At 40.4% G+C, this 142,891-nt stretch overlaps 11 protein-coding genes and 1 long non-coding RNA gene across 24 annotated transcripts; 6 read left to right on the top strand and 6 right to left on the bottom strand.

Annotated features, from left to right (window-relative positions):
• The first annotated feature begins 24,240 nt into the window (after positions 1-24,240).
• On the top strand, positions 24,241-37,011 carry pitx1 (paired-like homeodomain 1). 6 transcript variants are annotated; one of them, XM_056398116.1, is made up of 5 exons: positions 24,241-24,390; positions 25,579-25,633; positions 30,872-31,021; positions 32,199-32,401; positions 36,149-37,011. In XM_056398116.1, the coding sequence occupies exons 2-5, from the start codon at positions 25,588-25,590 to the stop codon at positions 36,695-36,697; spliced, it is 948 nt and encodes a 315-aa protein (XP_056254091.1). In that variant the 5' UTR covers positions 24,241-24,390; positions 25,579-25,587; the 3' UTR covers positions 36,698-37,011. The 6 variants fall into 6 exon arrangements, with proteins under 6 accessions (XP_056254091.1, XP_056254096.1, XP_056254097.1 ...); XM_056398117.1 differs by lacking the exon at positions 24,241-24,390 and adding an exon at positions 25,172-25,188; XM_056398121.1 differs by lacking the exon at positions 30,872-31,021.
• Positions 37,012-52,793: 15,782 nt separating this feature from the next.
• LOC130182926 (pterin-4-alpha-carbinolamine dehydratase 2-like) lies at positions 52,794-66,294 on the bottom strand. The gene is made up of 4 exons (XM_056398139.1): positions 66,096-66,294; positions 64,908-65,039; positions 54,319-54,399; positions 52,794-53,031 (listed from the first exon to the last, which is right to left on the bottom strand). Exons 1-4 carry the CDS (start codon positions 66,207-66,209, stop codon positions 52,936-52,938), a joined length of 423 nt encoding a protein of 140 aa, XP_056254114.1. The 5' UTR covers positions 66,210-66,294; the 3' UTR covers positions 52,794-52,935.
• A 429-nt stretch (positions 66,295-66,723) lies between these two features.
• On the bottom strand, positions 66,724-70,859 carry txndc15 (thioredoxin domain containing 15). The gene is made up of 6 exons (XM_056398138.1): positions 70,656-70,859; positions 69,415-69,734; positions 68,216-68,362; positions 67,567-67,730; positions 67,214-67,344; positions 66,724-67,062 (listed from the first exon to the last, which is right to left on the bottom strand). Exons 1-6 carry the CDS (start codon positions 70,750-70,752, stop codon positions 66,866-66,868), a joined length of 1,056 nt encoding a protein of 351 aa, XP_056254113.1. The 5' UTR covers positions 70,753-70,859; the 3' UTR covers positions 66,724-66,865.
• A 457-nt stretch (positions 70,860-71,316) lies between these two features.
• On the top strand, positions 71,317-73,763 carry LOC130183027 (tripartite motif-containing protein 16-like). The gene has a single exon (XM_056398335.1). It carries the CDS (start codon positions 71,396-71,398, stop codon positions 73,058-73,060), a length of 1,665 nt encoding a protein of 554 aa, XP_056254310.1. The 5' UTR covers positions 71,317-71,395; the 3' UTR covers positions 73,061-73,763.
• A 1,532-nt stretch (positions 73,764-75,295) lies between these two features.
• Positions 75,296-78,350, top strand: LOC130181957 (E3 ubiquitin/ISG15 ligase TRIM25-like). Its single transcript, XM_056396442.1, has one exon. The coding sequence runs from the start codon at positions 75,301-75,303 to the stop codon at positions 76,969-76,971; it is 1,671 nt and encodes a 556-aa protein (XP_056252417.1). The 5' UTR covers positions 75,296-75,300; the 3' UTR covers positions 76,972-78,350.
• A 401-nt stretch (positions 78,351-78,751) lies between these two features.
• LOC130182033 (tripartite motif-containing protein 16-like) lies at positions 78,752-81,153 on the top strand. Its single transcript, XM_056396563.1, has one exon. It carries the CDS (start codon positions 78,752-78,754, stop codon positions 80,423-80,425), a length of 1,674 nt encoding a protein of 557 aa, XP_056252538.1. The 3' UTR covers positions 80,426-81,153.
• Positions 81,154-81,394: 241 nt separating this feature from the next.
• On the bottom strand, positions 81,395-89,885 carry c15h5orf24 (chromosome 15 C5orf24 homolog). Of its 2 annotated transcripts, none has more exons than XM_056398072.1 (2): positions 89,105-89,885; positions 81,395-87,442 (listed from the first exon to the last, which is right to left on the bottom strand). In XM_056398072.1, exon 2 carries the CDS (start codon positions 87,434-87,436, stop codon positions 86,810-86,812), a length of 627 nt encoding a protein of 208 aa, XP_056254047.1. In that variant the 5' UTR covers positions 87,437-87,442; positions 89,105-89,885; the 3' UTR covers positions 81,395-86,809. The 2 variants fall into 2 exon arrangements, with proteins under 2 accessions (XP_056254047.1, XP_056254045.1); XM_056398070.1 differs by having other exon boundaries at positions 81,395-87,439.
• On the top strand, positions 89,201-90,178 carry LOC130182884 (uncharacterized). The gene is made up of 2 exons (XR_008829757.1): positions 89,201-89,318; positions 89,879-90,178. It is a non-coding gene; the product is annotated as an uncharacterized LOC130182884 (long non-coding RNA).
• Positions 90,179-90,314: 136 nt separating this feature from the next.
• On the bottom strand, positions 90,315-103,330 carry ddx46 (DEAD (Asp-Glu-Ala-Asp) box polypeptide 46). Its single transcript, XM_056398009.1, has 23 exons — positions 103,192-103,330; positions 102,776-102,946; positions 102,082-102,204; positions 101,875-101,962; positions 101,613-101,781; positions 101,089-101,330; positions 100,859-100,969; positions 100,463-100,628; positions 99,511-99,631; positions 98,886-99,061; positions 98,314-98,435; positions 97,192-97,270; positions 95,940-96,022; positions 95,417-95,581; positions 95,062-95,224; positions 94,302-94,495; positions 93,428-93,565; positions 92,743-92,892; positions 92,310-92,537; positions 91,633-91,851; positions 91,281-91,425; positions 91,041-91,114; positions 90,315-90,833 (listed from the first exon to the last, which is right to left on the bottom strand). Exons 1-23 carry the CDS (start codon positions 103,206-103,208, stop codon positions 90,786-90,788), a joined length of 3,192 nt encoding a protein of 1,063 aa, XP_056253984.1. The 5' UTR covers positions 103,209-103,330; the 3' UTR covers positions 90,315-90,785.
• A 906-nt stretch (positions 103,331-104,236) lies between these two features.
• On the bottom strand, positions 104,237-109,932 carry camlg (calcium modulating ligand). 2 transcript variants are annotated; one of them, XM_056398226.1, is made up of 4 exons: positions 109,565-109,932; positions 107,665-108,128; positions 107,315-107,380; positions 104,237-107,170 (listed from the first exon to the last, which is right to left on the bottom strand). In XM_056398226.1, exons 1-4 carry the CDS (start codon positions 109,713-109,715, stop codon positions 106,979-106,981), a joined length of 873 nt encoding a protein of 290 aa, XP_056254201.1. In that variant the 5' UTR covers positions 109,716-109,932; the 3' UTR covers positions 104,237-106,978. The 2 variants fall into 2 exon arrangements, with proteins under 2 accessions (XP_056254201.1, XP_056254202.1); XM_056398227.1 differs by having other exon boundaries at positions 107,665-108,125; positions 109,565-109,925.
• Positions 109,933-111,101: 1,169 nt separating this feature from the next.
• Positions 111,102-131,177, bottom strand: sec24a (SEC24 homolog A, COPII coat complex component). 6 transcript variants are annotated; one of them, XM_056397658.1, is made up of 25 exons: positions 130,800-131,177; positions 127,290-127,895; positions 125,129-125,308; positions 124,393-124,470; positions 123,559-123,621; positions 122,858-123,024; positions 122,126-122,313; positions 121,559-121,661; positions 121,029-121,100; positions 120,482-120,608; positions 119,507-119,616; positions 119,255-119,367; positions 118,815-118,933; positions 118,375-118,430; positions 118,046-118,252; positions 117,262-117,385; positions 116,804-116,962; positions 116,404-116,577; positions 116,168-116,278; positions 114,683-114,858; positions 114,320-114,457; positions 113,917-114,021; positions 113,454-113,546; positions 113,260-113,363; positions 111,102-112,727 (listed from the first exon to the last, which is right to left on the bottom strand). In XM_056397658.1, the coding sequence occupies exons 1-25, from the start codon at positions 130,858-130,860 to the stop codon at positions 112,613-112,615; spliced, it is 3,549 nt and encodes a 1,182-aa protein (XP_056253633.1). In that variant the 5' UTR covers positions 130,861-131,177; the 3' UTR covers positions 111,102-112,612. The 6 variants fall into 6 exon arrangements, with proteins under 6 accessions (XP_056253633.1, XP_056253634.1, XP_056253635.1 ...); XM_056397659.1 differs by having other exon boundaries at positions 120,482-120,605; XM_056397660.1 differs by lacking the exon at positions 121,029-121,100.
• A 525-nt stretch (positions 131,178-131,702) lies between these two features.
• On the top strand, positions 131,703-141,404 carry sar1b (secretion associated, Ras related GTPase 1B). Its single transcript, XM_056397791.1, has 7 exons — positions 131,703-131,872; positions 135,321-135,396; positions 137,243-137,362; positions 137,654-137,719; positions 138,053-138,156; positions 138,961-139,092; positions 139,701-141,404. Exons 2-7 carry the CDS (start codon positions 135,339-135,341, stop codon positions 139,815-139,817), a joined length of 597 nt encoding a protein of 198 aa, XP_056253766.1. The 5' UTR covers positions 131,703-131,872; positions 135,321-135,338; the 3' UTR covers positions 139,818-141,404.
• The last annotated feature ends 1,487 nt before the right edge of the window (positions 141,405-142,891 follow it).

The raw sequence follows: 142,891 nt of genomic DNA, 5'->3' as shown, positions 1-142,891 counted from the left end.
AAAACCACTGGTAGTGCCAAAGACAAGACACAACCTCTTGAGACCAAAAGAAAAAAAAACAAAAAAACATAAAAACAAGGAAGGACATCAAGGTGACACATCCTGTGTGTTTAAAAAAACAACAAGGGTTTGGAAAACTGACAAAAGAGCAGTAATTTACTACATCTAATGATGACAACACCCAGAGGAAGAAAGTGCACACCCACTGCAGCAATGTCTCTGTGAACAATCATCACATCCGTATGTGCTTATGTCAATTAGACCACAAAAGCACAAGGAGAATACAGTATATTCTCAGGTCACATGCAGTAGAAAGTGTGACCTTTTGTTAACATGTATTTACTCAGAGGAAGTTTGCTGTGTCTGCACCGCCCTGCTTCAACATTTAAACAGTTACAGTCTGTACTAGGATATTTGGTTTATATTCAGCAATTGTATTAGACACATGGATAAAACCACAATTGTGTGCTGCTAACCACTGAGCAGCCGGGCGCTCAGGCTTTGTCCAAGGGCACCTTCGCGCTGTTTAGAGAGAGGAGGGAGATTTACAGTTTCTCGTCTCCTGCTATGATTTTCACACTCGAGATGGGGAGTCACACCCCAGCTTCCAATCGCAACCCAACTTCTTAACCCTCTAGTCCTCCAACTGGCCAGTTGAAACCGTGCAAACATACTGACATAACACCTCCTCTCATCTGCCCGGCTGAGGCTTCTCCAAGAGACTTGTGGGTGCTCATCTTAACCTGTGACACTTCAAGGTGGGAGTGATGATGGATGGACTCCGAGCAACTGACAAAACTGAAGGGGACACTTTCTAATGTTATTGTGGAGACGCTTTTATCAAGCGGAGGAGATATCTGACTGGACGATGGAAGAAGATACCAGGAGGGATAACTGGCCTCTCCTCCACAAACTCCGCCAGAGCTGAAACACTCTCCAGTGCACAGTTCAGGTGACACAGATCCTTCCAAAGACACTCACAGACATGCAGACAAACAAATATTAAAGCAAATATCTCTTATGCACACATACACATCCATGCACACACACACTGAAACACTCAGACACATAAATCTTGTGCGGTGACATCATAATCTTCTTGACGAAGGGGAAAATCTCAAAAGAACACTGTGATTGACTGTTCAAGGTGTCTGCCACTGCTCATGACAGAACCAGCCTGAGATCTGCACTTCAGAACAGAGAGATTTGTGGGAAATGTAACGTAACGGAGTAAGTTTTAAGGATCTATTTTAGGGTACGGGTTTGCGTTTGGTTACAAGTGGAAACAGTAACTTTAGGTTGTGGGTTAAAGACAGGCCACTACGAGTCTTTGCAAGAAGCAGCGCCTTATTGTGGTCAAAGTACAACTGTCGTCGTTTTGGCTGAAAGACACCAGGAACACAATTTTGTGGCTTTTTATTCCAACCACGTGCTCAGGAGCTGTCAATATCATGAGCATGTTAGCACAGTGATGTTAGCATTAAGCTCAAAGTACTGCCGTGTCCAAGTACGGCCTCCAGAGTCATTAACATGGCTATGACTTGTCTTGTTACAACAGTTACACACAGACCAATCAGAGAATCTTGGGATACATAGACAGACTTGGCTTTGGGCTGATTAGCTTTTATTTCAAATTAAGAGAGCTAGTAATGCTGCTAAATTCTATTAATATTTTAGACAACAGTGTGCTCCAAACTTTGTAGCAACAGTTTGGGGAAGACCCTCTCCTGTTTCATCATGACAATGTCCCAGCGACATGGTTGTAATAAGAGAACTGGCCCATTCATTCCTATGTAAGCTGCCCATTGAAGAGTGGATGGATATGCTTGAAAAGTTCAGGCTTCCTTGGGCCACCATGTTTTTCAGCCAATAGAGTATTAGAGTCTCACTATGGATGAGTTGGCTGACTTCCTGCTGGTTTCCCCCTACACACATGAATGACATTAAAATAATTTTCTTTTGATGCCAAAGGCTCAAATTCTATTATTGGATTACTTCATGGTGTTTGAGATAATCAGAAAAATCATGCGTCAGTTGTGTCATTTGGAAGCAAAGAAGGTGGATATTATGCACAACTAACCACAGCTGGGCACAGATGAAGGATAAAGACTGCGTACTAAGAAAAAAAAGATGTCGTCCATGCAATGAAATTTGTAAGATCGCAAAAATATGAATGACAGAATAACACGACAGCTTCAGCTACAGTTAGGAGATCAAATAATACAAAATAACACCCATTATCCCAAAACAATTTACAATACACACACACAAAAATACATAATGTTGTAAAGGATACAGGATTTTCCCTGACCTCAACTTCCATCCAACACCTTTGGGATAAACTAAAATACTGACTGTGAACCATCAGGCCTTATAGCCCATCATCAGTGGCCGACATCACTAATGCTCTTGTGGCTGAATGGGAGAAAATCTGCAGCCAGGTTCCACAAATCTTTTGGGAAGCCTGGGGGCTATTAAAGCAGCATATTAATGCCCAAGGATTGTGAATGAGATGCTCAACAATCACATGTATGGGTGTGAAGTTTGGGTGTCTACATATTTTCGGTCATATATAGTAGAACAAACAAATCTTTGACGAGGTCCCAGACGAAAAAGCAGGGCAGAAATACAAAAGAGACGGAAAGAGACAGAGAAGGCTGATTTATTGACAATAATGTGGAGACGTGATGGATCTGGGCATGGAAGGAGCATTCCTCCCTGAACAGACACGACGGAGAGACACAAAGAGAGAGAAACAGAGATGTGGTGAAGAGCAGAACAAGAAAGGAAACAGAAGAGACAGATAGACAGGAAAATGAGAACAAATGTTCAAGAGTGACAACCAGCAAGACTTCGATGAGAGAAGATCGAAATACATTGACAATAAATGAGTTGAAGAGGAAACAGAAGAGAAAAAAAAAGTCACAAAAGGAGAATTAAAAAAAAAAAAAAAAAAAAGGCTGGCAAGAGAGTGATGAGATGAAAAAAAGAGGGAAGAGATTACACAACAAAAAAGGGAGGCGACAGAAAAAGTTGCAAAAGCGAAAGAAAGAAGAGACAGAGGGAGAAAAGAAAGATCACAAGGGAGACAGAAGAGAGGCAAAAGAGGACTGACAGATCGACGAGGGAGGGGGAGATAAAGACAGAGGGAGAGGGGAGGGGGAGAAAGGAGGAATAGCTTCTCTAAGTCAGCCAGGAGGAGAGTGCCAGCTGTGTTTATCTGACCTCTGACCTCAAGGCCACTCCAATCTCTCCAAGACCTCAGTCTGACTAGCAGGCGCACACACACACACACACACACACACACACACACACACACACACACACACACACACACACACACACACACACACACACACACACACCTCATGACAGCAACAGTGGATTACTGAAGCCCTACTTTACCTGATTAAAACAGAGCAAAGGTTAGACCCACTGACCAGGCAGGAAAGACGGACGTTTGTCTTAGTGGAAAACACACCTGGAGGAAAACTAAACTGTCCCCCAACAGAGTCAAAGTACAGAAAGGTCATCAGTTTTTTTTGTTTTTTTTTATCCATTCATTTACACTTGACACTTCTCCATAGTTCTGAGTCATTACTATAGTTCACCCATCTCCCCAAGCAAAATGAAACGATGTATGTGGTCATTTATGTTGGAGGACTCGTTGAGTCTATGTTTTATATATATACATACATACACAGATACAGTATATATTTATGTATGTGTGAGTGTGTGTATGTGTGTGTGTATGTATATATGTATGTATGTATATATACCGTTGATCAAATAAATTACTTATTGAGCCTTTAATTAGACGAATAATTAAATCAAGGATTTCATGGAGCATTCTTCAGTGTATTGAGTTTCGCCATGTTGTCATTTTTTATATTTCAGTATGTTTAAGATTCAAAGGGACAAACAAGTATGAAGTGGAAGAACCCTAAAGAGATGAAGTTTTTCTGCTTTTCGAGAGTTGCTGCCTAATCCTGCAGCACTGGCCTCTGGCAATCAGCTCCTCTCACAGACCAGACACACAAAAATACACACTTAAACGCACTTACACACAATGTGTAGGCCAGATCAAAGCCTGACAGCCTCCGCAGACCCCCAACTACAGCCTAAAATATGTCTCTGGGCCTCCATGTGTCGCCTCTTTTTCTCTTTTTGCCCCGTCTTTACGTCCCGTCCCCTCATTTCTTTCCTTCTCATCTTGTATCTCCTCTGTCCCCAAATCTCTATTTCATCCCCTCACCCTTTTCTCCCTCTTTCAGCACCATATCTCTCTTTCTGTTCTGGTGAAATATGTCCAGCTGGATTGAGCTTCTTCCTCCTCAGCACTCAGCTCAGCCCAGGAGAGAGAAAGAGGAGCAGCTGGTTTTACACAACAAGAGGAAGCGATGGATGGATGAGGTGGGGGGGGGCTAAGGAGGTAGATGGGGAAAAGAGATATGAGGAGTAAGAGATAGAGAAATATGGGAGAGGGTGACAGAAGAAGAGTGGGAGGTTGGGACAATGGACAGGAAAGGTTCAAGTAAAGGGAGACAAAGAAAAGATTTGCTGATGTGGGATCATTTGAAAGTAGATTTGCGCCCAATACTGTAAGAGTTAATGTTATATTGGACCAATCCCCTCTTCACAACACCAACATTCAATGCCAGTGCAGTAAGTGGTGCGTCTATAAATGTAGCGTCGCAAAAAGTAAGCAGGTGAAAGTCAGGATGGTGGATGGGTGTCTCCATTTGTGTCCCATCATAGACCTGCAATCACCTTTTTATTAACCGCGACAACAACTTTTCCCTTGTCTTAACCGTACTGTAGGAAACTGGACGTACTCCATAAACAATCCTGTGTTAAGAAACACATTTGTATGAAACTAATTTGTTTTCCCAATAACATCGTGATGTCATACAAAACCCTTGCCAGTATTAGGTTCAGAGGCAACATACATTTAAGTAACTGAATGTTTACATTTATGTACTGCTCAGAAGTCACCAGGTGGTGATCATGGTGGATGGTGCCTTCACAAAACACAGGACATTCACATCATGAGTCCTGCATGTAGTTAGGTTCAGGCAACAATAGCACTTTGGTAAAGGAAAGCAAAAGATTGCGGCTTTTATTACATGTTACTAAACAAATTTAATTTTTTTATTGTATTAAACTAATCTTACTCTTGTTACTACAAGCAGTTATTCTACTGCAACAAATGAAATAAGTTGTCAGTGAACGCTTTATTGATACTCACTATTGATACTCACTATCAACATTTTAGGATCTGTGCATTCATTAACAACAATTCTCGATTATGTTACAAGAAAACAGAATCCAGCCATTACGCTTCCTTCAAAATGAATCTGCTATTTGAAATTAGTAGCGTATAATGGTCATTTCTAGGCAACGCAGCTGGTATCAAAGAGCAGTGTGAAAATCTGGGGCATATTTATTGTCTATGTCTGTTCAGCTACTCTCCATTGTGATTAAACCTGTAGCCACTTCATAAAACTTTGTTATTTTTTACTGTACCTCCTGTACCTGTGGCTGTTTCCCTGCCACACAGGAATTTTCCTGTTCTACAATTAGTTTCCAGTTTGTTTGAAAACAGTGCTTCCAAGAAGCCCAGAGAGACACAGAAAATATTCATTAGAGCTCCTGATGTGCAAAAAGATCAAACACACCGAACGCACACACGGAGCAAAAGATGAAGATGGAGTGGCTGATGAAGATGCAGACGGGAATAAGCAGCAGGTTTTAGGCTCAGTTGTCTTCCTCAGACGGCAGAGCAAGCCGTTTGTTTAGATTAAACAGAAGAAGAACTACATTGTTAGCGTTGCCAACAACAACCATCATGGCTGGGGAGAAGAGAGTGCCACCTCTATTCAACACGTATTCCAAGAAAAGAGACACAGCAGCGTCGCCCACACAGTCCTGAATGAAAGAAAAGGCAGAGATCTGTGGGATCAACCACATTAAACTCACCCTCACTCACCACAGATGAGAACACTCACTTAACATTTGGAGTCTACTGGCATCTTTCACATCGTTTAATCACACCTATACTTAACATATTAATTTGGCATTTGAGGATTAGTTTAGTAAATTACAGTGGCAACTGCTGATTTCCATGATAGATAGAGTGCTTTGGGTTTCAGCACACCCGTCCTAGGAATGAGTCACAGCATTATACTTCTCAGACTGAGACAAACAGAGATTACTGGGCTTACCTACTCCCACACAGGTAGACACTCATGTGTCAAACACACATTCATGATATACAAGGACACACACACACCAGCAGACAGCGGCTAAAGCTTTAAGATACACACAATTAAACACAAGCACAAAAGGCATGAAAATTGGTCCAGCGCTGTTGCAATCACTTTGAACTGCTATGCACTTCTGGCATAAAACTAAAGGAGAAAAAAAAGACAGGTAACTGATATTCTGCTGTTTTACTGATGAGAATTTAAGGGTCAGTTCAGCCTTTATATTACAAAGATGCAACTGTGAAAAACTGAGGTGGTTTCCATGAGCGTATGCAATACAGTCTAGCCATAACAACTATATTATAGGCACATTTTGTTATAAGCTGGTTTAGTTTCATAATTGAATATAGATGGGATTTTCAACAAAGATCTGTGGCAAGAGCTTGCTACGCATCTTTTAAACCTCATTAATGAGCCTTACACTATGTTACAACTTTGAGATTTTGATGGCAAAATTTTCCATCCACAAATGTACGTTCCCCCGCACCTAGTTTGCTCCGTTGCTCCGTCTCCTTTCTGAAAACAAAGTCTTTTGCACAATTGAAGCTTTATGACGAACTACAAAAGTGACTCACTACTGTCTCGAGACTCAAACTTAACTCATATAAAACTTTAATTTTCTTTTTTTCATTATTTACTAAATTATTTTTCCCCAGTCCTCTCTTACTTCTATTAATTTTTAACAAATAATTACATTTTTACTGTGCTATTTCTTTTATGTTGTTCTTTTTCGTCCTGGTTTGTTGTTATTCAGGTGTATTTTTTTGCTGTGATTTTCCTGTGTTTGTGTAATACATTGTACTTGTTCTCTTTGTATATTGCATTACATTTTTGGTGATAAGGTTGGAAAAAGGTTGAATAGTTAATGCTATCGTTTGTCCTCCGACATAAATTTCCCATCATTAAATATTTGAGAGAAGTGCCGTCCTGCAGCAGGAGAGCAGAGTTTCTTGAACTTTGAGGGAGGAGAGTGAAGAGAAAAAAACAACAGAAAAAATTTTATTTTAATGTTGAGTTTTGTTTTGTTTTTTTTCTTTTTAACTGTCAGAGCAGTGTGCGTCAGCCAGTGACGTTGATTGAGAATCGTACCAGCCTCATAAAACTGCCAATAAAACCTATTGATATATTGCACTCCACATTTAATTCTTTCTTTCATTGCTGACTAATGTCTTGTAAATGAATTCCTCATCTGAAAGCAGAACTGTATCCCAGAGTTCCTCCTGTTTCTGGACAGGTGAGGTCACGCTGCCTCACTGACAAGACTTTTATTAGTCTGGGTTTAAACTGAGTGTTTTAGTGTCCTCAAATGATCTCAGTGTTTTTTCAGTGCCTCTGCTGCTCCAACGACATTAGGCTATACGACTGCAGAATGTAGGATAACTGGCATGAAAATGGTTGGTAAAATGAAAACATAGTAATCAATGGTACGAATGTCAATGGTCAATCAATCAATGGTGCTTTTATTGTGTCATCCGTCATAGCCGACCAATATGAAAAACTTTAAAAATAAAAGATAATTACATTATTATTCATTGCTTTATTCAAGGATAGGTTTAATTACATTTTAGGGGATTAAAATACATTTATTTTTTGTAGAATTAAACAGTGAACTGCTTTATACACTGAAAACGTACTATACAAGCAGACATATAGTGCAAAGGAATGAGATTATTATGACATGTATGTCTACTGATTCCAATACATATAGCTACTATTGTTTTTTAATCCTGTCCCGTGATATATTGCCTTAACTTTGATCAAATAAAAACATTATATGATATTGTAAATTATAGCTATCCCAAATTTGTCATTTTTCATTGTGTAAAAATGCATTTCAAACTGCTTTCCAGTTGTAGAGCTCGACACAAAAATAAAGAAATAAAATTCTCAACACAAAGTCCAACTTAAATGTTGTTTCCAAAGACTTCAACCACATTTTGTGTCTTTCCTACAGCTGCCATGGAGATGGTTTAGTTGGTCATCATGAGACCTAAGTATGTAAATTCAGTCATGTGACAACAGGTCGTCATATATGGGGGGGTTGATAACTCATCTCTGTTCAACATGGTGTTTGACTACCCCTGTCTTTGGTGTTGAATGTGGATGGTTCCTTGGTCTCTTTCTAGCTGTGTACGACCCTGTTGCCTGTGAGATGACGACAATTCCATCTATTGTCGTGGATACAAGATTTGAAAACTGCAAATAAGTTGGAACTTGTGTTGAGATTGTGTTTTTTTTTGTGTTATTTGGTCAAACTGTTTCACAGTTGAATTTCCCATCAGACCATTATCTTCATTATGTTTGTATGACACTGTATACTGCAGCTACAGTAGGTCAATGGGAAGACTCAATAATAAATGCACTCAAATTACGACACACACATAACCTTACACATATATACAGACACAAAGAAACCTACAAACACCCTTTTACACATATACACAAACACACACCCCTAACCCTCAACCCAATTCCACAGCCGTCTAACTGCGTACATTGTCTGCTGCTCCAGAAAAAGAATTAGTCACACATATTTGCATTTGTACACAAAGCCGCCCAGCAACAAACACAAGGCACTCAGGGTCATATACGTATGTGCGCACATACACACATGCATGTATGCATGTATGAACCCACTCACATTACACGCATGTGTACAACTACACATGCGGAAACAAGTGAGGATGTTTAAACAATCACATGTGAAGATAAAAACGCTAACATGAGCACTCTCCTTTGCAACATGAACACATTCACACACCCAGACTACACTGGTGGTCCTGCTTAGAGAATAGCTAAAGCTCTGTCTCTTTTGTCTCTCGTGGGAGGCCCAGACAAAAGCAACAACCTGACAGGTAAACAAGCCGTCATGTTTGGGCAGACCTACCTGAGAAAGGCTCTCAACCTTCTCAGCCTCACCCGACACACCCTCCTCCCGCCTCTCTCCCACCATCACCGGCTCCAGTCTGCGGCTTTTTCTTCTCCGACGTTCCTACCTGTGTCTCCTCATCTCTGTTCCTCCCCCCAGTCTTAGCCCTCATCCATCCAATGTTTAACTTTACTCTGCCTTGCGATCCTGAACAGAAACACTGAGCTCCCATACAAAAACAGGGTTGGGGTGCAAATTAGAGGCCTTACAGGGGACATAACATACCCTGTGGCAGCCATATTGGACATCCAGAGCGACATCTGATTGTATTTATGAAGTTACCACTTGTTAACATAATTCAACAGATCTGGACACATACATGCTATTTCTGACTTAATACTGGTAACTGCTGAAAATGTGATTGATTACTACGACTTGCTAAAGACATTAGCTAACTAAAATAAAAGCTACAGGCCTAAGTGACTGATTAGCATGTTATCATCATGCAACAGTTATGATATGTAGATGCAGTTATGTTATGATAACATATACTGCAAGTGGAGGTTCTCATTATCAACTTACCACTTAACTGGAAATGAAAAGCACTGAACCCACCTGAACCGGAGGTGCCGCTGTAAATGCTGATGGTGTTGATGTTATAACTTATAGAAATGATGGTCAGAACTATAAAAACAACATCCAGGTTGTACATGGTTTAGAGTTAAATGAAGTGATTCCTCTAAACCATCATAATGCATCGACCAACTTACTACAACACGTTTTGAGATAGAAACAAGGCTTAAGACAAGACAGTTTGGGCCACAGTGACCAAAAATTGATATTTAAGATATTAATTTTTAATGTACAAAACAAAATTGACTTTCCATCAGTGATCATGCGTCTTCTGCCATTTTATTTGAATGTGGTGTACCTCAAAGCTCAATTTTAGGTCCTAAATGATTCCTAGGACATTGGCTCTTGCACTATGTTCATTGCGCCACGACCGGTGTTGTGCAAGTTACTTGAAAATCGTCATCAATTACTCAGAATGTTCTGTACTCAACATGTACTCTTTTGTTACTCAGCCCAATGCAATCAAAGGTCTCTAAAGAACTCAAAATCCTCCACACCCACGTATGTAGTTGTATGTATTTAAACTGCAAAAAAAAAGAAAAGAAAAGAAAAGAAAAACAAGTCTGTGTGGTTTAGCAAGTGGCCAGCCTACTGTTTGGAGGTTTTCATTGACCATCAATGGCATGTTTACCAGTGACTACAGTGTAACATGTAAGAAAGACAACTTTGGAGTTACCGAGAGTTGCATTTCTCCTGTCTTGGTGGACGGCTAACCACCCCCAGCACCAAACTAATACATCTTAGACCACTCTCTCCACTGGAAAAACGTTGAGCAAAGTGATATGAAATCTACATCAAACTCTCTGCTCTGTCTTTCTAAAACAGCAAACAAGAAACACCCCAAAATGTGGACTCAAGAGAAAATTACTGGGATAAATATTTTTATTGCTAAATTTCAAATTGTAATATCTTACACTACTGTTTAACGGAAAAAGGTAATCACATTACTGTAACATGTAACGCCCCAACACTGCCCACCACTCACTACACTCGACCAGGGCAAAGTAATTCACTGTTACAAGCTGCAATAAAACAGGAAATAAAGTTTCACGAGACAGAACCAGAGCCAAATAGGTTAACCATTTTTCTGACCAGATGTCATACACAGTGAGTTGAAGTTCTGTCGTGGTTGGCAATAGAGGTCAATAAATGTCATAGGTGACTTAATGCCCCTTTTAAAATCAAGGTATATTTGTTATATCTAAAGCTCTAATGCACCATAATGCACCTCCAGACCACAGAGTATTAAAACGCTGTTTCAGAGGTTTTCCTATCCAAGAATAATATTTCCACTGCGTTGCTGGATAAGTGGAATTGTTTGCCAGTCCAAAAATACCAGCGTCATATATCCACACTGGTTAAATCTTCATTATTTTTATTACAATAGGTTTTAAAACTGTAGGGAAACACTGCCTGTTTGCCAACTGTGAAATGTATCGTAGGCATTAACAAATATTGTTCGGATCCAAATTATGAGAGCATTAGGCCAGTGACATTTGGTTTGATATCTGTATAATTCTGCCTCACACACAGCTATCGTAAGTGCACAGACATGCATGCACACACACGCAGACACAAACTGATGGAGTAAATCCCTGCCAACTTTAGGCTTTCCAAACAATTCAAAACATTTGGGAATAAAGTCTGGCAGCGTAAGACAAGAGTCTAACAAAAGCCACCCACACCTGCTTTATCACTGGAGTGTATTTCTAGTGTTTTCCCTCCAACTAAACATTGGGAACCAGTTTGTTCATTCTGCACAGCAGATGTCAGATGGTGGAAGATCATGACCACAGGGACAGAGGAGGAGGAAGAGGGAGACGGGACCAAAGAAAGAGCCAATAAAAAATGAATGAGGAGTAGAAAGAAAAAAGACGCTTGGGTAGGGAGACAGCTGAGAAGATGATGATAAGGGATGTAGTGGAGAAAGAAACAAAGGCTACATTCATTCAGTTTACTCACCTTTTTATGAACAGGAATATTGCTGAGCATTTTTTTTTTTTTTACATATAGAAATAGAATTTATACACCTTTCTATTTGGACAAGTCGGGGCAATATTATGTAACTTTAGAAAGAAGAAATAATGCATTCTTCCTCTTAGAATATTCAAAGTTCAATTTATAAGCAATAAAACACACCCTTGCTCAATTGAATACACACAGGAGTTTTGCCACAACAGCTTTACCTGGTCTGGTATGACTCGGGTTCATGGTGGCTAATGTTAGCTAACTTTAGATAGTTGAGCTCATAGGACTTGCTGTAACTACAAAAGGTTGGGCTCATAGTTACAAGATAGATATTGTTAAATGTTGAGTAACTACTGAGTCAGTTTGCTGATCTTATGACTCTTCTCTGCGTGTTCTTCTTATGCTTTGTCTTAGCATTTATTGCAACTTGAGGCTGCAGTTACATAAACCCATTTTAAGGTATGTAGCACAAGTAAAGTCAATGTGCTGTAAATTAAGATCATATGCATACAACACATTATGTGTGAATCTAAACAATTAACTAAACACCCTCACAAGAACTGGATCTAATTTTCAGTCCACTTTAAAAAGGAAAAGAAAAAAAAGACAATTAACATTACAAATGACACCAAATGACCTACGATCTATAAATGATACCTAACTTTACCAGGTGTTAAATACTGTAACCATGACGACAAAGGTCTCTCACCCTTAAAAGTACTAACACAAGCATGGTCTTTTGCTAAACCTAACCGAACATTAACCATACCACTGTGAAAACCATAAAGCGGATTTATTTTTCCAGTGACAAAGACAAACCACATTGTCCTGTCAATACGGGGGTTGCGTCATTCTAGCATCGACAAACTTTCCGTGGAGGAGGACTTGGAAAAAAAACACTACCTGATGACCTTAGAGGTCTGATTGAATTGTAGTCAGTGAGCAAGCCAGAGAAATATATAAAAAATAACAGGGAGTCAAACCATTGAGTGATTTCAGGGCTCTATGTAAAGTTTGAAGCTGATTCTGTTTTTCACATTGAAATGAATGAAGTAATTTAAGAAGCAGAATAATATGCCCACCTTTTCATTACTTTCATGGGATTAAATCAGTGAAGTCACTGAATGCTATGTTTGCATGTGAAGCTGTTTGCGTGTGCTACTGTGAGAAAACACTCTTTCCTGACTGAGGATAACCAGAGTCCCAGCAGTTCATCCTCCTCCTCCGCCCCAACTCCTCTTTAACCTGGCCTACTGGGTCAGACTACTGTGTGTGTGTGTGTGTGTGTCTGTGTGTGTGTGTGTGTGTGTGTGTGTGTTAATCCACCTGTGTCTGTGCGTGTGGCTCAGCATGGGAAAGAATGAAGAAGATAAAACAGAGAAGAGGAGGAAACAAGTTGCTCTCTCCAGCATTAAGGGATAACATTTGTAGAAGCTGCTCATGAATAACATTTGTGCTTGAGGCCCAAATCTTGGTGCCAAGGACTGTAATATTTCTGATGTTTTATTGTATTTTAAAAATGATAACTAATTTCAACAACCATCCAATGTGTGCAAATGAGTGAAAAGATGTTGATCATCTTTTAAAAATCTTTTTGATGTTGGTTTCAGCAGATTTTTTTTTTTTTTTCCCAAAAATAAGCATCTGGCAGAAACACTGTCATCGATCAAACTATTTTTATTGCCTTTTTTTTTTTTTTTTTTCCTCCAAATCGTACCGTTATCAAGATAGCCCTAAATCTTTATGAGTGGACGTTTTTATCCCTGCTCTTACATAAGGATGCAGTGCTCATATTCAAAACACTTTACACAGAGAGCAGCCTAACTGATATCCCTTTTACAGAGAAGAGATTCAGTATTTAAGAGGCTTTGATTTATGAACTTGAAAGAAAGGTTTTTGTTTCTCCACCAGTATGTTGCTGCTTTAAAGAGAAAACTCCAGGCCTCTGTGCGCTTTTATTGGCCTCACTAATGACACAGTGTTTGTGCGATTTTTATCAGAAACCAGAATGTGAGAAGGAGCTAAAGTGCTTCTTGCTAAAGACTCTCATGTATGTCGTGTAGCTTTAGAGCAGCAGATACCGTTTTATCTGACAATCAAGATAAAACTGCCAGGGTTAGTTCACTACTCTCTGCTTTTCCCACCCTCCATTCCCATACCTGGATCATGTGGAATTCCCAGAGAAGGGCAGTAAATTGTCCAGCGGCCCGGCGTTGTCCTCTCCCTCCTGAATACCTTTCACTTTGAGAAAAAGAGACAAGAGAGGAGGCATGTTGAGTTTCACCTAGATGTCCTATCTGAAAAACACATACATCACTTTCTTTTAAAGGGAGGATGTGAGCCTGAGATGGAGCAGCTTCTATATGTGTGTGTGTGTGTGTGTGTGTGTGTGTGTGTGTGTGTGTGTGTGTGTGTGTGTGTGTGTGTGTGTATGTGTGTGTAAATATGGACTTGGATGTGTTCATGTGTTCAGCCCATGACTTTCTCAGGTCCAACAACTTCCAGAATGAAGTGAACGGGGAGTGCACTGCTTTGTGGGAAATGAAATACGCGGTTGACCTTTTGTTGATGGACAAACACGACCGAGGTTCCAGAGCAAATATGTAGAGGAGGTGCATTCAAACTCAGCGGTTTCACTTGATCAATATATGACGCTAACTTGCCGCGGAGAAGTTCAACCCTCGCCAAGAACATGTCACCTCCATTAGCTAAAGTTCCGGATACGGCTTTGATGTATTAACCTTTCAGAAAGAAATGAAATCCACAGGTGGTTTTGTAAAGCGATGCTGTGGTCAATTCAGGGCGTGTTGTCAGCTCTCTCAGAGCTCAGACGTAATTCAGTGCACTGTATGCATCCATTATTTGATCTGAGACCCACACATCTGACATTATTCATGACTTGCAGACTCATTTTACCAGTGCACAAGCAGTTATTTGCAACCCAACAAACCACTGAGCTAAATAAAAGGTCTGGGAGTTTAACCTGACACTGTTATGGGTTTTTCCATCTTCATAACTCAAGTAATAATGCAGCGAACCTGTAAAATGTGAGACTTCTAAGTAGAGGCACATTGCATTCTCAAGTACAAACATTTTGTCTTTTAGTCAACGCAGCGACAATCCTTAAAGAAATAATTCTGTATTTGGGGAAATATGTTTGTCTGCAGTGACAACAAGGCTTCAGGAAGTCACTGGACCCAGCCAAGAAATAGTTCCAGCAACCCCCTGTAAAACCACATTCTCATTTTTACACTTTGGCTTTTCTACTTATTCCAAAAAAAAAAAAGCAAAAAGATACAACTTCAATCTGTCTGTGGCGATCCTTTTTTTTTTTTTCCTGGTCTGCACAGGTTGAATAGCCTTATTTTTGAAAAGGTGGATCAGCTGTTCACCCTACGTGCCACCCGCAAACACTTGTGAAACAGGTACCACAATAATTCAGTTGAGAAGTATAAACCAGCACAAAGCCTGCAGTCAGTGAAGGACCTCAGACCTGCAGTGATACATATGTACAAGTGTGCGAGCGCATGTGCTTTGAGGACATACAGCTGTAGAGCGTATAGCTATGTGATGCGTGTGTCCGTGCGCGCCAACACGGGAGTGTGTTTATAACTGTTTATACACTCCCGGGTTCAAGCCTTTGCTCGGCCTGGTTCCACTGAGCAGGCAGGTACACCGGCAGGCAGGGAGGCCGTGGCAGCTTCTTAATCATTTCTCCCTCCTTTTTGTTTCTCTTTTGACAGTCCTTCGCTCTTGTGTGACGGCCCACATCGCCGCCCCGGCCTGCTTACCTTTTCAGGGCTCCTGAAGCGAGACTATTAATGCACTTGCTGCTCTCCTCGCCGCCTCACTGGCCCGCCCTGAGCTCCAACGTCCCGTGACAGCGCAGGACGCTCACTTTGTCTCCCATGTTTGTCCAAAAATTGTTTCAATATGTATTTTTGGGAACGGTAATGTTTGCATAATAAATCTTTGTGTCAGGGGAATACAAAGAGAGCTATAGGTCGAAACCTGGGCGGGTCGGATTGGACACTCTCTCTCTCTCTCTCTCTCTCTCTCTCTCTCTCTCTCTCTCTCTCTCTCTCTTCTGCATTTACTCCACTCTACTTTCCATTCTCTCTCTCTCTCTCTCTGCCAGGTTGTTTTTCCAGCCTGCTGTCAGTAGGTTTATATAGACATGTATCAGGCCAAGTGCAGAGAGACCTTCCTCTGCGTAACCTTTCATGCTTCAGGTTGTGCTACTTTCACACGCCCAGTTAGAGCAAGGTGCTGATAGCGATACACAACGTGCCACATCCACATGCTATAAACATTTTGTTGTCATACACATTTCAAAACGTGATCCAACGCCTCTGACTCTAACATTGGTGGTGGTGGGCCCTGCGCCAAAAAATCCAATTACCAAGCTATGTGCTGAGTCAGCTTCAAGCTCCTGGCACTTATGCCAAAAACAACTCCTCATGTACAATTTCATTATATTTAAACAGATATCTTATTATGGGAACCCTGTGAACGGGCCAAAAGGATTTTTACAGATACTCTGGGCAGCCCTGGTGAAGTTGAGGCAAGAGACAAAGAGGGGAGGGGAAGTAATGCACCTCATATGATGGAAAATTGGACAAGCTCCCTTTCTCTAAGCCCAAAAATGAGGAAGTGGAGCAGCAACAATTGACACAGGCAGGAGAAACAGAAATTTTAGTACCAGACCTCCACTGGCAGCGATGCTCAAAAGGTCACAATGACCTCCAGCACCAGAATAAACATATCTCAATTTTACTGAAATAAGCTCAAATAAATTTTCAGGACACTCAGCTTTTTCTCCTCGTCTCATCCATTTTCTACAACATATTTGTACCTCATTTGTAATGAGAGTCAGTGTACACAAGCTGATACAATAAAAAGAAAACAAACAAAATTAGCAAGTCATCCAACCTAAAATGACAAAATAGGTAATTTGTCATCGGCTTCCAAAAGTAACTCGTGAACATTTTTGATCTGCTGCCCCTTTTGGCAGGATGATATCGTTCCTCAGTGCTTTCCGAAAACAAATTATACAATTCGTCTGATCTTCCACCTCTGTGGTAGAACTAAATCTGCCTACCGGCACCTCTAAAGCTCACCAATTAATCCATACGAAATTTGTTAAACTGACAATTCATCATTTTATGGGGTTTATGTTCTGGAGTATATCTCGGCTCTGCACAGTAGCTCTCTGGCATCTCCACTGGTTGCCTACCCACCAAGAAATAGTCCGGCACATAACACCTCTTAAAATGGCAAATTTTCATTTTTACATTTCGTTTTTTGTACGAATTTAACAAATTATATATAATGTGTTAATTGGTGAGCACAGAGGTGCTGGTAGGTGAATTTTTTTTATATTCAGACCACAGCCAGGCCCCCCCCCCCCGTTTCCAGTCTTTATGCTAAATTAAGCTGTAGCAGCCTTACATTTTACAGACAGATAAAGAGGTGAGAGTGGTATCGATCTTCTCAGCTTTTAACTCTCCGCTAATTTTCAAGAAAAGATCATGCTAATGAAGAAGGAAACCAGAGTTAAACTAATGAGTGCAACATCGCACTACGAACAGTCATTTGTGAGGCAACAAGTCGCCTTTCACATATTTACAATATATAATAATGTATCAAAGCAAAGTGACAATGTGATGAACAGAGAATTACCACCTGAATCTGCAGCCCCCTTCATCTCTACAGTGCTTTATAGTGGATTTCAGCTATTTTATTTTGCTGTCCACAATGTTACTGTTTTGATTCACTCTCACTGCTCTTATTGCATCGTTTTTTTGGCTTCAGCGGGCAGCTGTTTTCAGTGAACGAGCTCTAAAACCCCACTGTACACCCTCTCAGCACCAAACGGCAGACAGACACAGTCAGAGACCAGCTGTTGAACGCTGTGGAGCACTTAGCAGCTAAAAAGCCAGATATTTCCCTCAGGAGTTTGTGGAGACCAAAATCAGAGCTAAAAGAGATTGAATATCGGACTCATATTGAACTCAGGACTTCTAATGATTGATAATGTTGCTCTGTAATTACTGGACGTGTAAATAACAAACTGTTGATAGGTGACTGTCACTGTTGTGTGTAGGCTACAACTTGTTTCTGCTGCCCCAAAGAGTCCAATAAAACCAAATAACAATCAGTTATTGAAGGTTTAATCTGTCAAAAAGATAATCAGATGTTATAGCTGGTATATGGTGAAGTAACCTATCTATGTTATTGATTGTGTTACTTAAAGATCATTTAAATTTTTTCCCTTGACTAAAAACCGAGCAGCCGAAATCCTCCTGTAATCAGAGCAGCCACATGACCTTCAAGGTTTTTATTGTCCCTCGCTGGTGACAGAAGCAGAGCGAGAGGGGAAGAAGGGGGCGGACAGCTTTCCTCGATGAGCCAGAGGCTGGATTGAAAAGCGGGGAAGCAGGGGAGGGGAGAGTGTAGTGATCTTAGTGGGACCACGCAGGGCAACGCTATCCCAAACACAGCAGAGTGCTATAAGCCTCCGCCATAAATCTCCGAGCTCGCCGAGCCACAGCCAAGCTTGTTCAGTGCTGTGTGCCGCTCCAGAGGCCAGAATCCAGATGTTGGAGAGAGACAGTAAATAAAACAATCTATCAAAACTGAAGAAGGGAAAGAAAAAAAAAAAGAGGAATTTTTTTAAAAGACTTTTGTGCAACTGATATTGGAACAAAAAAAAAAAAAAAAAACGACCTGTTTTAAGTGATTATCAGTGAGGTTGTGTGGGATATACAGCACCAAGCAGACACACATCATGTCCAATACTCTCTCAGTGAGTGAAATCAGTACTTTAATCCTATTTGGGACAACACAGATCTTATAGCACCATTCACTTCACGTAGCTCAAAGGTGTTTCTGAATACAAAACAGGCCTGTTCCTCTGGATTAGTTTTTATCATTTATAGATGCAGGTGGATTGAAGGGATAAACAGATATGCAAACCTCATTGTAGAATAAATATCCGCGGCTTAAAACCTTATCGTGTGGAGCACAATGATGGTTTATTGTTTGAGACCTTTGCCTCTGGAGGTGAACTCCTGCTGGCCTGGGACTGAACGCTGAAGGACCTATTTGGATCCTGTGTCGCCGCTTCGGCTGTCGTGTCTTTCTCAAGTTTCAGGTGGCTCGATAAACGAAACGTGACTCAGACACCAACAAAACCATTTGATAGAAGATCTCGAGGTTTCCTGCTGTGTCACAGAGGAAGAAGAGTATTTGGGGATTGAACAAAAAAGTAGAAACCTACCCCCCCCCCACCTCCTTTCAAACTGAGACACAACAGATTCACTTAAGCCGCTGAAATGAACTTGTAGTGTCACCAGAAGGAACTCGAGTCACAGGAAGTGGAAAATTGACACTTAAAACCGCTCACTCGTCTGCACAGTGTAAGACCTTTAGCTAATTCATGCTTTGGCCTAAACTGATCTCAGACACGGCAGGTTGATGAACGCGAGAGCTCTGTGTGCAGTTTAAAGATGTCACGTTACAGGACCGTAGGATTTCTGGGTGTTCAGGGTCAAACACAATTTTCAAACAGTTTCCTGCTGCTGCCATTTGGAGCCGCCACCGTGCAGCTGCGGTTTTCAGTTTCAAGAATTGCTACGTACAGTATTACTCTTGTGATTAAGAATCTCAGGCCTAATGGGGCTGATAGATAGTTCTTCTGATTTTTGACTTTTTTTTTTTGGGAAGTTTTTCTTGTACCTGACTTTTCCCAAAGAGTTAATTACCTCTTAAATGATATAGTTTGCTGCTAGATATTAGGTATTTAAAAAAAAAATTGTGGGTAAGAACATGTGTTTTGTAGATTTGGTAAGATATGTTAGGATTTATATACATCTTGAGCCGTAATCTTTAGACGATTTTGTTTTCCCCTTCAATTTCCTCCGATACTGACTGGTATCTGGTGACTTTGGGAACTGTGGCATCTCCGCTAGAATTTCGAATACAGTCTAAAACTCAATCTCTATAAATGAGGACATTCATGGGTCAGCAGTGTTGAAAAGAAAATGAACAGAAGTTACTGAAAAGAAGTGCTGTAAATCTTGAACTTTAACCGAACAATGACGTGAAAGGTGACGTTAAACTTCAACCTTCAGCTCAGGATGTGCTTCATTTTCATAGCAACAAGGATGGAGTTTTTACAGTTTTTTTTTTTTTTTTCAGTGATCTTTTATTTCTGTGGGTCGTTTTAATTTTGATCCTGATCCATGCAGCTGAACTTTCATGATTTATCAAAGTCTTGAAAATAGGGGAAAAAAAAAAAAAAAGATTCCTGTTAAAATCTGAAATGAAAGACAATGACATCGCATTTATTACTCACTGGGTTTTACTTATTAAGCCAAAGGAAGTGATGGAAAGACATGTCATCTCAAAGTGTGTTAGGCTACTATAGGCCCTTTAAATGTTCTACCAAAAGGAAATATCACTTGAGCCAGCATTAAGGTTTACGCTCAGATGAAAAACTGGAAGCTGGACGTCCGATTCTCATCAGCGCTCAGCCAAAGAGGCCGGTCGAGTTTGGATAAAGTGGAAAAAAGGGATGATGCCCCCTCTTGAAATGATGATCTATGCACCAGACCTGTTTACGTTGGTAATCTCTGAGCCCTGCGTAATCAAAACATCACTAATTTCACTGCTGATTGGAATCTGTGACATCTGCGTTTTCAGCACACTTCAAGGGGGACTGCCTCAAAGAAAAAAAAAAAAAAAAACTAAAGACAACTGGAAGCATCTATTCTTCATAATAGCACCAGTGATGAGAGGGTGACTTCATCCTCGTCCGCTCACATGTTTTGAAGTGGATAGATATCCATAGCAGTGGAAACTTCATGCAGTAAATAACGCTGCATGACTTGCTGTAAGTCTAAACAGGCTGATGTGTGTCTGTCTGAGCGTCTGGGCATGCGGGCTGGTTGGGTGTTTGTCTTGTTGACATGCAGGCGGGCTCTCTCCGGCTCAGGTCTGAGTTTGAGAAACGGCTGTGACGTTACAAAAGGCTTTTCCATCCTGTCGAGCTGCCCAGCGTCAAGCTCACAAAACCCTCCTGATTGATTCTACAGAGTCTGGACGACACACGGTTCAAAAGCACTTCGCTGCTCTTTGCTCAGCGGAAACAGGCCTTACATACTAATGCCGCCAGCTCTGCTTTATTATGATTGTCCTGGATGGGGAGCTCGCTGGGAGTCGCTGGTTGAAGGGATACAGCGAAGAGACAGAACAGAGAAAAGAAGTTCTCTTCACTGCAGGTTTGACTAGATTAAAAAAAACAAAAAACAGCCAATTCTCCTGTGAACCTGATTCAGAAACACACAAGACTCTGCAAGTGTGTTAAATGCATCCTGGACATGCACACTCACACCTCAAGCATTCCTCCATATACTCAAACCCTTCTCCTGACAGGGTGTGAGCTTGTTTTCCGCCCTTCCAGTGTGCATCAGCCCTTCTTGTTATCTAGGAATAACTATTTATGCTGCGGAGGTGACCACCAGACAGGTCCTAGCCACAGACACACAACTCCCCCCCGTTCTCAAACACACACACACACACATACAACAAACGGGCTAAATAATCCCTCCACCTATTTGCACAGGAGAGATGAGGCCATGGCCTCACCTTCAGGGTACTACTTAACTCCTCGAGTCACTCGTTGAGTAATCACTGCATTCTCCTACCTGCCTGCCTACTGCCTAATTATAGAGAATGTGTGTGTGTGCGTGTGTGTGTGTGTGTGTGTGTGTGTGTGTGTGTGTGTGTGTGTGAGAGAGTAAGACTCATTATTTAGCAATGCAGGCCTCACAGGTAGACAATTGCACAGGCTGATTCTGCCTATTATTACTATTTTGTGGACACAGTTGCATGCTAATGAGCTGGGGTCAGTATTGTCATATGGAGGCCTGATGTGAGCCACAAGTGCACATTTGTATGTTGTGGCTCCAATCAAAGTTGACATGTATGTTTAAAGCATGTGCAGACTTGGAGCTGCAGATACACTAACATTAATATATATACTTTTAATTAATATAATACAAATTCAACTGTTAATGTGAATTTAAAGGTGCAACAAGTGCATCATTATTGTCTTTTAGCACAACTGAGGCAAGTTCAACTCGATTTTGAGGTTATTTGACGTAATAGTTAAGTAAAGCGTAAACGCCTGGGAGACAAGTCCAGCTTTCAAACTGTGGATTTTTCTGCACATATTCAGGCCTGAGCATCACATCACTGCGTCCCACCTGTATGTGCAGGACAAATAATTACACGTCCATTTTAATACAGGAATAACCTGGTTTGCTCCTGAAATAAAGAGAGAAAAAAAAGAAAGCTGACGTGAGGATAGGTGAGAGAGCCGAGAGGCACCATGGGAAGGAGGGTCTGTCCGTGTTCTGGAGGGAGGCCCCGCAGCTCCCCTTTAATCCCTCCGCGATCCCTCTCTCAGAGCCGGGCTTTGCTTGGTGCGCAGCTCTTGGCCGAGTTAAAAAGGAAAGCGTAAGGGTGGGACAAATTTCACACTTTCTCCCGTGTCTCAGGCCAAAAGAAGGAGCTTGTAAACCAAGCATGTGGAGCTGGAAATACTCTTTGCCACACAGACGCTGTGGTGGTTGGTGGGACTGGCTGTGCCTGGGCTGCGCATCTTAGCTGCGGACGTTTAAAATGTGTTTTTGTCTAAAGGATCAATCGCGCAACTAAGACCCTGATAACAACATGCATGCCAAAAACAACAACAACAAAAAAAAAAAAAACAATTTAAAAAAATTGTATTGCTTTTCAAATGCTTCTCATAGTGGCTATGTGAATTTAATTGAATTATTTTAATGGGCATATGTTTATTTATTCTATTTTCACTTACATGGTTTGATTCAAACTCTTGGGAGAGCCGGTCCCTCCACGTCTTATTGCCTAAATCTACTTTAATCTCGGTCTCGGCTACTTGTGACCCACTGTGTTACTTTGCCTTTTTAGGCTTTTTGTCTATTAATACAACAAAGATGCGAAGCCTATAAGAACTGAGCGAGTCTCTTCACTTTAATTGCTTTAGTTGAAGAATTTATAAATGTGTTTTGTTACGGTGCTTTTTCATTGTGTTTCGTCTTTTCACTCTTCACACAGCGTAGAGCTCTTTTCTGAGCACACACACACACACACACACACACACACACACACACACACACACACACACACACACACACACACACACACACACACACACACACACACACACACACAAAGGCCTGGATGTTCCCATCTGAGCATCTTTTCTTTAAACACAATTTTTTTTTTATAGATTCTATTTGGTAAAAAGGATGAAAAAAATATCACAAAGGATAAATTTATATAGGATTAACGACACAGAACAAATTTAATATTTTGATTAGCGGAACAAGTTAGCACGTGAGCAACTAACAGTTTAAATAATCGTCTGCTAACAAGCGCTTCGGGCTGTAATGTACAGACTGCACATTGTTTGGCGAGTCAAGTAATATGGAGAGGACAGACATTATTATGCGCGCACCCAAACAATCTGTAAAGGTTTTGGTTTTTTTTTTTATAAAAGAACTGCTGCCAGGTGTGTGTGTGTGTGTGTGTGTGTGTGTGTGTGTATGTGTAAAATAATGTGATTTTACATTTTTGACAAGCACAGTGACAGTGTGATGAACTAAGATGAAATTTGCTTTTCGAGCTTTGTAAATTTAATTGTAATTTTAATCTAAAATCTAGTAACTGAAATACATATGATATCAAGTGTTTTATTACTCTACAAGAGACGACAACTGAGGAAAATATACTATTATTCAAGCTGTCTGATAGTTTGTTTTTTCAAGTCCAACACAACCTGTGTGAGTTTACAGAAAAGCTGTTAAAACAGTGGATTGCGCACAAATGATGAGCTCTGTTAATGCGCATCATAAAAATCCTTAATCCCAAACTTTTCACACCGAAACTGTTTTTCTTCACAGCGGCTGTCACAGCTCTCTCACACACACACACACACACAAATAACAAAAGAAAATATCAGCCAGGTCTATAAAGTAAAATAATTTCATCATTATTTATATTTTTATTATTTTTATTATTATCATCATTATAAAGTGGGCTGTTCATATTTTTGTTTAATTTCATCCTCCCTGCTTGTTGTTCACATAGGCCTGTACTGGTGAGGATGAAAATCAGTGTTAAGATGGGAAGCTGAGGATGAGGATACATTATGAGGAAAAGGGTGAGGATGAAGAGGAGGATGACGTCAGGTGAGGATGATCATGATCAAGGTGAGGAAATCAACCAGGATTTAAAAATGATGGAGGATGAAAAAGCACCGGGGATGAAGAGGAGACTGAAGGTGCAAGGAGGATGGGGGGGGGGGGGGGGGGGCTGTGGTGGTGGTGGCGGCGGCGGCGGGGGGCTGCGGTGTCGTGACGTCACCGCGAGGCGTGCTGCAGAGCGCTGGCAAAGAAAACCAAGGCAGCGCCGCGGAGACGCAACCAAAGCGCTGATTACCGCGGACGCAGCGTTTACGCGCAGCCGACGCATAAAGTGGATTTACTGAACACCTGCATGGGGAAACTCTGAGGCTTTTGCTCCTTTTTTTTCTGTCGTCTGCCTCTGCTGGGGAACCAACTGGTGAGTAAAACACGCACTTTGTCTGTCAGGTCGCTACATTTCAGCTCTTGGAATCGGTCAGAAGGTTGTCTGGCACCTCGCTGTTGGCCGCTGTATTTTGAACGTTTGGGATGTTGCAAATATGAGTCACACGCGAGTCCGCGTTAAGCATGATGATGAATGATAAAAAAATAAAAATAAAAAATTAAATGTCGACACGTGCTGAATCAGTTAAACGGCGCGTGCTGTCGGCTGGTTGGGGCGAGAGAGGCTGCAGTGCCCGCGGAGAGGCCGGAGAGTGAGTGCACTGAGCCCTGGCAAAGATCTCTGGAATTAAACCGCTGCATCCCCTGTAGCTTCAGCAGTGTCGGCGCCGTTCAGAGTGTGTGAGCATCATAGTGTACTGTGTTATTTTCACTGGACTGACACCTTAAATGAATCAAATGTATATATATATATAAATATACAAAGTTCAGGCGTGTGCGCGCAGTGAAGCTCGGGGAGGACAGAAGATTTACTGAGGACATAAAAACAGCAAAGGGATTCCTGTAGATAAGAGGGGCTGGGTCAGTGTGTGTGCGTGAGAGAGAGAGAGAGCGAGCGTGTGTGTGTAGTATCATGGCCATGGGAAACTTGTTGGATAATGTGGGCGATGTTGGGTTAGGGGTGCTGGGTTTGAAGGGGGGGTGGGGGTGGGGGGTGGCACCGAGGGCCCAAGACACGAAGATCTGCGTGAAAACGTTTCAGAAACACTGAATAAATAGCAGTTGAAGTAATTTAGTGAAAGGCTGTTTGATTTAGACTTGCTGTGTGGTAAAGGTAATTTTTTAATTATTATTATTTCGTTACGGCCTTGGAATTTTCGTTTTATGGTTTTAATATTCATTATTATCACTTTTATCGTTATTTGTTTTGTCACTTTTCAAAAAATAAAAGTGTTTAGTGAGAGAATTCAGAACGAGTGCAACATGATTGTATAGTTTCCCGTGCTGCAGTCATGTTGTATGACAGGATCGTTGTTGGTGGTTTTGAAATCACTTAAATTTACTCAGTGTATTCGCAAAAACGATTAGATAATAATTTTAACACTATGTGGGTGAAGAGAGGAAATGCAACGTATTTGACTGAGATGTGATATAAAGATATGATATAAAATATTCTATATATAAAAATTTCTCCTGATGCAACTTTTCTTCTTCTGTTTTTCAGGCAACTGGAATGGAACTGAATCTGTCGAAGAATGTGATTTCTTGTGGGGACGCAGGTATGACCGGTTTTCTTCTCCTTTAAAAACTATGAAAATGTCTTTGAGGGAATTTGAGTTTTTTTATTTTGTTTGATCAGATTTATCTAGAGCCCTTTTATGAAAATCTATGGAAAACGAAAAGGATGCTGTAGTGTTGGTCAGAGCTCGTTCGTGGTAAATGTCACAGAACACAGGCATGTGCGTGTTCACAGGCATCTGCTTTTAGACTTTCAACCACAATATGTGTGATATGTGCTGAATGGATGCGCAGGGCATTTAGAATATGCTGATATGCGGAAACGTCAGATTATGACATGCAAATAGGAGCACGCGGAAACCAAATCAAAGCAGGCTGAAACAACGTTTTCAACAATATGGTAGAGTTTAACTTTCAGCAATCTGCTTTATTCGTGTGTCTGGTTTCTGATGATGATGATGATGAGGATGATGATGATGATGATGATGGTGGTGGTTGTGATTTTCTCGTGTGTTTTCAAGCAATGGAGAGCAGCAAACAAACAAACAGCTCTATTCAGAAGGAAAAAAGGGGTTTCGTTTAATATTTGTCAACAAATGAGGTTTTTAAGATCTTAAATAAAAATGGTTTGTTCCGTCAGCCTGGATGTAATCACAGAGAAAAGGAAGGGACGTGAGAACTTATTAGAAAATACCCTGGGTTTTTTTTCTTTTTGGGTTTTTGTTTTTTTAAATGGCTGACATGCAGATGAGGCGGAGGCTGGTGTTGTACAATCCATTTAAACTCGAGTATCTTCCAGGAAATAATCGTTTATTCTAATATACGCAGCTCCAGCTTAAAGGTCAGATGCTGAACAGTACGACACAGGTTCGGAAACATAATTATTATAAAGACAAACTGTCTGAGGGAGGTTGGGATTTCTGAGTCGGTGCTGGTGGAGGACATTCAGGCAAAATGGGCTTTTATTAAAGTTGTGGTGGAATCTATGTGTCAAATGGAAAATATTGATTTTTATTGAGGGAGGTTTGTATTGGAATCAAAACTCATTTTTGCGTGTATTTAATAATTCCAACTCAGCTCAAGTTATCAAACCTTTTATTTTATTCACCCACAGTAAACTGCTGGGCTGACTGTGCGCAGTATGATGATCGGAAGCCTACGCGTCGTTTAAATACAATCTTTTCTCTGTAGGTTGTTTAATGTACACCTACATCTCCTGCGCCAGATTGTTTGTTGGTTGTCAGGCTCCAGGTCAAACAGGCCTTGGACCAAGCAGGGAAACCATCACCAAGGCAATAATCAGCCCTGTCCTTCTCCAGTTACCCACCGTGTCCAGTTACATCTCCACTGCCGCCCTGCCTTTGAGTCTGTTCGCCAGCTTTAATTTTCTACGCTTTGTCTTTTGGCCCCACGCTCAGCCTCGCTTTTGCTTGCCTTACAGTTAAGAGCGAAAAAAATAAAAAATACACCAAGACATGTATTTGTGTGTGTGTGTGTGTGTGTGTGTGTGTGTGTGTGTGTGTGTGTGTGTGTGTGTGTGTGTGTGTTCGCCTGTTTGGTGTGTGATTAACGGCGCTCGCCGAGTTTATTTTCACTTCTTGGAGGAAAAATATGAGTGTTTGCATTTGCCACTGGCCTTTAACCTGTCCTGCCGGATGGAAAGGCTTTTTAACTCATCCATCACACGCAAGTGCCCTCCAGAGCAGAGGAGGAGCGGGACGCAGGCAGGGATGCAAGCTGAGGAGGCTGGGTATTTTAGAGTACTAACCTCCCCATCACCACTACCCCCACCCTCCCACTCCGGCCATCTATCAGCCTGTTATATCTGCTAGAGGACAGAGGAAGGTAGAATCACGGGAACTCCTCCATGGAAAATCTCCATGTGCTATAAATCCCATAATATTCCTGTGGGGACTTAAAGGGTCAATGGGTTTAGTGTGACTTTTAAAAAAAAAAAAAAATATATATATATATATATATATATATATCTCATATAATATCAAGATATGGACAAATGCCGTGATCCCCCTGTAACTGGCCTGTATGACTTTTCTAAATGTTGTAGGGTGACTTCAGTTTCTGCACCTTCCGGCCCGCGCGCACTTCACTCCATGGATTCAGTGCACCCATTAACTCTCAACTAACAGTCTGCATAGTAAAAACCACCTGCTGACACTACAGGGTGACCAGGTCGTCGATGTCAGCTAATTACAAAACGCATCATCTGCTTACTTCCGTGTTTGGGTCACGCGCCGCAGCTGAATTTGCCTAGTTTCCTGCGCTAAATATCTCGTAAACACAGTTTTGACTACAAGCTGAAAAAGTGAGCGCGCGGGTATAGAGGATAGAGGTGTCCTGCCCAAGGGCATCTCGGTAGGTAATATGTGAGGTTTGTAAGTGACCGTCGACCTTGTTACAGGCCTGTGACTGCTCACAGCAGGCCACCATGGCGCGTGTTGGAGCAGGAATCTTTTTTTTTTTTTTTTTTTAAAGAAAAAAAACATTTAAGGGTACTCTATTTTCTAGAAATGGTTTCAATGAATCTTTTCATTACAAAGACTTCATAAAACAGGTCTGTTAAGTGTAGAAATTTAATACAGGCTCCTGTATGAGCCCCCTCTGTGCAGAGAGACGCTGAACAAATATAGATGGGAAAAGAGCAAATGCTTGTTGAGAGCTTGCACAATTGTCTTTTGAAAGAGCCTTCGGGGGGAGTTTTCCGGTCGGACGGGGATCTCATGTCATACAATGGCCGAAAATGCTCGAGACTGGCGCCGGTGACAGTCCCGCGTGTCAGACGGTGAGGCCTGAGCCGGTGCGCGTTTATCTGACACATGCGAGGCTCCGGGTTGAACACCAAGCAGTCAACAGGTCAGATGGTCTTTAGTAACGTGTAATCAACCTGAAGAAATACGTGACTGGATGTTATTTCTGTTTTGCGGGCATTTCGCTTAACATCCAGTCGCAAGTGCGCAGAGACACAGTGAGGTGTCTGTCCTGTGATGACTGGCATTGCAGTGTCTAATGTGTCAGTGACTAATTTTGCCGTTGGGTTGGACAGTTTGACTTATCTCATTTTTAGCACTTAGTTCACATAAACATATCACGGATGGCAAATATTTGTTTTTGTTTTAAGAATCACGACTTTAAAAATCTATAGGTCAACTATAGCATGTGGTTCAAACTGCAGTCACGGTAAACAGTTTAACACACACACACACACACACACACACACACATACACACGGCCTAATATGTTTCCAGATTACATGGGAAAGAAGCTAAAGAAAACTAAATTACTGCTTGGATTGGTCTGAAAGAAATTTTAAGCCTATCAGATTTCCCAGAATGCACAGCGTCTACCTACTTCAAACCGCTTTAAGAGGTATTATTATAAGGCCTCACCTGACGCTTTCCTGACTTCAAACCTACTGAAAGAACACGTTTCGCGCCTCCATGTTTTGTGGCCAGCAGGCGCCGCTGCGTTTTTCTCACCAACAAAAACACGTTTTCTAGAAAACGCCTCGTTTCTCCTGCAGCTGCCGCGAGTTTTACTGCATGTTCTTCTCCAGCGGTGCTTCACACGGAGGCAGCGAGTCAACACGTGGGAGAATCTGTAGTACCTCTGGATCGGAGATGGATGTTTACGGTTCATTTTCAACTGATCTGTGAGGGCAATGCAACAACGGTGCAAGCGTGACCGAGATCACAAGAGTCCAACCAGTAAACACCCTGACATCATAACATATGATCTGAAACTTTGGATTTTCAGATTCACCTGTAGCTTTATCCAGATCACCCCACGTGATCCAATTTCATTTAGATTCCAAGTCGTCTAAATAGTCTCAACGGATAACACCGAGCCAAGCCACCACCGGCCGTCATGCATGAGTCAGGCCAATGTGTCAGCATCAGTAGCCATATTCAGGTTATCTGTAATTAGATCATATTAACCGGGCCATTCATCACAGTGTGATTTGAGCTGAGAGATTGGGATCCAGCTGCGCAGTCAGAGAGGGGCCATAGAACAGAGTCGGATACATGTTGGAGTTTAGACAGTTTTTTTTTTTTTTTCCACGAAGTTTGGACACAAACCAGTGGCTGTTCAGGGGGAAACGCAGCGCACACAGATCTGCTGCTGTCAACAGCTGATCATTCACTGAGGTGTTTGGTAGCAAACAGCCTGGTGTTGGTTCTGCTGCAGAAAACACGGTCCAGGTATGAGACAGAGCCTTGGTGTGTTTGGCTTCTATTAGTTAGTTACCAATGAGCTGCTGGAGCGACACTTGTCAGTTTACAGCGTCAGACTCACACACGCGCGCGCGCACGCACACACAGCATCATCATGCGCTTTTCACGTTAGGCCAGGGTTACATGGCAAATGTTTATTCAGCTCAGCACATATCCGAGATATACATTGTGTGGGCGTGTGTGTGTGCTGTGTGTGTATAAGCGCACCCAGCGTGCGTTGCACTGAACACATTCAAACATGCCTTGTATGAATAACAGGCCCATTTTTACTCTGAGAGCAAAGCGTTGCACTGCGCGCGCTCGACAACTGGGGAAAGAAAAAAAAAAAAAAAACAAGTGAACGCTGCAAAAAATGTCCACGTTCACGAGAGATGACGAGCCTTAACAAACTGCCACTATGATAGACTCACTTGTTGGGAATATTCTCTTTCCTCAGATGAGTCACTTTTTTATTTTTTCACTGCATCTAAAACGTGGTTAAAGATAACATGCAACAAAAAGCAAAAACTCTAATTAATTTATGGGACTTTTTTTTTGCATTTGCTCGAGCTTGACGTCACACTAAATATCTTGGTTGGGTGGAGATTTTCTTGCAGCGGGAAAGTGGGTGGGACTGCTCATTTTGGGGAGGTTAAACCAAGCAGATGGGTGGGTCTCGTGTCTGGGTTGGAGAGCCGGAGCTTCCTCTCGGTCACAGCGGGCAGAAGCTTTCCCCTGCAGCAGATAGAAGGAGAGCGCACTGGGCCGTCACTGCTGCAGAGGAGGGACAGGGGGGCTGTGTGTGTGTTAGTGTGTGTGTGTGTTAGTGTGTGTGTGTCCCCTTTTTTTTCCTCCAAGTGTTTTTTTTTTTTTCTTTTCTTGTGGAAGAACAAAAAACTGCCGTGGAAATTCTCCCTGCATGCTTCATCCTCTCATGTCGTGGTGTGTGTCTGGCAACGGGTGGATTTTTTGCAGCGTAGCTGTTGAGGAAAGCTTTGTGCACCCCAGGATTCACCCCGTTTCCTCTTTGTACGCATCCTTCTATTCAAGGTGGGATGAATTTGGACAGAATCGCAGAGGCAGTGAGAGCACCGCCGCCCCGCGACGTGGCCCCCGCGTTTCATTTACCGAGAACTTCAAACAGCAGTCGAGAAACTTTAGAGAACTCAAGCAGCGAGTCTTCCGACACAGAGCTGGCAGGTACACAGTCAGAGTGCTTTCAGCAACTCGTTTCCTTCTTCTGAGTGCTATAACGCTTTGTTTTACGTCTCCTGCAGCGGTGGGCTGTCACACAAAGGAGACGATATTATAGTTAACTTGTTTGTCTTAGTGTTTGCCTATTCTCTCTGCAATGACGATTTATTTCCGTGTGTTGCGGTGCATCATGCACATGCATATAAAATCTATCCAAGCCCATTTCCAGTTAATCTTAGTTTGGTCTGTTTTCTGCGCATAAATACGACAAAATAGAAAAAATAGTCCAGTTTTGTTGCAGTTACACCCCATTTTTTTTGTTATTGCGCTGGCTGAGCCAAATATTTGGCAGGATCCCGAGGTCTGTCAGGGAAAAATGTGCAGAAAGCCTGGCCTGCTGTCAGTAAATGCATTAAAACCAACAAACTATAAATATTGGGTCCATCCACCAATCTAAACTGAAAGCCAGAAGGTCCGTATTAACAGTTCTTGGAAAACAGCTTTTTGTTCTTCAACTTTGCCACATTTTTAGAAAAACAAAGGCGCTTTCTTCCCTTTCTCAGTCCACTTGAAGAAATAGTAAAAACATGCGTGAACATCATTTAATTAACTTAGTTGAAATTATTTATGGGGCTTAGATTAAAAACGATATTCTGGGTTTTGGTTCAATTTGCTTTTTATTTTTGGCAAACATTCTTATTTCTTTTCTTTTTCTTTTTTTTTGTGATTAACCTTTGCACGTGCTGACCCTTCAGTTTAACGAGGCAATCTTGTTGGGACACGAATACAAGATAGCAGGAGGGAGATAAGGGTGGGCAGAGCTCGTCGTAAAGAAAGTCATATTGACCGAAGGCAGATACAAGTGTGTTTGAAAGAATCGATGCAAAACTCAGACATGTTTGTAAATATTTGGCTTTAAGCTGTCACTTCTCTTCTCGGGCTTATTTTTTATGAAGAGCTTTGTAAACAATTTATTTATAGCTTTGGCTTTGCTTATTTCTTGCTCACAGGCCTTTTCGGTTATTGACCTAAAGCTTAAGTTGCTGCACTTAATTCTACTCTGAATCATTTAACATTTAAGGTGCAAGTACTAACCTATTGAATGCAAAAATGTCCCTCAATTATCTGCTATTCAAAGTGTCTGTAACATGCAGTAATTTCACCCCCCATTAATGATCCACAGAAAAGGAGAGGAGTGCTGAACACAGGAGCGATGACGGGAATGCGGACGACCCCAAGAAGAAGAAGCAGCGGCGGCAGCGGACTCACTTCACCAGCCAGCAGCTGCAGGAGCTGGAAGCCACTTTCCAAAGGAACCGCTATCCGGACATGAGCACCAGGGAGGAGATCGCCGTGTGGACAAACCTGACCGAGGCCAGAGTCCGGGTAAGAGGCCAGCATAGGCAGACCGCCGACCGTGCGTAAAGCGTGCGTAATGCGTGCGCAAAGACGATTTTACAAATAAACTCGAGCATTCTTGGGTGGTTCTTTTTGAATTCTTAAGCAATTACCTAAATAAATGAAATGATTTCACAGACACCTGAAACCAAATAAATAATGAACTATTAGACCAAATGTCCCCAAATAAATAATTATAAGAAGATGAACAAAATAAAAACTTATTCTAACATTTAAAACATACAAGAATGACTAAAACGGCTTAATATGAGGGTTACGCCGTGTATGATGGCTGCGCTGAATTCAATAACTTCTTGTTCCCAATATAATATTTGAATGTTTTTATTTACCATTGATTTACCCAAACGGAGCTAATTTAATAAATCAGTGTAGGAAAAATCTCCAGTGAGGATGTCTGCACAGACTCCCAGCTTTTCTGCGTGATACCAGGACAGGCCGGTAACAACATCCACTCTTATATTATATGTGGCTTTGAGGTCAGTGCTTTATAAACTGTGCCGCTTCTCCTGGAACGACTCTTACTAAATGACAGTGAAAATCCAGTAACAGGGTTGATAAATTGCTGCAGTGACTTTAAAGCAGTTCAGTCAGGTCGAAACTAAATCTGTGATTTAATCCTGAAACCGAGATATTTTCAAAAGCTGTAGTGTTAACAGATATTACGTTGCAGTCATCGACTGTCAGCCGCTCTACATCCAAAAACTAAGTCTTCCATTATTAAACCACGTGCTTAATTCTCAACACCGCGCGCAACCGTGACTCAAGCATGAATAAAACAACATGTCTGTGAAAACACACGTTCATATTTCATGTTGAAAATTTAGCAGAAATACAAGCTGTCTTAAAGTCGTGCTGGAAGTGACACATGCTCTTTCAGGGTGTATCCGCGTTGCTAATGGAGCCAATAGAGGATTTGTCTTTTGATGACATCATCACCTTATTTCTCCCCGTGGGGGAGACGGTGCATGTAGCCAAATCTACCTGTGGCTGTGCAACGAAAAGGAACCGCGCGTGATTATATTTGTACAGGAAGGGAAGTTTCAACAGCAGGGTATTTACAACATTTGCAACTTGGAAGTAAAAATGTTTGAACAATATCTTGTTTAACAAATTTAAATCAGAAGAGATTCCTGGATTCTTCTAATGGGAACCTTTGGAAAGTAGAAAATATCTGACGCCATAAGTGCCTATATAAAATTCACTACACAATACTACACACCATTTTTATAGGCTCAGGTAATAATAAAGCTGCTCTTTTCACTAAAAAAAAAAAAAAATCTGGATGCTAGAAACACAAAACAATTGCACTTGGTTTTCATTTACAGCAACTGGCGCCTGGCGGCCGGGCTTAGCAAAAAAATCCACCGTTTCAAATTGCACAAAAATGCATACAGCTATTTAAAGTGCAGAGAAAAAAAAGTGAAAAGGCTCGGAAGGAGTTTAAAGTGCTGGATTTTCTTTTCGTGAGCCAAGAAGGGGTGAATTTCAAACAGTGCAGCTTTTTATTTTGGCGGAGTAGAAGGAAAACATTGTAAAGAGCGTGCCACAGCGCAGAGTGAATATTTCATATTCATATCGGAGCATTTAATGAGATGTTTTGACGTTTTAAAGTGTTTGGACTTGATCTTTTGAGGTCATCGGTGTTTAATCAAGCATGACAGATATTACATTCAGATTGAATTATATTTGTGGGCTCAGGTTGAACGCTACCTTGGCCTAATTTGCTCTGATGAGGTTTTTGCTCGTCAACCTGCAACTTTAATTTTTTTTTATTTGTTTCTTTTTTTCTGGCTCGGTTCAGGGAGCTGCAGCCTCACACGAGCCGCTGTGAAACGCAGCCTCTGCGTGTTTCCTCCGCAGCTCTCTGTCTGTCACATCGCTCATGTCTTTGTGGACAATTTGTCCGCAGCACCCTGTTCCCTGCGCGGCTATAAATAGCCTCCGCGGGCCCTTGTGATGATACCACTTGTAAACTGTTTCTACTATGAATTAAAAATGACTCGCAGAGTGCCAACTAACGGATATTTTGTCAGGTTTCGATAAGGAGTGAGGATATCCAGAGGCACGTTTCTGATTCATTTACAGCACATCCACTGTGCGTGTTTGACTCATAGTGTAAACCTGTTGGTTTTATTTCGGGCAGTCTGACCCACATACTAACATATGCTCACACCGTTACACCTTCATTTGACTCGCATGTAAATGAGAGATAAACCGTTGTTAAAAATAAAGCAAAAGTAAATAGATTAAATAATAATTCAACACTACGCTCCATAAGTAAAAACACATTGATGTTGTGGTGCTACTGATGCTTTTTTTTTTTTTTTGTCATTTTAAACAACAAAATTCGTGTCTTGTCTCCGTGTACAAGGTCAGTTCAATATAATAAATATATACATTTTCTCATGCCGAATATTTCACTAAGAAATATTTTTATTTGCGATGATTGTGGAGAAAAGTTTCATTTTATTTCTATATTTCCGGACCTCGAAGAGCTCATCCAATAACTTCCTGCACAAATTATAAATAACTAAACACGAATCTAAATAAATGCAGCTTTAAAGTTAAGGCTTTAAATAATGTCCAGTTATAAACAAAGCCAAACGGAAAGAAGCAGCAGTCACTATTATATTCACGTTAAAGCCTTTGTTTTCAAACACACCGATTCTGTGCTAATGAAAGGGGATTTTTATTGGATGAATGCGAAGTTTCGGTCTCTACAGCACTGGACTGTGGAGCAGCAGCTGCTCCTTTAATTTAAATCAGGGTTGTGTTGCAGTAAACCGGCCGATTGTGCGGATTTTCAAAGGAAAAGACAAACAAATCCAGTTTGATGTTTTTCCCTAGGAGAAAAAAAGAGATACAACAGCTCTCTAAAACAAATCCCCAGTCAAGACTGTGGCGCTCAACAACAGATTGTGGTCCCCAAACTGATTTTTGTGACCATAAATAAATAACTGTTAGGCCTGTATTTATGGAGCCTAACTGAAAAGCTTGTGTTATTCAAATGATCGTCAGTGAAAATACAGTCTGTGCGGGGTTTTTTCCTGTGTTTACAAAGTGTTGTAAACACATCTTTAGACATCTGAGAACATTAATCAAATGAAGTTGTATTTAATGAGCTGTCAATCAATCTGGGCCTGCAGCTTCACATTCTGAATTTTGCTGTAGGTATTTTGATTGTGCCTCCAAAATATTTTACCTAAATGTATTTTTTTTAAATAAAATGCCCCATGCAAATTAATTGTAATGAATAACAGTCAAAGACTGGTTGTTTTTGGATTTTTAAATAGCACATAAAATATTGTGATTTTTATTTAGGTGATGTGTCCTAAAGACCTAAACACACCCTGAATGCGGCAGCAACAATTTATTTTGAGGCCATTAAAGGGGTTTGATATGAATCCATCAGTTCTGGCTGCAATTTATAATATTTAGTAAAAAAGTGGTGTCGCGTGATTCTTACTGGAAAGTTGAATTTTATTCCAGTAGTTCCTCATAAGCTATTGTGATATTTGGAGAGTTCAGGTTATTAGCCTTGGTGGAATGACAGAAAAAATAATGATAGGCCTAGTAATAATCATCTTGAACCAAAGGGAAATTCCCATTTCAGACTCTCTGGGGCCCCGTGGCTCCTCGCTCGTGTCTGCGGTGACTCTGCTGCTCTGTAGCGCAGTTCATGTCTGCGGCTCTAACCCTGTGTCTCTCTTCCAGGTGTGGTTCAAAAACCGCCGCGCCAAGTGGAGGAAGCGGGAGCGGAACCAGCAGATGGACCTGTGCAAGAACAGCTACCTGCCGCAGTTCAGCGGCCTCATGCAGCCTTACGACGACATGTACCCGGCCTATACCTACAACAACTGGACCAACAAGGGTCTCACCCCGGCGCCGCTGTCCACCAAGAACTTCACCTTCTTCAACTCCATGAGCCCCCTCACCTCGCAGTCCATGTTTTCGGCGCCTAACTCCATCTCCTCCATGACCATGGCGTCCGGGATGGGCCACTCCGCCGTGCCAGGCATGCCCACCCCGGGTCTAAACAACATCAGCAACCTGAACGGGATCGGCACGTCCGGCATCAACTCGGCCATGTCTTCGTCCGCGTGTCCGTACGGGCCTCCTGGCTCTCCGTACAGCGTTTACCGGGACACTTGCAACTCCAGCCTGGCCACCCTCAGACTCAAATCCAAGCAGCATCCAACGTTTGGATACAGCGGCCTGCAGAGCCCCGGGTCGAGCCTGAACGCCTGTCAGTACAACAGCTGACGGGCCAAAAGCGAGGCCCAAATATTATAAATAGAAATAAATATATATGTGATGAACGGACACGGTGTCAGAGCTTATAGAGGCTACCTGCGGATGGGGAGAAAAATCAAAGACAACTAAACTGGATTAGTTGCAATCATTTTTCATAAAAAAAAAAAAAGAAAACATGGATTATGCGGGTTATATGTGTTTACCAATGAACTTGCACAGCAATTGAAATGTCCAGTTGTTTTTTTTTTAAATGAAGACGTGTTACATTGCTGCATTGTACATATATAAATGTAAATATATACAGGCCTAACGTATGAAACAGACGATGGGATTTTTCTTTTCCTTTTTTTTTTTTTTTGCGCTTGCTTGCTTTCGAAGACTGGCTTTTTTTTGGGGGGGGGGGGGGGGGGGGGGGTTCTCGACCAAAATAAGGATTTGCAAGGAAAAAAAATAAAGTGTCGAGCCTGTCATGAGTCCAGACTCAATGAGGAGGGAAAAAAAGAGAGAAAATCTAGCCTATCATGTACATATTTTATACTGCTTCTGTGTGCTTTCTATTTACCGTCTATGCAGGGTGCCACCGGCCCGTTTGACTCCATGACGCCTCCCGTTCAGTGACTTTTACTTTTACGTGTTTTTCATTTTCTTTGCTGAAACAGAAAACCCCGCATGTTTAACTTGAGTGCAACGTTGTTTTGTACGATAATGTAAGACTTTGCAGAAGTAAGTTCATTAGCCTAAACTGTATACAAAAAAAAAAGGTGATTCCAAGTCCTCATGTGTTTATGGTAACATGTTTGTTTGAATAAACTCCAGGAAAAGAGAGGTTTATTTCAACTAGTGTGTTTTAGAGGAGTCTTTGTCTAATTTCCCAAAGAGGAGCAAAAGGAAATAACTTGGCAAAATAACCGCAGCCGATTGATCCACTCAGTTTATAAAGATTATCTCAGAAATATGAAGATTTTTCAGGATTAGCCAGTAGTTATCCGAGCTTTTATCAGGAGATTTTTTTATTATTATTTTGAAGCTTATTCCTGCATTATTGTTTTTTTTTGTTTTTTTTTGTTTTTTTTTACACATAAAATTACACGTTCTCCGTAGAGGGAAATTAATCCATCCAAGTTTATCCGCATCTTGCACACTTCCAGACTTAATATCTAAATTTCTAGGAATTATAGGGTGATTGTCTAAAGCCTCTCTTAATGTTACAGGCTGGTGTTATTTGGCGAGTGTGATCATTACCATATCTCACCGCTCAGTGCAGGAAATAGTTCTATTCACGCCTCTGCTCTGTTTCATTTTATAATAGCCTATATTTTGATAGATTCGTGATTATTTTATACTCTCATCACGACATAATAACACACTGCGATTTAATGTGGACGCCCTTCTGGCAGAGGTTTGGCAGACGCCCGCACCTCTATGTGGCACTATACACCGAACATATTGTAGCCTACGTGGTTTGGTGCGTCTCCATAGCCAACCTGTATATTTTAGTTTATTCACAAGATGAAAAAAAAAAAAAAAGCATATAAACGAGTTGATGCCTTTTATTTCCTCATTTTATTTGAGGTGCAGAAAATGCTGTGAAACGGAAAAAAACCTGTAGCCTATCTTTTACTCCTTTCTATTGACCCGGGCCCGTTCTTCCATGTGAACACAAAATGAATCCAATCAATACCGTATCTTGTTTTCTGACACCTGCAGAAATCCCCATATCTATATTACTCACCATTAGACTGATATTAGCGCGCTGCACAAGTGAAGCGGCAATGATTGTGTGCTTTCACTGATAGTGCACTGTGAAGGGAGGATGTTATAGGATTACAGGCACTTTAATAAGCCATCAAGTAAAACAGTCTCGTGATCACTAATAACGCAGCCCGTGATACCTGAAGAATGATCACGTGATTTATACGCTACTGCTTTATGGGCCTACAGTGTTGCAAGTCAGCAGTTCTCTAATGTAAACCAGTACAGGTATAATAATGAGTTTTAACTTTTTTAAATCCGCCATCCCATCTTTATTAGTAGGAACCACATTGACTGATGTGCTTCACTTATTGCTCCTCTAGTGTTACAGTCCACACTCCAGGGTATATAGTCCCTTAGTTTATTTTACCCGTTTTAATTTTCCACATTAATGTTCCTCTACATATTATTTCTCTGTATGGTTATCTAAAAGTAGAGTTTTTATTGACTTTTTTTTGTATTAGATCAGCTGGCTATTTTACCATAGCCTGGAGTGAGTCTGTGACTCAGTAGTAAATCTTGGCCTTATGGTGGCACTTTGGGAAAATAATTATTCTCCTAATACTACCCCAGTGATATTTGATGTTTTTACAGTGCATCTGTGATGCTTAAATTAGGGTTTATGTTGTATAAGGAAGATAATATTTTACCATAACAGGTCGTGTGTCTGTCACTCAAAGGTGACTTTATCTTGACTATGGTGGCTTTTTGGCAATTGCCTCATCTACTTATATAATAATCCAATAATATTTTATCCTGGCCTGTGTCTGTGATACTAAGTGAGTTTATGTTTTTGGAAAATTTCTCCACTAATATAGTGTGAAATTCAAAAAGTTATATTTTTGAATTTCACACAATATTTAGATTTTTTGTCATTATCCTCCAATAGCACCTCAAAAATAGTGGGATAATTTACCTTGACTTACAGTGTGTCTGTGACATGCAAAAATGAGTTTGTTAAACTTATACCTTTTTGGAAAATGAATCTCCTATAATGACTTTCATATTCCTACAGTATTTTACTCTAAGTGAGTTTTCTTGACAATGTTGGAGCTTTTTAATAATTATCCTCAAGTAGTACCTAAATAATATTCCCATATCTTGTTCTTGGCTTGTAGTGTGTCTGTGATAGTGAAAGTGAGTTTATGTGAGCAATGTGTCATTTTGGAAATTTCTCTTAGAGTGACTGATATTCCTATAGTGTGTGAAACTCAGTACTTTTTTTTTTTTTTTTAACCTTATGGTGCTTTTTCATTAGTATCTCCCTACCTACTAAAACATTCTGTCTCTGACACTCGATTGATTTTATTTTAAAATTAAGGTGACCTTTTTGGAAAATATTTCCAATAATAACGTTGCAATATTCCTATAATATTATACCAGAATCTGTAGTGTGCCTGACACTCATGAGTTATTTCATCTGGAGATATTTGCTTTTTTGGTGAATTTATATCTTAAAATGGATCTGTCTGTGACACTGAGTTTAGGAGTTCTCCAGACTCCAGGTGTGTTTTGCCGGTTTTAGCTATTTTAATAGGCTATTTTACCTTAACATATAGTGAGTCTGAGACGTAAAACATTATATTTACCTGGTGAGTCTGAAAATTAAAGGGAGTTAATATACAGGTGCGTTTTTGTGATTCTAAAACTCCATAACAATAAGATATATTTTTAGAGTGACTGCAGCTGTTTGTTTCGCTATGTCACAGGGTTGCTGAAACTCTTTTGTCGTTCAGATTCATCATTCATAACAAGTCACAACAGTAACATAAGCAGCGCGCGCGGCTTCAAATTCTTTCCTTGGGCGCGCCCGCGTGCACCGCGGAGGAAGAAAGTTTACTCAGTGCGGGCATGCGCACTGGCTGTAATAGCAGCAATCCGCTTTGATTTGACAATGTTTGACGGGGGAACAAAGTCACCCGAGGCTCATAGTGTTTCCTAACAAAAACAAAGCGCGCACGCTGCTGTAAACGTTACCCATAATTCTTGTTTGCAGTGATAAATAAAGACCGCGCAGGGCCACTGTGAACGCGCATGAACCTGGAGGGCAAAGTTCAAAACACCGACCGCTTTATAGCCTGTAAATATTTGAACTAGAGTTCTCGAGTAAGGAATTCCCCACTTCCCCTGACTTATTAGAGATACTACACAATAGAATAGAATAGAACAGAATAGAATAGGCCTGACAGCTGTGTTTATTTTTCATGGTTTTCTGACATTAGACTGGAAATCCGATTTGTGAATAAATTGAGGAAATACTCAGCAGATTAATCATGAATGAAAACAATTGTTAGTTGCAACCACAGGACTTAAGGTCACTGCATCTGAAGGGGGGCTGCAGCCAAACTGGACTGGACAGAGTTCCAGCATTCAATTCGAACAATTGCTGAAAATTAACTGCAATGTAAAAATCAAGACAATATGAATAGGAACTGATGCTGGATTTCACGTCATCGCAGACCTTCTCTGATTGGTCCTGTAGTAACTCAACCAGCAAACTTCAGTTTTAAATGCGTCATCATTTTTCATCTTGTGCCGTTATTTGAAAATGTAATCGACAATTCTGGCTTTCTCTGAGGCACATTTGGAGTTTAACTGTGCTCCTCCTGGTCTCATTGCTGTACTGAAGCAAGTCCGGATTATCAACCGGGCAAAATGGGCAAAAGCCCCAGGCGGCCAAAAGTGTAAAAAAATGGACAACATGTAAACTGGTTTTGGTAATTTGATTAATTGCACATTTCTTTAGGAATTTGCACCAATTAAGTGCAATATCAGCTCAGACAGGTTGCATATTATTAACAAATGTTTTGGCCCCATCTTCTGCCACATGGCCCTGTTATCAAAATCAAGTTTGACTTTTATTATTTTAATTTTCATTCTGCCAACATGGTGTACATTACTTCATAAATAGTTTTTTATTACTGTAAAATAACTGGCACACAAAAACCTGGGGCCTGCATGCTGGGCTCCATGTCTCGTCAAAAAATGAAGCTGCCATGAGGACATAATGTCTTAAGGGCAATTAGCAAGTTCCAAACAGCATATATTTTGCCCTAAGGCCCTAAGAGTTTAATGCAACCATGGCTGAAGTTACACTGTAGAAAGCTATGAAGGAAATGGAACAAAGAAACCAATTAAATAGTATTTGCAAATTGCTTAATGGTTGCAAAAAGATGGCAGCATCATCCTCCTTTTCAAAAGTTAAAGCCGACTTCATTACAGTGACACGTGATTACATATTTAAATTCAGCAAAAACCACCATAACGCAATAAGAGGCTGGAACTTGTATTTGAAGCCATTATACGAATATCACTACACTTGCAACTGACTGGGATCCGATGAATCTCTACAACCCCGCCCATCCGATGTATCCTAATTAACAAAACAAGCTCTGCTAAACCGAGGCCTTCCCTCAGCTATGACTACAATGCTGCTCAGCTTCTGTTAGTTTTCTGCTGCTGCTGTGGACGCTGCCAGGTCCCTGGAGCAGCTTATCTGATCCTGAAACCTGCGCTACAGCTGCTGCATCCTATAAACACACCAAGTCCCTGTTTACATCTAAACCTGTAGTTTATCCAGAAGCACTGACGAGACTGTAATATAACAATGCCGACCCTGTAATCAAACAATAGCAGCAAGGGTTCTATTAGGACAATATGGCAGCACCGGTCTTCATCTTTCGCATTGACAGTGATGTTTATCTCTGTGGGTGTGAGGCAGCTGCCGCACCCCAAAAACAAGACAGCAGCCCACACAACTCAGGGATATGTGCTTTGCATTACTGCTGACCACAGGCTTTGAGCATTATCAGTGTTTTCCCAGTCCTCCATGAAGCCAATAATTTTTCCTTTATATCAAAATCAGATTGCAAAGAACTGACACATGAGCGAGATGGGTAATCCATCACAATGGACATCTTGTCTGCTTTAATTGTGCTCAAAGTTATTGACGATAATGACCTCCCAATTAATCAGTATAAGCAGACGCTCACTGTGATAGATGGCCTTTTTATTGACCTATTTTCAAGTGTGTTTCAAGTCTCTGCAGGTTGATTTTGATTCCACCTAAAATTAATCAAAAGTAATGACTGCTTGGAAAATAGGAAAACATGCATTCATGCTACAAAAAACTGTTTGGCACGTGATTTGTAGTAAATGGTGTTAAACTTGCTATATGGTCCTTCACATCTACATAATGTATTTGGGGGAATACAAAAACCTTCTCTTTTACAATTACACCGAGGTTTTTCAAATCTCAAAGTCGCAGGGAACAAGACACCCTCATGCAAAAGTGAAGCAACAGGCTGAATCCTGAACCTCTGCTGACATTTGATTGCTTTTGGATTACTGTTGCCATGAAACTCGTATTACAAACAAAAACTCAAGATGTTGCATGTTTTGCTTTCGCTCGTTTCAAACACACTTTGGGTTTATCGTATCTCCCTTTTCAGTTTTCACTAAGCAGAGGCGTCTCCAAAGCCCACGCCAGTTAAGTCACTGTTTGGCTCTCTGTCCAGTGTTGTGTGTCGCTGTGGTGCGAGCTGACCGCGGCTCAGCCAGACCGTCATGGGCTGTAAATTTATGGCAACTGGCACAGGTGAGTGACACAAGACGGGCCATTCTGACATCAACAGTTACAGCTTTCGAGAATCTGAACTGAAAAAGTCTATGGTCAAAAGTATGTGGACACCTGCCTAGGCCTGAGGTTTTTCATGGTCTTGGATGTGGTCTGAGATGCCGTAGGCTCCCTAGTTCCACTTAAGGGAAATCTTTATGGTACAATGCTTAATTAAATTTTACAAAATAGTCAGCTTCCACTTTTATGGCAACTGTTTGAGGGAAGCTCTTTCCTGTTTAAGCATGATAATACAAAGCCAGGTCCATATACAAATTGTTTTCCCAGTTTGGTATGGAAGAACAAGCCAGGCCTTATCAACATTGTGGCAGACCTCACTAACGCTCTTGTGGCTAAATGGGAGAAAATCCCTGCAGCCAGTTCCGAAGTCTGGATGAAAGCCTTCCCAGAAGAGTTATAGCAGCAGATTAATGCCCATGGTTCACATATAGGTGTAATGTTCAGGGGTGCATATGCTTTGTGTAATGTGTATAATATTGATATCATGATCACTTGGTAATATGATGCAGCATTGAACTCACTTAATCACAAGTCTGCATTGTCATCAAGTGATACCATTTTTCTCACCAAACTCTTCTAGCGGAGTGAAATGAACATTTAAAGCCACTGTTAGTTAACCATACGGACATACAGTGTAAATAATAACAATTTTCTCGAACATAAATATCTTATACATCTGATGTTTTAAACAGCTGGTTTTGGTGCCAGTGGCGTTTTTGCTCAGAAAAATACAAATGCTGCAAAACAGATGATTCTCTTTACCTGTTCAACTTCAGCAACATGATATCCCATTTCCACATTCACAGATTTCATGGGGGAAGGGCGTCGCATCATGTCTTCTGTCAGTGGATGGCATGCAAGTGATCCACAGTCAGACTCAGGCCTTAGATGCTCTGAATTTTGATTTCCTGTGAACACAGATTAATCATTTTACTATGAGAGGTGAATACTTCAGTACTTATGAGTGCATTTTGGCCATTTTGCACTGAGAACTGATTGTGGCTATATGTGTTCCAACATGTGCCCAGACATTATCAAACCAAGCTCCATTTCACTGCGGCCTAGTGTACTGGCAGACATAGGCCTACACTATATCCCTAATAGCACAAGTTTTCTTCAAATTAAAAGAGACATTAGAATCTCTACTTTTAGTTCACATTTGCTCTTAGACAAAAGTGAACAGAGCACGTAAGGGTTAAGTTTAGTTTTAGTTTTTACATGATATGGGTACTGAGGGCATAGTCACTTGATATCACATGGGAAGCACAAATTGTGCAGGTATCAACCTTGCTTTGGTGAGCTTTATAGTACAATAAACTTTTATAAAAAAGAACACTAAATGAGAAACATTACCGGCATACAACACATACAAATTTTCAAACAGATATATTGGCCCATTATGTAGTAGGCTACTATGCTAACATCTGATCAGTATTAATTTAGCACATGTCCAAGTCTGATTACTTTAGCAACTGTTGCTATAAACACAAGGTGTGGGATGTGAAAACTTGTGATTGTTTTACTGCAAACAAATGCTGATGGAGTTTATTCTCCATTTCTTGCAGTCCAACTTTATGCTGTGTGTGTGTCTTTTAATGTTTGTGCTTGTATGACGCAGGATTCATGATTCTGCAGTTCTTGGCGGCCATTGAAATTAGTGCTACACAAAGTGTGAAACAAACCATGAGGTGGGTCACTACCACCGCCAGGCATGTTTGCTGTCTACCCTTTGATAGCAAGCTTTTTGCAAGTAGCAAGTATTGCTAGCATACTTGCAATATTAAAGGCTTACCTTTGTCACTAATCTTCCTGGTCCTCAGGCAAAAGGTTCTAACAGGGATCTCCCAGCTATTTCTACTTCCTGGTTCTACCATGTTTGAGAAAGGAGGGGGGTGTCTGGTTTGGATGAAAGATGTTTTTCTGGAGCTGGTGGTTACACATACATTTTGCACTGTGATTTCTTGTTTCAGTGTGAACAAAATTGTATAAACTGTAAATATCTATGTGGTTAAACTTTCTGTCTATATGTGTATTTGTGGTAAACCCGGTGTGTGTATTTATGGTAAACTCCCCTACTATTGGTGCAGTCCACTCCAATTAGTTACTTGGAGGGTGTATAAGGGTTGATCTTGTTGGGCCTTAGAGGATTCTGTGACAGGGACATCTGATCTGTTTTACAAAGAATAGTTAATCAAGGGTAAAATGTCACATCCATTGGGTCCCTGTGCATCCTGGGAAACAAGAAAGCATGCAATCTGGTAAAGCAAGGAAATGTTGAAATCCATATTGAACTTTCATAGTCAGAGGGGAAAAGCATAACATGGAGTAAAATGAGTTGGTATGGTGTGAAGTAGGAAAACATTCATAACAATATGCAGACTGAGAAATGCAATTTTCATTTTAGGAAACCATCTAATGGGTCGGTGTGATCAGTGGAACATAACCTTACAGTGCAGAAAACACACAATAGAAAGATGGGAAATTATTACACAATTACAGAAATTAGTGACAACCAGTGTAAAAAGAGTGTTGGAGTGTGGAGGCCTGTCCCAGTTTAATCTTACTTAAATAGAGATTGTTTCTAAGCTTGACATCTTATTCCTTTGTTGCAATGTGCTCCATTGCTGTCTAAAAACAATTAAAACACACATCAGTGTTGCACATTGGGTGACATGTACACATACACCATTCTGCTGCTATACATCCCGCTTCAGCACCAGATTTGTATCTATCCACAGCTGACAATAGTCCCCAACAAATGCAGTATTTAACTCTAACTTTTGCTGAAATATACCGTGTCCAGCTATGGGCCTGAGACACACACAGGGTTGGGAAGTCACAAAGTATTGAGAGATAGACTTACACATTTTTGGTCTTTTCAGGGAGTTTGTTGACAATAAGGAAATGTAGAGTACAAAATATATGTGAGTATGAAACAGGTGTGATGCTTTTCGGTGTATTTTGCTATTGCTATTGCATATTTTTACATACACAAATTTATATGTGGACTTCATTCCTACAGCATGACTGGAAAGTATTTAAAAAGCAAACAGCAGGGTGAATGAGGAAGCTCGCACGAGTGATCTGTGTAACTCTCATTGTGCTTCCAAGAAAAAGTCCTTGAACAAGACACCAGCACTCTGCTCAAAATGTTCCCTGAACAGAAGCACGGCCAAATGTCTCAAACAGCTCTGATTATTTTACTTCTTTCCTCCTGAAATTTTTCATTTCATTTCCAACATTAGACTAAATCTGATGAGCTGTATACAGTATATCTATGTTCAGCATGTCCCCAAAGTTAAATATTTTAGCTGTATGAATGTATTTTTATGTAATCAGCGTAAAGTCAACCTGATGCTTCTTAGATTAAAGGCTACAACAAGCCAACACTTATACTGTGCTGTAAAGAGATACACTTTGATTTATGGTGTTGAAAATTTATTACAAAATATTGGCTCACGCAGTCAAAAGAGCATTTGGCCAGTAGCACATGCTGTTACAAGCCCAAGTACAACAGCATAAATTACTATAATTATATGTGTCCTGGGAAAATGATGTAATTACCGCCAAGACTCTATCTCTGCACCGCAGTCATTCTGACAAAGCTGACACATGACAGTCATTTTGGGATTAGTGACTGTGCTGAGTAGAGCTGCAGTGACTTCACAACCTAGTTTGTGTATGTGTGTGTCTTTCCTTAACACACTTAAGAGAGCCGTGGGTGGCTGAGTGAAGAATGAAGAAGGATCTGGTTTGACATACTTCATTTATTTTAAATCAAACCAATTATCTGACTTCTTAACTCATCAAAAATCCTTAACAGTAGTGGTGTGCACAGTTACTGTATTTTCAGAGGCAGGGATGAAAAACTAAAATCCTCAGCTTAACTGTTCCTCTCTTTAGATCACCCACTTGCTGGGGGGTTGACATGAAGAATTCTGGGAGATGTAGGAAATCACTACTTATGGGTATGACAGGAAGTGGCTATACTATACATCTTATCAAATATATTGTTCATAAAAAACACTATACTGTATGGTCAAATGTAATGTGGACATGAACATTGCATCCATATGTGTTTGCTGAACATGTCATTCCCCCTTTCTGAGAAGCCTTTACACCCAGATTTTGGAACCAGGCTGCAGAGATTTGCTCTAGTTCAGCCACAAGAGCATAAGTGAGTCAGACACTGATGTTGGGTGACAAGTGCTTGGCTCAAAGTCAGTATAACAATTTTCCCTGAAAGGTGCTGAATGGGGTTGAGGTCAGGGCTGTGAGCAGTCAAGCTCTTCCACACCACACTGAGAAAAAACATTTCTTCATTGGGGAATTGTCATGTTGAAACAGGGCCCTCCTAGAATTATATGGATTTCCATTGCATTGTGCAGACATTGATTTCTCCCTGAGGATGAAATGTAATAATAGGCCCACTGATCTCTTACCTTTTCCACTAGCGCCATCGTCAGGTCAAAATTGTATTTTGGACATCTTATGACCAAATACCTGCAAAACTAATGACATTTCCATCAGCCTCAGTTGCACTTTGTGTTTAGTGCTATTTAGGAAATGTTAGCATGCTAACAGTTAACTAAACTGAGTGCCCATGGTAAACAGTATGCCTGTTAAAGAAGCTACTTTAACAGCTTTTTACCTACCAGTCTACCAACCTTAATACACCCTCTGAGCAGTGGCACTTCTTCAGGGACTCGGTATTGGAAAGTGACGAGACAGGCTAACCTAGCTGGAGCTAGCTGGTTAGCATGCAAACTTCAGTAGAAGAAAAGAAGTGATAGAGATAGAAGCAAGAAAAAGTGTTAACATCGGCGCTGAAAACGCTTGGTGAGTAAAGGGATGAGGTTTGTTGCCGTCTTCTAGACTGGTAAGTTAACAGCTGTTAATGCTAATGTTGGCTATGAAGCAATAGCAAAACTTATGTATATAGCTCCTTTAAGCATGTTGGCATGATGCTAGCACTTAGCAACCTCACAAATAATAAAATCAATTCACTTGATTCAACATGTGTCTCCAATGTCAGTGATTTTACTTTTTTTTTAGATAAACCATTTAAAAACACACCGAACTATCTCTAAAAATGCATAGCCAGGAAGCTAAAAACAGGGTTTTTCTTAGCTCATTAAAAATTGACTTTTTGGAGATATAAGGTTTTCACCGCACATCGACAACTGTAACAGATTTTTGTATTAGGGGGCTTCTGTGTTGCTGATTCATTACCTCACTCAGGAATCAGCATGACATCCATTACTGAGATCCCTCATATCCCAGGGAAAATGTGTTTTCCTTTCCCCAAAAAAAGTAGTACTGACAACTTGTCTTTTAAATGGAAGAAGACAGCGTGAAACTGCCATTTATCACCAAAACAGACAACAATATGTTTCTGCTCTCACAGATGAGAACAGTCAGTGATCGTCCAGTAGTTACCGCTGAACCACATGGGAAATGTATGAGTGGGGTGCATTTGATCAAATAACAAATGCCATACAAATGTCTCTGCAAATGTTAAGCTCCTGCCTGCTTTTTGGCATCAAGTACACACTGTGATTACTATCAGCGCTGTGTCTGCAGCGAATCCCGCAACAGACGAGCCAACATGCTAAACCAACACTGGCCTAGTGTACTCCCCCTGGAGACTCCAAGAGCAGACTTAACTCAAGATTGACTTTCTATGACATTGTTATCTTTATTTGGCGGTATCAGATTGCAACTACCGGTCCCCCAACCACATCCTCACATGGCCAGGGAGTGAAGCTGTGATTCACACACTCCAGGAGAAATATGGGCCGCTATCGCACACAGCAGCTACTTGGAAAAGACCCAGAAAGCCTCTCTCCTGCTTGCGGTTTCTTCTCTCACTAAGTGATAAAGGTCCCACTCCATCTCTCTCTTTTCCCTTCTGTTGCTCTCAGGGGCACTAGACATTTATGCTGGGGAGAATTATTATTTTTCCATCTCACAGTCTACACAAAAAAGGAAAAAGGCATCCCCACCTGCCCTGTCCCACTCATCTATTCTTGACTCTATGCTTGTCCACTCTTTTCTCTCAGCTTGTCACTCCTCTTATCCCCCCTCAATTGCCCTCCGCACAGGCTCTGCTTCTCCTTTCTTCCTCATTCCTTCCCCAGTCTGTCTGTCTCCCTCTGGTTCTTGTGTGTGTGTGTGTGTGCGTGTGCGTGTGTGTGTGTGTGTGTGTGTGTGTGTGTGTGTGTGTGCGTGTGCGTGTGTGTGTGTGTGTGCACAGGCCAGAGTGCTGGCGGTGCAGAATTAGAAGGTGAAGCTGAAAACGGATTAAGGAGCCAGAATCCAGGGAGTTCAGTAATGGGAGGGCTGGCTTGGCGGCCTGCTGCTTCTGGCCATCAGCTGAGGCCAATTATCTGAAGGGGCCACATCTGGCCTGGTCTGGCCTGGCCTGGCCTTGTAGGAACAGCTGTCTGGTCACTTAAAAGTTCCCCTCCTCCTAATCCTGAGACGACAGAGGGTGGCCTAGCAGTTAGTCAATTAGTTGATCAACAGAAATGAATTCATCAGCAACCATTTTGATAATTGTTTATGTACTGTATCAGGGAAAATTGCCAAACATTAATCCAGCTTCTCGGGTGTGAGGATTGGATTGTAAACTGAATATTTGGGGGTTTTAGACAAGACAAGGAATTTGAAGCCATCACCATCTGAAGGCTCATCATCCAAGACAAATTCCCTAAGGGACAATTACGTTTTTGATTTATTCATTAAACAGTGTTGGAAAGTAATGTGTTTTTAGTAACAGATTACAATAATGTGATTACCTTTTTCAAAAACAAAAAAAAAAATGGATTTGAAAAGAATTAATTACAAGACAGTTACTGATCCCACGAATGCTCCGTTACTACGACAATTTGAGGGTCAACCTGTTCAGTCTTACCGGGAGTTTTATGGAGGATTGACATCAGTTTGGTCTCTGCATTCAGTGTAGAAGTAGATCCAGTACATGTTATTACAGGGGCTTGAGTTGTGGGAAAACATATAAGAAAAGAGGCTCCTGGTAACCAAGAAGATGATTGCAGGTAACTCCAAATCTGTCATATTTAGTATACAGTATGTTGAATACAAGTCCAGAAGATGATGGAGCATGAGTTTTTTTCTTCTTTCCTACCCCATCAATCTTCAACCCCACAGATTTATGCAAATGCAGCCAGTATATAGCAGTCTATAATCTAAAATACTACAGATTTGTGTCGCTGAACTTTTTTTCTTCTTTCCTTTCCCATCCTGACCACTAGTTTGGCAGTAAATGGATCTACCTGTGTATGAAACAGTTAAACCGAGCTCCACCTCCACCAGCTACAACAGTAAAAAGCATCTTACACATAGAGTACATGCATCAATAACCCCTGAAATGTGATATGAAGTATATACAATATATCAGTCACAGGGAGCATGCTTTAAGTCAAATTTTGAATGCAGAGCTTTCATTTTTAATTGATTTGATCCCACAAACAACACAAAGAAATGAAATGCACTCCGATATCCAGACAGAGGCGAGGTGCTTTGTGTCAGAAACTCTGAAAAAACTTGAAATTAAATGTCTCATATTGTTTCCAGCCTTGCAGTTGTCGTCCTGTATAAAAAGCAGTTTGAGGGGTGGCTGCGTGGGTCAGTGTTGTGCAGTTTAATACATAACAGATGCAACAGTTGTCTAATTTTGGTCAGAACATGACTATATAGATGACTGAACGGGGGGGGGGTTATGTGCTCACAAATCATCTTTGCAACATGATATATAGGCTAATTCTGGCCATGTGATCTAATGTGACCAATATGTGTGTGGGCTTGGATGGCCTTCACTGTAAAAAGGCAAAACAATGTGAAAATGGACAGGTTATTTGATATAATGTAAACACAGCCAGTCTAGAGCACATTAGATTCAAGATGCCATGTTAGCATTTTTTTTTTTTTTTTAGCAGTACAGAGTTTCACGGGTTGAAACAGAACTGTGATCCAGCAGTGTCACCCAATAATATATTACACATCAGCTTTTCAACATGACCTGTTTAAATGAGAGGTAATTTGAAAACCATGAAAACCTGGATATCATGTTAAACACTGACATATCCTTACGTGGAACACGTCACATGTCATATGCATTCATACCACCAAGGCAATATGTGACACTTTATACCAAAGGAAGTCAAAGGATTCGTTATTTAATTTCAGTTTATGTCTTCCCATGGGTGTGATCAACATTTTGGTAAAGTCAGGAAATTATGATTGCAACTAATTTTGATATATTTTCTTTTTTTCTTTTTTTTTTCTTTTACAATTCATCGCTGAATCAAGTGTGACATTTTTTTTACTGGCCTCTTACAATCATCAAAGTTAAGATGTCTCTCTGTTTTGCAGTGGCCACTTTAATGACTTTGGCTGCTTAGCATCTAATTGCTGTTTCCTGCAAGCTCCACCTCTAATCCTTCCTGCCACAAGCCATCCCACGTCCCAGTGGACGGTCTAACCAACATTTTTAACACTGTGCTTTAGGTAGAAAAATCACTGCTATATATTTGTAGCTTTGCAGCTCATTTCATCTGTTTGAATCCCCCAAATGTAACTAAGTTACGTTACATCAACTTGGGAGGAGAGCATCAGCTCTGGCATGAATAGGACTGAGTTATCGTACATTTGGTTTATTCCTAACGCATACTACAGTGTTCGCGACAAATGAAGATCCAGCTGTACTCAAGGTAATGCAGTTCAAGAAATAGTTTGACAGTTTGGGAAATAGTTATCCACTTTCTTGCCGAGAGTTAGACAAGAAGGCTCAGACCATAATACAAGTCTGTTCACCTGTCAAAATGGGTTTCCCCCTTGTTAGAATGGTGCTTTCCAATACCCCCCTCCCCCACACATCAGTGGTTGGGGCTTAGATATAACTGTTTGGGGTCAGATTAAATTAGGTAACGCATGTATCGCCAGGGAAACAGAACCTCAGCACAACACAGCACCACTTCTTGGACTGGTTGCCTGGCAACCTCATGATGCCAACAAGGCTCCTGGATGCTGCTAAGCCAGGCCAAGTAATAGTCCAGCACATAACCCCCAATGAAACTGCAACTTGTTGTTTTTACACTGGTTTTTGTCCAGATTAAACAGACGAGATATTGTGTTAAATAGTGAGCTTAAAGCTTATCGGCTGCTGGCTCCACCTTCATATTTCCCATACAGACATAAGAGTGGTAGAGAAAGAGGCTTTTCACACAATCACAGTCCTACTGACTTGGCTTTTATTTCATTCTTTTTTTCTCTGCAGATCTTCTCCTGATGGCGATCCAGTCAGGAAAGCACAGCAGCCCTATCTGACTCATCCGTTACCAAACCGTAAATCAAATAAATCCCCTTCCTACTGACTTTGACCCCTTCCTCATTTTGCTCCTCTCTCCAGGGCCAAAAAGAGAACATGTGGTCTGATGGAGGACTGATGGGGGAAAATATCCTCTGGATCATTGGCAGGTATCGGACAGAAAGCTGCACAGCAATTACACACCATTCTAATTCCATGTGTGAAAATAAACACTGCTGAAAACAAGAAACCACGCAATGACACAAAAGTCTTACAAAGTTCATGGAATATTTCAAGGCTACATTACTGTAAATCAATCACAGAGACAGCACCATTTCAAGCTGTATCCTTACAGAAAGAAGAAGTAGAAAAAATATGAAACATGAAAATAGAATATTTTCACAGATTTATTTGAGACAAAAGCAGAGGCAAGATATGGATACATACAAATGCATTTCTTAGTTGGGACTGAAAGGGAAACTAGAAAAATGACAAAAGCTAAATTTAACTTTGAGATGAACAACAACAATATTACATAGAAAGTGAAACTTTGTCGATAAACTTGGCCATTTTGATGTCCCGTTTTGACAGTCCTCCACAGTCGTGTGTAGTCAATGTAATCTGGACCTGCGAGGACACGCATTAGAAGATAAGAATTGTTTGCCGTCACAAAGTGATCACAGGTGAAGCAGAAAGAAGGATAATTAAGACACTATAACTGACCTCAGCTCTGTACGTAACACACAGAAATTAGATTGATATTAATGTTCTCATCTAAAGAAAGGGATTACACATATTTCCAAAAATGTAGAACAACTTTATTTCTATATGCCTTGAGCCATATAAAGTGGCATAAGGTTATAATGTTCAGTTTTTTTTAGAGAGGTGTTGATTCTGCTGGTCATTTTGGAGACTGTAGTTTTTGTGTTGCTGTGTATATGTATCTAACGAACTGGCAACATCACATATATCGTCTTTTTATCTGACGGGAATTGTGATAAATTCAGCGACCAATACATTCAGAAACATTTGAGGGGATGTTTTTGGCTCCAACCAATGAGGTTCGACTCAGCCAATGAGGTTGCTCCCTGGAGAGAAGCTCTGGCTAAAAAAAAAAATGCTTATAAACTCACATTTTAACACTGACAGCCACAAAAACAGAACAGAGCATGAATGAATATTAATAGAATATTAGCAGGGGCTCAGTATACAGCATCTATTTTGTCGAGGCTGAACCTCAGTCATTGTGGGATTTATATGTAAGTGTCTGGTGGAAAGTGCTGTGGGGCCCAGAGACCTGTAGCACCATTCTACAGCCACTTTAATAAAGAGTGGATTAGGAGCAGCATTCCTCTCAGAGCGGCCCGGTCCACCACACAGTAACTCAGTGGCTACAGCCTAATGCTGAGAGATTTTCAGGGACTGGGTTTGTCATATCAACCATTACTTTATTTCTGAGGCGGAGAAAGTGAGAGAGTGTGTGTGAACGTTGGGGTTGCGCGGGCTTCGTGGAGGGGAGGTAGAGATATTTGCAGAGCTTTTCACAAGAAAAACGATGGGATTACAGTGTGAAGCTACTGCGTTTTTTTTTTTGTTTTTTTTTGTTGCTCTGACTAATGAAGTGTGTTTCAGGCTTTGAGGGGAGAGCTCTCCAGGACCAGTGAAGATTGTTTGACATGAAAAAATCAGACTTTATCCAGGGTTGATTGATCTTGGTGTGTCTGTAATTTGTTATAAACCAACCGTAGCATTGTAAATATGGCCAGTAACTCAAACACGTAGCCATGATATCACTGTTTGATTCTACAAGCCGCAATTTCTGTAATGGATACCAAACAAACGCAGCACTTTAAGTGAAACCTCAATCACTATTACAAAGTGTGATTTGAACCATAATGTGGACACAGTAATTACCTTATTATAAACATTGAACCATTCTGGGTGATGGTTCATCTTCTCTGCCTGCAGAGCCACCCGAGACATGAAGCCAAATGCCTGGTTAGGAAGAAACAATCAGCTGTCAATCAAAAATAATTCAGGAAGTGGATTTCTCTTCTAACAAAACCTGCAGTGCAAAGCGACCATAGTTACCATGAAAAGGTCTCTTTATGCTATTCCTAGTCTGACTTTTTTAGTCTAGTCTGCCTTCATTGATGTAAGTGAGGTGGACAAAATATTGGCACCACTTAAGACTTTATTTAGATCTTCTCACCTCTGTTTTATGTTGGGAGTAATCATTTGGTTTTCCAGCTGAAAAAACGGAAGCGTATAAAAACTGCCTCTTCGTTTCACATTCAGAAATCTCCGCCTCACTGCTCGTCAATATAAACACTTCAGCCAACTGCTCTCAGACTTGCTGCGAAGCACTTGACACAAAAACATCAATGTCGGAACCTTATCAAGAGAGAGCACTTCACTTTGAGTTGAGTTACAGCGGCTTAGAACAACATTCTCATGTGCTATTAACCATTTACTGCCTATGAATGCTAAAAAGGGGGACTTACAGGTTAACCAAAGGCTCAAAAGAGACGGACAACAGATTTTACGTTCATTTTTTTGAGTTTAATGTAACTGCATGAGCGAGGGGTGAGGAGAGGAGAGTCGCTCAGCAGCGTATTTCAATTAAAGTGATGCGATTCATAAAAGAAACAGCCAAGAATACGTAATTGATCATTTTGTTAAAAATGTTACATCAAAACCATGAATTTGATTTGACAAAACTTCTTCTACTAAGGTCTGAGTCAACACACTGAGGTAAAAACATGCAGCAGCAGACGTGTACGGCCCAAGGAGCAATGCTGCCATCTGAGGCACAGAGAGGCGCATGTAGAAAAAGCTCATGAATGCATGTGTGCATGCTTCCAACGTAAGGAGCAGAGAGCTTGCATGCACACATGCACAGTCTTCATATTTCAAGTTGGGCATGTGGCTCTCTCCAATCACAGGCCATCCAGGGAGTGATTATGGTTATTCTAATTATCTACAAAGAGAAGAGTGAAATCCCTCGTCATGCCCACCGTGAGGAGAGGGAAAAAAAAAAAATCAGGTAGACCTATTTAAGAGCAATTTCCCACTGCAATCTCAATTAAGCCCCTAAATACTTCCTCCCTGCCTAATTAAATCAACTGAAACGCCATTGTTTACAGGCCATGGCTACGGACCCGTCAACCACCTGACATGACGAAACAGAATTACTCTCACAGAGGAAATTGCGTTTTAGCCTTTTTAGTGCGTTGTAACCAATTTCTGAGACGTCCTGTTCGGTGCCCGTGCAGTGCGACGCGTGTAACACGATCGGCAGCTTGATCAAATTGGTTATCAAGGAAACCGTCTCCTGATCAATTTAAGTAATTGGCATATTCCTGCAACTTGACCCCACTGGCACCAATTTGGAGACTGAGGCGGTCTGCTTTTTCTCAGCTCTCATTGGCTCTAATGGAGATGGTTAAGCAGCCTGTCATGTCAGGTGTTGTCCAAACATGTCCTCTCTCTCCCCCCTCCTCTCGCTCTCTCTCTCTCTCTCTCTCTCAGGATAGAGCTCAGACTAATCTGCTGCTGAGGAACATTGAGTGACAGGTAAAAGGATTCTGTGTGAACACTTAAGGGGGTCATGCACATTGTCCCATTTCAAAACTTGTGTCGTTTTTGGCTTCAGCAGGCAGCCATTTTTTAAGTGAAAAAACCCGCCGTACACTGCTCAGCACCAAACAGCAGACAGACACGGGTATTGACTAGCCAGCGAACATAGTGGAGCACAGCTGAAGAGCCAAAAAACAGAAAAGAATAGACGGAAGATTGGATTTACATTCACACACGTCGGACTCCAAATAAACAACATTGTTCTGTAACTGCGGGATGTGTGAATAAGCAACTGTTCACCATATCAGCACAAGAGATGATGATATGTCAGTAATGTGTTCACACCTTGTTTCCACTGCCCCCAGGCAGCCCAAAAAAAAAATCAGGCATTAAACTTGCAATAAATATTTAACTCCTCGGCTACGTTTGAGGATTTTGGTTCGCAGTCCAAATGTTGTATGCCGTTTGTGGGCCGGGCTCATGACTGTAAGAAAATAGTGTTGCATTTTGCTGGAGCGATTTCATATATGAATCACCGGAGACAAACGGGCTCCCGGCCTTGATGAGCATGTGTGAAGATGGGTGCACTTCCCTCTTTAATACAGGGAGGATCCCTTTTAACTCTACATGTCCGCCAAGTGGATCACACCACTCTGAAGCAAAATGATCACAATAACACAGTTGTAGATTCACTGACATTATGATGGGTCTGTAACTGCAAACATCTGCAGTCACATCTGCCTGATGCATTTCCACACATTTCCAAACTTGGCAGAGGAAGGATCTCACAGTCTGGACCAATAATTGGTCACTTCACTTCAGTTTTAATTCAAGAGGTATATTTGTCTTCTAAAGCCAGCTCATGGTATGATGAAGCTCGCTGGTGATCAAGAACAAATGCTGTGTTAGTATCCAAATAAGTGTGTTTTCTATTTACATTTTGAATGAATTGAATTGACAGGAACCAACCCCTACCAGAGCTCACACTCATTATCCAAACTTCAAAGTGCTGTAGAATATGCGAGCTACAATGCTTGTGTCACACTTCGCAAAAAATTACATGTCCCTGCTTAAAACTCACTGATGTGCAAACGAACCACAGAGCAAACCATATCGTGGAGCAGAAGGGAATGTGAAACAGAAGATGACAAGTTCAGTCTGCATGCAACACAAACCCTGAGAAAGACTCCTCATGTCTCAAAAAGACAAAAAATGAGAAGGGAGAGAGCACGGACAGCGGTAATCTCCCACTACAAATGAATTGGAGTTGAATGTCCGAGAGCACCTGAAATCCTGAAAAGGCCTGGAAAATCGTGCCCTACATCGGCCTCCTCCCACAGGTGGTCGTCCCTCGGGGGCAGTAAGCAGAGTAGCGGGACACAATACTGGCAAAGTGGCGGTGCTGCGCCTGTAGGTCACTTCTACGCCCACCACTTGGGCCAAACAAGAAAATAAAACCAACGCTCAACTCCCAGCTGAGGTCTTATGACGACAGAGGTCAAGGACTCTCCTTCTCAAAGTGCTTTGTTTACCATGTTTGTATTGCACGGGCCACACTTCTCGAGTCAACAGGTCAGCCAGCCAGTCGGCTATCCATCCTTTCAGACAGCCAGTCAGCCATTCTTTCCAACTGGCCCGACAAGCTGTAGCTGTCAAGAGTCAAATAATTTGACATGACATTATGCAGGCCCCCATCTCAAATAATCAGAAACACCCGAAGGTAGACCCCCACTATGCCCCCTTTCCCCACGCACCCGCTTTTGAGGAGTCATTTTGGTGCTATTACGGCATGATTGTCATACAACACTGGATGAGACAATTTGACGTCGGAGCAGAGTGGTGTTCTCTCTCTCATTGCGGCCGTGGGCTGGAATACAGGACTCAGTTTCAAACACATGTGTCTGTTATTTACAGATCGGTTTTCCACTGCCGCGCGGTCCAGGGGCTTAGAAACGCCTGCTCTGCCTTGCCAGGACTAAGTGCATGCAGATTGTGCCTACTCTTACTAGCCTCTGACTGACACACACATGCACGCTGATGTTATGTTCGAATGCACATACACAAACCTCCTCGGCGCGCACACAAATATGTGCAGACACACACACACACACACAAGAAGACAGGCCGCTCTCCTCCATTACACACCACCATGACTACCCGATGATTACCCTGCAAGCCCCATCATCACCCGCGTCAGCGCCGGCCCCCTGGAAAACCTTCGCTCGTCCGCAGTGAAAGGCAAGAACGCTGAGAATTGCACAGCGGTGCCGTTGATGATGATGATGATGATGACCACACCTCTTATGTCTCATTTCTCTTCATTCCCAAACAGCTCTTCACAAGCCTCCATCTGGCCTGACAACACTGCCTGCTAAGTTGACATGTAACTTTAAGCAAAATATCGAATAATTATGAAGCCAAGCTGCCAAGTGCTGTGGTTCCTTCATGTAGTAGAGAGAGGTCCGCTGGGCATGTGCAACATCAGAGGTATTAATCTTCTCAAATAAACCTTCTTAAAGTTGAGAAACACGGAGAAGAGCTTCAATTTGATACTCCGTCAAAGGTGATACATGCTCTGCTATGCTGTGAACACTTAAATGACCAATATCGTGTGCAACAAATGTTCACGCACGTCAGCTCCTATTTATGTAAAGAGTGTCATGTAATGCTCAAGCATGGCGTTAAGGCCAACTTATGCAAACCCCCTCATTAACTGCAGGGTTACCAGCAAGGGCTTAAAAAGACACCGGGCTCGTCAAAAGGCAGCAGACGTCAGGGCCATTTTAGCTTACCCAACGACTGATAGCCAGATTATTCAACCACCTCCGCTTGGGCGCCACACCTCGCGGCTTCCCTCCAGCCATTTTGACAAGATGAGATGAATGCAGGACGGAGGTGGGAACTGAACACCGCTTAGCCGGTTCACCGGCCTCTCACTCTGAGTAAAGGGTATGGTGAGTATGTATACGTGTGTGTACATACTAGATTTAGTTGACAGCTTTTCCCAATTATGTCAAGTTTTTGAACATTTTCTTGACAGAAATTTTACCAGTTTTCTGTGTTTCCAACAGAATTTTATTTTTGTCATGGTTGAAAACGTTTATTTTACGACACCAAAACTGACCACTGCCTTAATTCTTTGAGGGTTAGCAGCTCTTTAACAACACCTTGACTCACCACACCCATTCCATAGTAGACAAAGTCTGGTGAACTCTGGGAACAACATACAAAAAAAAGGAAATTGAACAATAAATTAAGTTAGAGCTGATTATTTCCACTACTGACTAATCTATCAAGTAGTTTTACGATTAATAATTTATTCCTTATTCAAAAGTATTCATTTTGTAATAATATGAAAAAAATGCTTATCTAAATGTTTATTATTTTTACTTAATAACTGACCAAGATGATACAGGTGTCATCTTCGTCATCGTATCATCATCATGATTCTCAGTATTTGTCGAACCACAATTGTAAATTGTCAGTATGTCACAGAAGAACTTATTACATAGATAAAGAGCACGAGTCGATATCTAGGAGGTGGCCGGTGTCAGCAAAGTAATTCATGCACAAATGTGTACGTGTGTGTGTGTGTGTGTGTGTGTGTGTGTGTGTGAAACAGGAAGAAGGTTGGCTCTGAGAGTTTGGTTTACCCAGGGGCTCAGTTTTAGTTGTAGGACAACTTATTCAACACAAGCAGAGCAAGGCCCATAACGAGACGCAGAGGCTTGATGGAGATTTGGTGGGGAGGGAGCCCTTGACTGAATATAAAAAGGGGGGATCAGCCCCCAAGAACGGAGCGGAGGCGGAGAGGGAGCTGTCTGAACACAGCACCGCTCTCCTCAGAGATCACAGCAGCTGCTTCAGTCTCACAATTGGAACTTAAGTCCAGAAGCTGTGTAGACGCGGCAGCTTTTTCCGGTGCTTGTAATGTGGTTATTGTCTGCGGTGAACCGCAACTTTGGTGTGTTGTTTGTTTCAAGTTTGTTTCATATTCTTTTTTTGTTTTTTGCTGCAATATTTCACCGTAAATGTTGCAAAATGTTGCATTTCCATTCAGCTGCTATTTGATTTATATCTTAACTTATGTCAGCAAACATTTTGACACTGAATAGCTTTTTAATATGACCTCATAACAGTTGAAAAAAGCAGCTGTGTGAAGTTTTACTGCATCACGGCACCATTGTGTTACATTTTGGTGCTCATTTTGAGGTTGAGCGTGGAAAACACAACCTCCCTGTCCTTTAAATATTCGGAGGCCTGACTATTCAAAACTGAATTTCAGTATACATTTGTATACATGGACATGTATTGAAGTCGCTGAAAGGTGAGGAGAACATAAAGGCAGCAATATAGCCACTACTAAGAGGCAATCTCAAATTAATAATACAAATATTTACTTACAATAACAATAAACTGTATGTTATCATATCGGCAAGTATCAAACATGAGTTTTGTGAATCTTTGCAGCCCTTTCACTTAGAACGTCATCTATAAATGCCAATTTTCCCAGGACATGCAAGGAAATGCTGTTTAACACTGATTTGAGTTTGTACATTGATAACGGTTTGACACGAGAGGCCATGTAACATGAGATTTGTAGCACCTAAATTAACTAAGTGAACTCAGTTGATGAAGTATCCTAAGTAGGGCTAAGACTAAAGTTTGATTATTGATTAGTTTGTTGCTTAATTGTTGAATCAATCAGTCATTTAGTGTCAGGATATTGTGAAAAAACATCACAACTTTCCTTAATCCAAGGAGTAGTCTTGAAGTCAAATTGGTTGTTTCATTAAATATTCAGTATTCAAATCACTAGTGGACATCCTCAGTTTCCTGTTTAACACGTTAAACAGAAAATAGTCGAGGAACCTCTGGACACAGACGTTTACCTGGTTGAAAGTTTCTGCTCCTTCGTTAAGAAATGGCTTGTTCAATTTGCAAGAGAGACTCAACACAACAACCGCTCATTTTTCCATCCCGAATGCAGCTTTCGAGTGATTTTATTCGTGGGGGAAGAAGGAATGTCATCGATGTCAACCTCAGCTAACATAACACAACAGTTGAGCATGCACAGCTCACCTCTCCTATACAAACTGCATCTTAAGGTTACCCATTTCACTTGTGTCGCATGAATGTTTCCACTTCATTCACCGAAATGTAAAGCAGATGGTCATCTGTAAACATACATAACATAAAGCTTGATGCATAAACAATATCAGTGCCTGCGACTTAAAAACATGCACAATCCCAACCAAAATTTACAGTATTAAAGACACACATACATACACATACACACACACACAAACACACACAGATGTTTCCACATATGATTGCAGGGATTCTCACTGACCAAAGCGACTCCAGAAAGAGGATTTCACCTCTCAAACCCGATTAAATACGCTGGACTTGACGAGGAAAATAACTCACATTTACTTCTCAGACTGCTGCCACTAACAACGCACAGTGTACCCACATGCCGCAGATAAATTGCTGCGCCGGTTACAACAGCATCATAACACTTTCCACTTGCTGTAATCAAAGAAAAATAAACTCAAAAAAGCAAGTCCAGCTGTCATGTTCTTTTTAACTTCATTTGCAGCTATGAGTGGCTCTGTGCCTCAAGTATTCAGCTCCACTTCAACAGACTGTCACTGTGGATTTACATAGTCATGGGTACAGCTCTACCACCCCCTAGAGACCACAAGAGGAAGTGTTTCAACTCACAGAAAGGGGATTTGTTATTCTCATTATAAACTCTCAGGGATCTGATTTCCTCAAGCCCATCACTCGCAGATAAGTGGTGAATGGAAATCAGCCAGCATGTCGCTCCTCATCTCCATTCCCCGCTGGTAAAAGCCCTTTAAGAACAGCCATGAAAAACCAGCGAGAGAGTTTGTGAAAATGCATCAGAGAATTGGAGGGAAGGGGGGGGGGACTGGAGAGAGAATAAAAGACAGTGAGAAAGAAAGACGGAGAGACAGACGAAAAGAGTTGCCAACATGTAAAATTGGAACAACATGAGCTCATTCCCCAATAACATGGGGCACAGAATGGGAATGAGAGACAGACAAAGACAGAGAGAGACAGAGATGGGGAGAAGAGGGTGGCAACGAGCAAGAAAAAGAGGGAAAGCAAAGCACATCTACCAGAAGGAATGATGGGGTTGTTAGTGGTTTGTGAACCAGATGAAACATTTTAACCAATTTGATTGTTTGTGAAAGAAATCATTCTGATCGAAACCCCAATTGCTGCCAACTGGCTGCCTGGCGTGTCTCAGGGTAATGCAGCCTGACGTGCCGGGGTAAGAGGAGAGGCTTTAGAGCCAGGAGGAGCAGATGGGGGAGGTCAGTGCTCGCTCCTCGACTTCAAACACGGGGAAGTGTAAAAACAGACTATTTTAGGGGCTAAAACAACTAACGACAGGATTAGAGGAAGTCCGCTAAGTGGCCTTGAGATGTTGCAGTTTACTTCGCCCCAATACAGGACTGAAGTAAAGAAGCAAGCTGACTACCAGCGCTCTGCCAAAAAACATATCTTTTACCCCCAGAAGAGTCAGAACTGGTGTCAACCGCCACGAGGAACACAATATCTATGATACTGCAGAGAGCTCCGGCTTGTACCGATTTGATAAACCCCACCCATCTGGTACAACAAGCATATTAAATTAAACACTTAGTAGTGTTTGCAGTACTTCTAAAAGTAAGTCTATTACTCAGAGTCTCCTGAAGAATGGACCCAACAACAAACACCTACAACACATTCATAACACCCATCTGTTGGCTTGTTTCTGGAGCTTTCAATCGTATCACACACCTTCATCAGCTGGCCGTTTTATATGACCACTTGTTGTCACATGACCAAATTGTATACAAGGGTCGCAATAACAACCGTGCAAGTTCCATTTACTGAAGAAGGCCAAGGGATACAGTCAAAAGCCCCAGAAAAAGCTAGGAAGAAAACCTCGAGTTTAGTAAAAAAAAAAAAAAAAAAAAAACTAAACTAAGAATATTTTACAGAAACACGAGATAAATTGTGTATCTTCATTTCACAAGCTTTTTTTTAAAGTGCAGAATGTTGTATAAACACTCACAATTCATTAGGACAAGTTACACTATGCAGCAGCTAAAAACACATTTTTTAAACGTGTGTTGTACATATAACTGCAGGTTTTCTTCCTTATCTATCTTTTTTTTTAGCACTTCTATTATTTTTCACTTTTGTTTCTGGTTTAAATCATTGATGTAGCCTACAGTGACCTTGCGTGGCTTGAAAAACACTTATTAATATTAATAATCTGCAAAGGATCCTCAAAAATCCTTTATCAAATGGCACAAATTACATAGGGCACCAGCCTTGAACTGACCAAAATGTGTCTGTAGAATAAAGTAACAATTTGGCAGTGACTGCTTGTTTAGACTCACTCTTGTTCGGTTACTCTCTGATTAAACATTTCCTCATATGAATCATAACTTTGTTTGGGTTAGACTGTGTGTTATTTGGGCCACGTTCTTGATCAGCTGCTCGTGTTGAGACAGTGTTAAATACTGATGCACTGAGAAGTTTGGCTTGTATTGTGAAATGGGAAAATTTTTATATCACGGTCTGAGAAACAGGTGATTCAGTCAAATTAACAGAGATTGTGATTACAAGTTTTTGAAAGAATGAAAAGAGTTTAAAACTGACACTTTGTCAGATTATTTAATGAATACATGGGCACAAAGGAAAAATGTGTTATGCAAGTACATTTCATAGTGTATATCACTCGTCAGGTTTTTTTGTGTTTCAATCATATTTTCTGTTTTTATATTTTGCATAATGTGCTAAAATATTAATTGATTCAAAAAACATGTTGATAAGTAAGTAGTAAGGGATTTAGAAATGTTTATCAGTATTATTGGTATTGCAATTCAGGTACTCTGTTGACACCATTATATTTTGCATTTGCAGTCATTTAAGCATTACTTTAAATAAAAACTACTTCATTATGTTTCATAGCAACATAAAACTTCACATGCAGTAACACTTTATTACGGCTTCCAGTATCCCTATTTTCCACTTTTTTATGTGAGGTCCCCAGTGTGCTCTGTCTTAGTTAGAGTCTGATCACGCATGTACCACTGATCAGTGAGGAGGAATAATGGCTTCTCTTATAAATGACAACCTTTCGACAGTCAATAATGCTTTTCTTTGCAGGTAAGAACCAAAAAAGAAAATCCAGGAACCAAAAGGAACCAGTGAAAGCAGAGAGAAACCCGCCCCATGCTCCACCTGCAACCAATCAGCGTATAAACACATGAATTTGTGCGTTTCCGATGGTTAGCGAGCTGGCCGTGCGTCTGGTGATCTGCGTCCAGATCCCCATCAAACAAACCCCCAGCCAGCGTACAACAGCCCCCTGAAGACCACAGCGGATCGCAGACGCAGACGGATTTCAACCGCTACAAAAACTGAGGAAAAAATGAAATGTTTCATCGAAGACTTTACCAGCCGTCTGGAATAACAAACTACAAACTTTAAAGCAGATGTCAGCTGCCTGTGTGTGTGTTCTTTCTTTCAAGAAAAACTAATATACACACTCTAATCAGCTGCACAGATTTTGTGATCCCAGGGAAGAGTTAGAACTGTTCATCTCAATAATTTGAGGGACAAAATTATTTTTATCTGACTTGTATGTTCTTGTATGCAAGGAACAGAAATCAGACACACCCACACCTAATCTAAACGTACCTGTCTATATAATGACTTCACTGTCAGCCTTACCTAAATGTAATCTTAGCCTTAAATCCAAATCTGAACCCAAAACTAAACCAAAGCAAGCAACAAAACAACCTCATTTTTACAAAAAATGTCCATAACTCAATGATGTAACATTTAGTCTAAAAAGATTAGAAGTACATCGACATAAATATATGCACACACACCTGATTAAAGGTTTTAAAGTGAAGCTCTTTGAAGATGGCATCACGGTCCTCCACCTCCATCCAGCCAGTGGCCCTGAGCTCCATCACCAGCTCCTCCCGGGCTGCAGGGGAGAGCCAGTGGGAGTCCGACGACTGGAGGCAATCACACACAACCAGTGCATTAGTTGTTTTGTCATAGTTATTACATTGGTATGAGCACTTGTTCTGTGTTTAATTGCAAACACACAGTCTGCAGTGTTTGTTTCAGTTGTAAAACAGGGAATTCATTATTACCAACATCACATTTAAACAACTAACATTTTGACTGATAAACCACATTATTGTCAGTGGTTCTTAGTGTTTATTTTTTAGATTTCTTCTAACCCAAGGTCATTTAAATGCAAACGTGCAGGTCTGCCTTCACTGACCTTGTGAGTGGAATCACAGGTTTTAACTTTCCTGGTGCTATAAGCACTGCGCCCGCCAGGTGGCAGCCTAGCACCGAAAATGAGTACTAACGTTGGCTTAATTATTAAGCAAACAAGCAATGGCCTCACAGAAGTCACATTCGTATTTACCTGTATGATTACTGAATGTGAACTCAATGTGTCTACCTTAAAAAAAATCCCACACCAAACTTAATTTGTAATTCTGAATCAGTTTAATATTGGCCAGCTTATTAACAACTTCATTTATAAGGCTTGAATTGTTACAACCCTCACACGTCAGACCTTGACTTCGCAATCTTCCACAGTATTCAAATCCCAAATAACGAAATAATAAAGTAGCCTAAACGTTTGGGGTAGAGCAGAACTGATGAATTCATAAAGTTTTAAATTTCTAGTTAATACTGTCTGGCGAGTGATATCCACCAAACTAATTATGACGAACTCAAGAAAACGTCCGATACAACTGAAATACGTCACAAATTCTGCTACATATGCGCATCGTTTCACAGCTACACGTGCAAACCTTAAATTTGGAGTTTTTCTTATGGAGTTTGGCGTGTGTTTTACTCCAAACGACAAAGGACGGTGCGGATCATACGGGGCTTTCGCCACTTGGCATTTCAGCGCCCAGAAGTTTGTACGGCGCTTGGCTTGTCTCGTGAGACTACACTCACACCTAACAGCAGCCTCGCGTGCAGTACGTAGATAAGATGCTTATAAATGCTAACGCTAAGAGACTGGCTGTCAGTGCAACACTCACCATTTTAGACGAGTTGTTCCTGGAGAGCGGAGGCAGCAGCAGACTGCTCAACCGGCACAGATGGCTGCAGGGCCATGAGCTGCCCGTCCTCAGGCTAAACATTAACCCAAACATAACCAGCGCTTTGTCTGCTGTCCCTCTGCTCCACTGTCACCTGTTCTGTTCCTTGCTTGTCCTCTCACACTTCACCACAGCTGTTCACTGTACTGCCTGATTAAAATCCCAAATAATACATGAGAGTCTGGTTATGCCAAAGTGATATTTCATAGTGATGCAGGAGGTCTTGCAAACCAGATCGTCTCGTCACTGATCATGAACACGTACATTCAAAGAAAATCAATTATGATTCCAGAAGATTATTAATGCATTATTAGTTCTGAAAATATAATATGATGCAATACCATTTATGTTAGTTGATAAAGGTTGGAAATGTAATGAAATCAGTGTGATGTGGTACACGTCACTGCAGCTTTTGCTTTCTGTGATCCTCCTACCTCACATTAATAAAGTAACAGTTTGTACTTTGCACTGTTTCATTATGGCTGGAAATGTACATTGAAAACAAACACAAGGTCATAGTTTTGACATGTGTAATACAGCCGACAGCCCTGAAATGTAAACACCCAAAAATCATTATATTCTTTATTATAAATCACAATGGCTCAAATAATTAATTTTGTTCATCAAACACTTAAAATATAAGCAAATTAGCAACTGTTATCAAATAATGTTTTACATCTAGTGACTTGTGGCTGTTTGTGGGTGTGTTTTCAGTCTTGATGTTCATGCTCTTGTCCGGGTATGAGCCAGCGGATGCTGTCTGTCCGCAGGATGGCGTACAGTGTGAAGCCTGTGATGAAAAGGATGGAGAAGACCAGCAGCCAGTCGATGCTCTTCACTGGGACGCTGGGGAGGGGGCCCAGGCGGTCTGCGTCAGTCACGTTTCTGTCAGGGCCAGCTTCAAACCCTGGAACAGATTGTGTGTCTTAGGGAATACAGCTTGCTTAATGAGCAGTGTTGGAATATACAGACGGGGGACAAATTAAAGGAAAAACCAATATGAAATGTCTCAGTAAAGTGTTGGGCCACCATTTGAGCTATTTCTACTCCATTTGTACCTGTCTGGTTGGCGATGAAGGAGGTGAGCATCTCCAGCGTTCTGTCTGTGTGGTTGAAGCGAGCCATGGGTTTGGCCCCCTGAAACAGAAGGATGTTGGGCACTGCCACGGTCCCGAACCTCGTGGAGAGGCTGGTGGAAAATATCGAGCCGGTCAAGACACAAGAATTACAAATAATGATTCAGTTTTTGAAATACCTTTTTGATAGATCCCTAATCTAATTAACTAGTTTACTAGCTGCTAATGTAAACTTGAGTTAAGCTAATGTTACCTGAGCCACAGCCAAGAGGGTCATTTCCTCTTTTAAAGCGGGCTTTCACAGGGGAAGAATGACACATTCTAAAACCATTCACCTGCTGTGTTGAGAGGCATCAAGTGCAAGGAAGTGCATGCTGGGAAAGACTCGGGGCAGGGCGTTGAAGTGAGGTGCCAGGCTGGCTGAGAACTGGCACCAGGTGGTGAAGAACAGCACCACAGAGCACTCTGTGCTGTTAGCATTCAGGTACTCCATCAGGTCCTGAGAGAAATGAGGAGCAGGGACAGGGATTGAGGGATGGGTTTAGTTTTCTCCTTATGAGAGAAACAGACAGTTCACTCCTCTAACATCTTCATCTGAGGAATAATAATAAAGGTCTGTGTGGACTTTTTTACCCTGACAGTGAGACAACTACTGTTGGTGCCAAGCAACAAAGTGCTCATTAACCAAGCATCAATAATCAAGTTTTGTGAATGAAGTTTAAAATACAACACTAGTGTCTTAGGTCTATTAGAATGAAGCAAAAGGGTTAACAAAACAATACAAAACTAGATTTTGAATGAATTCTGAATTCTAACATCAGACTACCAATATCATGAATGTATGATTAGAGAAATGATGGCAAATTTAAAAAGTGTGTTAAGTACTAAGTTGTCTTAAAAGTAATACATTAGGAAAACGACATTCAGGTGTGTAGTGTTAATGGCACTCCTCAACTAGTGAGCCTCAGGGGGCAGCATGAATACCTGCGAAGCGTTGAGGACATGCACAGTGAAACTGTCCATTCCTGTGATGTTCCTCTTATCACAGTTCACCTTGTACGTCTTTGCAGTTTCCGTGGTGTTCTGTTCCTCTGTTGCCGTGACGTCGGCACGCACTATGTCAAGAGTGACCTGGTGGTAAACAACCAAGGAGAAGTCAACTGCTGGGTACCCAATTCTTCATTGTATTTATTTTTATCTGACCTTACCTGAGGCCTACAGAACTGGTGCTCAGAAAACCAAAACAAAGCTTAAAGGGAAACCACCACCAATTTTACTCATGATAATCACTTTACTCTTCACAATAAATATCACTGAGCCTATGGTAACAGATGTTTTCTGTTGTTGTGGTGGGAACTTTCTGAAGTATGAGAAAATAACCCAGATTATTTCATCAGGCCTTGAGACTTCAAATTCTTAACACACCATGTGTTACAGAATGGCGGCAAGGACTTTGAAAGACTTGGTCCTATACCAGCCAAAAATCCATTTAAAGATGCTATTGATTATAAGCACAAGTTCCAGCATTTGTAAAGCTTGACCTGTTCTAAGGACTAATGAGTCAGGATATGTCTGCCTCTCCTGCACTAACTCTGAGCAATCTCTTTCTTTTTCCTTAAAGAAAAAAAACACTATTCTTAAAAACTATTCAATACTTAAAACAAAAAACATTAATCAAGAGAAAAATAGGCAAACATGCAAAAATAATATTTCTATTATTATTTAGTCTTTATTTGTATATTGGAGATACATCTATTATTTCATAAATTTCCCATAAATTAAAAGAGCACTTTACTGATTTACGGTTCCAACCTTCAGACTGAGAACCACTGGTCTCAGTGATTTACAAGAGTATTTATTTACTCTGTTTACCAAGTATGTTGCCATCCATTCATAATCATCTGCCGCCAGAGTGGCGTTTAATTTTTATGACATCCATCTTCATCTTGCCACAACGGGCAGCAGCAGCAAATATTCTCTGGCCATTTTTACTGAACAATTCACCACCTTGATGTGAGGGAGAGACAGGAAGCCTCACACAACAGTTGCTTATCACCAGCCAAAGCCACACTGTAGTAGCATTTTAGAGGAGGTGTCTACTCCTTGCCCACACTTCTCATCAGGCTGAAATATGCAACAACTCCCATTCACATCTCCTCCTCATTGTGCTTTTAGTCACCAACCTGCTGCGACATTTCAGTGCTTGTCTCCTCCAGCAACACTCCTTTAGCAGCCAGAACAGGTGAACCACACTGTGCACTGTTCTCATCACAAGGGGGGGAGAAGCCTGACTGGAAGTCTTTCACATTTTTTGGGAAGAGGGACTCGATGTCAGATGGATCAATGGGGGTTTGAGTGCCCATCACAGCATCTGCAATCTCAGCTGTCTTGAACTGCCGCTTCGGCAGAGATTCCAAATCTTCTGATTCCACAAACTTGGGGCTGTTCTCCAAGTCGGAAACTGCATCATCTGACAGCATGAGCTCCAGCGATGCATCATTCTCTTAAAAAATTAAATAACAGCACATGAGTCTAGAACAAATTAGGGCTGCAACTATCAATTAGTTTAATTATCAATGGATCTGATGATTATTTACTTGATTGATCAATTAGTTGCTATCAATTAGAGAATGTCATAGTCCAAGGTCCTAGGTGACCTCTTCAAATGTCTTATTTTGTTTGATCAACTGACCCAAAGACATCCAGTTTACAGGAACAGAGAAAAACAGAAAATCCTCACATTTGAGGAGCAGGAACAACACTGAGGAGCAGACAGAGGTAACTGCCTCCTCTACTGGTAAGGTTGGGACATTTTGGCATTTTTGCTTCAAAACCTACCTAAAAGATTAATTGATTATCAAAATAAGTGCAGATTCCTTTTCAGTTGATCAATAAATCATTTAATCAACTAATTGTGTCAGTTCTAAAGCTAAAGTGTATGTTTATTAAAATTCTTAAAGTTTACAAACACATTTTGATAAACCAAGAAAGAACACTTTTCAGCTGGTGTTGAGTTAACATGATCTAAGCTAGGTGATGTATACATTTTCCTGAACTTTTATATTTATTCCTTTCAAGGATTTTTAACCCAATTTAAATGTTATTTGGCGTGAGTGTATCACTAGCTTATCAACCAAAATCCCACGTCAATTGATAACGATAATATGTAGGCTATATACCTTTATTAGCAGTGTACAACATCTCTAATCTCAGCTAGTTTGGGGCAATGAACACATTACGATGATAAAACATTACATTACCCTAAAGACTTCTGGTTCATATTTTCAAAACAAGAACACCAAACTGAGAGTAATAAAAAAACTTGTTGACATTAACAAATATCACGTTAGCGTGAAATACAAACTGTCAGTTCGCAGTGTTTTGCTAACACCGTGTAGCTAACAAGCGGCTGTCAGTCTCTTACCTTGTCCTGTCACGGACGGAAGCCTAAAAACACCAGAATGATGCAACACAGAAAATAAGGCACAGGAAACGTAAAGCTTGTTCAATATCCCCGCCATATTTTTCTAATGTATCCAGTTAGACACAAATATGAATGGTTATCACGACATGTTGATATGCGAGGTCATGTTGTACAGCTCATAGGAACCAATGTTTCGAGCTTTGGCGGAATAAAATAAATGGTGCACTTCCAACTTCCGGTAATCAAAATAGGAGACTAGAGGAATTTGATCTAAATATACTTACAAGAAATTGGTGTTACGTTTTGTTTTTGGGTGTGTGTGTGTGCGTGTTGTTTACGCGGAAAGACATAAATAAACTTTATTTACTAATTAGGCCCACCACTCAGATAGGTGGATATAAAGAGAAAATAATTATGAGTAGTTTTAAAATATTACAAACATTCACTGAAGCCTAGAGGACAAATGGCTTTGTGAAAATATGGACTTCAGATTGTCTACAATCTTTAGGCACACACTCCCTCTATCAAACTACACCTCTTTCTGAAACAAACCAGCCCTCCTCCTCCTCCTCCTCCTCCTCCTGTGCAGCCTATTCTTCAGGCCCCTCCCCTCTCACAGATCCCATCTTTACAGATGGGTGTAGTGTAGTGACGTGTCAGTGCTGGTGTGGCTTAGATCTCAGCTTTTCTCGGTAAACGAGAGTGAAACTTACTGACAGTCACTGAGTCCTAGAGGAGAAATGGCGCAGCAATTGATTCAGCTAGATCAAGAAAAACTGAGCTGTTCAATCTGTCTGGATCTTCTAAAAGAGCCGGTGACTATTCCCTGTGGGCACAGCTACTGTATGAGCTGTATTAAAACCTACTGGGATGAGGATGATCAGAAGAAAACACACAGCTGCCCTCAGTGCAGGCAGAGCTTCACACCGAGGCCAGCCCTGGTGAGAAACACCATGTTTGCAGAGTTAGTGGAGGAACTGAAGAAAGTAGGACTTCAAGCTGCTTCACCTGATCATTTCTACGCTGGACCTGGAGACGTGGCCTGTGATTTCTGCACTGGGAGGAAGTTGAAAGCCTTCAAGTCCTGTCTGATGTGTTTGGCCTCTTACTGTGAACAGCACCTTCAGCCTCACTACGATGTAGGTCCTTTAAAGAAACACATGCTGGTCGAAGCCACTTCAAAGCTTCTTGAGAACATCTGCTCTCGCCATAATGAGGTGATGAAGATTTTCTGCCGCACTGATCAAAAGTGTATCTGTTATCTCTGCTCCATGGATGAACACAAAGGCCACGACACAGTCTCAGCTGTAGCAGAAAGGGCTGAGAAGCAGACAGAGCTCGGAGTGAGTCGTCAAAAAATCCAACGGAGAATCCAAAGCATAAAGAAAGATGTGAAGGTGCTTCAACAAGAGGTGGAGGCTATCAATATTTCTTCTGATGAAGCTGTTAGTAAGAGTGAGAAGATCTTCACCGACCTGATCCGTCTCATTGAGGAAAGAAGGTCTGAAGTGAAGCAGCAGATCAGATCCCACCAGAAAACTGAAGTGAGTCGAATCACAGAGCTCGAGGAGAAGCTGCAGCAGGAGATAACTGAGCTGAGGAGGAAAGACACTGATCTGGCACAGCTCTCACACACAGAGGATCACTCCCATTTTCTGAACAACTACTCCTCTCTGTCACATCTGAGTGAAGCAACACGTTTACCCAGCATCAATCCTCAATCACAGCAGTATATTAAGGATGTGACAGCGGCAGTGTCGAGGGTCAGAGATAAACTGCTGGCTGTTCTGAATGAGGAGTGGGGAAAGGTCTCGCTGAAAAATACAGGAGTCGATATATTACCGCAACATCAAGAGCCCCAAACCAGATCCGAATTTTTGAAATATGCTCGTCAAATCACATTGGATCCAATCACTGCAAACACATTTTTGTCACTATCTAAGAGGAACAGAAAGGTAACATTGATGCATGAACAACAGGTGTTTTGGATTCACCCAGAACAATTCTTTAAATGGTGGCAAGTTCTGAGTAAAGAGGGTCTGACAGGACGTTGTTACTGGGAGGTGAAGTGGAGTGGTAAAGTTTTGATAGCAGTTGCATACAGGGATATCAGGAGAATGGGGACAAGGAGTGAATGTGGATTTGGATACAATGACAAATCCTGGGCATTAGAATGTTACAGTGGTAGTTATACATTCATTCATAACGGGAATTGTACATCCCTCTCAGGACCTCCGTCCTCCAGAATAGGAGTGTACCTGGATCACAGGGCAGGTACTCTCTCTTTCTACAGCGTCTCTAGAACCATGAATCTCCTCCTCAGAGTCCAGACCACCTTCACTCAGCCTCTCTATCCTGGACTCTGGCTTCTAGGTTCTGCAGGAGACACTGCTGAGTTGTGTTAGCTCAAGAAGACAGGAGTAATTACACAGTGAGAGTTTGTGATCTTCATGTTGTATGTTTGGACCCTTTTAATGCTGAAACATCATGGGTGGTGATGTCTTTTTTTTCTTAGTTTTTTTGTTTTTATTTACATCACAGATGTTTAATGAAAATGGTAAAAGGAAAGGTTTTCTTCTTCTACACACAGTGAGGGTTAATCTACCTGCCAAAGATGTTCCGTTGATATTTGACTTTTATTTTGAAAAATCATGTTTAAATTTAATAAACCTTGTTCTGTACATGGGGAATAATACACACCTGAGAAACGACTGATGAAAAACTATTACCATATCAGTGGGCTTAATTATATTTGTATTAAAAGAACAACACATGTAAGATTCAAATAACTCTTTGGAAGTTGGATCTGACTTTTGTTTGCTTGTTTGTTTGTTTGTTTGTTTTCTAGTTAATCATATTTTTATGGATGTAACTCATATAATTTTTTGTTTACATGTTTAATCACTATATTTATATTATGTTGTTTGGAATATAAATTGAATAGTTTGTACAGCATTGCAAACTGTGAGGCCAATATAATGTTAACACAAAATTGAATAAAGTCTCTTTTAAGATCATCATTAGCACAATACCTAAATAAAACTCATTGTACCACAGGCTAATGTACAGTAGAAATGCCTAATAATAAAGATACAGCCTGGAAATGCACAGAGAGTTTTGCTCTTTTCTTTTAAATGATTTAACATTTATTTTACAATTTTGCATTTTAAGACAAATGAAAGGAAAAAGATTTAAATCAGAAAAGGAAAATCTGTTTTGATCAGTGTATTGCAGCATTGCTCTTTGACCAGCAAGCAGTGCTATTTTATATATTTACAGCATATCAAAGGGCCATGCCCACTGTTCATCCCCAATCACCTTTTTACCTCAAAGTATATATCATGTGTGTCAAGGTTTTGTGGTAAGTAGGACCCAAATGCAGTCAAAACTTGGGGAACGGTGCAGACAGGTTTATTAGCCAAAATAACAGACATGAACAGACGATGTGAACGAACCCTGAGCTAAACAGACGAAGGGGAGCACAAGGACTATATAGACAAGGGAGGCAAGGGTGATTGAACACAGGTGAAACACATTAGCGCGGGGCAGACAATCACCACAGACACAGAACCAAGACAGGAAGCAAAACACTGACACAAGGAAACCATTTACAAAATAAAACAGGAAGTGCAAAAAGTCCAAACAAAACTAACAAAAGGTGTCTGACATAGCAAACCATGACAATGTGAAGGAACATGGAGGCTTTAAATGGCAAATATGTCAGAATTAAATGTTGAGAGAGGTAGGTGAGCTTTTTATAAGTGCTCCTCCGTGGCTGTAAAAGATCCAAGCAGGTTACTTGTTGCTTATTTTCATGTTATAAAAGTGACAATATAGTAATAAAGGAATAACTGTGAGTTTCAACAATGTATCGTGAACAGAAAGTGTGTTTAATATTCTGCTGAGGACACAGACTGTGACATCCCACTCAGACTCTTTGTATTTATTTCAGTTTTATTTCTTTTACAGTTTTATTTTGTAATCTCTTACCTCAGGTATCTCTGGGTTTTTTACTTCCTGCCTTTGTGTTTTTTTCTCTGCCAGTTTATTTTGTTCACTAGTGACTCATTATCCAATCAGCTTCCTGTGTCTCAATACTCCATCCTCTCCCCTGCAGTTTCCAGATTGTCTTTTTACTACTTTAGTCAATCTTTCATATTATTCCCATTACCATTTTGTGTCTTTGTATATGGCTTTTTTACCTGTTCCTGATTTTTCCTGTTGTCTGCTCCTCATCTGTATTTTTCTATTTTGAACTTTTACTTGGTTTCCCGTGTGATCCCTGCATTTGAGTCAGTTCCCTGGTTTATGATTGTTACACAGTCACCTAGTGTAACTACCAAATTCTACCTGTAAAAATATGAACTTCAGATTTTCAACAGTTTTTCAGCACACACCCTCCCTCTCTCAAACTGCTCCTCTTTTTGAAAGAAACCCCAGCCTGATAACCTCTCCCTCCTCCTCCTGCTCTCAGAGTCCATTCAACAGATATTGTTTGTTCCCTCCCCTCTCACAGACCTGCCTCTTTACAGATGGGTGTAAAGACCATGCAGTGACGTGTCAGAGCTGGTGTGGCTTAGAGAACAGCTCTTATATGTTAACAGAAAGTGAAACTTACTGACAGTCACTGAGTCCTAGAGGAGAAATGGCGCAGCAAGTGATTCAGCTGGATCAAGAAAAACTGAGCTGTTCAATCTGCCTGGATCTTCTAAAGGAGCCGGTGACTATTCCCTGTGGGCACAGCTACTGTATGAGCTGTATTAAAACCTGCTGGGATGAGGGTGATCAGAAGAAAACACACAGCTGCCCTCAGTGCAGGCAGAGCTTCACACCGAGGCCAGCCCTGGTGAGAAACATCATGTTTGCAGAGTTAGTGGAGGAGGTGAAGAAAGCAAATAGATCTACTTCACCTGATCATTTCTACGCTGGACCTGGAGACGTGGCCTGTGATTTCTGCACTGGGAGGAAGTTGAAAGCCTTCAAGTCCTGTCTGGTGTGTTTGGCCTCTTACTGTGAACAGCACCTTCAGCCTCACTACGATGTAGGTCCTTTAAAGAAACACATGCTGGTCGAAGCCACTTCAAAGCTTCTTGAGAACATCTGCTCTCACCATAATGAGGTGATGAAGATTTTCTGCCGCACTGATCAGCAGTGTATCTGTTATCTCTGCTCCATGGATGAACACAAAGGCCACGACACAGTCTCAGCTGTAGCAGAAAGGGCTGAGAAGCAGACAGAGCTCGGGGTGAGTCGTTATAAAATCCAACGGAGAATCCAAGACAGAGAGAAAGATGTGAAGGTGCTTCAACAAGAGGTGGAGGCTATCAATATTTCTTCTGATGAAGCTGTTAGTAAGAGTGAGAAGATCTTCACCGACCTGATCCGTCTCATTGAGGAAAGAAGGTCTGAAGTGAAGCAGCAGATCAGATCCCACCAGAAAACTGAAGTGAGTCGAATCACAGAGCTCGAGGAGAAGCTGCAGCAGGAGATAACTGAGCTGAGGAGGAAAGATGCTGATCTGGCACAGCTCTCACACACAGAGGATCACCTCCATTTTCTGAACAACTACTCCTCTCTGTCACATCTGAGTGAAGCGACACATTTACCCAGCATCAATCCTCAATCACAGCAGTATATTGAGGATGTGACAGCGGCAGTGTCAGAGGTCAGAGATAAACTGCAGGCTGTTCTGAATGAGGAGTGGGGAAAGGTCTCGTGGACAGTGACTCATGTGGAAGTTTTACCGCTGCAAGGAGAACCTAAGACCAGAGCTGAGTTCTTGAGATATTCACAAGAAATCACACTGGATTCAAATACAGCACACACACGTTTGTCATTGTGTGACAGGAACAGAAAAGCCACATTGAAGAGTGAGTTCCAGCTATATCCAAGTCACCCAGACAGATTCCTTGAACTGTGGCAGGTCCTGAGTAAAGAGGGTCTGACTGAACATTGTTACTGGGAGGTGAAGTGGAGTGGGATGGTTTCTATAGCAGTTGCATACAAGGATATCAGCAGAACAGGGCCCAGGAACTATTGTAGATTTGGATACAATGACAAATCCTGGGCATTAAGATGTTACAATGGTACTTATGAATTCAGACATAACAATAATTGTACCTCCATCTCAGGCCCTCAGTCCTCCAGAATAGGAGTGTACCTGGATCACAGGGCAGGTACTCTGTCTTTCTACAGCGTCTCTAGAACCATGAATCTCCTCCACAGAGTCCAGACCACCTTCACTCAGCCTCTCTATCCTGGACTCTGGCTTCCAGGTTCTGCAGGAGACACTGCTGAGTTGTGTGAACTCAAGTAGACAGGAGTAATTACACAGTTTCTTCTGCTACACACAGTGAGGGTTAATCTACCTGGCAAAGATGTACTGTTGATATTTGAACTTTATTTTGAAAAGACATGTTTAAATCTAATAAACTTGTCATCATATTCTGTACATGGGAAATAATACATACCTGAAAAACGACTGATGAAAAACTATTACCATATCAGTGGGCTTAATTATATTTGTATTAAAAGAACAACACACGTAAGATTCAAATAACTCTTTAGAAGTTGGATTTGACTTTTGTTTGATTGTTTGTTTGTTTTCTAGTTAATCATATGTTTATGGATGTAACTGATATCATTTTTTGTTTACATGTTAAATCACTATATTGATATTCTGAATGAATTGAATAGTGTGTACAACATTGCAAACTGTAACAAAATGTTAACACAAAATTGAATAAAATCTCTCTTTTAAGATCATCATTAGCACAATACCTAAATAAAACTCATTGTACCACAGGCTAATGTACAGTAGAAATGCCTAATAATAAAGATATAGCCTAGAAATGCACAGAGAGTTTGGCTCTTTTCTTTTAAATGATTTAACATTTATTTTACAATTTTGCATTTTAACATGAATGAAAGGAAAAAGATTTAAATCAGAAAAGGAAAATGTGTTTTGATGAGTGTATTGCAGCATTGCTCTTTGACCAGCAAGCAGTGCTATTTTATATATTTACAGCATATCAAAGGGCCATGCCCACTGTTTATCCCCAATCACCTTTTTACCTCAAAGTATATATCATGTGAAGGAACATGGAGGCTTTAAATGGCAAATACGTCAGAATTAAATGTTGAGAGGGGTGAGCTTTTTATAAGTGCTCCTCCGTGGCTGTAAAAGATCCAAGCAGGTTACTTGTTGCTTATTTTCATGTTATAAAAGTGACGATATAGTAATAAAGGGATAACTGTGAGTTTCAACAATGTATTGTGAACAGAAAGTGTTTTTAATATTCTGCTGAGGACACAGACTGTGACATCCCACTCAGACTCTTTGTATTTATTTCAGTTTTATTTCTTTTACAGTTTTATTTTGTAATCTCTTACCTCAGGTATCTCTGGGTTTTTTCCTTCCTGCCTTTGTGTTTGTTTTTCTCTGCCAGTTTATTTTGATCACTAGTGACCCATTATCCAATCAGCTTCCTGTGTCTCAATACTCCATCCTCTCCCCCGAGTTGCCAGATTGTCTTTTTACTACCTGGTAGTCAAGCTTTCAAACCATTCCTATTACTAGTTTGTAATATGTTTGTATATGGCCTTTCACCTGTTCCTGATTTTCCTGTTGTCTGCTCCTCATCTGTATTTTTTTGCTACACTGACTAACATCACATGTATGAACTCAATTCAGGCTTAAGTAAAACATTTTGAACTTTTACTTGGTTTCCCGTGTGATCCCTGCATTTGAGTCAATTCCCTGGTTAATGATTGTTACACAGTCACCATGTGTATTCTAACTCTATAAAAATATGAACTTCAGATTGTCAACAGTTTTTCAGCACACACCCTCCCTCTCTCAAACTGCTCCTCTTTTTGAAAGAAACCCCAGCCTGATAACCTCTCCCTCCTCCTACTGCTCTCAGAGTCCATTCAACAGATATTGTTTGTTCCCTCTCCTCTCACAGACCTGCCTCTTTACAGATGGGTGTAAAGACCATGCAGTGACGTTTCAGAGCTGGTGTGGCTTAGAGAACAGCTCTTATATGTTAACAGAGAGTGAAACTTACTGACAGTCACTAATTCCTAGAGGAGAAATGGCGCAGCAAGTGATTCAGCTAAACCAAGAAAAACTGAGCTGTTCAATCTGTCTGGATCTTCTAAAAGAGCCGGTGACTATTCCCTGTGGGCACAGCTACTGTATGAGCTGTATTAAAAAGTACTGGGATGGGGGTGATCAGAAGAAAACACACAGCTGCCCTCAGTGCAGGCAGAGCTTCACACCGAGGCCAGCCCTGGTGAAAAACATCATGTTTGCAGAGTTAGTGGAGGAACTGAAGAAAGTAGGACTTCAAGCTGCTTCACCTGATCATTTCTACGCTGGACCTGGAGACGTGGCCTGTGATTTCTGCACTGGGAGGAAGTTGAAAGCCTTCAAGTCCTGTTTGGTGTGTTTGGCCTCTTACTGTGAACAGCACCTTCAGCCTCACTACGATGTAGCTCTATTAAAGAAACACACGCTGGTCAAAGCCACTTCAAAGCTTGAGCAGAACATCTGCTCTCGCCATGACGAAGTGATGAAGATTTTCTGCCGCACTGATCAGCAGTGTATCTGTTATCTCTGCTCCATGGATGAACACAAAGGCCACGACACAGTCTCAGCTGTAGCAGAAAGGGCTGAGAAGCAGACAGAGCTCGGGGTGAGTCGTCAAAAAATCCAACAGAGAATCCAAAGCATAAAGAAAGATGTGAAGGTGCTTCAACAAGAGGTGAAGGCTATCAATATTTCTTCTGATAAAGCTGTTAGTAAGAGTGAGAAGATCTTCACCGACTTGATCCGTCTCATTGAGAAAAGAAGGTCTGAAGTGAAGCAGCAGATCAGATCCCACCAGAAAACTGAAGTGAGTCGAATCACAGAGCTCGAGGAGAAGCTGCAGCAGGAGATAACTGAGCTGAGGAGGAAAGACACTGATCTGGCGCAGCTCTCACACACAGAGGATCACCTCCATTTTCTGAACAACTACTCCTCTCTGTCACATCTGAGTGAAGCAACACGTTTACCCAGCATCAATCCTCAATCACAGCAGTATATTGAGGATGTGACAGCGGCAGTGTCACGGGTCAGAGATAAACTGCAGGCTGTTCTGAATGAGGAGTGGGGAAAGGTCTCGCTGAAAAATGCTGGAGTAGAAGTTTTACCGCTACAAGCAGAACCTAAGACCAGAGCTGAGTTCTTGAGATATTCACAAGAAATCACACTGGATTCAAATACAGCACACACACTTTTGTCATTGTGTGGCAGGAACAGAAAAGCCACATTGATGAGTGAGGACCAGCTATATCCAAGTCACCCAGACAGATTCCTTGAAATGTGGCAGGTCCTGAGTAAAGAGGGTCTGACAGGACGTTGTTACTGGGAGGTGAAGTGGAGTGGGATAGTTTCTATAGCAGTTGCATACAAGGATATCAGCAGCAAAGGGACCAGGAATGAATGTGGATTTGGATACAATGACAAATCCTGGGCATTAAGATGTTACAGTGGTAGTTATGAATTCAGACATAACAATAATTGTACCTCCATCTCAGGCCCTCAGTCCTCCAGAATAGGAGTGTACCTGGATCACAGGGCAGGTACTCTGTCTTTCTACAGCGTCACTGGAACCATGACTCTCCTCCACAGAGTCCAGACCACCTTCACTCAGCCTCTCTACTCTGGATTCTGGCTTCCAAGTTGTATTGGAGGCAAAGCTGAGTTGTGTGAACTCAAATAGACAGGAGTGTTAGGTGTGATTCATCTGTGTATGTTGAGGTTTGTGTGTACTGCAGAGATCAAGTTTTCAAGTTTCCAAGATCAGTTTTGTTGGTGTCAGCAAATCAATAAAATTGTGAAATGAAAAAAAATAATGGTACGGATTCAACTATTTTGTTTGATGTAACTTGATTGTTATATTTACCTGACATGTTCATTATGTCCTGTGCAAGGAAAATACTGCATATGCAAAATGTTTAATCAAAAATCTTTTTTTTTTTGTTTGTCTTCTTTTGTCCTACTAAAAATTTAATTTGGTGATTATATGAGCTACAAAGTGAAAAAAATCCATATATATAAAATTGTTTGTTTCATCTGCCAAACAAATGTAATATTAAGTTAAATGTTTTCTTTTTAGGTGTTTTATGTATTCATGAACATAATTTGTAGGAGTTAAACTTTTTAGTACCTACATACTGTTGTCTGGATCACACTGTGCTGCTGTTGTAATGATATTGCAAAATCACATTACTTTTTAGGAGAAAGTAAATGTTTTAAGATGATTATTATGAAATTTAGCAAAATTGGCTAAAGCGATATCATTTTTAAATACAATCTTCTGAGAAAGAATTTGCTAAACAGCTTTTAAAGTGTGTATTAAAAGTGTTGTTACTTTTTAACAATTTTAGGAAACATCAGTGAAAATGTATTGCTCAAGAATATACAAATAAATAAATTGTTTACCAGTCACCATTTGAACAGTCTATTTTTTGAGTAAAATTGCACACAAAAATCAGTCACTTTAATACAAAATTTCTTCTTAGTCAACTGTTTACGATCTTTAGGTAAAAGATAGGCACACAAGGAGATTGATGAAGGAAATCAAAAAACCTTTGGTGGAGGTGACTTATTTTTACCAGAAATAGCACAATCATAAAATGAATGAAAAGTTTCTAAATATTGACAGTTTTTCTGAGGAAAACAGCTCAAGTGAAGTTTTACTTTCAGATTTATTACACAACTTTTGAACATTCCACAACAATCATGCAGGAATAAAATGGGAATTATACAAAGCTTTACAGGCGTCGCCAATCACACTTTAGGAATAACTGAGCTTCACATCTTCTCGAAAACACTCAAAATGTGAGGTAATATTTTTTTAAATCATCATCTACAGACAACAGACCATGTGTTGATTTATTGCTGAAGATGGTGAGAGAAAAAAATCACTCAAAAAACAATAATGTGAAAACAACCATTGATATCTGTGCCTCATGTAGGCGCTGATTTCACTTGAAATATTATGGCTAAAAATGACGAGAATGTCAGTAAATTAACCACTTTATTGAGTCTATTTTAGGAAATCCACCTTCTATAATCCTCCTTTAATCCCTTATGCTTTCTGCAGTGTCCTGCTCAGAGGGTCATGATCCAAAATGTCAGTGCCTTTCATCAAGTAAACAAAATTCAGAAAAAAGAAATAGTTTTTAGCAACACATACACCTTGGCCATACACTGAACAAAATATTTTAGATTAGAAACTCAAAGCTTCATAGTGAAACAGCTGAGGTTACGCTTTACACTGGCAATACATCAGTCATTACACTGTCATCATCTAAAGGTCATTTTCACCATTTAGAACAAGTCAGTGAGATAATATGACACACAATCATTGTGATGTGCAGGTGTTCTTAAATTGTTTGCGACAGTTCAACCATGTCAAACACTTGGCCGACCACAGCCATCTTTAATCCTAGTCTAAACATAGTCCCCTTTACATAGCCATAGCTAACATTAATAACTTTTAATTTTTCTTTCATCGGCCTGAAGCTGAAACATGTTCCTGGGGTTTTCCGTCCACATTCTAACCTAAATTAATATCCACTTCTACTGTACTGGATTTGTACAACTCCTTTTATTAACTGAGTCAATGCGACAATTATTTTGTTAGCATTCAATGACAATACATTCCCTTAGGCCACAGCCAGCCGAGACCTTTGTGTTGTCTAACACAAATTATTAACAACCCAGCCCTACAACATAACCTTGCGCTAGACTGATAAACAGACTTCACTGAATCACAGAACAAAATGACATGACAGGCTAAGCTAATCTTTTGCAACAGGACATCATGCTCTTAACTCCGTATGCTAGCTAGGGATGGTACAGTTCTGAAAAACCTTTCTGAATTTGTTACTTAATTTATTCAACTGTTTATTTTTCTCACCAAACACTGTTTTAAACAAGCTCAAGACTTTTGTGGGTCTTCACATCTAGCTAGCTGTGGAGCAGCTGCTAGCAAATTAGCTGTAGCTGCTGAAGTGACAGTAGATACCCAGTTAGCTGAGAATATGGACATAAAACAGAAAAACGGAAACAGAAAAACAGGAAAAAGAAGTGCAAAACATGTTTCAGCTTTTCAGTAAGAAAGCTTCAGTAAGTTTCAGAAGCTATTGCAAAAGGCCCTTTTCACAGCAGATACATTTTGAAGATGTTACTAGGAATATTAATGATCCATTTAAGTGTCCCAGTAAGACATGACAGTGTGACAGTGAACCAGCATGCACAATACCAGGACCCTGAAACTGAAGCAGCTAAATGGAATTAAACCATCTTTCATTTTATATACACCTGTGTTTTTAAAAATATCTGTGGTGAAAAAGTCAGATCTAGCTAACAGTGCATCCTACCAGCATGTTTATCCCATAAGGCTCCACCTCACTGTGTGAACCTAAAAAACAAAAAATTAAATGTTTGAAAATAAAAAATAAAACTGTTGAGAAAAAAAAAAACACACGGCTACATAAGAATTATATATATAAAAAAAAGAGAAATATTTTCAATGTAGAATAACAGATGGATACAAAAACAAAGAAATGTAAGGAACTAAGTTCACATCATCAATGTATTGCAATTTACAATGCATTCAAGAAACTGTCATTTTAATCATTTGAACAATGAACAATTACACCTGCATGTTTAGAGCTTCAAATGCAACTATTATTTAAAGGTTTTGTATTAATCCAAACAATCATACTATCTTTTATGGGATAGTGGTCTCCAAGTGCTTTTTCATTTACATTTTTATACAGGAGTTTTCGTGCTAAGGTTATTTTGTGAGATGTTGGAATACTTTTTAACTCAAATAGCATAAATGCCTAGTTAGATAGCATCATGTTCTTTGGTAAAGGAGGATGAAAAGGAGGTTTGTATGTGACTTTTCAGTAACCTCTGTTTAACACTGTACACATCAACAAAACAAGTGATAAAAGGCCTTGTACACCAGTATCAAAATACAACAATAATAAAAAGTGATAGTATCAAAGTTTCCACAGTACAATACATACAACAGATTATTGCACCAAATTTAACCATTTAAAATTTTGTCATGAGAGATTAACTCAGTGAAGCTGTACTATTTCTTCACTCTTAGGATTTGAATTCCCTATATATGAATAATAGCAAAAACTGAACGTTCATCTGGGCGAGTTGTAAGATTCCATTTTTGCACTAAAAACTCATTTGCCAAATGATGAAAACTTGAACACAATAAAGAGTCAAGCAGTTATTTTGGATCAAAATCATATTTTAACTGCATGTGATTGACTATATTTACGATGCATTAAGCATGTTGTGAAATAATTCATTTTGAACCAATAAAACTATCTGTTGAACTTAATTATTACATGTTACATCAACGTCAACATCAACACCAGCTTCCCCAACAGTCAGATTCAAGTGCTCTACAGGGCTATGATAATGTACCTAGAAAAACATAATAAATAGTAACATAAACCTTGTGATTATTTTTTTTTTTTAAACTGACAGATTGATACCACTAGTTTACGAGTGAAAAGTAAGAAGCAACATGTAGAAATTAAAACATCAATACATAATTGTCAAATAAATGAGACCATGACTGAGATGATTTTGCGGCCTCCGTCTAACACCTGTGGTAGTGGTTATAAATGCCATAGAAGTCTCCATGAACGTTGAGTTGTTCTTCTCTGGCATGTGTTAACGAGGATCGACATGCTGGAAGTACTTTTTCTGTTTACTGAGAACTGTTTTCCTCTGTTTCTGATATCTCTGACAACTCTAGCTTTTTGTTCTGGAGAAACAGCGCCCCCTGCCTGCTCAGTGTAAAAATACAAAATATAGGCCAGCAGTGGATGACAGTTTCCTCAGTGATGGTCTTATTTGTTCACAATAACTTCCTCACCATTAAATTGCAAATCCAAACATATGTCTTGCATGTATTTGTTGATCTGTGAACAGGATACCAATAACATATTTGAGGCTTTAGCTTGTGTACATGTCTGTCACACAAATGTCACATCAAATAAAGGATATTAATAATAAATGCTTTTCTTTTTACGAAAAGTTTAGTTTTAAAAGTTTTACAACTACAATGTAACTGCCATATCAATCATAGTCAGTGGATTCAGCGACACATTCATGTTAACAAATCTGATATTTTGAATATCAGTCTGCTCATTTTTTCAGGACAAATGTAACATTAAAGCAAAATCTACCTTTACTTGTTCTTGAATTTTGTTTCTTAAATAATTTTTTTATCCTTTTTTAGACTTAATACTGCAACTAGAGGTTTTGATGTATAACACAAGAGATACAGGGTAATTCTTTGGGTGACAGACTTAACCTACAATGTGACAAGACAACATTACAAAGCATAAGTAAAGCAATGTAGTCTCTCTCGGTAAAGTCTCAAATGGTACAAAACTGACCTGACTAGGCCAGATTTTGTGATATGAGTTTGGACATTACAACAAAAATCACAAAATGTAATTAGATTTGATAATAACCACAAAATAAACATTTTAGAAATATTGCCAAGAGACATTTTAGGACAAGACTAAGACTGGGTGTTGTTTTGCTGCTTTAAGGTGAGACAAAATTAAATTGTTTTTGAGAAATTTGGGATGTTATGTAAATTTGGGGAAAAAAATGAAGTTGTGTACTAAAACAGCTATAAAAACGTGTAATTTTGGTATCTGTAGCAGCACCCAGCCCATGGCAAGCTGACAAAATTAAACCAGAGAAACCATTTCCACCAGTAGTACAGTCACCAATTTCTCATTGCTACAGTGAGGTTCTGACTCAACTGTCTCGTGGCCGAGACGAACTTCCTCAAATTTTACAATTATGAAGAGCGATCAAGTACCAAGCAGAACATATAAACACTGTTCATCCACATGTTTACCCACAGACAACTTTTCCATGGCGAGAAAATAAACAAATGAGGCAACTGCAGTCCACACTGACCAATTTTTTGTAGGTTGTAAGAAAAAGCAGGAGGTGAACTTAGTTGCTGCAAAAATTTCTCACAAGAATCTGTAAGTTGACTCGGCTGCTTTGACAACATTTGCATGCAAATAATATGTAGACATTTTGTGGGGGTCGGGGCTTTAAGAGTGTGAACAGTAAGAGTTTATTGGCAGGAGTCATGTTTTTTTTTTTTTTAGTGTTTAGTCTGGAGCTGAGTGGAAAAGGTTGTATTGACTAGGTTTCAGTTTTTGGGTGCTGTTAGCCTGGGAGATTATCTGTAAATCTTTTGCTGAAGTGCCATTGAGCAAGGCACTTAACCCCCAACTACTCCTCTGAATCTGCTCGAAAGCAGACACTCAAACTGAAGAAATTGAATCCAGTGATATGTCTCCCATTTCACAAATGTGACATATACAAGGTACTACATATAGCATTTTGTTGTTTTAAATTAAAGACTATATTTCCAACAAACCTTCTGCTGCAAAGACAGCACTGCTGCTTGTCCCTCTCTTCCATTCTTTCTTGCTTTGCATGTGTTTGTTTAAAGAGCAAGAACAAGAGTGTATATCCAACAACAAAAGCTGATATGATATTCAAATTGTAGTGTAATGGACATGCAAAAGAAAATTTGTCCTTGTTTTGTGCTGTACATCACATAATTGTGGTTATCAATCCTCTCACCTATGGTCTCCTTTGTTTACAGTAATTAAACATTTTAATATGAATGTTTCAATCATTTGTTGATGTTAAAATGCAACATATAGCACACTAAAAATGAAACTTGTCATGAATGACCACTACAGTTGTTAGTAAGATAAAAGCCCCTTGCTCAATGAACATCAGGTATTACTTTTTTTCCCAAGAAAACGGATACAGCAATGAGTAGTTAAACCTTTCACAGGCTATAGATCTCCAGCAGTAACACTGAAAAACTAACAGTATTATATCAGGTGGCAGGCACACAGATGACACCAACACGAATCTTAGAAAATCTCCTCCTCTCAGCCTCACAACAGACTGGGAAAGAATACAGTCACCCCCAGTATCTGGCAGGAAACCTGTACACGTGCGTCTCTTATTCCACTGATGGAGGGTGAGTAGAAACAGGGTAGAGCTTTTACTCATTAGCCGTCTTCTCTTTGCAGGAAGGTTCACAGAGGATTTCTTTGTGTGGTAGCGGATAGGGGAAAGCAGCTCCACTGCAGGTGCTACCATAAGCCAGTTTGTTGAGGCGAGAGAGGCCTTTGATGCTGCCAGGAGGCCGTCCGGGGCTGACCTTGTACCCCGCTGCTCTGGTTGTACCTAGCGGTCTTCCAGGGCTTGTCTTGAAACCAGCGGCTCTGGTGGTGCCGAGGGGTCGTCCCGTACTGGTTCTGTATCCGGCTAGCTTGGTGGTTCCCAAAGGCCTCCCGCGTCTGCCTGTCTTCCCAACAGCTTTGTTCTTCTTCTTGGGGTCATCTGGCGCTTGATCAGTGCTTTTAATGCCTGGTATTTTTCCAGATGAGCGGGGGTCACCCCCAAGCACTTCCTGTCTCTGGCACACCATGGGCTTGTGACTCTGGGTGGGTAAGGCCATGGGCGTCAGTGTCATCTGAAGGGACGACGGAGGGGGAGGAGGGTAGAACTTGTTGGACTGGGAGGTGCACAGGTCAAAGTGGGAGGCGGGGTGGTGGTGGCCGTCCTCTGCTAAGCACGACGGCCTGCTATTCATGCAGAAGTCACTGCTTGTCACCTGGCGCATCATCGTCTGCTGGGAGTCGGAAATAAATTGTAAGTGTGTTATTGTTACACAAAGATAAAAAGAACAATACAGTATCTCTGTATAGAGTCGGTACTGTTGTCTGGGCTCTTCAATGCCAGGTAAAAATCAAATGAAACTGGGGACAGACAGCAGAACTGCAAAACAGCCTCAACTCTGCAATAAAATTTGTAAACGTCAGTATTTTCCCCTGAATAAAAAAAAGAAGCCTGTACACGTTTAGGGCTTTCAACTTCATATTTCTTAGGTTTGGGGTTTTGGTGAGTCCCAAGCCTAAAATATACAAGGGGGTAACACCCTGAATGTGTCCAGCTTTACACGCCCTAGCATAAAGACTAGCCTAACGTCAGGGCTGTCTCACTGACTGCATGGAAGACAGTCCTGAATAGTTTAGCTGTACACTGTTCTTTATCAAAGGTGGGGAAGTTAACCGGACATGCATCTTCTAACTTTAGCGATGCATTCTGTTCTCCTCTCTGCCGTTGTTTTCTCCTGTGAGGGTGTCTGGATGTGCCTGTCTGCCTGATCCTGCCTTGAGTCCATCACAATAATTTCCACATTCAAAAGCAAACTCAAAACTTACCTATTGTCTGAGACTTATGGTTAATTATTCTGTGTGTGTGTGTGTGTGTGTGTGTAGTCATACAGTTTATTACATGTGTGTCACATGGGGCAGGGGTTTCTATTTGGTTGTGATGATGTTTTGGGTTGTTTTGTTTTTTTTTTATATGTATGACTTTGTTTTTTTATATTTTGTCTTTAAACATAAAGCACATTGAGGTTACTTGTAATGAAATGTGCTATAGAAATAAAATTGCCATTGCCACTGACTCCAGGTGGGTCACACTCAGTTTGTTGTGTTATGCTGGGTTTTCCAAGCCAAACTCCTCAATTGTGCTCGTTTTCTTTTGTTTGTTTCAGATACATAAATGAATATAAATGTTGTATGAATATATGAGCAGTTTTGTAATTGGATTGTGGTCCTGATGTCCTGCAGCCCTTTTCCTGAGGGGAGATGATCAAACATCCCTAATGAATTAGAGCTAAAAAGACAAGCAAAGTGTCATGGATGGAGGAGCAGTTTCCTCAACTTGGCAACCCAAAAGTTGTCCTTATTGATCACTTATAACTGACAAGGCATTAATAAATTATATATTCACCATTAATAAAGCCCTTTATAAAGGATGCCTTATCCGGAAAGTGATACCTTTGCAGCAATGCAATACTCTTAACTAATATGAGGCTATGAATACTTTTAAAAAAGCACAAGTCAGACTGCTGCTGATGAGATTCCCGTCTCCTCTCCTCTGCAGAACAGGACAGAGGATGCAAGGAGGTGTGGACTTTACTATCACATACTCTACACGGTCTGTAGTAATATTCATTCACAAAAACATATGCACAGAGATTCCGCATCTTTGCGTCCAGACGACAAAACCCCTCCTGCTCTGCGTGTCACTTTGCTCCTGTGTAACGTTACAACACAAGCCTCGTTTTGGCCCGAATAACGGTTTTTGTAGGGAAAAGGTTTAAAACCTGGACGAAGAGGCGGAAAAGTGCGCACATACCTGGTCTGAGTGCTCACATTTAAGCCGTATAATCGACCTAAAACACACCGTCCGGCCACCTACGTTAGCACTAAGGTTACTGTACCTCGATTGTTCGCAGATCTCGGAGCAGAAAGGGTTAAGGAGAAAAATGATCTTTCATCTCTCAAAGCGCGAGTCCATCCATTTCCCCAAATATTTTCGCACCACAGGACATCGGCCAGCTAGCGAGTGATCACCACATCGGATTGTGTCGGTGTGAACGTTAAGAAGACGCGAGATGGTTCGGCTGGACGCGTTTTTATTTCCCTGCTCCAGAGGTTTGGATAAGAAACGCAGCCATTTTCCATTAAAAATTAATAAGACGGGGAGCGCAGTCTGAGCATGCGCAGAGAGGGGTTTCTCCTTCCCCTCCTGAACCGCTGACATCCAAACGCTGTTTTCACTTTAAAAACTGTTCATTTGCATCTAACAAGCGGCGATACTGCTGCAAAAACCTGCGTTATTTTTTATTATTATCCCGATCGTCCCGAAATTGAGCCATAATTCAGTTGCACTGCTTAAAAAATAGCACTTCCCACTACTGATGAATAATAAACAAACGAAAGGCTATTGTAGAGGATTTTATATTAATCTGTTTTTATACTTTTAATAAAATAATGTGTGCATTGTTGATGTAACCATAATATGCTTATAACTAAGTGACTTTTTATAAAACTTGCTGTGCAACGTTACAGAAGAACAGACTGAACTTATGATATTGTTTGAAGGCCACCCTAGAAAAAATAACTCCTTATATGGTAGACATCCCGGAACAGAATAAGACAAAAAAACGAGCTATAGAGTAGGTATTGTCTCTGTTTGTGTGAATCTCTCACAGATCCACCGGCACGAGAGCTGCACCGCGTAGGGAGGTGAGATAACACGTGGGGGAGCAAAACAACGAAGACAGCGGCATGGACCGATAAGAAGAGACTCAACCCACATTGTAATATTTTTTTCTGTGTAAGAATATGAAAGACTGGGTGAGGAAAGAGGTAGAGTGTCAGACTTCGTGAACTGGCACAACTGCATGTTGTTGTCAGGGAGAGATAGTTTGGCCCAGAGCTCTGTAACGATCTCCTTTTCCTAATGATATATTGCTGTTAGCTTTAATAAATGCTGGGATTTGAACTTTGAATGGGTGTCCTGTTTCTTTCATCAAACCAACACGCGAGTTCAGGTGACGAACTCAACACTATTTAAAAATTAAAGCAGTCGGCAAGAGTGCACAGCATCTACTAGATTTGTTCAGGCAAACATTTGGAGACATCGAGTTAACTTCCTTAGCAGCACACTGTTTTATTTTTGAGGGAAAGTAAAAACATCTTTCATTTGAGGATTTCTTCATAAACACAATGGCTGGTTTGTGGCTTTTACATACAACACAGTGTGATCTGACCCAAAAAAAAAAAAAAAAAAAACCATTAAAGAAAATGTGTCTTATATTTAAAGACATATTTTATTTAACTTATTGTGATGGTTTAAACACAATGAAAGTGAAAACAGCATCACATTTTGGTATTTATGGTTTGTTGGTATAAAAATCACTGGAAAAATCACGTGACGGACAGAAGTAACTAAAGGGGGAAAAATAAAAACAAAACCATACACTAAACTTAGGTTACTGACGTTAACATTATTAAAAATATAGACTAAAATATTCTTCAACCAATCTGATGAAAAAGTAGAGATGACAGGAGACTGTTAACAAATGGAAACTCCTCCAGCAAGCCTCGGTTTCTCCTCTACAACACTTTGTACCGGCCTTTGCTCGTTGGCTGGTAGGAATTTTGCTAGAGAGAGAGAGAAAAAAGAAAAAGAAAGGGCAATGAGCAACATATTTTATTATTGATATTTGCTGAATAACAAACCTGTCTAGTTATATTTTTCCTGCTCTGAAATCTAATGCCAGTAATAATATGAAACAGGCTCCAATTTAGCCTGATGTCAACATGATATCCAATACTGGTTATTGACTTCAAGAAGCAGAGGATACTTACCAATCTGATGAGCTCTTCCTTGATTAATCGTGTAATCTCTGTTTTGGCTTTCTGCACAGCCAGTTCGTTAGCACCTGGGAAAACAAAAAAACATTAATACACAGTATATGCAGTTCTATTAAACACAAGTAAAAAGGAAACATCAGATTCCAGGGATAGATGAAGTTGGGAGTTGAATGGTGTAATGTGGAAAAATTCCCAATAGAATTAGCACTGAGACATTATTTCCCCGACACATACTCTCAATAGCCAGGTAGATCTTGCGTTCTCCCTCCTTAGGCTCTTTGCCTGGAGGGAAATAGGTTCCTCTGATGGTGATAGCGGCTTCAGAGTATTCACCGATCCTCTGCAGAGCTTCTTTAGATGTCACCTTCCACCTGGCCGTCTGAGGAAGAACAGAATAAAGAACATTTTTATATTACTTTTATTAGATACTGTTCTTTCTCCATTTGAGTTTCCGTCAAAGGAGAAAACAGCAGGATGATAGTAATTGCTCTGAATTAAAAAACCATGTGAAAATATTTTGGAATTTTTGAGCTGCTTGATTCTAAAATCAGCCAGCAATAAAAACACAGCACAGTGTCCTGCTGACCTGAGGGAAGTCATTGATCTCCAGTTCCTCTTCATATCTCTTGACGGTCTCTGCCTGTTCAGCTGCCTGCCGCTCCTCCTCCAGCTTCTCCACAGGGGTGTAGTTCAGCTTGGCATTGATCTTCTCCGCCAGCTGCTCAGCGATGGTCTTGGCTGACACAGAGGGAGTCATGATGGTGCCGCCCCGCAGGATGGCGTTTGTGGCCTGCTGCATCACGTCCTGTAAAGTGAACAGAAAAGCCAGTTTGACCTTGTTTGGGAATTTGGGAGGAAACAAATCTTGACAGAACACACAATACATATAATACATATAATATACATATCATACCAAAGAAAAGAGACATTAGGTGTACAGCTTCTGGAATAAATAAGAACTGATGGTCTCTTTTTATATTTATGGTCATCTTGACCAACAACCTGAGGGCAGTGACCACAGATGGGACAATAATCAGTGTAACAATATATATTGTGATTAAAAATATAGTCACGGCACAACACACAGATTAATAGGAGTGAATATGTTTTGAAGAGCACATCATTCAGATTTTATTCCAAAATGAAAAGAACACACCCAAGCAGGTGGCTAACCATTGTAATGTCACAATCTACATTATATGCTTGTGTCACACCGACAACAGGTCTGGCAGACACCTGCACTTGTATATCTCTTTGACGTACCTGAGCCTCAGCGCCCAGGTTCTTCTGAGCGTTGATCTTGAGCGCCAGCCTCTTGGCCATCTCCAGTTTCTGGATGTTTCCAGCAGATGTGGGTCCGAGGCCTGGCAGCCCTCCAGAGGCAGCTGCCGTGGTGGCGACCGCCCCTGCAGGACCGGTGGCTGCACCGGGAGCAGACAGATCCTTCACCCTCTTCTTGGAGTTGAACATGCTCTCGATTTGCTCCTCGATCTGAAGACAGTTAAACGTAGGGGATATGATTGAGATGGGTCGGACTGGTGTTGATTAATTAGTAAAGATTATGTAATTGTGACTGGGAATACGACACACTTAAGTTACCAAAAAGTAAATACATCAACAATATGATGCTGAGAGACAGTTGAGTTGTCCATTTAATGAAAATTCATGAACAATGAAATTTAAAAAGGTTACTCACATCTAGGGCTCCATCCTCGTCATCAGAGTCCTGCAGTCCGAGAGCAGCTTTCTGCAGCTTCTTTCTCTCATTGGCCAGGGCGTGTTCTGTCTCGTCGAACTTGAAGCCTTTTCCTGAGAAGCCGCTGCTGCTCTTAATGGTCTTACCCTCCTGCGTGGATGAAGAAGGGTAGAAAACACAGGCAGAAAAATAGGGGGGAAAAAAAGCTTCAATATCAAGGTGATAATGTAGAATTAACACTCACATGGATCACTTTTAAAAGCAGTACAAGAATATCTTCCCTCACACATTTCTTGATCACCTCTTGGTCCTACTTGCTAATTGTGTCACCTCAAATTCCCAGTGACTGAACCCAATTAACTATGTATCTTAGCAAGTCTTCTTAATACAAATCAAGTGTTAAATGAATGAAGAGTTAAATATAAAAACAATGAGCCAGTACTAGGTAGATGTAAAGAAAGTGTTGTGGAAATTCGTCCAACAGTGTTTGAAATACAACAAACTAAGATGATAATAGTTTTCCAGCATTATGATACATAAATTCTGGGTAATGAAATCCATTACAATCAGAAATTCAAACAATTATCACCACCTTCCTCTACATTCAGCCTAGTGTAGCTTTAAGACTGTATGTTGCTTTGAGGCACACACACTCTTATCTGATTCCTCTTTCCCCTCATCTTACCGCTTTCTGTTGGTCTTTGAAGGAGGCCCAAAGCTGCTCCAGCTCTGGTGGGACAGGAGAACCTGAGAGCTCTAAGGCTTTGATGATGTCACCAGCATAGCGAACCTGATCCTCTGTGATGAAGGTGTAGGCGTATCCCTGGAAGAAGGAACAAGATGTAGAGAAAAGCAGATGTGAAGAGGATTTATTTATTTATTTTACCTTAAAAAGGCTTCAAAATCATTTTGATGGCACACTGACTTGTAATAGTGAGAATCTGCGCCCCAAATGCCTGGTCTTACAAAAGTTAACTTGGGCTGAGCGGGTATGATCTCCTGCAAGAAGCGTGTAATGCTTTACGGCCCTATGTCATTCACCACTGACTGGGTTTACAGCTAGCTATAAGAAGAAGCTAGTTTGGTAATCTCAGTACGGACATCATGGCAGAGGCGAAGAGATTACCTACTATCATCTACATTTTAGCACACAGCTGCTATGGGTTCAGATGTTTTCGGTCAATCAGATGAGCTGAATGCTGACTTGACATGAGTGGACAGCATGATTGCTGGTTTGTACCGAGATGAAGATTTTGTGTTCGTTGCTTGAGTGATTGATGGGCTTGGTTTTCTGCAATTGAGCTGCTAGCTTCTAGAGGTGCTCTGCTTCCACCTTCCTCTAATTACCACTTGTGGCGTGAAGATCAATGTTGCTGTTGTCAAAACCTGGTGCCTGGATTACAGTGTAACTTAACCTCCAACAGTCCATTTGGAGAGCCGGGTGTGTTATGCTAGTAGCTTTATCAAAGCTCCCTCTGGAGCGACAAAACAGAAGTACTCCTCAAGACCTGTAAACAGATGTTGACATGGAAAATTGAACTGCCCTTTAAGTGACTGACCTTGTTGCCTGCTCGGCCTGTGCGTCCAGCCCTGTGGACGTAGTCCTCGTAGTGGTTGGGACAGCTGTAGTTGACAACCAGGATCAGCTGCTTGACATCCAGGCCTCTGGCTGCCACAGAGGTGGCCACCATCAGACGACAAGCTCCATTCTTGAAGTCATTGATGATGCTGTCTCTGTCGTACTGGTCAATTCCTAAGAGGAGCACAGGAAATCAATATATGAAAGACCAAATTACTAGACATATCCATGGCTGAAAGCAATAAACAGATGAAGATGTACTTCAAAATAGTTTCTTTCACCTTCATCTATCTACAGAGTTATGGTTAGGCAAAAATCAGAGCCTTAAGCTCTTTGTACACAGCCTGTTCAAAGCGGGAATGTTGTGCATTTATTCCTCCTTACTGTTTGACATAAAAGGCACAAACACAAAATGGGGTTCAATTGTTACACTACATTGTTGTTCCGCCTTTAAGCCAGCAGTGGAGGTTGTCACAGAGATGGATCGATGTCGGTGTAAAAGGGAGAGGCGGAATAGTGGGACAGATGCCGCACTTTGGTGTTACATGCCACGTCTGATTCCTGAATGCCAGCATGCTATCTAAAATCATTTACTGGGCTTGTTTGTTTTAGAGTAAACAAGCATAGCTGTTATAATGAAGGGTCTTCTTATTAGAAACACAGCAGGAGCTCTGTTTAAAAAGGGATTCAAAATATCCAAATATCCAATATCCATCACCTAGCTGTAACCAGTGCCTTACCTCCATGCAGCGACATGCACGGGTACGAGGCTTTCATCAGGTCTTTTAACAGTCCGTCTGCATGCTCCTGTTTGTCCACAAAGATGATGACCGAACCCTTCTCCTGGTAGTGACCCAGAATCTCCAGCAGCTTCAGGAACTTCTTGTCCTCATCAATCACCAGCTACACAAACAAATACAAAAAAAAAATAAAAATTAGGAAGTCAGTGAGAGGTGAGGCATGTGACGGGCAAAAAAAGAACAATCCAACAATAGCTCAAGTAGTATACTGGTAAGCTAGAACGAAAATGAACTAAACGCTGTCTTTTAAATAGAACCTTTCCGATGAGAGAGAGATAAAATGTAGATGATTTACCACGTGTTGTTCCACATCAGAGCAGACGACACTGCGGCCTCCCACCTGGACCTCAATAGGCTTAGCTAGGATCCTACGAGCCAGCGCCTCCATGGCTCTGGGGAAGGTGGCTGAAAACATGACTGTCTGACGGTCTGGACGCACGTTGTCCACGATACGCATCACCTGGTAGAGGAATAAAACGACGCATAGAGGTTGATTTATTTTATCTATGCAATGAGCTTATTGTTGTTTTATCTTATGTTTGTCTTACTTTAAACCATAAAATCCAAGGTAACAGAAGAAACTAGCATTGCTGTAAACAATATAATTTCAGTATCAAAAATGATTTTTTCCAGGCTTTAATTTCCTAAAATGTGCTGGTTTACAGTATTTTTGCAATTACACATCCATTTGCTACTAACTGTTAAGTTAGTAACTGTTCTTCACAGCAATAAACACATTTCAAACAGTTTCTGCTTCCTATCTTTCTGTGGCCACCACACGTGCAAAGTTGACAACTGCAAATATGTGTGACACCAACCTGCGGCTCGAAGCCCATGTCAAACATCCTGTCTGCTTCATCCAACACCACATATGTAACTCTGCGCAGGTTGGTGACTCGACCTATACACCAAAGGATACGAGCATGGAGATGAACAGTTAACTTTCAGAAAACTCAGCCCTGCCTTTTTCACAACACATGAACCTGATCTACCAAAACAGAAAACCTTTTGCAGGATACAACTACTTGACATTACTTGACAACAAAACAAGGCATCCTAACTTCAGCACATTCTTCAGTGGTCTAGTTTCAAGTGACCAGGGTTTCATTTTATTTTAGCATATATTTGCATTTAAAAATATTATTTTTTTGCTTGTCTCTGGTCTTGCGTACCATCTCAGGGACATGAGGGACCTGTAAAAGTCAGAAAACAGCCTCAAGATACAATACAAGAGATGGAGCCCCATCAAGCATTATCTGACCAAGCGCCTTTTCACCTACAAGGGAAACATATTACAGATTACCTCGCATGTGTGGAAACCACAAAAATCCCCTTCTACTCGAATAACTGCTCAAAAAAGATTTACATAATGCACAATTATATTGTCAGCAAATATAAGTTACTTCCTTTTAAAAACAATTCTAGCATTCATTCACATTTTTTATGTAAATGCTCAGTGCTGCACAGGGCTCTACAATGATAGTTGTTCTCAGATGAACTCCAAATTAAAAATAAGTAGGGAGACGGATGAGGTTTTATGGATGCATGAAAGTCTCTCTCTGTGCTTTGAATATCAAAGCTGCACATGTGCCTTTCGTCTCCTCTTAAGAGTCTAAATTTATCTATGAGAGAACATGTGCTAAAACAACAACACCGTAGAACCCTGGTTGAGCATTCAGACTTATATATATATATATATATATATAATATAATAAATTACAGATCATGACCAACCTACAGTATATCAACAATACAGTTATCAAACATCATGATCATCTCTGGCTTGAAGACTGAGGAACCATGGAGGCAGCACCAGGTCCACCTACCTGTACTTTGCCCTGATCTTCAGGAAACACATCACTGTCTTGTGGATATGATCCCAAAGGTGGTCAAATAATGTCAACAGTTTAGTAAGTGGAACTGACTTGATTCATAATGTACTTCATCATATCGTTACATTTATTCCATGCAAGGTAAATAACAAAAAGTTCACAAATCATCAAAGGTGCTTAGTCGCGTTTACATCTCATCTAAATAAAGAAGCGAGAGGGTCAAGGTGTTAGAACTCACCGCTGTTGGCCCCCAACATGTCAATCATTCTTCCTGGTGTGCACACAATGATCTCGGCTCCTCTCTTCAGCTCAGCAATCTGCAACCCAACAACCGACGTCATTAACGTAATGTTCAAATAGTATATGTCTTCACAAATGACAGGTGTTGTGTTGCATAACTTGTATTTACATTTTTGTCATCCCAGGAGAAAAGGCAAAACAATGCACTGCGCAGTGTTTGTTTACAAAAACTAGCGTATGTGCTGTCTGCTCTGAACACTTCATTACTCGTTCTATTGTGGGACCATCACTGTGCAGGAAGTCTACACTTAAAATGCAGCCACTCTGTTTAAATGGTGGACTGTGAATACAGTACACTAGGAAACAGTACACTGGGAAACAGTATTAAGGAGCATGTTCATTAATAACCTGGTTTTGGATGTTCTCACCATTTACATACTGTAACAGAGCGTAGACATACACTCAGTGGCCACTTCATTAGGTACACCTATACAATCTAAAGCAATCCAAAGCAACATCTCAACCATAAAGTCTATTTTTATAATATCTATAATGTTCAGTGTTGTGACTGTCATTGAGGTGTTAATTAAATTATGTTTTAGCATTGAGACTGCATATAAAGCTTCTAATATTCAGGCCACATCATGTATGTAAATATGAGGTAATCCACAACACCGCCACTGACTATGACCTCAGTCTTGAATGTATAAATGAAATATATACTGAATTGCAATAGGGTGTACCTAATAAAGCGGCCACTGAGTGTATTTTCCCTCTAAAGCCAGGGCTAGAGATGAACCAAATAATAATTGTAGTGATTTTAAAAGAATTAGACTTAATGGCAGGAGAGAAAAAAACAACATATTTCCCCCGAGAGAATTACTGTGGAGTTACTCTTCACAGTTAATCAGAACATAAATGGAACAAAAGAAAAAAAAAATAAATAATAGCGGTAGCTCATTTATCCTGTACAAATGTAGAGCACCATAACAACCTCACTGTGTATTATTGTGCAATATTTACCTCTACATTGCTGCCATATGTTAGATGGACTTTAATTCAAAAGCATTAAAGCTCTTTTGAAATAAAATGAACAGGCAACATTAGTGTGTGTCTTTACCTGTTCGCTGATACCCGTGCCTCCATAAACACACACCACCCTGAGGCCCAGAGGTTTAGAGAACTTCTTACACTCCTTGGTGATCTGCAGAGCCAACTCTCTGGTTGGAGTCATGATTACAGCTGCAATAGAGGGAAAAAAAAGGGATGAGAAATTAAAATTGGTTTTCCATCGTTTACTAATTTGAGCAGTCGCATTTTCATGATATTTATAAAATTGCATGCAATGCATTTGCCAAGAACATTAAGGCAAAACAGACTTTAATTATTCTTAGGGTGGCTTTTAAAGAAGACAGCCAGGGGTTGTTACAGACAAGGTTATTATCCCAAACTGAGATTTAATATTTTGGTCTTCCTTTGACCTATATTTGGGTCATGAACCAAATCTTTGAAAAGCACAAAAAGCACAGGATCAGGACATCACAACTCCACTTCCCACACACCAAGCTCTTACTCTCCATCTTAAACCAATTTTCAGTTTTTCCTATTTTCTGTTTCAACATAAATACAAGTAGGAAACATTTTTGTAAATGGTTGATAGCTAAAGAAAGCATAAAATGATCTACTGCTTACAGATGGGTCCCTCAGACTCCTCCAAGGGCCTCTGGTCCATGATGTGTCGGAACATGGGCAACAGGAAGGCTATGGTTTTCCCGCTGCCGGTCTTAGCGATGCCAATCAGGTCTCGGCCTGACATGATCGCAGGGATTGCCTGGGCCTGGATGGGGGTGGGCTTCTCGTAGCTGTGCCTGGGCACATTTAGGAGAAATTAACAGAGGTATGACATGTTGGCATCTGGTCACAAAGAACCAAGTGTCATGTACAATTTGAGTATGATTTTCAGCTGACCTAGAAAAGGGAAAATGCTATTAATTTTTATATGTATTTCAAAGGGCAGATTTAATGGAATATGAGTGGTTCTACTTTTTAATGTTAATGTTTTTATGTTTTTTGTCATGACATGTACACACCGGGTAAATACTTCTGTGTGTTTTACCAAAGACATGTTTTAGTACTGCTGCATTACCTGCAACCTCATGTCTGGCTGAATATGAATTGAGGGAGCTACTCATTTTACACAAATCTATCCTTAGGCCATTTACACACATGATGGCATCTTAACTATGTTTTCATGAAACTGATCAGCATCTAAGTTGCCTAGTCCATCACGGACGCAGTCACCATCAGTCAGACTCACTTCTTCAAAGCGTTGAGGATCTTCATTGACACCCCACACTGCACCCAGGTCTTGATGGGCTTGGGGCAGCCCTTTCCTTTAACAATGATGCCTTCCAGGTCCAACCTGTATGCGTTCACTTCTGTATAGATTAAAACAACAGACATTCAGAGAGATGTTAAATATGTTGCAAGGGATTAGGAAAAAGACAGACTGAACACAGCAGCAATCAAAGTCTCTCAAATAATATACATGTGCTCAAAAACATACAGTATTTGCTACTTTAATTGCTGGAAACAACTGCATTTTGTACCTTCAGTTCACACCAATGTAAAGATAACTGGTTTGTGTTCATTTTCAGTAGAGTCACACTTCAGAGCACAGCATTGTTCAATAAGGCTACAGTAGTAGGAGTCATATAAAGACAAGGTGGCTTCTGCTCCTAATAATTAAATACTATAACCTCAAAACAGATTACCTCTGTTTATTCCAAACAAAGTTCAGTCCAGGGCGAACAAAAACAGTGGTAGCACAAGACCTAAATTTCATAAATGTAGTAACTCACAATATGAATAAATAACAATTATATTCTGAGGGTGAGCTAACTGAGCTACCTGGTACCAATACTGAACATGATACTTTATACAATTAACATGTTTCCTATTTAAAAACATGTGCCAAACAGCTCAGAACATCAATGTTAAAGACAGAACTTTGCCAAAACCAAATGTACACTAAAGTCATTAAAGATTTCAATAAATAAAAGACAATAAATCAATATCAGCCTGATTAACTGATAGGTATATCATTGTAAACCTTGACAGCAGAAGCTTGTATATGGGTACATACAGCTAAAATTACATATGTACAACACTGATGTTAAATGCAGTTTTCATATTAAAAATCTCTGTGGTGGGAGAAGAGCCAATCAAAACAGAAATCACCATCTATTCCCAGTTTTCTGTTTACCGACCTTCTGTAGTCATCTTGGCCAGCTCAGGCACTTCCACATAGAAGTTTTTGCGGTACGACTCATACTGGATCTTCCCGTGGTCAACAGGCTCCAGGATTTTCCTCTGTTTGGTTTGGAAGCCTGTCAGAGCCGTCTGCAGATCCACCTCCTCCTCCTCTGACGAGTACTGTCAATCACAGCAGGAGGAACTTTAACAGACTGTCAAGATTGTAGCCTGATTTATGTGAATTCTTACTAGTAATTAGAACTTGTATTTCATCCATGATACACCGGGAAAATTTTGTAATTGTTTCATGAGCACATAACTTAAGTGTAGGAAAAGCTGCAGACGAAAGGTTAAGGACCTGAACATGTGACATCCTTCACAAACAAAATATAAACACGGGAAAAACTCACCTCCATGGCATCCTGGTCATTCTCCATCAGCTCACCCTTCTTCTTGTGAGTGTGAGGTCCTTTCTTGGTTTTAACAACTGTCACCACTTTGGTTACCGTCATTGCTCCTTTCTGTAGAGGATAATTTGAATGGACAGTTTTAGAATAATGTTTCATAACCCTGATGACATTAAACATCACAAGACTTGTCTCCAGGCTAAAGTGATGCAGGATTTTCACCTCACACTCACCTTATCGTTTCCTTTCATTGCTCCCATGTTGAACTTCTTCACCTCCTGTTTCACCTCCTCCATGTAGGCGTCCAGAGGATCCACGTCGTCCTCCTCAGCCTGCTGCTCCATGGGAGTCTCCTTCTCCTTCTCACCCTCCTCTTTTTTCTCCTCTTTAATCTCTTTGTCTTTCCTCTCCCCCTTCCCCTCTCCATCTTCATCATCGTCTGCCTCCATCAGCGCTGAACCTTCCTCGTCATCGTCTGCAATGGAGAGTCAATTGTAAAGCTCTGCAGTGTTAAAGCTATCGTCTGTGCTGATCAAGTGAAGATGATAAAAATATATCCATCAATTATAATTTAACTTTAATTGATTTAATTACTTCTCAAGCACAAAAACCAAACATTTGCTGGATACAGTTTCACAATGCACTTTATTTACTCATTTACATTTACTCCTGGTAGGTTACACGTTGTTGTTTATTGTGATCGCCTGCTCAGGTTTAAATAGAAGTATTGCAAGTTATTATAACAGTGCTTCCTCACCATCATCATCCTCCAGGCTCCATTTCTTGCCCTGCTTCATCTCCTCCAGCTCTTTCTTGATCTCGCCGATGTTTTCGATGGCCTTCTTCCTCTGCTCTTCCCTCCACTTCTCCACCCGTTCCTTCCTCTTTCTCATCTCCTCCTCCAGTTTGTTTTGGTCAAAGTCTTGCTGCAAAGACACAAAAGAAAGATCAGAAATATTCTCCTTCTACTATGTGGTGCCCTCTCATTTATCATCAAGAACTGAATCTATGGCACTTACATCCTCAACCTTCTCATCCTCTTTTTCCTCTTTAACCTTTTTCTTATCAGATACAGGATCGACATTGTCTTTCTCTTTGCTCCTTGACCTTTGTGGAAAATAACAAAAAAAGATGATTTAGTTTACAAATTACACTTGATGATTTCCTGGGTTTTGGTTACCACAGCTGACAATTATGTCATGAGATTATCTTTTTAAAAGCCTCACTTTTCATCTATTCTTCTGCTCTTGCTGGGGCTGGCAGATCGAGACCTCCGGGCTCTGCTCCTGCTGCCTGACCTCCTTCTGTCTCTGCTTCTGGATCTCCTCCTGTCTCTGCTCCTGGATCGCCTGGACAGCAAAGACATGTGTCATGTCATGCGACATGAAAACACAAAAGACCAGAGGGAAAGGCACCCGTCTTTTCTTAGGAATATTTGGAACATTGCATTTATCTCGAGTGAATTCAAACAAAGTAAAACCATCGATTTTTTAGGCCATATGCATATGTATAAACTGCAGTTCTTTTATTGTGATTCGTCTTGAAGTTAAACTGATCTGTGAATACAACACAGGCCTGACCCACTTTGGGTTTTACCTTTATGATTTAACTGGAATGAACACAGGCCTATTAAAGTACACCTCCTGATGGCTTCTGTGGGCGGTTATGGTATTGTTACGTTAGCAACAACAAGCACATAACCTCTTGAGACTTATTTGGAACTTGTAGAGCAAAACTTTGAAAAACTGTATCAATGATGCCTGTATTGTATAAATTGTGGTGCGAATCACGTGGTCTGAGTTCTCATCAGAGCTGAAGTGGACCAAAACTCATTAAGCTGTAAATACAACTGCAAACGGCAGCAGTTTTTATCTTAAACACTCACACATTGTGCACAATACAATTACGTTAAACACCCACCTGGCCCGTTTTCTGTCTCTGGACCGAGACCTTCGGCGGTCCCGGCTCCGTGACCTTTCCCTCCTGCTTCGGTCTCGGTCTCTATCGTCTTTCTTGGAGCGTTTGTCCGGGGAGCGACTCTTTGATCGGCTACCTGACCGTCCCCGAGACGCCGAGCGCTTCCTGTAGTGTCTGAGGACCAAACAGCAGAACAGTGATGTTAGCTGATAAAGTGTTGATGGAAAACTACATGTACAAAACAACTTATTTAATGCTCATTCCACAGCTGTGTGAGATTAACTGGTGGCTGATGCGATCTTACATCTAAACGCCTCAGCTAACATGCTAATGTTAGCCATCGAATTCAAACAACTAAACTTTAGCGGCAACAGGAGAAACATTGACCTGACAAAATTGCCCTGATAATTCTGACATACCTCGACTCACGGCCCATTGCTATTCCACGAATTTAGGTCTTGTGAAAAGTGAAATGTGTTCACAGATTAAAACGACTGTTGTACGCTGTATGGTTGTTTGTGTCTTTGAACCTGTACGTAAAAAAACTGCGACAGTTCAAGTCACAAACTTGTAGAGTCAACAACGTAGTGCGCCGCCCCGCGGTGGGAGGTCAGTGCGGCCAATCCAAACGTGTACTGGAGCCTGAGTTACACAGGTGGTGTTAAATACTTTCACACAAGCGGTGGCTTATATGTGTAAGTGGCGAGTGCTATCTCAGTCTGTTACACCACAATGAAGCTTAGGCTAATAATCATTCAAAGGCACAAACAAAATAAATGGCCTCAGTATTAAAACTTAAAGCTCAGGTTTAGACCCTGCATCACTTTCATTTTAGATACAAGAAATAGTCCTAACAATTTATTTAGCCAACAGTAATAAGTAATAAGAACGTTTACTTATCATGCAAATAATGTAAAAATTACAGAAAAATCTGTTTTAATTCCTGGGTTTGTGAGGGCCCTGTCCATGTCAGGCATTGGGTGCTTGGGTCTTTGATTCTCTTCCCTGCACACCCACATGTAAGAAGAGACACAGAGACACAAGCCCAGGTCCCTTTTATAGGATTTTGCAGAGGTACTGGTATTTACTTTAGTATTTTTATTTGATAATTATGTACAATATATATTTTTTATATATTACTTTAATATAGTCTGTCAAATATAATAAGTAACTTATACTGTATACTGTAATATAAGGAAACGTAATTTCATTAATTGTATTAATATTTGTCTTATGAGTATTCTAACAAGTTTATATTTGTTTTAAATATTGTATGTAATATTTATTCATATTTCTTATAGTCAGATCATATTTGATAATGAATTAAAATACAGTGAAACCTTTCTTAGTTTTGGGGCGCTGACACACCTCAACTTCTCCACTAGTCATTTTGTAAAGTAGTAATGACCTCAACTCAAGATTTTTTTTAAAGGATGGCCTTGCAAGAAAGCTATGAAGGGGAAGCAGGTTTTCAGTGATGTTTATTACTGTGCACTGTCCCGGTTACATCCAATAACCTATCCAATAAACAAATCAAGAAAGTGAGATTCTAAACAGTATGTCACACAAGTAGTATTTATTTGGTATGAACTGTTCGGTTATTGGATTTTTCTTTTTTAAGCAGAAACTGTTTACATCATGTCAACACTAAATTTGTTCGTTAAGTTCAAATAACTACTGTAAGAGCCATTAAAAACAGTTATCTGTAAACATTATCAAAAACAATCAAGTAGGTCAGACAAGTCGTAAGATAAATCACACCAATTCATTTACATGAAAAAAAGATTCACATTAATAAATTAATTTGGATGAAATTAAAGGTATGCAGCAAAGACATTAACAGCACAGAAGTAGAGAGTATACTATTATAAAGTATGTATGAATGAGCAGGACACGTCACCAGAATTACTCAACACAAATAAGCCTACAAACTCCCACTGCCTCTCGCCGAACTGCGGTGACAGTACTTTCCATTAAAACCCAATACATTGCCATTAACCACACTTTTCATTACGTACATATACTGTATGAAGTTTACTGCGTTTGTCAGCTCATAGACGTGCAAAATAATACACTCCACCTTCAAGGAGTAAATGCCTCTTCTGACTTCACAACTTAAACAAAGGAAGAAAACCTGTTCATAATGTAGGTGGACCCTTTTGAACACTGGAGGACAGATCGCAACAGAAAACAAATTAAAGCACTGCCTATGAAAAGATGTGTCATAACACAAATACATGATTCATATCCACCAATTAAAAGGAGAGTTCAAGTTCTTAAGACACCAAATAAAAATCATCAGGAACTGGACTGCTGCTGATCTATCGAACCAAGTTCAGTTGCTCTGTTTTTCAGTTGATGAAGAATTCAGCAACTCCTGCTTGTGCAAGACGACAATGCCACCAAAAAAAAAAAAAAGTTTTCTAAACTCAAACTATCTTTATCTTTTTACTTTCTAACTTACTCCCTAACGAGGCTGGACGCCCACGTGTGTAACTGTTCCTCATGTTTTGTTACCTCAAAATAACAAGCTTAGAGTTCGATGCCATTGAGACAACTCTGTCATCTGTTCTCAATCCATTCACACTCATTTATTTCATTTATCAAGAGTAGTTTTGTTCCCTCTTGCCCTCTGTTCTACCCTCTAGCTCAGTACACGGTATTAAGAGCAAAATAACGGCTGTTTCTCCTAAAATTAGATCATTAAAGTGTTTAAATGTAGGCTGATTTCAGGGCTGCAGTTGCTTCCTGAACTCATTCTCGACAGAAAGCTTTGAGGTGACCGTGCGGCCGTGCCTTGGCTTGTGAAACTGTAGTTCAGACTTTTCTTGCTAGCTGATGCATGTATGGCAGGAAGGAGGGCTGTATGTGAACAAAGATCTCCGAGATTAATCACAGAATCCACAAAAGACAAAATAATTCAAATTTTTAAATAAGAATCCTGAGAATAAAATCAGAAATCAAATGTTCTAAATCTTGAAACTAATCTCAGAGCACACATTTTCTACTGTTCCTTATCTTCAATTATTTTAAGCTTATTCTTAAAAGAAGCTCTTTGTTGTACCGTCATGGTCACTATTGATGATACAACTGAAAAGCCTCAAGGTTGTCTACAGCGTGAAGCACAGACACTGCAAGTGATCAGCAGGGGTGAAGATATTCTGTATGCGGGGAAAGTAAATCACCTACTTCTGTCAGTTCTTATAATACTCTTTGTTAAACCCTCAACAAAAAAGATCAAGAGCCTCAATCAACCTCTTCACTCTGGGATTTCAGTCGATTCAGGAACTAATTTATGCCAAAATGTTTTAAAATATTTTACTCTGAAAAAGGTCTATCAGCTGTCTGTGAAGTTCAGATTCAGGTTTTGAAGGGCATGAACTGACCCCAGCCCTGTCTAAGCCACTGCAGGGCTGACTAATATGACAGAAAGGCATTTGTAGTGTTGTAAACTAGTTGGGAGATCATCAACTGAACCTCCAAAGTAGATGTGGTTTCACAGCAGGGTCAGGCACCTGGTAATACCAGCCAATACCAACCCTGGTGGTATTGGCTGAGAATATGACACCTTGCCTTTTTTAGAGTTTATTAGGATATGAAGGGGCTCAGGGCTGGGCAATAATTCAATATCATTGTCTATTAGCTTTCAGTGGAATTGCATTATGGTAATACAAACTTGCATTAGTAACAGAATTTTTAAATTAATGAATTTCCCTTGAGGGACTCCAGTGTTTCCCATTTATCAGTTAAAAGGAATCTGTGGCGTCCCAATGTAAGGTCAGGCTGATGATGAACTGTAGGCCTACTGTTGTCCACTCTTCAGTACCACATTTACCATTTTCCTGCTCGATAAATAAATATCACCCAGCATTATAAATGCCTGTACATTCTTCACACATACACACACAAACTTGTTCCTTTTCTGAGCTTCTGTGCTGGGTAAATGTAACTTGGAGATCTGAAACAAACACTGGACACGCTAGTAGCATGTAGTTTAGCCTTAGTGGAAATCCTGAAGCGCTGAAGTGATAAGCACTCGTCCAGCCGACACACCGCACTGATCATAAGACAGCAGGGATTCATTTCCAGACCCTCAACAACAAACCCACATCAGAGGGTGTAAATGAGCATGCTTTGTTGCTAAGTGGAGACAGAGGGAGGGGCCAACAAGAAGGAGGGCTGGGTTACTGAGGTCCTCCTGGTATGTCAGGGAGTCTCTGAGCCAATGAACAGCAGGATCTCGTGCGAGAGGATGAAGGTGAAGAAGTAGACACAGAGGTCAGCGAAGACGTCGCCCATCCTCCTGTAGGTGTCCATGGAGCGGTTGATGACTTCGGCGGGAATGCCGGACAGCAGCAGGGCAGCGGTTAGCACAGTGGTCTGGGTCTTCTTCTCTACCTGGAGAACCAGGAGTATAAAGCAAATCATGCAGGTCACCGGTTTAAATTTCACACCACGACAACGCCAAAGTAAAAGTGATACCCTCTGCATACATGTTAAACAACGCAAAACGGGTCATAAAAATAACTAATGCAAACTCACCTTTGGAAAGTATTTGGACAAGCCCATGTAAGCCAGTTCAAGGGTCAGAAATGGAGCAAATATTGACTAAAATGAAAGGATAAGAGAGTCACATCACTACAGCAACACAATGTTTTTAGTAGTCAGATTCATAATTATTGAGACATCAACAATCGTATGTAATATTACCACATATTTAATTACTTACTCTTACTTTGATAGTGTTAGTTACCCACTGTCACTAAACGTTGTAATTGGATCTATAAAATGTACGTGTATCAATTTAGTCTCTACATGCTCATCAGTTAACACATAAAATGACCAATGGGTCAATATCACAGTTGCCACAGCAACAAGGCAAGCAGACTCACCAGATACTTGCAAACAAAAACCCTGACAAAAACAGCGAGGAGGACGCTGCCGATGAGCCTGAAGACTCTGAAGGGATCAAACTCCTCTGCGTCAGACCCTCCGTCCTGGGGCGGCTTCTCATTGGCCAGCTGACCCCGCAGTTTCATGGCATCGTCAAAACGAGACAGGTACTTCTGGAGGCCTCGGCGCGGGGACCCGCTGAGGTCATCTGATGCCCGCTCCCCCCTTGGTCTCTGCCGAACCCCTGCGATGTCGTCATCCAGAGAGCATCCAGTCAGATCACTGCATTCGGGCAGGGGTGAGCCCCTTCTCTCTGGGGTGGCGCTGTGGGAGCGGCTGCCGAGCCCCGAAACCTCTGGCAGGAAAGGTGACGGTCTCTGGGAAGACGGGCATGAGGACCACGCCTCTGTCCTGTCAAGATCGAGGTGGAAGCGGGGTTCTGCGGGGCGCCGAGAAGCTCCTGCTGAGATAACATCAGTGATGTCACATTTGACTAGTGCTGAAACTTTAAGTCTATTAATTGTTTAACCTATTTATCAAGGAAACAACATATGGTTCCAATCTCTCAAATGTGACACTGTGTTGCTCACCTGTGTGAGTGAACCATGAGAGTGCCAGAGTGTGTATTATCACACTCTAAAGGAAACCTGGATGGACAAGCTATATCCTACACCACTGCTCTCACTCTTGCTGTCAACTGAACTAGGGCTTCAACTAATAATTATTGTCAAACCGATTCATTTTCTGATTATTTTCTTAAATAATCCACAGTTATTTAGTCTAAAAAAATGCTTCTTACTATTTACCCAAGCCCAAATTCACATCTACCAATTGCCCTATAACTCTCATGGAGGACAAAGAAAGGGATTAGGGACCAGGGATTAAATGATTAATTCATTATCAAAACAGCTGAAGATTAAATTTCTGTCAATCAACTTGACAAATCATCAACCAACTGTTTCAGCTTTAGTTGTTCTGGTATGAAGCTCAAGATCTGGGTCGACAGTATGGCTATGGGTTTAAGTATATTTTAGGCACTTAAAGCATTCTCATCCATCACACAGTACCATCAGGGAGGAGTCTGATCGCTCCCAAATTCATTCTGCATTATGACAACAACCTCAAACATACAACCAGAGTCATAAAGAACTATCTTCAACAGAAAAGAAGAACAAGGAGTCCTGCAACAGACGATCTGGCCCCCATAGGGCCCTGATCTCAAGGTCATGGAGTCAGTCTGGGATCACACGAAGAAGCAGAGGAAACCGAGACAGACTAAAACCACGGATGAACGGTAGCAGATTCTCCAAGATGCTTGGAACAACCTACCTGAGAACTCAAAAGCAAAGGGTGGTCACAAAAGGGTGTGTGTGTGTGTGTGTGTGTGTGTGTGTGTGTGTGTGTGTGTGTGTGTGTGTGTGTGTTGCACTTTGCGAGACTAAATTCCTCTTGGGGACAATAAAGTTTAAATAAATTTTAAAAAATTAAAGAAAAATATAAAACCCAGAAATTTGTTAATCTTTAAGTATTTTTGTTTTAAAATGTACATCCATTATCTATTGATGATCAAAATCGTCATCAATCGATCAAATTCTCTATGAAACGGGTAACTGATGAATGAATCGTTTGTCTCAGCTCTACACTAAAACCACAGATGTGCCGTTACACTGGGAGCAGGGAGCTGCTGGTTTTGAATCCCAGGCCGCACAAACCTCTATTAAATACATTTGTACTGAAAATGAATGTGGAATTAATGGTACAGAGTATTGCCTGTGAACAAAGGTAATGTGCTGACTGCAGCTGAAACAGCAGCAGCAGCATGAAGCAGGTGACAGTCACGACAATACGTTTGAGCAGAACCGGCGCTGTGGTGTGAACTCGATCAGCATCGTTGCGTACCGTTATTTTCAGACTCGTTTTTGGCGAATCCCACGATCCTGTTCATCCTATCCTCCGAATTCATGAGCAGTTTTCTCCTCCGGATCTCTGCTCTCCTCTGCGCCGCCGACAGGGAGCCTGTCCTCTCCTCGTTGGCCTCCCCGGACTCCATGTTGAAAGAAATCAAGCGTTGCCTACGACGTCTATTCACGGTGCTATAAAGTAATGATTCAACAGCTCGCCGCGATCGACACAATAGCCTCAGATCACTGAACTACACGGTAAACATGACGGAGTGGACAGCGGGGTGTCTGAAGAGAGGACGCACAGTGATGATCTCAGCGCCGAGCATGACAAAGTGGTTTGAGAGGGTTTTTTCAGCCCTCAGCGCTGACTTACAGGAAAGAGGCCTCACTAAGGGGTGGGACTCTCATATAAAGGATTATGAATAGTCTAACTCTGAATATATTTTCATTACCACAAAATACTTTGCCAAACACGAGGCGTTTCCCGCTGTAAATAACATTGTGTGAATTCACTGCATATATGCACACACCAGCATCAGAGATGCAAATTTTGCAGCAATAAAAGTGTATGTAACATGTGCTGGGTCCATTCTTTTAGTATCAATCTATTGATCCTAGTATTGATCCAAGAGCTTGTATCAGTAGTATTGATACTTTAGGGATTGATCTGCCCACCCCTCATCTTGCTATTAGACTCTAATGTACTTTAAATCTTAACAAAACCAAAATTAAACCTGATTAAAAAAAAAAGAGTGGGTATGCATATTTCTGTATTTTTATTTTTGTCTTGCAGGTTCCTGGAGCTTGTCAGGGATCATATTGTCCCTATTTACAGTTTCAGGGCCTTGAATTAACAGTTGTCAAGTGGCCCAGAAATTTATAGCACCACTGGTGGCTCTGGGTGTCAAAGTACTTTCATAGTGACAAAGTAAACCTCAACCAGGATGTGTCTGTGCCCAGAAGGGACATCTATGCTTAATGTCATAGCAGAAAGGCATTTTTGTGGCTGCTCTGATATGATGCGAGGGAAAAATGAATCCTGATCCTAAAAAAGGATGCACATTTTACCAGAGGTGTGACAAAGCCCTTGTCACAGGTCCAAGTCTTAAGTAATCCTCAAATCAAGGCTATGAAGTCCAGACTCAAGTCCAAGTCCTAAACTTTGAGTTTTAAGTCGCTAACAAGTCATGTCCCATTCAACCAATTTAATAAAATTTCACAATTACATGTTTTGATGATCTCAGTAGTCTTTACTTCACTCTAAGCAATTATCTTTCATATAAGAGGTTTAAATAAGTCTCCCATCAAGAAAACAAGAGAAAAAGTTGATTAGCTGAACACATTTTAGCTAACAATTATTATTCTTAGGGTTTGGGCAGGAGTCATTCCACCTGTTCCTCTCTTGTGAACAGGTGAAGTCACAAGTCATTGGTGCCCAAGAGTGTTTTATTTTTATCCGTTTTGTCAAGTATAAATCAGTTTCATGACTGGAGTCTGACCCTAGTTCAAGTCACGTGACTCAGGTCTTCACCTCTGGAATTTACTCTGTACAAACACAGACTGTTTTTATTTTCATTGTTTTTTTGTTTTTTTGTTTTATGAAAGACAATTTTGTGCATGAAGACCAAAACATTTGTCTGCTCCTAAATACATTTTTGCTCATATAATACATAGATTACAAACGGTATGAAATCAGACCAAATCAAAAACATTCAATTCGATCAAATTCAACCTTCAATTCAAGAGAAATATGGACTATACTGGTCCATATTCTGCTTTGTAGTTTTCATTTTCACTGAATAAACACTGTTCACCCACCAAAACACAAACTACATTTAAAAAGTCTCAAACATTTTATTTTCTTAGCGTCATTTCACCTTATTGTTTATACTAAAATCATCAGCATTTCTTCACCTTTATATAACGCAGTCTTCAATATACAAGTATCAATAAGCATGATTAAAAGATCACAATGGCTTTGTTATGTCTGTGTTAAAGAATTTCCCATATCCTATTATATTAAAATATTCCATATATAGAGTCTGTATTTAAACAGAGGTTTAATAATAAAAAGTGAGTTCCCATACAAGGCAATTATAGAATTTAATCAGATTGGGAGTCTCATAAATTAAACAATCAGAAAAAAAGAAATTAAACAGAACAGCAATGCCATCAGAGGTGTTCTGAATGTCCAGAGAGAAAAGATGACAGAGTTTCTGAAGGACAGATTAGACCAATGAAAAGAACTTTCCACTGTCCACACACATTCAAGGCAGCGATGACAGTGAGGTCGATCCGCCTTAAAACATCTTTAACCCTTCTGCCTTTAACAACAGAGTCTATGGATTTGTTCGACAAACAATTATAATGAGTGAGAAATAAAAAGCACATGTTCTGTCCTTCGGGTACGATATTAGAGTGTTGTTAGAGCTCAGGTGTTCTGTATACAAATACTCCAGGTGACACCCAATAACAGTCTTTTAGCGCAGACATACGAACCTTCCTTATAAACCTAATCTTAGACAGACATACATACATATGTTTGATTTGTTTTAGTAAAGACGACTGTGCTTTTTGAACAAAAACACTTAACACATCTGTTTGCTGCCTCTATCTGAGCGATACCTCAGTTAGACAGCATTGTTCTATGAGAATAAACACTGATCCATTCGATCATTGACACATGTAATCATCATCGTCGTGGATTTCTTGATTTTATTCTTCATTTGCTTCAGCTGGGTAAAAAGTGCCAAAAACGCATCTTTGTCTCTCCGTCCTCACACTGTCCGTCACTTAGTTTGATTTGAGTGACGCTTCACATCAGTTCAGTTTAGAAAGTTTTCCTCAGAGAGATGGTGGACCACAGCTGAAAATGAAGCAAGAGGCATCCTTGAGCCTGCCTCCCTCTGCTTTCAAGCGCACACATACACACACAGACGCACGCGCACACACACACGCAAACCATTTACATATATACCCACGCACATAGACTGATGTGCATCCTTGCTTCAGTGTTCGCTCATCTCCACAGTCCCACTGAAGATTATTTGGAGATTTGCTGTTGGAGGTGGAGCAGGAACTCATAGTATGACAGGGCCGACTCCGTTCGGTCCTCGATCATGTTCTGCATAAAGCTGGCTTTCAGCTGGCTCTCGTCCCTGAAAGTACCGAATGATGAAAGGGTGTGAAAAAAAGAATAATGAAGAAACATTGCTTTCAGTTGCACAGTTTTCATTTCAAAGTGATGACACTTTTCAAGCCTTGTTTTACTTTGAAAACATTGAGGTTCTTTGGAGTGAACACTTTTGATTGACATTAACCCTCATTTCCCCCCCTGTGAAATCTACTACACTGCAGCACTCAGTAGTTTTCTTGTTTTTTTCTATTTTCTGTAACCTCATTGCTCAGTTTTCTGATTTTTTCCATTGAATCAGTTGTTACACTGATGGTTAAAATCATTTCAGTCACCACTCTTAATGTTCTCTCAGCCAGCTTCTGTTCATTCAGAGGAACAGACAGTAGACTACCTGCCCAAGAAGCTGAAAGACAAAGTAACTTCATAGCCAAAATGAAATACTGCCAGCAGCTGTTGGCTAATTTCCCCACAAAGGAAGTATATTCCATACTTTTCTTCCTACTTGAACGTTTACTAAAAAAAAAACAAAAAAATAAATAAATAAATAAACCCACCTGACGACATGCAGAGAGGGGAAGAATGGCCTCTGATCCCTCAGCCAACCAATGAAAGCTCTGGTTCTCTGTGACTCGGCGGTGTCCAGCTCTGGCAGCAGATACTATGAGAGAAGAGCAACAGTCAAGTTTTCATCATCAGGAGGAGGATGCAAGAGTTGCAGGAGTGAAACTGCAACATGAGGTTTACCTACCAGGTTATCAGGCACGGCAGCATAGTTGGGAACTCCCAGGACTTGTGTCAGGAAGTTGGGGTGGCAGTTCCGTCCGATCCACAGATACATCACCTTTTGGGATGAAATAAATAATAAAATATATTAAATTCACTCACAAATAAATAGCGTGTGTTGTAGCATCGAGTGCTATCAGTTTGAACACTTGCCCATCTCATTAGTGGGTCCTTGAAATATAAAAGATATAAAAACTGAAGCTTGTGCTCATGTTATAATTCAAAGCCACACTGGATAATAATGCTACTTCACTGGGTAAAATCTTTAAATATTAATTAAGCGTTTTTATAAAAGAAAAAGGTCCATCTGAAAATATTCTAAATCTCTCGTTCTTACTCAGGATTTCATCATAATTCAGCCTGGGTTAAGACATCGGCCTTGTTTTTCTGTTTGCTCGTTTTCAAGTGCAAGGTATTTTAGAACATACTATTCCAGCGTCCATGAGGAAAGCTCCTTCCCTGTTGAGCTTCTCCACAGACAGCTGCTGCACTCTGGGCTGGGGTATGGTCCGCTCGTTGATGTTCAAAGCTCCCTGAGGATGCGGGATAAAGAAGAAAAGGGAGATAGTTAAAAATAACTATCAGAATTACTGTTTCAAGTTCAGCCCAATGCAAAAAATAAACACCCTCGAGATTGAACTGTGAATTTACTAAAAGTTGTTTTTAAACACAAAAAATAATAATCTAAATCATAAACAAAACACAGAGATAAAAAAACAAAACATAAATAATCTCTCTTTGGTCTTTCTGAAACTTCTGCCTGATCCAGGTCACAACTTGTTTCACTGCTGCATTAGCTGAGATGTGCAGGTGCTGAATCATCCTCCTCACCTCATCGGTCAGATCGTCGACACGGTACAGAGCAGGGTGGATCATCAGCATGGTGTAGGCCAGTGGCTGGTACTTCAACTGACACATGGCAAACACCCGGTCATCCAGCCTGGTGCTGGTACCTGTCCTGAAGGCTTTCTGCAGGACACACACAAACACATGCAACTGGATCAACAAAGGCTCAATGGTTTACAAAACTTAATCCGGGGAGTAGAAGCATTTACTCAAGGGCTAGAAAGAGAAGCTAAACTAGTAAATTCACTAGGAAGCATAAGAATACAGAATATTTACCCTAACTCTTCACATATCTAAATTGTACGTAGGACTGAGTGTGTAAGGACTGGATTGTGTGAAAAAGCTGACCTGTTTGAGCAGCGCAAGGATGTAGAGGGGGAAGAGTCTGAGGCAGGCCGGGGCCAGCAGACCGGGCTGCTGGATGGTCAACACAGACTGCCGGTACGATGACAGCGAGTCAATGGCAGCGTTGGTCATCGCATCTCTGGCGTCACTCAGACTGGCTGTCACTGAACGGTCCACAGCTGGAGAGAGGGACACATTTACAGATGTCAAAAGTTTCTGACACTTTGGTGTCTCCTAGTGGCCTTAACAAAACTGACAGAAATAAACAGACAGTTCTCACAGGTATTTGTCTCATTTCTCTTCTTGAATGAACTCTAACCATGTTGTGAAGGGTGTAGATGGGATTGTGAAATAATCTGTGATGGTATGAGTGGTTGGACTTTGTATGCATCCACATTTCTTATAACATCTAAGGACCAAAAATGTTTGCTGTGATATGCATGGTGGGAAAAATAATCTTTACAAAATTTGAGCGTGAAAGTTTAAATGTGATTTATGATCATTTTAAAACATATGTTGTTACTAGCTGTACATTGTAGTCTTTCTATTTTTTAATGCAACTTTAATAAGACTTATAATATTGTGCACAGTAATGAACAGTTTAGAACAGCTGTGTGCCATCAGTTGAAGTGAGGAACAAATATCATCATTCATCATTTGGACTATCATTACATTTGCAATGGTAGTGTTGACAACAGCTGATGTTCTATGTTCAAACTAAATGTCAAACTCTTCTCGTCAAGAAAGCAAAACATGAGCAACTGTTCTCTAAGTGAGTGTGAGATGAACCCGGACAGATCTGACTGCTCAGTGTGCGATGGCTGCTAGGCAACCGCAGCTGTCACTACTCGTGTCCATCTGTCAGTGCTAATAACAGTCAAGTGGATGAAAACCTTCCACGACTATTTACTATAACAATGACGAATAATTTTCAGAGGGATGCTTTAAAAAATTCAAGTTTATCCATATTGCACACACACACGCACGCACGTCTTCTGAAGAAAACATTCATGTTGAAAACACTGATGTAATCAGATAATTGAAAAAGACAAAAGTCATGAAATACTGCATGTTTTATGTTACTTTCACTTTCCTGTGTCAAGTTACAATACACAACTATGTAAATCGTAAATACTGACTTTCAACAAGCAACAGGAAAGAAACACGCACAAACTGACTAATAAGCTAAACAAATAAATAAAAGTATGAGTTGTGATACATGGGTTGTGATTTTACCATGCCCACTTTTTCAGCTCAATTGAAATTATAAAGTTAGAGGCTATTGCAAGTTTTCTTCATGGGAAAACTTAAGGAACAACTTAAATTCTTATAATATAGATAATTTATTACAATAAAATTTAGGATTCAAAGCATTCAATGTTTTCAGTTCAACATGTATTTAACAAACTGTGCAACCTAAGTGGCAATGTCCTTAAATAGTCTCATCTGACGTGTTCCTTTGAAAGTGTTACATGATGCAGTACGTACCCATGCAAGCCAGCAGCCCAGTAATGGCTTGAACATCGGCCCCAGCAAAGATATCCGACAGAGAATTGACCACAGGGAGACACAAAGTGTGGACACGGATCCTCCTCTCTCCTGCAACAGAAAAAAGACATGTTATTTAAACAAAGGAGACAGATTCACTTTTTGTTATTATCACAGTAGATTAAAAAAAAAAAAAGGAAACAATTTTGGCTGTGCGTGTGTGTGTGTGTGTATACCTTTGCTGGAAGTGTAAAGCAGGGCGGCCTGGAAAGAGACAACCTGCATGTCGTCCAAGTTTTCCTCGATGGACATCTGAACTGCAAAGCCAGCATCTGGGTTCACGTTAGGGAGGGACAACAGGTCTGTGGACCGCACAAAGAAGTTTCCGTGGAACGTGTGGATGGATAGACCTGCAGAGAGACAGACAGACGAAATCTATCAAACTGGAATCATAGCGCTAAACTGCAAAAAAGCCACCATAACAAAAACTAAACTTTTCCTGGACTCTAGAGACATAATGTTTTCTCCAGAATGACTGAGAGTTCAATCTTTAATGTCAAATATCCATCAGGGACATTTTAATGCACTGTATTTAGGTCAACGCTCAACCGAACTCCAGCTCTTGCAACAACCGACCTTTGGTGCAGCGTATCCTCATGACAGCCTCAAAGCCGATCTTCCTGGTTAAGTATCTCTTCAGATCCTTCTGGAAGCGCTCCACCTGAGCGGGGTTATGCTGGTGGTGGTAGGAAGGGTAGTAGTGAACGCTCCCTGCTGAGTATCTGGATATGCAGCCTGGACGAGAGAAGACACAGAAGAGGAGAGATGAGGCAATGCTTAAATAATGATTGTGTTATTTTTGTCTCATAAAGAAAATAAATAAATAACCCAATCCCCCTCCCTCTCCTTCTGTTCCTTTTCTTCCGTTTGTTACAACCACAAAATAACTAGATGGTGAATCATAAATTTATCAAAATTTGCAGTATCAGGTCAAAGTATTCTATACTGAGCAATAAACATGTAAAACATCAGCAGTCCAGTAAACCCTCCTTCCTTCTATCCTCCCTCTCTCCTTCATTCAGTGCGGGACTCACCAAGCGATGCCAGGTCACAGTATTGGGAGCTGAGCAGGAACAGGTCAACAGCCACCTGCTGGCCAGAGCAGTCCAGAGCCAGCTTCTTGTAGAAGTCTGTCGCTGGGGATAAGTGCTGGATGTCCTGAGAGGAGAAAATATAAATTAGGCGCATGAGCTCTAAATCTGAACTTAATGCAACTACCCAGAAGTAGTTCAAATCCAGAAGTTTTTCAAGATCTAAATATTGCTGAAAAGAACATATTTGTCTGGAACGGTGGTCCTTTAGCTTCATGATTACCCTTTGAAACGGTCATGCTATGAAAACCATGACGTTAACCTAATTCGGCTTTGTTTGTCTGTGCAATTTAGGGTCTGGCTTAAATTGCCATGAAAGTGCTAAACAAGCAGACAAAACAATAATCAGCTATACATAATAATACAGGTTGTAGGAGTGATGGGTAATCATTAACCTGCCATAAATAAAACCATTAATGGGTCATGTTTGGAAGCTTTGCAGCAACTGATCATTATCCTGTCTTCAACGCTTTCCATCTTAAATTTTAAAAAACCTCTATTTTTTGTGTGATTAATTGAAATACAAGTTCACTGCCTAAGGCACTGCCCACATAAATAAAATTGATATCATAGCACTATAATGAGCATCCTCAATAATTGTAGTTTTATTTCGTCAAAACATCTAATGTGACATCTGGAGTAACGAAGCTGCTGTACAGCTCTTTAATCCTATTGAATGCTGTCCTACGCACTTGTCCTGGAGAGACATCATCATCACATCTCTTACCTTAGCAGATGCCCGCTGGTTGGGGTCCTCTCTGGACTGGAGTGCCCCCACACCGAGGTTGGGCAGTTGCGTCTGAAAGACAGACATGCGCCCTCCTGTGGGTGACAGCAACTTGAAGGCTGCTTGCAGAGCTGATCCCAGGGCAGATTGGGTCTCCATGGTCTTTTCAAATAAACTTGGCAGACTCTTAAGCAGATCCTGCACAAGCTGAAAAACAAATACAGGGTATGAGTTTTATTTTTTTGACCCATTATTGATCCCAAAGTGGGAAAGGTGTGGAATCATATTCACGTTCACAACACAGCTTTAATCAAGGTGAAGTGTCTTACTTCTTTGCATTCATTGAGGTTTACTAGAAGGCTGTCTGGTGTTGGTAAAAAGATGTCTGTGAAGCACAAAAAGTTATTATTTAAACAAACATAATACAGTCATATGACACAATGATATTACAATAGTGATGACACTCATTTTTAATAGTGCAAATACTACAAACTGATTGATTTAATAAATCATTACAACAAAGCACTCATCTTGATGACATCTTTTTGATTTTTAACACATTTGAAGATTTGCATCCAGGTGAATGTTTTGAGAATTTTCACACAAGTGTCACAGAAGCAGACGCCCACAGTTCCTAAAAACTGCATACATCACTCTCCCGTTTACTGACCCAGGCCAAGTAGTATATTTCTGCAGTAAGTTTGCAGACAACTGGTGTCAAGCTGCAGTAATATTGAGTGTGTGGCCTTTGCTGTCGTGTGTGTCTCACCTTCGATGTCTGACACGATGAGCATCTGAGGCTGGGAGAGTCCCTCCTGCAGGTTGTAGAAGTGGATGGTGCTGTCGAAGGTGATGAAGCCTACTTTTGTTCGCGAGTCTCCAGGAAGCCTAGGACATACACACAAACAGTTACATTAACACATTAGCACTTTGGCAACAGGGATGATCTTCTTTCATCTTTATTAACAAAGACCTATATCAACCTCACAGTTGAATGAATATAAAGGAAAATCATTTATTCCTATTAATAAAGTGCAATCATGTACAATTAAATATCTTCTGACCAACCTGATTTATACCAGTTCATCTACACATGAAATGTCAAACATCTAAACTGAGTTCGTGTTTCGGTCCTCTGTAGCCTTTAAAAGTACTATGAGAAATTACAACAACTTCCGTAATAACATGGAAATTAAAAGTTGTACATACGCATTGATATTGTCCAGCAGTGATTGACAGAACACATTCAGGTAGCCTGTCTCCACTGCATTGTGGGATACATCCAGTACGAAGAGGTAAACAGCAGGCTGCGGTGGCCTCAGCTGTAGAAAAATCAGGGCAAACACAGAGACACACATCAATCACAAACTTAGATTACTATACAATTTGTACACAAATCTGAGCATGCCCATAACTGTTCAGATCAACAAGAATAACCTCAATGAAGCTGTTGAAACCCACCATGTATTCTGAAGGAGCAATGAACTCAATAGTGGCGTTCTGGACCTCCGGTCTTTTGTGTGGCTCTCCATATGATCTGCTGACTGGGTTGTACATAAATTCCTCTGGAACTACACACACAAACGCACGCACAAACACACACACAACATTCAGCAAGATTTTAGTATTAAATGATCTACCATGTACTTTCTGTGCAATTTAATTCCCGATTTAAAAAGATTTGTATCCACTTTAAATGCATGCCTTTATGCACTGCATCATTATCATTTAATCACAATAAGAAATCATCATATAAAAAGCAGACAACTTCTTTCTTTCTTTTTCCTTAATCTAACTACATAAAAAGTCAAAACGTCAAAATCTCTTCTTTAAGAAAGATCTGGCCAAAAAGGCAATATTAGAACATTTCTTCAAAAATAAATACAAACCAGGCACGAAAAGGCTAGGACGATCTTCACACGCTACAAATATACAAAATACAACAGATGTATAAACGTGTGTGTTTCTAAAACTATCTAATACTAAAGTAAAACTTGAGTTTTTCTTGTGACACCAAACTACCCTAAAATCTCAGTGTTGGGTTCAAGGAAACTTCTCTGGTTTTCACACAGTAAAAAAACAAACACTAAGGTTTTGTTTTTTTTCATCAAAATTATCTCTGACGAACTGCGCCTTTCTGATGTCAATGTCATGCCCAAACTATTTCATATGACTGTTGCTTAACAGACATAACTTTATTATAGAATGTTTATTACATGAATTTCCCCTAGGGGATAAATAATGTATCTATGTAGGTCATCACAACCAGCTCCTTAAAAAAAAATGGCTCTTCATTTTCTCCATTTGTTACTTAACAGAAAGTTCATTTTGCTGCTGTATTAGTTCTGACTGTTGTCAAGTGCCTCCAGCGTTCTCACTGACAGTAGCCCTTTCAGATCATCATAACTCTTTCATCACACCTCTCCCCTTTCTTACCATCATTAACCCGATAGCAAAGGTTGCACTTCCACCTCCTCTGGTCCAGGAAAGAGACGAAGGGGTTGATATAGGTTCTGCATGACCGACATCTGACAATAGTGCTGGATGTCACCACGGGAAGCTGCTGCAAGAATAAAACCACAAAACAAAACCAGCCTGTGTGAGAAGTGCCTCCAGGCAAGCTCATTTTCTCAATTCCAGCCCATTGTAATTGGCATTCCAATTTCACTGTCGCTGTCCACGTTGTGCAACGTCTCTGTTGTTTGTCCTCAGTTAACACAGAAATATACACAAATTCACCCTGACAGATTTTGCCCTGAGGTGTATTTAGTCAGATCCTATTCTGAAAAAAAGGCATTGAGAGGATTCTTAGAGTTTAATCAGTGAAAGTCTGATGTAGTAATTTTATTTAAATCTAAGACACATAATTAAGGCTGTACATGATTTTTAAACTTGTTCAGCAAGAGTTTTATTACATACTAATAATTTATCCTGGCATCACCTTCCTTCATGTTGATGTAATAAAACAAATACAGATTCACACCCTAGCTGCCTCGTGATTGAACAGTGAAGAACCAGTGACCTCATGTACATCAATGGCTCTGAAGTCCACTGCCTATAAAAGGTAAAAAGAGGTATATTAGCAACCTTTATATACTATTAACTATATTTTTGTTGGGACTTGAATTACTGAACATTCTGTTACAAGTCACTCACAATGTTTCCATACAAAACAAGAACAAACAAGAAACCAGAAGAATCAGGTTGATCGATTTTGCATTTTATAATTTTGGATACGAGGATGCACAGCAACGTGCTGCTGCCACAGAGATACTTTCCCTGTCAAACATCTTTCTCATTAACATGCTACGACTAGTGATAGCCTGGTTAAGCCCATACATTGCCAGAAAAATGTGGTTATCCCAGGAAAAATATAGTTGTGTTTACCAAGTTCCTCTTAATACCCTATCCCAACTTAGTAAACCAGGTTTCACATTTACATGAAATCTAATAAGTTGTTGTACATCCTATGACTGATGCGCATGCACATTAAATATTGAACAAAGGTGTTACCGAGAGGTCTTTGAAGGGGTGGAGCAGCAGGCCCAGCGGCATCTTGGCTTTATTGAGCAGAGACTGGGTTTGAGGGATACTACTCAGTGTACAACGGAAAACCCTGGAGACACACAAACACAGAAGGTCATTGTACTTGAACTGCATGAGGAAGGATCATGTTGTCTCTGGTATTTCATGTGTACCAGCACATTATGTGGGCGACTAGCTTATGTTGATGGATGAAAACATAAATGATCATCTGGAGGTTTAATCTACATCAAATGAAATTGCCATGCTTTAAATTTCTACAAATAACGTCACTGAGTGCAAGTTCATGCTTATGCTGATCTACTGGAAATGTGTCCAGTAACACAAATGGCAACCAAACCACAGGTAGCTAGTGCTTCTCTGTAAGTCATAATTTAACAAGCAAAAGTGTAGAAAGCATAGTTTGAAAGATTAGTGTGTGTTAAGTGGAAATACTTAACATCAGAATAATATCAATTTTAAAGAACAACAACATAATCAATTGAAAGGGAATAAATATAGACATGGACACTTGGAGATTAGTCCACCGTGTCTTACTCTGGGTTGCAGTTAATCTTCTGCAGGTCCTGGGGCAGGCAGGGTGTCGGGGCAGGGATCGAGCTTGGTGGCAGCAGGTTCCTCTCCTGGAGCAGGTTGACCACTCTCAGGGCCTCTGGGGTGGTAGACTGGAGGCTCATGGCTGCCAAGGACGGGCTCAGCTGGGCCGGCCCTGGGCCACCCGGTGGCTGAGAGAAGGAAAAACAGCAAGTTACAGAGTTGATCTATATCCCAAATGTCAAATCATTTAGTATGGATGGCCACCAACGCTTTGATGGACTGGTGTAGATTCTGTGACTGCATCCAAATCTGACTGCTTTGTAGTCAAAAGGATTTAATATTGAAGAATTTTTATCTTGTCATAATGTAGCCAAAATAGCACCAAAAAAAACAGCAATCAGCCGCATATTTCAGCAAACCAATATGACAAATTGATCCTGAAAAAAGTAAACAATAAAAATATATCACATAAGAAATAAAGCAAACTGTATGTTGGTTCTGTCACACCTTAACATACTGTTAACATTTTGCTTCTACAAATGCATTATACATACACATCGAACATTTCCATATACTCTTTCTTGGGTTTTGCAGGGTTTTGCATGTAGCAAATGCATGACAGAAATAGCAGAGCACATTGCTCCACAACCACGAAGAACATGTTAAAAAAAAGTATATGCAAAATGCTCTAACAGTACAACAGTTGGTACAGGCCTGTGACTTCCCTCTCACCTGCTGGTATGGCTGATGTGCTTGAGTGTAAGGCTGTGTGGCAGCTTGCATCGCAGGGTGCATGGGGGGGGCGGCATTGTGGGGAGCCGTGGTGTTCTGGTACCCAGGGGGGAGAGAGGGGTAGTGGCCCAAGTGTCGACCAGGTGGTCCAGGCTGGGGCGGGCCAGCTGTGGAGGAAAAGGAAACAGAAATAAGTCACTGATTAGCAGGGATTATTGAAAAAGTGAAAGGTTTAGAATGATAAGGCTGGTTTTATTCTATATTTTTCTTCCAAAACCAATAACACATTTGGTGGCTGATGAGTATCTGAAACAGCACGACGGTCTATGTGAGACTCAAAATGGGTTTCGTGATAATCACAGAACATGTTACCCAGTGTAATGATTTAGCTCACTGATGTGTTTTCAATAGTTTGTGGAGAACAATGGAGGTCAGTGGCTCAGTAGAATAAGCAACATCAGCTCTGGCTACAGACAATAGTTGTTATCAATTCATTGTTGGTCTTGGTCTGGGATTTGTTGACAATAACAAAAGTATAGAATATTGCTAGACATATCTTTTAAACCTAAGACAATGAGCGATTTGTAATTGCATCCCCCAAACACTGTAATATGAATTGAAAGCCATTTGCCCATTTAATGCATATGTAGCTGCTATGAAACCCCAGAAATTTGGTTGGTGTGAAAAGAAAATGGCCTTACCCATTTTGTTGTCAACATGATTATAGCTGTTTGATGCTTGGGGGCCATTGCCAGCCACAGTTCCTGTTTCAAAGCAAACACAGATGTGATAGTAATGATTTTAGTGACACTTTTCAATTTTCTATTTCTGTTCCAGTGTGCCAACCACAGACGGCGGGGATGCGGGATAAAATGAACTACAGTGCAAGATACGTACATGATATACACAAAGAGGTACTAAAGCACAACATTATCGACAATACTAAAGATGATGCTGATGATGGAAATTGATGCATGATGTTTTGAGGAAACATTTCTACTTTGGTGCTTGTACGATGTTTATTCAGAGGTCATATGGGAGATATGGTGAGACTGGATGACAAGAAATATATGTTACCAGGGATGCACCCATACAAAAAAAAGTACTGGACTAAAGAAGCACTAATACCCAGCCCTATCTTACACCCGGCGCAAAGCAAAACGTGAGTGTCTTTACTAGTTTACGACAGACAAAGTTGTAATTTTTCCATCCAGCATCTACGTTGTTTAAACAGCAAATGCACTACACCATTCGCTTTGGACTGCTAAAATAGATCCCTCTACATAAGGCAACAAATTAGGTAATTTCTTGATAATTTTCTTATTTCCTGCAATGTTCTGTAAAAGTAACAGACTGGAGCTCAGCATCAGCTGATTCTGTAGAGCTTCATATCTGTTATCAGTTTAAGTGATTTAAAAAGAAAAAAAAAAGAATCAGTGCATCCCTGGATACAATGGAAAACAGCAGAGAGAGGACAAGATGGGCACCACAGCACTGACACGGCATCTAACAGCTACTGACAGATTTGGCCACACCTGGACATTCAATATCCCCCTCCTGGCAGTCGGGCTCAGTGGGGGAAAGAGTGCTGTTAACAGCCGCCCCACACTGAGCTGGCATGTAGAGGAAGGAGGGGAGGGAGGGAAATAACGGAAGGTGATCAGAAAAAAAGTTTGTAAAAATGACAGTTTTTGGTCCAAAGTGATATGATATCATGATCATCACAGGCAGCACTCTCACTTTACAATCAACACAGACCCACAAAATGTTCGTATTTCAAACATTTCATTATCATCACATAACAGTGTTTCCCATACATTGATTTATATCATAATATCAACACTGACCACCATGTATTGATTTTCTCTCTTTTTTTTCACTACTCCAAATGGGTAAAATCTTATTTCATTGTAGTGCTGCATACAGCCTCCCCAACCTGACCTGAGTCAGTGAGGGATGTTATCTGTTTGGCACAAATTGAAGCAATGGAGCTGTATACATTGGTCATTTATATATTTGTCAAATAGTACTTGACAATGAAAATATTTGCAGTGGAGCACCTTATACAATATCATTTAATAATTCATTTAAGAAAGCCGCTGGCACCTTTAAGACCACTCAAATTGAATTACCAATTATAAAAAATGTAAATAAATATACAAAGTAATCCAACAAATATATACTCACTGTCATACTTACCGTCATAAACAAAGACAAAGCACAATTAAATGTGTCAAGATTTAAAACAAACTAAATTTAAAAAAATCTTACCATCAGCTTTGGGGGGTGGAGGTGTGGCATTGGCCATTGGGGGTCCAGTGGGAGGTGGTGTAGGTTTCATGGCTAGTGGTGGGCCTGTAGGTGGGGGTCCTGTAGTTGGGAGCCCATAGGGAAGTCTGCTTGGCTGGTATGTTTGGGAAGCCATGGGATTCATTGGTGGAGGGGCAGTGCCTGGTGATAAAGACCTTGTCAGGGCTCCAACTAATGATTATTTTCTTCACAGACTTATGCATGTTTATTTAATGTATTGATACATTTTAATTTTACTTTTTGATGAATCACTTACTCTCATACATAAAAAAGTGAACAATGTTCATCACAATTTAAATATCAAAAAGTCCACAATTTAAAGCTAGAAGCAGCACTATTTTTCATCTTTGTTTGTTTGCATCATATATCAAAGCTGTTGAATAATTTTTTTTCAATTTACTTATTGCTTCAGCAGTAATTCTTGTGAGATGGCAACACTTTGTTGTTGGTGAGGTAATTTAGGAAGAGTTATGACCTCTAAAATCATGTTACTGTGTGGTGTAAAACAAGAGTAGTATGTGGTGTTGTCACATATCATGTGGAAGACAGATATGAGGCATCACAGAGGTGTTGTAACATTATAAGTCTGACTAGAGGCGACAACAGCTTGTGGCACTACTGACCCACAGCAAGCTAATGTGAGCGCAGCTGAATAACGACTAAAATAAATTTACTATTTCGCACACAGTGCATTTTTGCATTTTATATTAATGTTGTAACATTTCACATTTATTCTTAAACATGTTACTGATGAAATACTTAGTGACTGTTAATACTGGAGACTAAGCAATATAGACCTGCGCACTTAATTGAGCAAGATGATTGTGGCTGGTGGTGAAATGTGTAACCTTTCAGGACGAAAAAGGCAAGAAAGCAGTCAATAAAGTATACATCTCAACAAAAACCAAATCAAATCTCCAGTTAGCCACCATTTTCACTTTCAACATTGTACTGAGTAAAAAGTTCCAAATGGTGCTGCTGGGGGAAAGGTCACTAAACTCAAGCAGACTCTTATTGTTGGCGGTGTGAATGTGAATGGAAATTTTCAAGCCAATCTGATCTGATGAAGACAGAGATATGCTGCTAACGGAGGCAACCATGTGCCCCCCGATTCAATGTACTAAAGATGGCTTTCAAAAAAATCAAGGTTAATTTACAAAGTGATATGACAAATCATGCAGACATTGTTACACAGATTACACAACCAACTTTTATCATGCTCATATCATTGAGCAAAACTACTTCCTTTAGAGAAATGTTCATGACTAGTAGGCATACACAGTTACTAAGATTCTCTATAAATTGTCTTTTGTTTTTGACATTATGAGCTAACTACTTCTCAGTGGAGACAACCCCTAAACTCCCATAGCGAGAAATTAAACTACTACCTGCATCCATCAAAATGTTTTAAATGCCCTGGAGATAACTGTTGTGTGCATTCTGCTTGAATCATCAGTAGAAAACAATCATGTAAAATATACAACCAGCATCAGAAACTAAAATTGAAATCTGAATTTTGTCCTAAAAGCCACGTCATAGTGCTACATAAGAATCAGGTTGGAAACAATAAAATTCTTTTTTGAACTTTGTACAAATTGAGAGTGAATGAGACTGTGCCTGGGAGGGAGCCAGAGGCAACAGCTAGCCAACATGTTCAGTGTAGGAGCAGAGGGCAATGTCCAGCTCCAACATATCAGCAATCTAGATATGAATATCTGCAGCACGTCACTGAAAGAAGACAACGACGGTAAACAGACACAAGACACAATAATCTTGCTATAGGAATGTTATTAGAAGGGGACAGTGTAGGGTGTTTTAGAAATACAGACTATGTTTAGTCCATGTTTTAAAAATAATTAAAGAAATTAAGTGATGGTGCAACTCCTGAGATTAACTGGCTAAAGTTCACTGCTCTTATACTTTGAAACTTGAAAGATGATTCATCTTTTCATTGATTTCACCTGAGGAGTGCCTGCATCATAAGTGTGCTACAACTCAGAATTGTTGCCTCATCTTCATGTGATTATTTTATCCTTCATTTGAAAGTAAAATTGTATCGTGCATTTGGATTGTACACTGATTGTTACAAGTTTGGCTTTCAGTGGAGCTTTTGCGTTCCTACCTGGCTGGATATATCCATGCAGAGAGGTGGGGGGCATCCTGGGGCCTGGAGGTTGGGTGGCACTATGGGACACGTGGGCTGGTGGTGCAGAGCTGTAAGCTGCCGATGACGGTGGTGGCAGCACTGCAGAGCTTGAAGCTGTGTTCACATGATTTGCAACAGGGCCGCGGGGAGGGGTGCTCATGGAGCTGGGTGGCCCCATTGGTGGGCGAGCTGTGTTGTACTGCCATGTTGGAGCCACGGGCTGCGGCGGGTTTGAGTAGTAGTTACCAGAAGATGCAGCAGGAGGGGGGGGTGTGGCCTGTGCAGGGGGCAGCCTGGGACCAGGGCTGGGGCTGGCAGACTGAGGAGGGGTATGAGATGGAGGACCTCCCATTGGAGGCCTCGTCAACAGTGGCTGGCCTGGGGAAGCTGGGTAGGAAGTGAGTGGTGGGCCAGGCTGGTAGGAGCTGACAGGGGGAACAGGCTGGTATGCCCCAGAGGGGTAGAGTCCAGGGCCGGGAGGTGCGGGAGCTTTGGCCTGCATTGGATTGTAGGCTGGTTGGTGGGTCATGCCATAGCTGACCCCTGGCAGCTGCTGTAGGGCAACTGGATTCTGTGACGGACCTGGAGACCAGAGGAAGAAAATGTTCTAAACTTCTAACTAATGTCAACTTCATATTAAACATTCTTTTTTTCTTTTAAACTGTTCACCATTAATGCTGTCACTGTATTCAGAAAAAAACAAGCTATTGGGCTCCCTCTTATGTACCAGATACCAAAATGTGCACAAGGGTTGCAGTTCTCTAGGTTACAGTCTTCTCATGCTTGAGCAGAGCCATTAGGGAACATTTCTGTAAGGTAGCCTTATGTTCGAAAGCTTAAAAGCTGAGCCATTAGCTTCCCAGATAGATGAAGCCAGCAATGTTACAGATTCCATGTGTGAAAGGGCTCTTGCTTATGAGCCAAGTACCTTTTAATTAAAGCAAATCCTTGTATTTAAATCTGTTCAAAAAGATACATGAAAAACAGGTGGCACAGTAATGGTAGTGACGACACCGGGTGAAAAGCACTCAGATGTGACCAAATGACCAATGAACTGAAAGCCCAGGGTTTAATCTCTTTACCTGGATTTAAATCAACATGATCTGTCCTCGCTGAGAGTAAGTGTGGGGCTCTGAACTAAGTCTGGCTTTGTTGAACACAGCAGTAGTAAAACACCAAACATACTTGTACTACAGGTACAATTAAAAATGCTTTGATTGTATATTTTGCAGATACCAAACTAAAACCTGGCAATTGTTTCTCAATTTCCTACATACCAAATGTAAACACCAAGAACAGTGTCATGCATAGCAGATAATCTTGCTAACAGCAAAAACACTGATCAGAAATACTAAATACTAAATACTAAATATAGTCAGTAGGAAAAAAGAAAGAAAGGGTCAGAGTGACAATTTACATCAATAAATGTGTTACCTAAATAATGATCTAACAGGCATCAGTGCTTAAATTGCAGCATCAGTATACTGCTGCCTGGACCCTAAATGAATACATAATGGATACAGATTCACTACTGTCCACTCCTGCACTATATAAGTGGAAGCAAAGCTAAGTCGGCAGAGTGAGAAGGGATTAGAAAACAACTCTTCTCAATGAGCAAAGATAGATGAAGGCACATAATCCACCACAAATCTTTGTCCTTCCTTAGAGCAGGGAAATTTTAACAACTAAAGCTCCCAGTCAGTTTCAGCTCCTGTCCAATCAGAAAGAGCCTGATGTGGAATAATACCTCTCAGCTAAATAGAAATCAACCTGCTGAAGGGTAAAACATAAATGAAGTTAGTTTAATTTTTAAAAGAGGGTTGAAATGGTAAATATCTGGTTAATGTCTGTCTGGAGAAGTTTAACTCCAACCCTAAAACTCGTAATTCTTGTTCAAATATGAGGGCTTTTAAGAGGAAGTGGGATACTGCAGTTATTAAAAATGCATCCCCATCATTTCACTTATTTACTGTATCTTTAACTTTGCTTGTGTAAAGTTTACTAGTGAGTCAACCAAGGAAGCCTTTACTATTGTAGTCTTTGGAAGAAAATCAAACATGAGAAAACTCAAGTGAGCTTTTGTGGGCCTGCAGTAGGTAGGCTCAGGTACAGTTGCCTTTGGTCTATATACATGAAACTTACAGACAAACTATATTATGCTCAGCAGTTGTGGAAATCACATGGGACATGTGGACTCATTTTGGTGCAGCACTATATAAATGAGATACATGCTGATCACTTTCTCATGGCTGACTACAAAGCTACTTCAGCTTTGATTTATTATTTCACCTTTAAGATATCCTATGATAGGAATTAATTTACAAATATTGTTCTGAAAACTCATCCCATTCAGCTTTAGTGGCACGATTTGTTTCTATTGTCAGAAAAACACCCTGTTTCCACATTGATCAGAGCTGGATTAACACCTTTTAATGACTATCTAATTCAACGGAGATAGGAATAAGACTAGAGGCAAACTCAATAAACATTTGGAAGTTCAGACATACATTTATCTGCAGGTTTGGAAAATCCAACTGCTATATTACAACCTCTGTCTGCAGTTGTTTCCTCTGCCCAGTACAAGACAGCTGCCTCATACATACACATTGGTAAGAAATGCTGCTGAAAACTGCACACAATCACACTTTTGTCAACTGTCACTGACTGCGATTATATTGTTTTTCCCTCAGCTTTCATGGAAATCCATTGGAAATTCTTAAGTAACGTTAAATTGAAGTAGGCAATAGGTTGAGCCTGGAGAAATCACTGCAGCAACTTATCTGGATCATCCCCAATGTGCCACATGTACAGTATAACGTACAAAGCAAACACACCAGGGCTATTTAGTATGCTAAAAACGTATTGTACAACAGCAAGGGAAGTTATAAACCTACAAATGGGAATACTCAGTGTCAATGAAACTAAACAAGAAAAACCTGAAGGAAACAGAAGCGAAAAGACAAGCAAAAGCTCGTTAAGTGGTTTAATATGATAGGAAAATTCTGGCTAACCAAGCAACCCTACGGGCAAGAATACAAGTGTTAACCTAAGGGTGCGATCATATCATCGCCGAAATGTTTAGCGTTTACACCTGGCTCAAAAGTTATGATGAGTGTTCATCCTTCTGTTTGTCAACTTGTTAGTTTGCTACCTCGAAAACCCAAAGGTAAAGAACACTGGCAAAATTTGGTGAGCAAAATAGTTGTGATTAGCGTACCTTTACGATAGCAACTATTTTGGACATTTTAAGTCAGTGAAGTAAATCAGCTCAAGATTAACCACCGTTATCCCTGCATAACTGTGCCTGACAGCTCGCTCTTGCTTGGGTACCTTAAGTTACAGCGTTACTAAGCAAAGCAGTTAGCCAGCAGTTAGCAAATAGCCACAGAGACAAGATCCACTACCTACTGCTAGTGTTAGCTTGTTAGTTGCTTTGATGGAGCCTCCGCCTTGAACTAACTTTACCTTAATTTAAACGTTACTCACCATTCGCATATGCTTGTCCCGTCCCTGTCCCATTCTGAGAGTTGAACCCCGCAGTTGACATCTTGAAACAGACACCAGGATCTAATTTAGAGGTGCTTGGTCGGCGAATAGCTAGCTGCGTCTTTAGCTAGCTAACTAGCTGGCAGTCGCGGGGTAACACTCAAACCTGTGGCTCTGACGATGTGACGTTTAGTCAAAGCCTCGCCAACGGCGACTTATCCTAGTTTCTTTTTAAAAAAAGTTAATTAGCTGACTTGCTGGCAATCACAGGGCCATGGCTCTTACCGAAACCCCGTTCAACTAGCTACGGGTGAGTAACGACAGGCCTTGTCAGAGTAATCGTGTGAGACACTTCTCCTCTTTCACCGGAAGTTGGGATCACCCAGCAGGATCAACGTAAAAATCCTCGGGCATGCGCAGTGTGTACACGTGGCATTTCCTCTTGTGCTCTGGATTTTCCAAGCGTACTAGGAACAAGAAGAGAGAATTTATTTACCTGTTTAAATCTTCGAATTTATGCACAACCACCGCTTATTATAGTATTTGCTCATTTAGTTGGATGTGACGGAATTGGCAAAATATGAATACTCATGTCCATCTAGAATTCAAACAATCACAAGAGTAATGGTCACCCATAGAATAAGTGACATTTTTTAGTCTTTTTAAGACTAGCACGATTATTTTAAATGACTTTACAAGCGAGAAAGTAAATACTGCAATCGTTTGTGGTTTTGTTTGATCTATAAACCAGTGACACGCGTCTTCATAAAAAATATTGCATGGGAAAACCCAGTGAGATATGTGTTTGTAAATGATAAATTAAGAGCTCTGGACCCTCGGTGTATGTCAGTTCTCCACCCGGAAGGATTATTGTGAAACATAAACAGGAAGCGGCTGGGCAGAGTTTTGGGGAGTTGTTGGACAGCCATTGCAGTGTCGTGGCTCAGTAACAAAACACGAAAAAGGAGAGGAAGACCTGGCATCTCGCAGGCTCTCTTTTTTGACCGGGAGACCAATTTACATGAGTATAAGAGCGAACGCACTCGTTAAATCAATCTACACCTAAATAACGGGTAAGTATTTTTTTGATACATATTTTCCCCGGCGATCAAAAAGGAGTCTAATGTGAGCGGTCGGCATCACGGCTAGAAAATTATCCCGGCTGCTAACGATGCTACGTTAGCATTGCTACTACCAAGTTGGCTAACTCGCTTATTATCAAGGACTCTAGTTGGATTGAACCCGTAGTTGAACCGCTGTTGTATTTATTTTAACATCAACATTTGTTATCAGACGGGAAAAACTCGTACTATCACAGTTTTCTGTTGTTGGTGGTACGTCGGTGAATTATTTCTCTAGCTAACTGCTAAGTAGCTAACGTAGCTAGTATCCTCTCGATGCAACGTCGCCTCTTAGAGAATATGACACGTAACTAGTAGCTTCCTGCTAGCCAGCCTGTTAGCCGGCCTCACCCCAGCTTTATAATATTAGGCTTAACGTATATGTCTAGTTTTCATTTGAGTTGTTATTATTCTTATAATTTGGCCCTTTTAGTTGTTTTGCCAACACGTAATCTGTCGAAGATGAATCATCCATGTAACGTTAGCCGTTAAGGTAAAGGTTAGCAATCTGCTACGTTGACAGTGGTTGTGATAACTGGTTTGACAGCTTGCGTTCAGAGTCTTTATAATGTTATGGACTCACTTTTCTCATGGGATCTGTGTGAAATCACAACGCCTGCTTGAGAGTGCCGAGTAAATGGGAGTTAATTGAGATAATGTCTCCTAAAGGGAGAAAATGTGTTCTACATCTTAATTTGTGAGCTTAAATACATGTCTAAACCAGCGCTGTTATGTTCACATAAATAACATTTTCAAATCCTTATTATATGAGTGTTGGGAAACATTAACGGTTGTTCTTCAGAAACGGAAGAAATAGTTCAGAAGGTGAATAGCAATAACGACAAACTGTCAGCACGTGTACCCTGGTGATTTTTGAGTAAGTACACTAAACTTGAAACTATGCTCATTAAATCATTTGGTAGATTTTATTAATAACAGATGCTCTAGCTAGCTCTAAGGACTTTTCCAACCATATTCTTCCTGTACACTTACAAATGACTTAACTTGGCAATCAGCAATTTTTAGCAAACATTTTTATCATTGTCATTTCAGTATAAAGCTGCAATAATTAATTGATTAATCAATAAGTCATTCATAGGGAAATTAATTGGGTACCAAATAAAGAATCAGTTAATCAAGAAAATAAGATTAAATGACAAGATAATGATAGTTAGTTGAAGCCCTACTTTAAAGTGGTTGGTCATGCTTGCTTTAAACACACATGAATATATTGACCCATGTTTGCCTGCTTGTTGACAGTGAACTGTCAAACTATTTCACTTTCCCAGCTGCATCACGCCACATGTGGGAGCATAGGACTGTAATGCTAGCCCACAGTGTCTTAGAGGCCAATGAGAGTGGCAGCATATGGGACTAGAGCATAGCAGTCACTGACGTGTAGTTCAGCTGTATTTGCGTGGTCTTGAACTTTGGCTACCTTATACTTTAGCCCTGGAGTTGTTTGCACATTACGTAACAAGGGCTAGAGGTCAGCACCAGCTTGCCTTGTTCTGATGCCTCTGTAACTGTCACTGAGAAAATGAGATGAATTTGGTAAACTGTGTGTGTGTGTGTCTTCAGTGGATCAAACATTGTGGTTTCATGGGGGGAGGAATTTTGATGTAACCAAAAGCTTCCCGTTTGGTTATAGAGTGAGGATGTTTGTTGGTTTTTTTTTCCTCCCCCCTTTTCTCAGATATTCAGGACCAAGACATTTGTTGAAGCACTGATCACATGTAATTTAAAAGAGGGAAAAAAAGACGCTTGTGTGAACTAGAATGACAAATCAACAAAACAACAGCTTTTCCTACGAAGAAATAACAAGCTGTTGCATGTAGCAAGTCAGTGAGCTGTTGATTTCACACAGATACAGCTTGCCCAAGCTCACATCCATTTTGTTTTGATTGAAATACATCCTAGCTAGCTTATCTTGAAAGGCTAAGACTAGGCTTAATTTCCAAGGCCCTTGCAGATGGCTTATGGTGAACAAAACACTCATGTTACCTGTTGAGGATGGTATGTGATCAGTGTTCTGAATCTTCTGTCCTCCTGTCCAAAGACTCCTACTGGAACAAGCTTATCATTGGCTATAGAAAGCCACTCATTGCTCTTATCACCAGTTGTAAATGGCTGTCTGATAGGTTGAGGTAGGCTTCATATTCCAAGAGCTGAGTGCCGTCACTCTTACAAGGTTTGCGGTGAGAGCTGCTGATTGGTTCTTATTGATCTTACTGTCTGTCTCCTGTTGCCTTTATTTATGTTCTGTTCATTTGTTGGTGTTTTCAGGTACCTTTCCTTCTCGGCCTGTAATCAATGTAGATATTAAACCATAATTTAGTCAACAGTGCGCCACTGGAAAAAAAAATATACTGCATATGTATTTTTTAAATCTGAATAGTATGAAGTGAATACCAATTACGGTTTAATGGATGTAAGTAATATATGGATGGATTTAATATAATCTATCGTCACCTTCCTAAAATAATGGCCTAAGTCATTTTTTGACAAAAATGTTTTTTTTGCCTAAATCACCCCCTCATGATGCTGGCCACCTCTGGTAAAATCGCCTGAATCCTCAGTTGAGGGGAACATGCAATTCTACCCCTGTTGTATAATGGCCTATGTCAAAAGTGTGACTCTTTTGTTGAGTTTTTTGTGTTTCCTGAAAAACCTGAAAAAATGACTTAGGCCATTATTTTAAGAGGGTGTCTATGTAAGTAATCTTACCAAATATGTACGGTAAATTTCCAACCTTGGCATTATACTGTACATCAAAATTTAAATTTAAACAGATGCTCCGGCCTACAGGTCATATTCTCCAGATGTAAGGTAATATGCTTACACCCCAGCGAATATCACCCCGTCATAATTGCTTTTTTTTTTTTTTTTATGAAAATGAAATGCAAAAATCACGCCTCCCACTGGAATCGTGACTGATATTGCAATCATAACGTCTGTCAAAAATAATCACAATATGAATTTTTTTTTCATCTCGTTCAGCCCCAAGTTGAACTTCAACACTTTGTTTATGCTGGGGATAAAGAGAGGAACTGTCCAAATCTCCCCGAAGGTTTCCTGCCAACAACAGTTTAGTGCTGACACTCATTTCTCGATGCACCTTGTGCTGTATACCATGTCCATTAGAACAGAGACACTGTATGGTCACTGGCAACCTTTTACAAAAATAAATAAAACGTAATAAGTTATTGATAAATATTCTGAGGGGAAGAAATGAAAAAATGTAGCAACATTAGACAACTTGTATCTGCTTCAATCTCGCTCACTCACTGTAGAATAATGATAGATGATACAGCTAACATAACATGTTCAAGTTCTTGATTTGCTTTGGTGTATGTTTATGTCTTCTTACCTCTGGTTTTTCCCATTTGTTGTTTTTCAGGATTCAACAGCTCCGGATATGTCATTCCTATTCGATTGGATTTATAGCAGTTTCAATAGCGTTCTACAGTTTTTAGGTGAGTAATAGTGATCAAACACTAACTTACAGGAAACAGGAATTCAGTGTTGAAGACCTTAAAAAGATTACTGCAGACTGCTTAATTATTTTAAGTTGATGAAAATGGTGTTCACGTAGTGTGAAGCACACAGCTATTGTAAAAAGTGTTAAGTAACATGATGAAATTGTTAATAGAATGTAAGTATAGTCCGATTAATATCGTCAGTGATCACAAGAAGAACTTTCATTGTTACAACTACTGGTCTGTCTTACACCTCAGTCCTCAGATGTATAGTGAAAAGCAGGGCTAAGACTTGTGCACAATAGTGGGCTTTGTTCCTACAAATTCAATGCTGTCGTGGGAGAAAGTGATAGGAAGAAAAGGAGTTTCTCTTTAAGTGTTTGTTCACTGTGTGCCCGCAGACACAAATTTGAAACACAAATACCCTGATGGCTCAGCAGGCGCCACTTCTTAACAGCAGATCTACACTACAAAATTTTATGTAATAAATCATTTTCAGCAAATTTGTGTCCTGTGCTAAAGCCCTTGTACTGCAAATGCATCAGTTTACTTGATAGTCAAAGTTCATCACAAGGCCCTCTTCACACTGATGAGTTTCTAATGTGGCCCATGTGGTAAGAAATGAATGAATTAGCATCATCACTGGCCACAATTCTTTAAATGCTTCTGTATAGCTTCAATGGGCCCTTTTATATCTCCTTGGTGAAAGTATTTACGCAAGATGGCTTATGGGTTTGGTTCCCATTGGGATGACACATGCAACTCTTGTTTCTGTAAAATGGCTCAGCTAAAAGCATCCACCAAATGGCATATGTCATGAAAGGCACACAAAAGAAATGTCTCTGACAAACATGATGTGATTTTTCAACCCAGCTTTTTACATTTGTCTGTGATGAAAGTGTCCATTTCAGATCTGCTGGAAACTCTTGTTATGTGTACCAGCTGCTCTTCTCCCCAGCGTGTGCTGTTCTATTTTCTGTGTCAGAGCTGCTCCTGTGAAGCAGTCATTCCTGCTCTCCCTGTCACACAGGTTGCATAGATAGTGCTGTTGTGAGTAATAAGGACATCTATTTGAGCTGAGTGAAGCAGAAATTTCACAAATCAACTGGGTATTTCTACGCTGACTCAGAGTAGTAAACTCAGCCTTGTAATCTGGTCAGGAAAGTTAAGGAGGAGGAAGTAGTAACCTTAGTTGAACCCTTGTTGTGTATTCAGCTAGTCGCTACACCCATCAGTGAGAACGGACGAGAAAAGTAAAATCTGGTTTGTTTCCATTTAAAGCATAAAACGTTTTTGTGCAGTTCAGATTTAAGGTGATTTTGTTGTGACAAATAGTGAGTTTTATCAGTTTGACTGAATGTCGTTCCTTCATTGAAAAGCAAATTGACCTCTACTTACTTTTTACAACTCCATGCAGCAGAAAATGCTCCCCCGGTCCAATCGAGGGGGCCTAACAACTTTTCTGGCAGAAACCCTGGAGTGTAGCCTAGCTTGAGCAAGGGGGATTAAATTTTTAATGTTCATAATGTTAAGTAGAGATTAGAGAATTGCAAAATCAGTAGGTGGACTATAGCCACTGTTTTCATTGTGCATCAAGGACAATATTTATATGTGTGATCTGAATATCTAGTACATGTCTGAGAACAAGTCTGAGCTTGGCAAGTCAAGTGTCACATTTATGTTTTGGTTCTTAAGCCATGAAAGACCTTCCAACTGAAATGGGCGAGGTTTTCGTATGTGTGAAATTCCCAAAGACTGAACATTGAATATTATGATTCTGCCCATCTAAAGAGATTTCTAGTGTCCAGGCTTGTATTCTAAAATCCTTCTGGCTTTGTTTCAGGACTGTACAAGAAATCCGGCAAGTTAGTATTTCTTGGCCTGGACAATGCTGGCAAAACAACGCTACTGCACATGCTCAAAGATGACAGATTGGGACAGCATGTGCCAACTTTACATCCAAGTGAGTTGGTGCTACTCTCTCTCTCTCTCACATGCACATCCACAGATGCTCACTCAGTAATGTTTTTAAAGCCATCCATACAAAAAAAAAAAAAGAATCATGTCATGTTGATTATTCACAGACATTTGTTATCCATTTTTAAATGGACATTTTCAAACAGTCCTATTGAATTTTCATTTTGTCATTTTTCATTCTTTACATGTGTAGATACACTAAACAATTGTGTGTCAGTGATTTTTAAGTGATGCTGTTTTTTTCAGATTTGTTAATGATTTATTTTCTTTTCTCCAGCCTCGGAAGAGTTGACGATTGCTGGCATGACTTTCACCACTTTCGACCTTGGAGGCCACGCACAAGGTGTGTGTGTGTGTGTGTGTGTGTGTGTGTGTGTGTGTGTGTGTGGGGGGGGGGGGGGGGGGGGGGGGGGGGGGGCTTGGTTTAAATGCTAATATATTAATAATAATGATACGTTTTGTTTGGTTTTTTTGGTTGTGATTTAGCGAAGACCTGATACTATATTTTTCACTGCAGATATGATCTGGAAATAACATGATTGGTATAAGCAGCATGCAATTTCTGCAGCGCATAAAGGAAATTCTCTCCTAACTCTTGCTAACATAAGGCCTATACAATATACCATTGTAAAACTCTCATGTTTATTTTTGTGTTTTTGTTAATCGGTGCACGCAGCCCGCAGAGTGTGGAAAAACTACCTCCCTGCTATTAATGGCATTGTCTTCCTTGTGGATTGTGCGGACCACATTAGATTGGGCGAATCAAAAGCAGAACTTGATGTAAGTACCTGCTACCATGTCACTGTAGAGCTGTGCTTTTGACAACATTCAGAACTTCCCTAAACTATATAAAAATGCATACTTTTGGTCAATTATTTGTTTTAATGTGTCTATGGCATCAGCAAAGTAGAGATAGTGGTAGGTTAGTTGTTGTAAAAAAAAATTATGTTGTTAAGTTTGTTTTATTCTGCTAATGCCGCTAGTATTTTAGCTTTGCAGTCCTGATGCAGTATTCAAACAGCCTTTACTTAAAAAGTTAGAAATAATGTAATAAAAACTCTTAAATGTTGCACAAAAAAGGTTTTAAAAAATTGATTCAAACTGATTTTTGTATCTATAAACAACATGGAAACCTCCCTCAGAAATGAAACAAGGTGTTTTTTTTTTTCCCTAAAGTCACATCTGAGCACAAATGTTTAGTAATTGCACACAAGGCAAAGATATGAATTTCTGCTCTCACAATAGCTGATGAAATACAATACCCTGTCTGATAGCAATAAGTGGGCGCAGCTCATCACAGCATTGTTTCATTTCCTGTCTGACTAAAGTACCTACTAAAAATCTTGCCATGCATTGGCTCTCTACCAGTTACATATATAACCCAGTCCAATTCTTTCAGGATCACCCCAGTGTAATTCAGGGAAATTTTGGAAATTAGAAACTATTAGAAACTAAATAACTCCTGGAAGACTCTAGATATCATTCAAACATCACAGGTTGATGTGTAACAGGGTAGATTTTTTCCTTGATCATCTTAAGGATAAGAGTTAAAACCGAATAGTAATGTATTTTTTACCCTCCTAGGCATTAATGACAGACGAGACCATCGGAAATGTGCCTATCCTGATCCTGGGCAACAAGATCGACAGATCAGAAGCCATCAGTGAGGAGAGGCTGAGGGAAATGTTTGGATTGTACGGACAGACGACAGGCAAGGTAAGTAGACGCAACAGTTATGTGTCAGGACAGTATGTTATACCCTATTTTAGACATATTGTCTTTAGAATTATTATAAGTCAGACAAGTGTATAAAACAAGATACCACGTCAAGTCATTACCAGAGACTTGACCGAAGAAAAGACTGCATGAAGAGCCAAAGGTAGACGGAGGAGTCTCCACCCCACTACACTGACACTGCCAAGTTATTCAGTTAGGTGTCAAAACAGACTCAAGTCCCTGCAGTCCTGGTGGAATATATTGCTGCTGGCTGGCCATGTGTAAGCTGAAGTATTAAAAAAGAAAAAACAAATGTCAAGTTTTAGTTTGTGGGATAGAGATTTTTCTTGTAGAACTTACCTTCTTCACCAATTAATAGAACTATTTACATATTTACATATTCAAGAGATGTATTTAAACCTAGAGCTTGCTCTTGATCTCATTAAGTTACAACTTTCAAGCTACAACTCAGTGTCCCACAAGAGCTGATTTCTGTTTTACTTGTTTTTTTTTTATATCAGCGCATGGCTTTGCAAATGACATAAATTTGTAATCTAATTATAAATAAAAGTAGATTTAGTGTGAGTTTTTTCCTGCTTTTCTCTCAGGGTAACATTCCCATGAAGGAGCTGAACACAAGACCACTGGAGGTGTTCATGTGCAGTGTGTTGAAGAGGCAGGGCTACGGCGAGGGCTTCCGCTGGCTCTCCCAGTACATCGACTAAAGAAGCCAAGCTGCCATAACATACCAACACCACCACCACCATCAGGGGGGCGCTAAACCCAACCACTCAAGACGCCCACCGTTGCCACCAGTACCATCATACTCAGCCCCATGTTTGGTTAAACAAGTCTGCCTCCACCTTCAGAGAAACCAGTACAACTTGATCCCAATAGACTTTTATTGGTCGAACATTTGGTTCCGCACTTACAGCATTCATACCTGTACGCGCGCACACACACACACATACTCGCTCGTTTCTATCTCTCTTTCTTTTTCTAAGAGAGTAGCATAGCATCGGTTCCACAGCAAAGGGTGTTCGAATTCAAACGGATGAATCTTTTCTATATTGTGTCTGTTGTTTGCTGCCCTCTCTCCCTCCCTTTCTGCCATCTGTTGAGTGTGATGATAGATGCGTTATAACTGTAAATCTGTACATGTATCAAAATCCCTGGCGCCTCTTCCCCCTCTGCATCTCATTTTGAGCAATGACAGAGAGCAACATAGTTGTATACATTGCAGTACACTTTTTTTTTTTTAACAGTAAAGACATTCATTCAACATTGTATTTAATCACTGCGTTTTCGTTAGTCCCTTTTTTTGTTTTTTGTTTTCTTTTCCTTTTTTTCTACATAATTTCAATAAATAAAATGTGTGGCCACGTATACAGCCCTCACTATAGACGTGTGGCTGTTTCACTCATTTATTAAAATGGACCAGTGCATTTACCTTAGTGATCCATTTATTTAGGTTACTTGGAAGTTAAAATACTTTGTTCCAGACTTATATCTTGTGGGCACAGTAGCATTGAATGGATCTACGTTAACTGTGGGCTCCCTTTTTTAAAGAGAAGCATGGGGTGGTAGTAAAGCAATGGGAGGAGAATTTTAATAGAAAAATAATACTGGCTATAACCCCAGCGAGGTTTGATGGAATCATGTAGATAGCACAATGGTCAGTTGATGCAAAGAAAACTATTTAAGTAAATGAAGCTTTTGAGTAAATAGCTTGATAATAACATGCAGTAAGAGATGAAGGGAGGAATGAACCGATGGTTGTAACATCTAGTAGTCGTTGATATTAATTGTTCATCCTACAGATGTAATTTGCAGCGCAGACCTTTTTACAGGGTGAATCTAGTGACCAAGCGTAGATAACAGAGGACACAATCCCATAGTGGGAGCAGGTAGATAGACCTATGACACCTCTAAGAAAGGGACCATGTATATATGAAATGTACACGAACATCGTACATGGATTTTGTATTTATAAGTGGTATCCTTTGATCTATGTGCATTACCAGAAACTATTATGCATGCCTTGTTCTTTTGATTTTTAATGACCATTATTCCAGAGTACAACAGTAGGAAAGAAGATGCCAAATTTACAATGAGAGCTGATTGTCATGTTTTTTTAAAGGAAACAATGGAATTGCGCGTAATACACACTTTTTCTGTCCCTGTCCCTTTGTGTCTCTTTCATTCCCTCATGACTATGTGATGAGCTGTTCCAACAAGGGTGGGACTTGCTGTTGTTTGCATCATAAAAAATGTAATAAATGTTTGCAATGAATAACAGGCTTTAACATTGATCCACAATGCAGACTGATTTTTTTTTTTTTTTTTGGTCACTTTTCTTTGGTGAGGTCACTGATGAATGAAGGAATCAGTTCCTTTACTTAAGTAAAAGTACCAAAAAACAGCATCAAAAATACTCTGATACTGAAAGGTGCAAAGTAACTATAGCTGACAAAAAATGCTGCACAGTAAGAACAACAATATTTCTCTCCAAAATGTAGAGGAGTAGAAATAAAAAGTACCTTAAAATGGAAATTCTCGAAGTAAATTGCTCAACTATAGTTCTTGATTAAATGTACATGGTTATTGTTTTCAACACTGGGTGTGAACACTAAATTAAATTATGTTGATCTGACGGTTATAGTTGAATATTAGGCAGCTTTAGATTAAATAGCAGCATGTACACAGTTAACTGTAGAGGTTATGTAAAAAGCAAATTGACTTCATATTCTTGAACTTCATTACAAGCACTTTACTATCATGCCACAAGGTGGCGTACATGACATTAAAGCGTACATTTTTAGGAGTGTTATACAATTTAGAGTTACTCTTCACACAGATGATAGTGAATCAGACATAGTATGAATGGCACCAAAGGGGTTCTTTAGAACATCAGTATTGCTGACAAGGTAAATTTATTTTCTCACTTGGCTTTCACGTGACAAGCAGGTGTACCACTGCATGGTAGGATAAAGCCCTTGGTTTTATCCCAGTAATTTCCTGATTGTGTCAGTTTTTCAAAGCATTCTGTGCATGTTCTATTCAGATGAAGATCCACAAAGCAACTGGTTTGATTTTTAGTATTCCACAAAAATCACTCACCTCACAGACTTACTAAATACATTGTTTTTATACAGTGTACTGCTTCATTGCAGTAATGCAATAAACACATTCATGTCGTGTATTGGTCAGTTGGTGTCACTGTTTGTCTTCGAGGTTTCCTTTTTCCAGTAACAAAACTGGTGAATGCAATAATAATGGACTGCTACTATTAATTATTGAATGCTGGGGGTTCCTTGAATGTATAGTTTTTGTGGTTGCAATTTCAGTGGTAGCTCAGGCCTTATGCAGCACATTGTGCTTCCACCTGGAATGAAGTAAGGCTTTGCTTCCTTGCTTGCTTGCTTACACCTCAAGCAGAGATTTTGAATACTGTCCCCGCTCCCAACTGCAGTAGGTTTAGGTACTTCAAATGTGCGTCTTAAAATAAAGGCAGTGAAGTGTGCATCGCAATGGATTGCCTCCCAAGCAAATTCAACTTTCTTTGTCATACAGTATGTGAAAGATAAGAAATTAGTCTAAAAACTATCATATGATATGCTATGAAAAATATCAGAAATGTATACGTAATTCATAAATAATTTGATAAAACATGGACAACTACTAGTACATTCCTTTAAGTTCACATTCCCTAATACACATGGGTCATCCATGTCCATTTCTTTGCCCCACACATTATAGCACTCTCCAGTCACAATATCTGCCATATACAACTCCCAAG

Source organism: Seriola aureovittata, chromosome 15 (genome assembly GCF_021018895.1).
Source record: "Seriola aureovittata isolate HTS-2021-v1 ecotype China chromosome 15, ASM2101889v1, whole genome shotgun sequence".
NCBI classification, from domain to species: domain Eukaryota; kingdom Metazoa; phylum Chordata; class Actinopteri; order Carangiformes; family Carangidae; genus Seriola; species Seriola aureovittata.
Note: the sequence above shows the minus strand (reverse complement) of the source record. Positions and strands in the feature narration are given on the sequence as shown.

Coding starts and splice junctions, on each gene's coding strand:
- pitx1 (XM_056398116.1), top strand. CDS start 25,588: ATGGAACTGAATCTGTCGAAGAATGTGATTTCTTGTGGGGACGCAG. Junction 31,022..32,198: donor TTCCGACACAGAGCTGGCAG/GTACACAGTCAG, acceptor AATGATCCACAG/AAAAGGAGAGGAGTGCTGAA. Junction 32,402..36,148: donor TGACCGAGGCCAGAGTCCGG/GTAAGAGGCCAG, acceptor TCTCTCTTCCAG/GTGTGGTTCAAAAACCGCCG.
- LOC130182926 (XM_056398139.1), bottom strand. CDS start 66,209: ATGTTTGGGTTAATGTTTAGCCTGAGGACGGGCAGCTCATGGCCCTGC. Junction 65,040..66,095: donor GGAACAACTCGTCTAAAATG/GTGAGTGTTGCA, acceptor GATTGCCTCCAG/TCGTCGGACTCCCACTGGCT. Junction 54,400..64,907: donor ACTTTAAAACCTTTAATCAG/GTGTGTGTGCAT, acceptor CTTCCTAACCAG/GCATTTGGCTTCATGTCTCG.
- txndc15 (XM_056398138.1), bottom strand. CDS start 70,752: ATGGCGGGGATATTGAACAAGCTTTACGTTTCCTGTGCCTTATTTTCT. Junction 68,363..69,414: donor GCACTGAAATGTCGCAGCAG/GTTGGTGACTAA, acceptor GTTTACCACCAG/GTCACTCTTGACATAGTGCG. Junction 67,063..67,213: donor CTTCATCGCCAACCAGACAG/GTACAAATGGAG, acceptor AATCTGTTCCAG/GGTTTGAAGCTGGCCCTGAC.
- LOC130183027 (XM_056398335.1), top strand. CDS start 71,396: ATGGCGCAGCAATTGATTCAGCTAGATCAAGAAAAACTGAGCTGTTCA.
- LOC130181957 (XM_056396442.1), top strand. CDS start 75,301: ATGGCGCAGCAAGTGATTCAGCTGGATCAAGAAAAACTGAGCTGTTCA.
- LOC130182033 (XM_056396563.1), top strand. CDS start 78,752: ATGGCGCAGCAAGTGATTCAGCTAAACCAAGAAAAACTGAGCTGTTCA.
- c15h5orf24 (XM_056398072.1), bottom strand. CDS start 87,436: ATGATGCGCCAGGTGACAAGCAGTGACTTCTGCATGAATAGCAGGCCG.
- ddx46 (XM_056398009.1), bottom strand. Junction 97,271..98,313: donor GCACGGGTATCAGCGAACAG/GTAAAGACACAC, acceptor GTTGGGTTGCAG/ATTGCTGAGCTGAAGAGAGG. Junction 92,893..93,427: donor TCAAAGACCAACAGAAAGCG/GTAAGATGAGGG, acceptor TCATCCACGCAG/GAGGGTAAGACCATTAAGAG.
- camlg (XM_056398226.1), bottom strand. CDS start 109,715: ATGGAGTCCGGGGAGGCCAACGAGGAGAGGACAGGCTCCCTGTCGGCG. Junction 107,381..107,664: donor TTTTTGTTTGCAAGTATCTG/GTGAGTCTGCTT, acceptor CTTTCATTTTAG/TCAATATTTGCTCCATTTCT. Junction 107,171..107,314: donor TGTCCAAATACTTTCCAAAG/GTGAGTTTGCAT, acceptor CTGGTTCTCCAG/GTAGAGAAGAAGACCCAGAC.
- sec24a (XM_056397658.1), bottom strand. CDS start 130,860: ATGTCAACTGCGGGGTTCAACTCTCAGAATGGGACAGGGACGGGACAA. Junction 127,896..130,799: donor GGGACAAGCATATGCGAATG/GTGAGTAACGTT, acceptor TCTGGTCTCCAG/GTCCGTCACAGAATCCAGTT. Junction 112,728..113,259: donor CCCTCTCTGCATGTCGTCAG/GTGGGTTTATTT, acceptor CGGTACTTTCAG/GGACGAGAGCCAGCTGAAAG.
- sar1b (XM_056397791.1), top strand. CDS start 135,339: ATGTCATTCCTATTCGATTGGATTTATAGCAGTTTCAATAGCGTTCTA. Junction 135,397..137,242: donor TAGCGTTCTACAGTTTTTAG/GTGAGTAATAGT, acceptor GCTTTGTTTCAG/GACTGTACAAGAAATCCGGC. Junction 137,720..138,052: donor CCTTGGAGGCCACGCACAAG/GTGTGTGTGTGT, acceptor CGGTGCACGCAG/CCCGCAGAGTGTGGAAAAAC.